This window comes from Cibotium barometz, chromosome 5 (genome assembly GCF_041138505.1).
Source record: "Cibotium barometz isolate CiBa-2024 chromosome 5, ASM4113850v1, whole genome shotgun sequence".
NCBI lineage: Eukaryota > Viridiplantae > Streptophyta > Polypodiopsida > Cyatheales > Cibotiaceae > Cibotium > Cibotium barometz.
In genome coordinates, this window is record NC_141050.1 from 58,417,747 (window position 1) to 58,561,925 (window position 144,179).

At 39.7% G+C, this 144,179-nt stretch overlaps 1 protein-coding gene across 1 annotated transcript; it reads right to left on the reverse strand.

Annotated features, from left to right (window-relative positions):
* Positions 1-98,555: 98,555 nt before the first annotated feature.
* Positions 98,556-100,596, reverse strand: LOC147638694 (uncharacterized). Its single transcript, XM_086796203.1, has 2 exons — positions 100,352-100,596; positions 98,556-99,958 (listed from the first exon to the last, which is right to left on the reverse strand). The coding sequence occupies exons 1-2, from the start codon at positions 100,523-100,525 to the stop codon at positions 99,029-99,031; spliced, it is 1,104 nt and encodes a 367-aa protein (XP_086652329.1). The 5' UTR covers positions 100,526-100,596; the 3' UTR covers positions 98,556-99,028.
* Positions 100,597-144,179: the final 43,583 nt, after the last annotated feature.

Below are 144,179 nucleotides of genomic sequence, written 5' to 3' on the forward strand. Positions count from 1 at the left end.
TCATGTAGATTAAGCTTCCTACTATGCGCCTATACATAGTAGGATCCTCCAAAATCTCTCCCGAATCTGCACTCAACTTGCCATTCTGATCCAATGGCACTGAGATAGGCTTACAGCCTATCATACCATACTTGGATAACATGTCCAAGCCATACTGTCTCTGTAGTAATCCAATACCATGTGGTGACCTAATCACCTCAATGCCCAAGAAATATCTGAGCTCCCCCAGATCCTTCATCTCAAACTTTTGTCTAAGTAAGATCTTTACATCAAAGATCTCTGCATCATGGTCCCTCGTAAATGATCAGGTCATCTACATAGATGACAACAAGCACAACCCCTCTACCACTGTGTCTCACATACAGCGAGAAATCTGCATTGGCTACGTGAAAGCTAATAGTGATAAGATATTCAGAAATCTTGTCAAACCATGCTCTTGGTGCTTGTTTTAAGCCATACAAGGCTTTCTTCAACTTGCAAACATGCTCGGGGTGACTCACATCCTCATAACCAGGTGGCTGCAACATATACACCTCTTCTTGCTGCAAATCCCCATGCAAGAATGCATTCTTTACATCCATTTGCCATTACTTTGATGCAGCCACTGCTATCACAACTCTCACTGTTGCCATCTTGGCACAACTAGGCTGAAAGTTTCCTCATAATCAATGCCATATGTCTGCGCATATCCTTTGGCTACCAATCTAGCCTTGTACCTGCTTATGCTTCCATCGTTGTTATGTTTTACTTTGTACACCCACTTGCATCCAATGGCTTTCTTGCCTTCAGGCAATTGCACTAAATCCCAAGTCTCATTTCCATATAGTGCATCCATCTTCTCATCCATAGCTTTCTCCCAACACACATTGCCAATAGCCTCATCAATGCATGTGGGCTCTACAACCTATACAACTTTTGCCATGTATGCATAGTGATGTGCCACATAACCATCATAGGTAAACCTCTACATAGGATTCTTCACCCTCCCAGATATTTGCAGCTTTGCATTCATGGCCTCCTTAGCCTTCTTTACACCAGGTGTTCTCATAGCCTTCTTTACACCAGGTGTTCTCATAGCTGGTATCCCAAGATCCTCATCAAGGCTCATCTCTGAGCCACTAGACTCTTCATCAACATGAGAATGCCCTGCAGAAATGTCAAGCATACTAGGGGGCTCAATCACTTTCTCTTTGCCTTTATGTGATGTACTAATCACATTTGCAAGATTGGTATTATGACACAGTGCCTGCCACTCCATGGTCTATCAACTGAACCACTAGATGAGGACTCTCCTGGTCCACTCAAAGACTGTGATTGCTGACTTGCATTCTATGCAACCACATTTCCACTCATATCAGCCCCCCCAACAGCTTCTTTTCAGCAGCATACTAGCTGCTTATCTCATAAAAAACAACATCCCTTCTTACGCTCAACTCACATGTAGCAGGGTTATAACACCTGTATCCCTTTTGCTCAAGGGAATACCCAATAAACACACATTTTTTAGCTTTTGGATCCAGCTTAGTTCTTAGCTCATTTGGCACATGCACATATGCAATGCATCCAAAGACTTTCAGATGAGACAAATCAAGTTTTATCCCAGTAAACCTCTCCTCTAGAGTTACATCATGTATGGCTGTAGTTGGAGTCCTGTTCATGATGTAAACTGTTGTAGAAGCAGCCTCAGCCCAATAGCTATGCGGCATATTCTTTTGTCCCATCAATGCTCGTGCAATCTCAGCAATGTGCGTGTTTTTCTGCTCAGCAACTCCATTTTGTTGCAAAGTGTATCTGCATACATGTAAACTGTCTCCGAATACCATTCTTCTTCAAAAATTCACAGAACTCATTGGAGAAGTACTCTCCCCCTCCATCTGACCTTAGGCACTTTACATATTTCCCTGTTTGCTTTTCAACCCCCATAACTCTGAAATTTTGAAAATGAGTGAACACCTCACCCTTCTCCTTCATGAAGTATACCCACACTTTCCTTGTGTGGTCATCAATAAATGTCACATAATACCTGCAGCCTCCCATAGACATGGTCTTCGTAAAGTAGGAACCAATACATCTGAATGCACGACATCTAGTGCATTTCTGCTCACATTTCTGTCACATGGAAATACATGCTTTGTTTGCTTTCCAAATTGGCATGCTTCACATATTTTCTGCATACCTTCAACTTTAAACTTTGGCAGCCCTGTCACAATTCCTTTAGTCTGCATAGCACCTGTCCAATTCTTTTATGCCAAATGTCTGTGTTTGTAACAATTCCTGAACCATTTGCAAACATCGCAGCACTCACTTTAGGCATGTTTACATTCAATGTAGACATTCTGCCCACTATGTTACCTTTTGCAACCAACCTGCACTTGTCTTTAAAGTCTTCAACATAACAACCATCACGGTTAAACCAAACCTGCAAACCCTGCTCAATCATCTAGCCAAATGAAACCAGATTCTTTGTTATATTCGAAACATGAAGTACATCTGCAAGGTACTTCACTTTGCCATCCTCCATAGATAATGGCACATCTCCAACATGGGCAATTGGATGAGTAGTGTCATCCAATTGGATGAGTAGTGTCATCCCCTATTTCCACAAAACTTGGTCTTTCAAGGTTTTTTATCTCCTTAAACCACTCCCCACTATGACTTGTCATGTGGTTCGAAGCACGTGAACGAAGCACGTGAATCAACGTACCATACATCATCTTTATGTGCTGCTTCAATATTTTCAGACATGGTATTATAACGACATGCTGCATAACAAACAACCTTTCATTATCCTCATTGTTTCTGCTCGAGGATGCATAGTTGTTTTGCTACAATTTCCCACTTTGCATGTTAGCCTGCTTCTTATAACAATCTGCCTGCACATGTCCAGGCTTACCACAGTAAAAGCATCCACGTGTATCATTATACCGCCTTTGCCAATTTCCACAACCCTTTTGACTCCCACTGCCTCTGAATTGGCCTCTTCCACCTGCGTGTTGTTGTTGTTATGAATTCTGGGACTGTTGTTGTTGCTGCTACTGCTGTTGTTATTGCTGCTGTTGTTGTTGCTGCTGCTGGCCATAATTCTGGTTATCTATTCAGCCACCTCCTTAGCCACGTCCACGGCCTCCTCTACCTCGTCCTCTTCCTGAACTTGTGTAGAAGGCCTGTTGCCCTGAACTATTTTTGTTTTGTGAAGACTGTCTTCACCCAAGCTCTTCTCTTCTATAATCAATATAAACACCAAATCTGTGAAATTGGGAATGTTTTCCCGAGTCTGAATAGACGTCTTGAACGCCTTGTATTGTGGTCGGAGACCACATAGACAGACTTCCACCTTATCATCATCATCTACTGAAGATGCAAGGGATTCCACAATATCCTTGATCTTCAATGCATAAAAAATTCACACAGACATACTCTTTTTCTCCACACAGTATGAAGTTCATTCTTCAACTATATCGTTCGTACCTTGGTATTCATTTCATAGAGTTTTACCAAGGTGTCCCACGCCTCCTTGGGGGACTTGGCATCCTGTATGTGCCCAATAATGGTGTCCTATATACTGATAGAGAGCCCAATAGATAACTTTTCTGGCTCCTTGGTTCCAATCCTTAAACTCTTTCACATCTGCAGCAGTCAGATTGATCTCCAGTATCTCCGGTGCCTCTTTATGCTCACCTTCTATGTAGTCCCAGTAACCCTTTTCCATCAAGAAATTTGTCAACCTGAACCTCCAAGCATGGAAGTTATTCTTGTCAAGCATCTCAGCAAACAACAATCTGGTTTATGTCATCATTTGACAACTTGTCAGACACACAAATTTACCAAAAACAGCACTCTTGTTTGTCCTGCACAAACTGTTGTATTTTCTGCAGCACTCAAATGTCACAACAACCAATGGCCTCAATGTGTATACAATTCACAACCACCAGTGGCCTCAATGTGCATACATACACCCAATGGTAACTGTTGATCTCCTTGTAGCACACACAATGTCTGCACAACTAATCTGTCTTCCTGCAGTTCTTAAAACAGAGTTCTACATAGAATCGATGACTTACCCAAATCGCCTGCTTTTTTGAAAAACATAGGCCCTAACATGTCCGAAACGCGTTTTTGGCATGAAAAATGTATTCCAATAAGACAATATAGTTTCCCTATAGCTTTACTCTCACAAAGAAAGCTTCTCACAATCAGAGATCGTTTGTCGCTGCCTCCCATAGAGCTCCCGACAAGGGTGTAGTCCGCTGCCCCAACATAAATAGGGAAGAGTAGATGAAGCTCTTACCCTCGTACCGCTTTCCTTTGCTTCTTTTGCCTGCAGATCAGCCCTTAGCATGAACCAGGCTCTGATACCATGAAAAGATGCAGGGGAGAAGAGAGCTTGAGCTCTTGCAAGCACACACACACTCATAAAACCCTAAAAGAGAACACACAAGGTGAGAGGCTGAAAATCTTCTTCTTCTTCTTCTTCATACAACACTCAACACACCATATACAAAGATAAGAGTACACACAATATGAAAAGGTACTCAACCAAATACATACTAGGGTTCTTTATAGTGTGAGCCCAACTAAATGAGCTGGCACTATAACTATGCCAGTCTCTAGAATAGCTGTCACACAGCCTGTCATCCCATAGGCCGCATATCACCCATGATCTCACCAACCATGCCAGTGGTGTAAGTGTGGGGCCTATACCAGGCAGGTCATCAGTGTCCACCGCCTCACTAGATGAGCTCAATATCTCAACAACCATCAACTACCACTCTTATTAAAATAGGATCCTAGCTCCATGAGCTACCATGAGAGAAGAAGAAAAAGCATAAAAAGAAAAAGAGAGAATACCGCAACTTGATGACTCAACATCCACGGGAGCCAAGATACCCATTACAGTGTCTTGACACAGATGCTAGAGCTTCATGAACATCGTTGTTGACCTACAGCATCTCGGAGTACAAGAAGTCTTCATGTGTGTTTCCTCCTTGTCCCTCTGGAATTTCTCCCTTTCCATTTGCTTATTACTAATCCCATTGTTTTACTAACTCCTCTTTAATTATGCCACCTACCACTGGGATACTGGTCATTAAGTATTCCATGCTAGTCTACTCATTCAAGTAATCTGACTCCTCTAATGAGGATGTCCCACTCCAAAGGTGACAAAAAATGAAAAAGTATCCAAAAAATAAAAATTAAATAAAGAGTACTACTAGGCACATACAAAAAACAAAACTTTAAGAGCTCGTACGACTCGCTGGGATACTTAATCACCAATACTCCACTAACTTCTTTCCATCATAGTAACTCCCCCACCCCCTCTCATTTCCGGAGAGATAGGAGAACCAACCAAGTGCAACCTTCCCCGCGTGCCTCAACAGCCTCTCACCGATCACAAGGACACGATCGACTTCAGGAAGGGGAGTATGTTAACCACATATTGATTAACACATTCCTATGACAACTATGTCAGCACACTTATGTAATGGGCACCTGTGCTATATTGTAAATACCATTATTTGATAAGAAAAACACCCGAAAGATGCTCCCAAGTATTGAGCTTCAAAGGAAAGACAAGAGGATCTTGGTCAGTTGGCCAAACCATAGAGAAAAGCCTTGTAACTATGTTTTAGGCACCCCGGGTCACTTACTCCCAGGCGGCGGTCTAGTGGGAAAAGGCTTGGAATTATAAAATCCAATTTCTCTTGTTTGTAACTCATTCTCCCATTTGTGCAATAGAAGTGGAGTGTTCTCTCTCTCCCTCTCTCATGCAACTCTAATCTAGCATGTGTGGTGTCCTTAGGGTTAGGGTTTGGGAGTGATCAGTGCCAATCACTTGTTCCCTCTTGCTTCCTCTCTCTCTCTCTCTCTCTCTCTCTCTCGATTAGCTAACCAACGTGATCCTCTTCTGCGGGCAGAGATCCCACATGATATTCACGAGAGAGCTTGCATCACCCATTGGATTAGTGCAACCGCCTCAGTGTGGCAACGAGTGCAGGAGGACGACGGTGAGACGAGCAGCTACAGTGGAGCTCTTGAGCCATGCTCAAGCTCGGCGTATAGGAAACTTCCCACCACACGGTTAGGGTAGGGTTTCCTGAACATCGTCCTTGCGTCCCAATCAATCTGACACCGGTTGTGTCCCATCCATCCATGTCCTAGAAGGATCTCTTCCTGCATAGTTCCTGTTGTCTACAGGCATGACATAAAACTTGCCTTCTAAGGGGTTATTCCCAATGTAAAATAGAATTGTAACAACACCTAAACATTTGATAGAATGCAAAGAAACAATAGTAAAAGTGGTTGGGGCGAGTAGTAAGGTTGGCCTTCCGAGAGAAAGCCATGTGTCATACGACATTGAGTTGTGGTTAGGACCTATATCAACAAGTGCTAGTTTTTACATGAAATTTGTTGGAGCGGTCATTCATAACCATGGGCGCGCAGGTTTCACTTCCCAGTCCTCTTCTTCAAGGTCAACTACCTGGGCCATGTTTACAACGATTGGTTGGCCTCTATGTTTCGCTCCATTTTTTTCATCTCATCGTGTTTATGTTTCTCCTCTTTTTTGAGGTGAATGGCCCTTAAGGTGTTTGCATAAGTGGGCCGTAGTAGCGTTTTAGTTTGGTTGTACCATTGAAATACCTAACCATCTGGACATCATTGAGGGTTTCAATGCACATTGTGCCTTGTGGGGTTATTTCAATCACTAGGAAAGGTCTTAGTTCTCTATATTTGATTTTCTTCTTGTGATTTTTTGTGTTATAGAGGAGGACCATATCCCCCTCATTCATCTCCTTGTCCTTCAGCTAGTCATCAAACCATTTCTCTTAGATGTGTTTCATTGAGCTTCTTAAGCTCAAAGGCTAGTTTAGTCACTCATCCAAGACATTGCTGGTGAGCCTTTCATGTACTGCAACTCTTAAGATTGGTACCAAGAATTCCATAGGCATAACCACTGTGTTAATGACCACTTTATATGTAGTGCGATAAGCCCAGAGTGCGGCCGGCAACTTTTGTTCCTAGTCATTGTGACTCGCCTCTATAGTCTTGGTCAGGATATCACACAGGGTCTTGTTTGTGCTTTCGGCTTGGCCACCATTGGCTTGGGGGTAATAGGGTGAAGATTTTTAGTATGTGACCAAGAATTATTGTAACAAGAATTGTATTACTTCATTTAATGAAGTGGCTGTTGTTCTCACTCACCAGCTCAAGAGAGCACTTAAAGTGAGTGATCACGCACTCATAAAGGAATTTTTTAGTGGACCTTACATCGGCTTTTATTGTGTTCCTAGCTTCAACCCATTTTGTGAAATAGTCCATGGCCACTATGATGTACTGGGCTTGGGTGTGCCGGGCAGTTGGAGACTGGGTCCCATAAAATCGATGCCCCATTTCTCAATGTAAGGACCTAATACAGTTTAGGGGCATTCTATCCTTATATTGTGGAATCACTATCTATTGGCATTCATTGCATCGTTTGGGGTATTCAATAGCATCTCCAAACAAGGTTGGGGACCACAAGCCTACTAGTAGGATCTTCTAAGTAGTGGTATCTGCCTACGAAGTGTCCTCCTATGATTTCAGAGTAGGATTGATCCAAAATAGAGATGTACTCATCCTCAAAAACATAGCGTCGTATGATTCTACCCTTTCCTTGCTTGTAGAGATGTCCTGTAATCAATTGATCGGGAATTTCTTTTTTGATGAGGCATCTTGCGCGATCCTTGTTGATTGGTACTTTGGTGGGTAGGCCATTAGTGAGGCAGTGTGCAACTTCCTCTCGCCATTCATCAGGAATCAAACATAGCTAGAACAGGGGGCACCTAGCAGGTCATCTCATCAACACCCACCATTGGCTCTCCATTGGTTGGGGGATGTGTGACATATGGTCGGGCAATACATGCTGGGAGCCTTTATGTACCATGAAGATAAAGTCGAATTCTAGCAAAATTAGGAGCCATCTGGTGATTTTGCCCATGGTACAAGGTTTGTTTACCAGATAAAGAAGAGCTTGACGGTCTACAAAGAAAATAAATTTGGTTGCCAAAAGGAAATGGCAAAACTTCTTGATAGTATAGACCACCCCTCTTTCAAGGGTTTTATAGTTTCATTCTGCTTTGTTTAGTTTGCGATGTGATTGGAAAAGCTAATCCTTGTTGTGTTCTTTGGATTGGAGCCAGCACACAACCAATTGTGAAGGCAAACGCATCTATGTGGACGTGGAATATGATCTCCCAATTAGAGGGGATCCCAGAATGGGAGCGCTTTGCCAATGCCTTTTTAGGGTATCATATGCTTGTTGGCACTCCTCTGTCCATTCAAAAATCACTAGGGGATGAGAAATGTTGGCATACATAAAGATGAAACACTAGTAACCAACATGTCCCATGAATCGTTGGACTCCCTTAAGTTGGTAGGGGGTGGTAGCTCAAGAATGAGTCGCACCTTACTGTTATTGGTGGAGATACCGTGTTCTAAGAATGTGTCCTAGGATTACTCCATGCCTGACCCAGAATTTACATTTCAGAGGTTTGAGAGATATCCTATAAATCTAGCATCCCTCTAGCACTTTCCTTAGGCACCCTAGATGTGCTTTCCATGTAGAGTTGACATAAAGGTCATCCATGAAGACTTCAAGGAATTTCCATAGATATTCCTTATAGGCTATGCACATTAGGTGTTGGAGGGTTCTTGTGGCATTGGTTAGTCCAAATGGCATGACTTGATATACATATGTGCCCCACTCAGTGGGGGCAAAATCTGTTTATGTTGAAAAGTTGATCTTTTGGGTCGATCACACTTGGTTATAACCAGAAAGTTTGTCAAGAGAGCTATAGGCTTCCTTTCTTGTGACCCACTCAAGCACATACTTTGTGAAGGGTAATGGATAGTGGTCCCATCGTGGTGGCATTGAACTTTTTGAGGTCCACACACACTCTCACTTTACAATTCTTTTTGGGCACTATCGCTATGGGTGAAACCCATTCAGTGTGCTCTATCTTGTAGATGAATCCGACATCTATGAGTTGATTGATTTCTTCTCGGACCATCTTTGAGTATTTGGGGTTCATAGGGTAGGCTCTCTGGTTTACTGCTCTTGCTTGCTTGACCATGGGGATGGTGTGTTTGACCATTTGAGAGGTACACCCTTCATATCTGTATACTTCTAGGCAAAGAGATCTTGAAATTTTGTGAGGAGAGCAATAAGCATCCCATGCTTGGATGCTCTTCGCTTTCACTGGTGCTATTAAGGACTACCACTGTTTGACTTCACTTTGTGTTGACCGAAGGGTCAGATCTCACAAGTGATTGTGCATTCCTTGATGGTCAGCGTCGTCACAAAGGGTTGTTTTGCACCAATTTCCCTAAGCATAGGTGCATGAATGTGTTGAGTGACAGTGCAGGATCACACTTTGGACATGGAAATTTTAGCCTTCTTGAAGCTTAGGACCGTTCGCTCATAGAGGAACAACTATTATTTCGTTATGGTATGGCCATGGTGGCATAGTGGAAGGTGCGATCATATGTTGAAGTTGGTACGATCATGGATCTAGGAGAGAACATGAATTCCCAGGTGAAGGAATGGGCATTCACAAGCTAGAGGGGCATGGACGTGGATATGCTCAGGAATGGTCATTCACTTAGGGAAGGTGTGGCCGTGTCTAGTGTAGCAAAAAGATTTTTAGTATAGGTATGAGTGTTCACTTGGAAAGTACAGGCATTCACTTGGGAAGGTACGGGTGTTCACTTACTAGGAACAGACATATGTCTATGAAGGTACGGGTGTACGTTTATAAAAACTAGCAGGTATGAGTGTTCACTTACTAGGAACAGACATATGTCTATGAAGGTACGGGTGTACGTTTATAAAAACTAGCAGGTATCTTGAATGTGGTGGAATGATGTATCTTTTGATAGTTGCCTTCAAATATTCCCGTAATAGTATAGATGTACTCCTTTTATACCCTTTTTAATGCACTTTATGCTCTCTTGTTTGCACTTTATGCTATTTTTTAATGCACATTGGTCTCATTGATGAGGTGGATATGGGAAGATCCTGCCAGAGTAAGTGAATAGACGTGGCTTAAGAGTGTAAAACCATACTTCTAAGAAGTAAACAACGTTCACTCTCAAAAAAGCAAATCGAGACTGAAATGCACCTAATTTCTCCTCTAGTTTCTCAGTGATTTCAGCCCTTCCAACAACATGATTTTTTATGTTTTTCTTTTTGTGGATGGCTTAGGCTAATCCCAAGCTATACAATGATGCCTAGAATGCCTAATTAAACTTAATGTACTAAGATTAATTATGAGATTAAGTTTGTGTGAAGTTTTTAGAGCTAGTTAAAGAAAAACAAGAAATTAATGGACTCATAAGCAAGATTAGAGCACTTATTTGTAGCTCCCACTTTTGATGTAGCATCCCAAGATCCTCATGCTCCAATTTCTCCATTGAACTCCATCATATGAAGAAAAACAAAATCAAACCAATTAGACATGCATATCATAACATATTCCTACCGGTGGATTTGAATTCCAATTGGGCAAACTAAGACTCTAGATAAGGAAGAGGATGTGGAGCTTTGGACTGCCTATGGGTTGGGTGTGGGCAAGTCCGAAGGATTTTATTGAAGAGGAGGGGACTTGCCTACACGTTGGTCTCGCCGAACCATCTTTGTTGATTGGAGAGGTACTTACGAGGTGGGTGTGGTTTGAAAAAAGTGCTGAGGGGTATATGCCTTGGGAGCCAAATGATGGAATTGCCATCATGGAAGCCTTGGGCTTCTAAGAGACATTTGGGCACCCAATGCTACCGAGTGATGAAGGTTTGTGGTTGGCGATGCTTCTAGATTGTCTATCGCGACAAGGCTTTGAGCTATGAGGTAGTTGTCAACCCGGAGGAGAGGCTTTTGATTGGGGCTTAGGAAGCCACATGTGTGTGTTGCCTTCATGGAAGCCTTGTGCCTAGAACACATTAGTAGGCACCCAACGTTGTGGCTTCATTGTGCTTGTGGGGTTGCCGAACTTGTGGTTGTGGGAACTTTTGTCATGGCTTCTTGGGGGTTGTGGTGGATGTGCAAGATTCCTCCCTCCAGCTTTTGAGGAGTAACGGTATAAGAACCTCCCCTTCTGTTCTTGAAATTATTCCCCTCTCTGAAATATGAGAAAGATCTTGTTTTACCCTGTTTTGGCCTAGAGAGAGAAAATGTCTAGAGAGAGATAATCCAAAATTGAGATATCTTTGGATATAAAAATCCTCCTAGTGCCTAGAGAGAGAAAATGTCTAGAGAGAGATAATCCAAAATTGAGATATCTTTGGATATAAAAATCCTCCTAGTGTCTAAAATGGATTACCCTGAAACAGAAGTTCAAAATGAACTTTCCAATGTGCATTTGGAATTAATTGAAAGTGTGTATAAAAGGGACCTTAGCCTAAGGGTCCACATTTTCAAAATTTTTTGGATTATGGTCCAATTAAGGTTCCAATGGGCCAATTGGATTAATCCAAGTGTCGAGATGAGATAAATCCAAGAGAATAAAAGAATATACCCAAAATGAGTAAATACTCACATAAGATGAAGAGTTGACTCAGTAGTACAAGGTTTATTAGTTAAAAATTATGAGATATTACTAAAAAAATGAGATATTTTAGAATAATGATGCATTTTTGACACCTTGGTAAGGAGAGGGGGACTCTTGAGGTAGGCACCTATTTCACATGTGTGGAAGGGTTTTTAATTCAAAAAAATTGTGATATTTATATCTCTCCTCTCTCCTCTCTCCTGGATCAAACCAAATCATAAAGGGAGCCAAACTGGTCCAAATCTTGTCCAAATTGAGTCAAACTAAACTTGGAAAATTCTAGAACCCAGTTGGACTTGGTTAGTGGCCTCCCTCACCTATAAATAGACCCTTAGTCATTTGTTAAAAAAAAATAGAGCTATACCATGCCAGTATTATATTAAAATAATCATATTTTCTATTATCCCTTAAACTTTTCTCTCTTGGGAGCTTGTAGCTCTCTCTCTCTACAACAACTCTTGGGGTTGATCTTCTTATCTTCTTGATGGACCAATTGATTGGTCGGGGGCTTCACTGCTAATAGAGAATCAAGCCAAACTTGGAGGTAAAATCAATTTTTATGGTTTTTTCTAATTTATCTCAATGACTTTCTTCTTCTGAACCCCTCTCAAGCTTGAGAAGCTTTCTAAATGAATGTTTTAATTCAAATCAAGCTTTCTCTTAAAGTCTTAATGCTTAATTAAGAGAAAGTTAATCTTTATGGTTATTTGTAATACTTTCTTTAAGTAGATCTCTCTCTCTAAAAGAATAGCCATCTTTATGGCTAAATCCCTTGAAAAAGGATGCTTCTCAATGATAGTCTCTTAATTCAAAGCTAAACTTTAGGCTTGATAAGCTAGAGATTAAGAAAATAGTATTTTTATGATTTTGTGTTAACAAAATAATGGTTATTTCTTTTAGATTATTTATAAGTAGTTAAAAACTACTTTGATTGATTCTAAATGAAAAATAGATTATCCTATCAATTTGGGAAAAGAGAAATAATGGAATGAGCTTAATCTAGTGGGATAATCATAATTAAGTTTATGATTATTGTTAAAATTATGATTTAAATTCATAGTTTGATTTTAAGTATAAAAGAGGAACTAGTATCATATTTTCATTACAAGCTTTTACACTTTTAAGAAAAATTGAGAATTATCAGTAATAGCTAGCGAAACTATGGTAAAATTTTTAAAAAATAATACATATCTTATTTTTATGCATAATGCTAAAAGAGGACTTCCTACCATATTCTAGGATTGGACATCCTATGCTAAAATAATGATTTTCATCATATTCATGAGAAATAATGTTTTTATAATTGTGCACAATTAATTGATTATGAGAAAAGAGTAAATTTTAAAAAATTTATTTTTATACAAAAAGAGGAATTCCCATGATATTTAAGATCCAAGTAATTAAATGGTAAAAGAGGAATTTTTGGCATAATTCAAATTATGAGTATTTATCAAAAATGAAATTTTGAGCATTATTAATTTTACTGGAAAATATGGGTAGAATTGATTTTTGTAAATCCCATGAATCTTTTACTCAAAAAGAAGAATATTGAATATATTTCACTTGAGAAATTTGAGAAAGAATATGAAAATATCCATCAAGAAAAAGTACCTTTAACTAGGCCAAGCAATTGGCAGAAACTTAGAAAAGTCCCATCGGTATTATCAAAAGTAGAAAACGGTACTAAATGTGAATGCGATGTGATAAGATGTGAATGCGATGTGAGTGGATGTGATAAGATGTGGATGAGATGTGATGTGATGTAAACGGATATGGATGTGGATGTGATGAGATGTGGATGGGATGGGATGTGATGTGATGTAAATGGATGTGGATGTGAATGTGATGAGATGTGATGTGATATGTAAATAGATGTGGATGTGAATGTGATGAGATGTGAATAAGATGTGATGATATGTGAAAGGATGTGATGTGATGTAAATGGATGAGAATGAGATGTGATGATATGTGAAAGGATGTGATGTGATGTAAATGGATGAGAATGAGATGTGATGTTATGTGAAAGGATGTGATGTGATGTAAATGGATGAGAATGAGATATGAGGATATGTGAAAGGATGTGATGTGATGTAAATGGATGAGAATGAGATATGAGGATATGTGAAAGGATGGGTTAGCCTCCTAGTATATGCACACATAATGTGCATATAACAAAGATGCCTTTGACCACATGTCCATTATAGGAAATGGACAATGTTGTGTTTGTGTCATCACCTTCAAAGTATTGTCCCAGTGCATTGACATGAATTTTTGGTGCACCTTTGGGTCATGGGTGGTGGTGGTAGAGTAAGTCTAGATGATGGGGCTTAGATTCATCCCCGAGGAATCTGGAGCTTCCTCATCCACATAAGCTTGTAGTTTGTGTTCCATCCAATCCTAAAAGTCATTCCATAAATTTGCACTACCTTTTAACAAGGTTCTAATGGGCATTTGGATTTGGGAGGAAAGGAAAGGCCGACCTTGCTACGCGAGACGTCCTCCATTGACTCTTCGTACAACAGTTGCAACTTTATCAGGTAGGTCTTCTCGCGACCACATTCTCAAGATAGTCAAAATGCTTCCCCAGCATTCTTGACATAAAACAGTCATTTACAAACAGATCACAAATATAGTTTCTATAATGAATTCACATCTTTCCAGTTTGTTCCACATCAATCCATATTATTAACCCAAACCCAATTCATAAGTGTATCCATTCTTGACCAGATACATCATTTTCCATCCCATCTTATCAGATTCATTCACTTCACATAACATTCATTCCTATCTTTCTTAATTTACATTACGTCTCATCACATCCATTTCTCATTACATCTCATTACATCTCATTCGTTCACATATTATATTATTCATTTCACATTCTGATTCACTTGACATCTCATCTCATCCATTCGTTCATATCGACTTCATATCCATTCACATACATATTCACATTCATATATCCACATCCACATCCACATTCATACATCCACATCCACATCCATACATCCATTTCCACATCCACATCCATACATCCATTTCCACATCCACATCCATACATCCACATCCACATTCACATTCATACATCCGCATCCACTTCCACATCCACCTTCATATATTCACATCCCCATTCACATTCATACATTCATATCCACATTCACATTCACATTCACATCCCCATTCACATTCATACATTCACATCCACATTCACATTCACATCATACATTCACATCATACATTCATACATCCACATTCACATTCACATTCACATCATACATTCACATCATACATTCACATCCACATTCACATTCATACATTCACATCCACATTCACATTCATACATCCACATCCACATTCACATTCATACATCCACATCTACATCCACATCCACATTCACATTCATACATCCACATCTACATCCACATCCATATCCACATCCATACTTCCATTTCCACATCCACATCCACATTCATACATCCACATCCACATTCACATTCATACATTCACATCCACATTCACATTCATACATCCACATCCACATTCACATTCATACATCCACATCTACATCCACATCCACATTCACATTCATACATCCACATCTACATCCACATCCATATCCACATTCATACTTCCACATCCACATCCACATTCATACCTTCATATCCCCACTCACATTCATACATCTACATCCGCATCCATACATCCATATCCACATTCCACATCCTCATCCTCATTCACATACATCCACATCCACATTCCATATCTACATCATTTCTTTTACATACATATAACTACATCCATTCTTTCACATACATACATCTCCATCTATTCATCCACATTCATACATTCACATCCACATTCACATTCACATCATACATTCACATCCACATCCACATTCATACATCCACATCTACATCCACATTCATACATCCACATCCACATTTATACATCCACATCTACATCCACATCCACATTCATATTCATACATCCACATCTACATCTACATCCACATTCACATTCATACATCCATGTCTACATGCACATCCATATCCACATCCATACTTCCATTTCCACATCCACATTCATACCTTCATATCCCCACTCACATTCATACATCTACATCCGCATCCATACATCCATATCCACATTCCACATCCTCATCCTCATTCACATTCACATACATCCACATCCACATTCCATATCTACATCATTTCTTTCACATACATATAACTACATCCATTCTTTCACATACATACATCTCCATCTATTCATTGTTCATTTTCATCTATCTGATTCGTTTCACATCCTCATATCTATTTATAGAACACAAGAGAATTCTCATTTTTGATATAAGATTTCTTTACGCTTCTATTTATGCATAAATTCCATTTTAAGGAGAATAACACTTTCGAAATAAAAATCAATCTTTTATGCATCTTCCTATGCATAAATTCATTTTAAATGAGAATGACACTTTTCAATTAAAAATCAATCTTTTATGCATCTTCCTATGCATAAAATCAAAATTGATGAAAATAACTCTTTTGAACTAAAAATAGATTTCTTTATGCATCTTTCTATGCATAAAATTAAAATTGATGAGAGTAACACTTTTGGATTAAAATAAATTCTTTATGCATCTTTCCATTCATAAATCCAATTTAGTAGGAATTACACTTTTAGAATAAAAGAATTTCTCTTATGCATCTAATTTAAGCATAAAATCATTTATGATAAAAATCACACTTTTAATATAAAAATATCTTTTATGCACCCATTTATGCATAAAAATCAAATATGATAAAAGTAACACTTTTACAATAAAATAATAATCTTTTATGCATACTCTATGCATGAAAATCAAATATGATAAAAGTAACACTTTTACAATAAAATAATAATCTTTTATGCATACCTCTATGCATGAAAATCAAATATGATAAAAGTAACACTTTTACAATAAAATAATAATCTTTTATGCATACCTCTATGCATGAAAATCAAATATGATAAAAGTAACACTTTTACAATAAAATAATAATCTTTTATGCATGAAAATCAAATATGATAAAAGTAATACTTTTACAACAAAATAATAATCTTTTATGCATAACTATATGCATGAAAATCAAATATGATAAAAGTAACACTTTTATAATTAAAAAAATAATCTTTTATGCATAAAAATCAATAATAATGAAAGTAATCCTTTTATAATAAAACTAAAATTTTTTAATACAAATAATCAAAATGCATCTTCTATGCATGAAAATGACACTTTAGAATATAAAATTCATAAGGATTACTCTTTTAGAATAATGAAAGATAATACTTATTTTTAAATTTTCAAAAATTTTTGCCATAACCTCCTTTGTATGGCTGACCATTTTTCAGTTTTAAGTCAAAATGCATCAAGAGCATTTAAATCATTCTAAAGTAACATTTTTCTACTTATTTAAGAGAAACATTATGAAAAACTTGAGTTTATTCATTAATCATTCACCTGGGATAAAGAATGGTTGGATTTACTAGAGAAGAGAGGGGAATGCCTTTTGCAATGAGAGAAGACAAAAAGCATAAAAAACCATAAAAACCATAAAATAAAAAAACCATAAAAACATCACTTGCAATTTTAGAGAAGACAAAAAGCAAAAAAAACCATAAAAATCATAAAATAAATGGAAAAGAGAAGAATCACCAACTTACTAATGAATTTGAGAGCTTTCCTTTGGCTTGATGGTTTGAGGGTTCAACTCTTGTTTGAGACAAGAGTGGCCACCAATCTTTTGGAAGAGGGAAGGTCAAAAACTAATGAATTATGAGTAAAATTCATTGTTTTTGGCACTTGGGAGAGGCAGGGTAACAGTGCAGAAAACTATTGAGTTTCAACAAAGAGGAGGGCTTCTATTTTTAGGAAAAAGTGAGCCTCTAACCAAGCAAACTGATTCTAGAATTTTTCAGATCAGTTTGGTCAATTTTGACCATTTTTAGGTCAGTTTTGCTCACTTTTTGGATCTAGTTGAAAGAGGAGAGAGGAGAGATAAAAATATCTCATTATTTGGGAGTTTAAAACTCATTCAAGCATGTGAAATAGGTGCCTCCTTCATGAGGGGCACTCCCCCATACTGAGGTGTCAAAAATGCATCATTTCACCTAAATATCTCTCTTTTTTAACAATTAACCTTGTCCTTAGTCAACTCTTCATCTTATGTGAGTATTTACTCATTTTTGGGAGATTTTCCTTTTATTCTTCTATTTATCTCCTCCCTACATTTGGATGAATCTTATTGGTCCATAGGAATCTTAATTTAAAATTTTGAAAAAATCTTCATCCCCAGGATAATGCCTCTTGAACAGATTATACTTAATTTCTAATGCACCTTCTGGAAATCTTTTTGAACTTCTATTTCAGGGGAACTTATTTTAATAAGAAGAGATATTTTTCCATCTAAAAATATTTAAAAACTGAATTACCACTCTCTAGAAGATTTTCTCTCTGCAGGCCAAAATTGATAGAAACAAGATCTTTTATATTTTTGAAGAGGGATTTGACTATAGGGGAAGATACTGGATATCCTTAGAGGCTGGGGGAGGAATCTTACAATTGCTCTACGAGTGCTTGGGCCTCCTGAACACGTTGCTTCTCAAGGATTGCATTGGGATATTTGGCCAGCCTTTTTTCCCGTCTGGTGAGTTTTTGCTGGGCTACAGGGAGGAGTGGCGGCTCAGCACGATCATCGCTATCGGGGGAGGAGGATGTGGTCTTTATTAAGCCCTTGCGGATGCTAACCCGATCGTCACCATGGCCAACATGCTTAGAGCGTTGTTTCTTTTGGGATGTGGCTTTCTTTAGCTTGGCTTGCAACCGTGTGACAACATTCAATGGGATAATGGATATCTTCCCATGCTAAACACTCAACACATTGAGGAATGGCATGCCTACAAATGAGCTTTGGTTTGTTATTGGCGCGGTGGCCAATTGCATATGGAATAGCTTTCTCACATATCGTCATTGAGAAAGATTGCCCATTTGTAGGCCTAATCAAAGGTGGAGGGGTCCTTGACCAACATGTGGTATGAAGCCTTGGATTGTGTAAGCCCAAGAGGAAATGGTCCATTAATTTCTTATCACTCTATTTTCCATCTCTTCACAACGCGAATCAAGGTACTTGATGTGTATGATGTAGTCGCATAATGTTTCCTCTGGTTTTTGTTCCAATTAGAATAGTTGGATGATGGGGCTCCATTTGGGGCCGTAGGGTGCAAATATGAGAATGAAGGCCTCTCTCACCACTTTGAAAGCGCTTTTGTGTTGAGGGTCCAAGGATTGGAACCATTTTACAGCCTTGCCTTTAAGGCTGAGTCCAAGTAAATGGACTTTGATTGTAATGTTGAAAATTTCAAATGCCTAACAGATTTGGCTAAAGACCTCGATGATGTGGAATACGAGGTGTTTAACTCCGTGGAATTTTGGCAGAATTTTGAAAATTTTTGCCCACATAGGTTTTGTATGTGATGTTTGTGGGTGCAAGTGTTGTGACACTCTCCTTGTCCTAGAGCTTGTGCTAAGCTTGGAATGTCAAGTTATGGTATAAGGGGAGGTGTTGCAAGGGTGGGGGGTGGGAATAGATCCATGGTGGATAGAGAAGAGGGTATGTGAATGTGCTCCGGGCATCTATCCACGCTGGGGTGCATGTATGGAGGAGTCCCACTAGATGAGGCCTCTTAAGATCGTTTCCCCCTCTCCCAGCCAAGCATGTGTGGCATGGTGACCACATGTGAATGAGCAATTAAGGCCGGGGTGCCGCCGAATGGAATGGAGGCATTGGGGGCATGCAACCATGACCAAAAGGTGTCCATGGTGTGCAGGAAAGCTTAAAGAAGCTATGGTGCATGCGCAAGCCCAAAATAGGAGGTCTAGCTCACTTTTGCCTTGCACGTGAACCCACCCTTAAGGTTAAAAGTGGTCTTTTGAGGCATTTTATGCATGTAAAAATGACTCAAGGGAGTCATGGAGGGAGACCAAAAGCACCTCAAAAGATTTGGAAATTTTAAAATTTTTTATTTTTTTTGAAAACGTCCACGGCACTTGGGAAGGAACGGCCGAGAAGGCACGGAAAAGTTGAGAAGAAGGAACGTCCACAATACTTGGGAAGGAACGGGTAGGAAGGAACGTCCACAGCACTTGGAAAGGAACGTCCACGAAACTTGGAAAGGAACTGCTAGGAAGGAACGTCCACCACCCACGGCACTTGGAAAGGAACGGCTACAAAGGAACGTCCACGACACTTGGGAAGGAACAATCGGGAAGGAATGTGCGGGAAGAAACGTCCATGGCACTTGGAAGGAATGTCCATGGCACTTAAGGAAAAACGACCAGGAAGGAACTTCTAAGAAGGAACATCCACGGTACTTGGGAAGGAACGTCCACGGCACTTAGGAAGGAACAACTGGGAAGAAGGAATGTCCACGGCACTTGGGAAGGAATGAGCGGGAAGGAGTGTCCATGGAACTTTTGAAATTTGAATTTCAAATTGGACGGAAGTGAGTGAAAGACGACTAACACCCCCTCTTTAATGCTAGGTGGGTGGGATAGTGCTAAAGTTAGAGGCTACCTCTAAATTAGTGGATTTTGACTAATCTAGAGTTCTCTAAATCCCATTGTTATTCACTCCTTAACCCTCTTCTTTGCCCTCAAATTACTCCTAATTGTTGGTGAGGAGTTTAAGCATAGGGACTTGATAGGTGGATTAGCAATGTTTATGCTAATCCAAAGATGTGACTACCTCCAAATAATTTTACTAATTAGGTCACTAATTAATCCACTCAAAAGAGGGAAAATTACATAAAAGAGACCAAATTAGTGCTAATTCTTACTACCTAATTAGAATGAACTAAGCATAGATTTGAGTCAAGGCAAATGTTTAGAATACTAATGTCACTCCAATTATTTAAATTACAAGCAAGTAGGCTTAATTTTTTAGTTTTTTACTCTCTTTAAGTCCACTAATGATAATTAGTGAAAAGGAAGAGATAGTTAATAGTTTTTTTTTATTAGTGTTTTATCTCACAATGCTAACCTACCTATGCAAAGGAATTAAGAAAAAAAAGATTAAGCTCAAAATTAACCAAAAAAAGAGTATAGGTTTAAGCAAAAATCCTCTTGATTAGACTCTCTAATCACCCAAATCACAAGTCGTTTCAATCAAACAAGTAATAGTCCTACTTTAAACATAAAGCTATACATGAATCTTAACAAAGACATAAAAAACAACCAAACAAAACATCAAAACACAACCAAAAATAAAAAAACCACATGCCAAAGAGCCTACTTGGAACTGAGCTATGGGAACTTCGTCGGATTTGAATCAAAGATGCCTAAAAATTAACAAAAAGAGTATAGGTATAAGCAAATATCCTCTTGATTAAGCTCTCTAATCATCCAAATCACAAGTTCTTTTACTCAAACAAGTAATAATCCTACTCTACACACAAAGCTATACATGAATCTTAACAAAAACATAAAAAACAACCACACAAAACATCAAAATACAACAAAAAATAAAAAAACCGCATGCCAAAGAGCCTACTTGGAACCAAGCTATGGGGGCTCCATCGGATTTGAATCAAAGATAGCGTAGACAAGTAGCGGATAGTGCTCCTTACTAGCGGTGCCAAAATTGTTAACGAAACCCTACCCTAGCCGTATTGTGGGAAGTTGCCTATCCGCTGAGCTCAAGCATGTCTCAAGATCTCCACCGTAGAAGAGCCATGGACTCATCCATTGAAGACGAGCAAGGTCAATCAACCAGATCCATGCCCGGTTTCAGAAAACAACTCTTACTCCTTGTTCCATCAAAGATAGCGTAGACAAGTAGCGGATAGTGCTCCTTACTAGCGGTGCCAAATGTGTTAACGAAACCCTACCCTAGCCGTATTGTGGGAAGTTGCCTATCCGCTGAGCTCAAGCATGGCTCAAGATCTCCACCGTAGAAGAGCCATGGACTCATCCATTGAAGACCAGCAAGGTCAATCAACCAGATCCATGCCCGGTTTCAGAAAACAACTCTTACTCCTTGTTCCAATATCTTCCTCAACGCACATGTGGGTATCCTAGGCGACCCAGAGCCCGAGCACCGTATGGTCAGCACCCTCTAGGATCCTTCGCAGGTGACTTAGCGCTTCACTCATAGGCCGCTTCCTTGGTCCCCATCCACCGTACCGGAAGCTCACCATTTTAATCGAACCGAGGCTGATCAAGACCTCGGCTGATTTTGCTACGCGAGACGTCCTCCATTGACTCTCCATCAGCAGTTGCAACTTTATCAGTTAGGTCTCCACGACCTTAATCACAAGACGGTCAAAATGCTTCCCCAGCATTCTTGACATAAAACAGCCATTTACAGTTTACAAATACAATTTTTATATTAACTCTCATTTTTCCACATTATCCCTCATCAATCTACTTTACTTATTCCACATTCCATTTATATGTGTACTCATCCAATCACATCATTTTCCATCTTGTAACTTCAGATTCCTTCACATCTCATATCATATATTCACATCCATACATATATCCACATCCACATCCACATTCACATCCATACATCCACATCTACATTCATGCATCCATTTTCACATCCACATCCACACCTACATCCATACATCCACATCTATATGCATACATTCACATCCACATTCATACATCCACATCTACATGCACATTCACATCCATACATCCACATCTATATGCATACATTCACATCTACATGCATACATCCACATCTACACGCATACATCCACATCCACATTCATACATCCACATCTACATGCACATTCATGCATCCTCATCCATACATCCAAATCTACATGCACACTCACATCCATACATCCACACCTATATGCATACATCCACATCTACATGCATACATCCATACATACACATCCACATTCACATCCATGCATCCACATCTACATGCATACATCCATACATACACATCCACATTCACATCCGTACATCCACATTCATGCATCCACATCTACATGCATACATCCATACATACACATCCACATTCACATTCATACATCCACATTCATGCATCCACATTTATATGCATACATGCATACATACACATCCACATTCACATCCGTACATCCACATTCATGCATCCACATTTACATGCATATATCCATACATACACATCCACATTCACATCCATACATCCACATCCACATCCACATTCACATCCATACATCCACATCCACATTCATACATCCACATCTACATGCATACATCCATACATACACATCCACAACCACACATACACATCCACAACCACACATACACATCCACATTCACATCCATACATCCACATCCACATTCATACATCCACACATACACATCCACATTCATATTCATACATCCACATCCACATTCATACATCCACACATACACATCCACATTCACATCCATACATCCACATCCACATTCATACATCCACACATACACATCCACATTCACATCCATACATCCACATCCACATCCACATTCATACATCCACATCTACATGCATACATCCATACATACATATCCACATTCACATCCATACATCCACATCCACATTCTTACATCCACACATACACATCCACATTCACATCCATTCTCACCCTATTACAACCCATATACATCTTATCCCATCACATACACTTCTTACCTCATCCCATACACATCTTATCACATCTCATACACCTCTTATCACTTCCTATCTCATCTCATACACATCTTTTTATGCATAAATTCCATTTAAGGAGACTAACACTCGGATTAAAAATCCATCTTTTATGCATCTTCCTATGCATAAATTCATTTTAAATGAGAATGACACTTTTGCGTTAAAATCAATCTTTTATGCATCTTCCTATGCATAAATTCAATCTTTTATGTATCTTCCTATGCATAAATTCAATTTAGTAGGAATTACTCTTTTAGAATAAAAGAATTTCTCTTATGCATCTAACTTATGCATAAAATCCATTTATGATGAAAATCACACTTTTAGTATAAAAATTTTCTTTTATACATACCTCTATGCATGAAATCCAATTATGATAAACGTAACACTTTTATAATAAAATAATCAACTTTTATGCATACCTCTATGCATGAAATTCAAATATGATAAAAGTAACAATTTTATAATAAAATAATCAACTTTTATGCATACCTCTATGCATGAAATTCAAATATGATAAAAGTAACACTTTTATAATAAAATAATCAACTTTTATGCATACCTCTATGCATGAAATTCAATTATGATAAAAGTAACACTTTTATAATAAAATAATCATCTTTTATGCATACCTCTATGCGCATGAAATTCAATTATGCTAAAAGTAACACTTTTGTAATAAAATAATCATCTTTTATGCATACCTCTATGCATGAAATTCAATTATGCTAAAAGTAACACTTTTGTAATAAAATAATCATCTTTTATGCATACCTCTATGCATGAAATTCAATTATGCTAAAAGTAACACTTTTGTAATAAAATAATCATCTTTTATGCATACCTCTATGCATGAAATTCAATTATGCTAAAAGTAATACTTTATAATAAAATAATCATCTTTTATGCACACCTCTATGCATGAAATTCAATTATGCTAAAAGTAACACTTTTGTAATAAAATAATCATTATAAAAAAAAACTTAACATTAATCAATTAACCATTTACCTAGGATAGAGAATGGTTGGTTTTGTTAGAGAAGAGAGGGGAATGCCTTTTGTAATGAGGCCTAACATTGTAGAGAAGACATAAAGCATAAAAATCATTTGAAACCATAAACATCCATAAAATAAGTGCAAGAAAAGAAGAATCACCAACTTACTAATGACTTTGATAGCTTTCCTTTGGCTTGATGGTTTGAGGGTTCAACTCTTGTTTGAACAAGAGTGGCCACCAATCTTTGGAAGAGGGAAATGTCAAAAACTAATGAATTATTAATAAATTCATAGTTCTTGGCTTGGGTAGAGTAGAGTAACAATGCATTAAACATTGTTGAGTTTCAACAACAAAGGGGAAGGCCTCTATTTATAGGAAAAAGTGAGCTCCTAACCAAACAAACTGATTCTAGAATTTTTCAACTCAGTTTGGTCAATTTTTGACCATTTTTAGGTCAGTTGAGCTAACTTTTTGCAACTAGACTTGAATTAGGAGAGAGGAGAGATGAAATATCTCAATTTTTATGAGTTTAAAACTCATTCAAGCATGTGAAATATGCACCTCCTTTAACAAAGTCCCCTTCCTTACATATGTGTCAAAATGGAATCATTATACCCAAAATATCTCATATTTTTGATATTACTCATAGTTTCTTACTAATAAACCTTGTACATAGTCAACTCTTCATCTTATGTGAGCATTTACTCATTTTTGGGTATCTTCTTTTACAAAATTGGATTTATCTCCTCCCTACACATGGATTGATCCTATTGGCCCATAGGAACCTTAATTGGACCATAATCTAAAATTTCTGAAAATCTAGACCCTTAGGCTAAGGTCCTTTATACCCATTTCCAATTAATTCCAATTGCACATTGGCTGAATTTATGTTTCAGGGGAACTTATTTTAATAAGATGAGATAATTTTCTATCCAAAAATATTAAAAATCTAAATATTCTCTCTCTAGAATATTTTCTCTCTCTAGGTTAAAACAGTTAGAAACAAGGTCTTTTATATTTCTGAAGAGGGATTGATTACAGGGGAAGATACTAGACATAAAAAAGGGGTTGGGGGAAGAATCTTACATTCTACCCCACTTAAAAAACACGAGATGTCCTCATCTCGTAGCAGGTGGAGTATGATCTCTTTCATCTTCTTCTTCTTCTTCAATCACTTCCAGCGTTACGCCTTGGAAGTGGACGGTCGATTTTTCCTGGTATTCAGCTGGAGTTTGGATGACTTGAGAACTGTCGGTTAAGCCCTTGGTTTTCAATTGCAGTATAGATCTGCCCTTTTTTCCTCTTCTACTTCATCTGAAATTGTGACTGCTCTGGCTGCTGCAGTCTGAGGTGGAACTCTTTCTCTTTGGTTGCCCCTATTCTGGAAAGGATTTCTGAGGTTACTCTGGACAGAGGCAGATGGTTGGGTTGGAGTTCTTCTAGGGTTACCCTGGACTGGGCGAGACGGACCTTGATTAGACTGGTATGAAGGAATTGGTCTCTGAATTCGGGGCCCTAGACTTCCCGGTCCCCTTGATATGGCAGGCGTTGGGCAGTCTTTTAACTGACCAAAACCTTGGCATCCAAAACACCGGTTCTCACTTCTGAGCTCATCGTTCTGAATCCTTAAAATAGGTGGGCCTCCTGAGAAAGTATTCTGGGGGAAGCGTCTTCGTTCACTTTGGAATCTTCCTGCATCCTGATTCTGAATCGGCCCTTGCTGCCTCTTTAGGGGTGGAAAGTTTGAAGTACTTCCGTGGGCTTGGAATCTTTTAAAGTTAGAGGGTGCAGGCTTTGGTGGGACCTTTATTTCAAAGGCTTTGGGAAAATCCTTTGCCATTTTTACTGCTTCAGCCACACGGACACTAGCTTGGCATTTTTGACCAGTGTGTCCAAGGGTTCGTTCATTCCCCGAATGAACCTGGCCATGAGCTGTTCTTCATCTAGAGGTGGTTAGTATTTGAGTAGAAGAGCAAAGGCCTGGTGATATTCTTCAATGGTTTTATTCTCCTGCTTTAGCTCTAAAAATTCGTTCATTTTGGTTTCCAAAAATCCAGGGGACAAAATCTCTTTCTCAAATAGGTTTTTAGGTCGTTCCAGGATTGAGTAGTATTTCTGTTCCGACGATTGGTGTCACAGTGGTTCCTCCATGCTACCCTGGCTGTTTCCACTATTTTCAACCAGCCAAGAGCCATTTTGCTTAGCTCATTATAACCTGTGATGTCAAAATACTCTTCCATGGTTTCCACCCATTTCTCCACAGTCTCACCCAGGTTCTCCCCTTCTCCTTTGAAGGGTCCTGGCTGAGTCCTATGAAGAGCCTTGCGAATATCAGGGTTAATTTCGTCATCTTCAGAGACAGGGTCTGGCTGCTGCTGACGGCCACGATTTCCTCGTCTCATGATTCTGTCAAAAATTTATATATTAGAGAGAGAATAGTTATAAGATCAGAAAGGGAGGTTCTTATTTCTGAATACCTCAAAAACTGGGGAGAAATCTTACATTCTACCCCACTTAAAAAAAATGTGAGATGTCCTCATCTCACAAGGTAGAGGACAACTCTTTTTCTTAAGATCCAATTTATTCTGGGGTTCCTTATATTCTGGTCAACCCAATAGAATACGGGGATAAATATCCCTTATATAGAACTCATCATTAAATAACAATTCATTCAGATCATATCATCCATATTTTTAACACGATAATGGTCCATTAGACCGAAAAATTTCTTTATGAACATTCCTCCACGGGAATTTCAGTCAAGCAAGTTCTCAATTTGTCATCCCTTGACTTGATCTACCGAGTCAAGTGTTAACAGTAGCAATTCGACAGCACAATCCACTAATCTTATAATGATTTGCTGAAATCATTATCATCATTCTAGGTAAGAACATCATCACAGGGACTCGTCCCATTCATCCTCATTGTGGTTTTGCTCAGGTTATTATATTACAACGAAATTTCAAAAATCATCATTTTTCAATCAGAATCCAATTCAATTTCATCAGTTCTCAAACAGAATTAAAAATCATATCAACCACATTCGAATTCATCATCTGGATAGCATTAATGCTTATAATTTCAAGTCTTAGATTTACTCGTATATGCTGCCGGTAAAGAGCTACAGTTATACCCTCGGTATATACGGGTAGTCATGATACTTGGAACTATAGGGTAAATACCATCATGTCTAGGCCTCAAGCAAGTCAGGGTTCCATACAACTGCGGTACTTCCATCTAAAGACCCAATTACTAATTTATGAATTTTCAGTTTGAATATCAAATTGTATGAATTATATCACACAATTACAATCTTTTTGTGCTTCTTGATAAATTTTTGACATATTTGGCTTCTCAGTTGATCTTTATTAGTCAATTTGCTCTGATACCAACTGTGAGATCCCTGTTCCCACCGCACAATGGGTTCGGATGCTGGCAGCGAAAGTAGCACATCTAGCGCGGGCTAGGGTCCCACACTCGGGGCCTCGCCCATGGATATCCAGACAAGAGAATAATCCGTCGGTTTTTCCAAAACCGAACTCGAAAAAAACTTCCCTTATCCGGAAAGCACGGGCGATTCCACCAGGATAACTTTTTACTTTAACGTAGTCAAGACCATTACTGATCAAGCTGATCCGACCGCAACTATAAAGATACTCGGTCAGATCAAGGAAGAAACTTGCACTTGGATCATTTGGATCAATGCTTTTTTCCCCATCAAGAGGCACAGCCGTTGATTCGTATCCATAGAACAATTACTATCCGGGATTTACTTTATCTATCGTAATAACAGAAATTTAGTCTCGATTTACGGATCCATCAGTCCAGCCTAACCCATCCAGTCCCATGGATTAGCCAACCGCCCAACCACTGTAGTGATGGGATCCAATTTAGAATTTGATTTTTGTCCCGGGTACCAGGGAAAAGAGTTCCCAGGCCCCCTAGCCAGATGTTCATGCAAAAATAAAACTAGTCACACCACTTACACACCCAATATGAAATTACCTTTTTCACAGATTCAACCAGTTTTAAAACAATTCTTTAATGAACCATAGTATCACTGATCACAATCTTCCAAATTATCCAATTCATTCTTAACTTCCCAATCATCAGAGTATCTATGGCATCATTGGCAACCAGAACGCTCACCACCTGTCCACTCAGGGGCCTTTTCAATAGTTCCTAGCCCATAATACTCGGCAATATAATCACTTATCAAGATGGACTCAGTAAGATCAACCAACAGATCCATATGAAGAGCCATGGACTCATCCATTGAAGACCAGCAAAGTCAATCAACCAGATCCATGCCCGGTTTCAGAAAACAACTCTTACTCCTTGTTCCAATATCTTCCTTGACGCACGTGTGGGTATCCTAGGCGACCCAAAGCCCGAGCACCGTATGGTCAGCACTCTCTAGGATCCTTCGCAGGTGACCTAGCGCTTCACTCATAGGCCGCTTCCTTGGTCCCTCATCCACTGTACCGGAAGCTCACCATTTTAATCGAACCGAGGCTGGTCAAGACCTCGGCTGATTTTGCTATGCGAGACGTCCTCCATTGACTCTCCGTCAGCAGTTGCAACTTTATCAGTTAGGTCTCCACGACCTTAATCACAAGACGGTCAAAATGCTTCCCCAGCATTCTTGACATAAAACAACCATTTACAAACAGTCTACAAATACAATTTCTATATTAACTCTCATTTTTCCACATTATCCCTCATCAATCCACTTTACTTATTCCACATTCCATTTATATGTGTACTCATCCAATCACATCATTTTTCATCTCGTAACTTCAGATTCCTTCACATCTCATATCATATATTCACATCCATACATATATCCACATCCACATCCACATTCACATCCATACATCCACATCTACATCCATGCATCCATTTTCACATCCACATACATACATCCACATCCACACCTACATCCATACATCCACATCTATATACATACATCCACATTCACATTCATACATCCATACATCCACATCTATATACATACATTCACATCCACATTCATACATCCACATCTACATGCACATTCACATCCATACATCCACATCTATATGCATACATTCACATCTACATGCATACATCCACATCCACATTCATACATCCACATCTACATGCACATTCATGCATCCTCATCCATACATCCACATCTACATGCATATTCACATCCATAAATCCACACCTATATGCATACATCCACATCTACATGCATACATCCATACATACACATCCACATTCACATCCATACATACACATTCATGCATCCACATCTACATGCATACATCCATACACATCCACATTCACATCCATACATCCACATTCATGCATCCACATTTACATGCATACATCCATACATACACATCCACATTCACATCCGTACATCCACATTCATGCATCCACATCTACATGCATACATCCATACATACACATCCACATTCACATCCATACATCCACATTTATGCATCCACATTTACATGCATACATCCATACATACACATCCACATTCACATCCGTACATCCACATTCATGCATCCACATTTACATGCATACATCCATACATACACATCCCCATTCACATCCATACATCCATATCCACATCCACATTCACATCCATACATCCACATCCACATTCATACATCCACATCTACATGCATACATCCATACATACACATCCACATCCACATCCATACATCCACATCCACATTCATACATCCACACATACACATCCACATTCACATCCACACATACACATCCACATTCACATCCATACATCCACATCCACATTCATACATCCATACATACACATCCACATTCATATTCATACATCCACATCCACATTCATACATCCACACATACACATCCACATTCACATCCATACATCCACATCCACATTCATACATCCACATCTACATGCATACATCCATACATCCACATCCACATTCATACATTCACATCCACATTCACATCCATACATCCACATCCACATTCATACATCTACACATACACATCCACATTCACATCCATTCTCACCCTATTACAACCCATATACATCTTATCCCATCACATACACTTCTTACCTCATCCCATATACATCTTATCACATCTCATACACCTCTTATCACTTCCTATCTCATCTCATACACATCTTTTTATGCATAAATTCCATTTAAGGAGACTAACACTCTCGGATTAAAAATCCATCTTTTATGCATCTTCCTATGCATAAATTCATTTTAAATGAGAATGACACTTTTGCATTAAAATCAATCTTTTATGCATCTTCCTATGCATAAATTTAATTTAGTAGGAATTACTCTTTTAGAATAAAAGAATTTCTCTTATGCATCTAACTTATGCATAAAATCCATTTATGATGAAAATCACACTTTTAGTATAAAAATTTTCTTTTATGCATACCTCTATGCATGAAATCCAATTATGATAAATGTAACACTTTTATAATAAAATAATCAACTTTTATGCATACCTCTATGCATGAAATTCAAATATGATAAAAGTAACACTTTTATAATAAAATAATCAACTTTTATGCATACCTCTATGCATGAAATTCAAATATGATAAAAGTAACACTTTTATAATAAAATAATCAACTTTTATGCATATCTCTATGCATGAAATTCAATTATGATAAAAGTAACACTTTTATAATAAAATAATCATCTTTTATGCATACCTCTATGCACATGAAATTCAATTATGCTAAAAGTAACACTTTTGTAATAAAATAATCATCTTTATGCATACCTCTATGCATGAAATTCAATTATGCTAAAAGTAACACTTTTGTAATAAATTAATCATCTTTTATGCATACCTCTATGCATGAAATTCAATTATGCTAAAAGTAATACTTTTGTAATAAAATAATCATCTTTTATGCATACCTCTATGCATGAAATTCAATTATGCTAAAAGTAACACTTTTGTAATAAAATAATCATCTTTTATGCATACCTCTATGCATGAAATTCACTTATGCTAAAAGTAACACTTTTGTAATAAAATAATCATTATAAAAAAAACTTAACATTAATCAATTAACCATTCACTTAGGATAGAGAATGGTTGGTTTTGTTAGAGAAGAGAGGTAAATGCCTTTTGTAATGAGGCCTAACATTATAGAGAAGACATAAAGCATAAAAATCATTTGAAACCATAAACATCCATAAAATAAGTGCAAGAAAAGAAGAATCACCAACTTACTAATGACTTTGATAGCTTTCCTTTTGCTTGCTGGTTTGAGGGTTCAACTCTTGTTTGAACAAGAGTGGCCACCAATCTTTGGAAGAGGGAAATGTCAAAAACTAATGAATTATTAATAAATTCATAGTTCTTGGCTTGGGTGGAGTAGAGTAACAATGCATTAAACATTGTTGAGTTTCAACAACAAAGGGGAAGGCCTCTATTTATAGGAAAAAGTGAGCTCCTAACCAAACAAACCGATTCTAGAATTTTCCAACTCAGTTTGGTCAATTTTTGACCATTTTTAGGTCAGTTGAGCTAACTTTTTGCAACTAGACTTGAATTAGGAGAGAGGAGAGATGAAATATCTCAATTTTTATGAGTTTAAAACTCATTCAAGCATGTGAAATATGCACCTCCTTTAATGAAATCCCCTTCCTTACATATGTGTCAAAATGGAATCATTATACCCAAAATATCTCATATTTTTGATATTACTCATAGTTTCTTACTAATAGACCTTGTACATAGTCAACTCTTCATCTTATGTGAGCATTTACTCATTTTTGGGTATCTTCTTTTACAAAATTGGATTTATCTCCTCCCTACACATGGATTGATCCTATTGGCCCATAGGAACCTTAATTGGACCATAATCTAAAATTTTTGAAATTCTAGACCCTTAGGCTAAGGTCCTTTATACCCATTTCCAATTAATTCCAATTGCACATTGGCTGAATTTCTATTTCAGGGGAACTTATTTTAATAAGATGAGATAATTTTCTATCCAAAAATATTAAAAATCTAAATATTCTCTCTCTAGAATATTTTCTCTCTCTAGGTTAAAACTGTTAGAAACAAGGTCTTTTATATTTCTGAAGAGGGATTGATTACAGGGGAAGATACTAGACATCAGAAAGGGGTTGGGGGAGGCATCTTACATGAGTGTTGAGTGTGCAATCTCTCTCTCTCTCTCTCTCTCTCTCTCTCTCTCTCTCTCTTATGGAGTTCTTAGTGTGGTTTAATCCACCTTAATTATGTTGCTTAATCTATATCTATCACCATGATCAATCCCATTTTAGGATTGTTTAACATGCTATCAGAGCTTGGGTGGACTCTTGGTCATGGGTGAATATCTATGTATAGTTTTTTCATGGTTATGAGTTCTTTGATTAAGCATTATTTTCAGTTTATTATGAAAAAGAATTAGCACACTCATATTATCATTTGGATTTGCATTTGTGAGGATTTGAGAGAGATTTGGAGCTACCATTCTCAAGTTTGAGAGAAGATTTGCAACAAGGAGGTTGCATAGAAGCTCCCCAAGAGAGTTGCAAAAATAGGAGTTTTGCAAGATGGAGAGCCTGCTCATCATCAAAGAAGCTAAAAATGGAGATTTCAATGAGTATGAAGACTATGGAGTCTTCGGTGTCAACAAGAAAGCTGCCATGGAGATTTGAGAAGTATCAAGAAGGTAATTTGTGATGTTTTGCCTCGTAATTTGGGTATTAGAGCATGGAAGAATGCTCAAGTGTGAAGGGTTGCTTTATGGGATGGAAGAATCCCAAGGTTCTTTGTTTGTGAGCAAAGAGCAAAGGAGGTGCATGCTTGTTGAGTGGTGGCAAGCAATGATGGGTTGGTTGTAGTCCATATTAGAGCATGTTGGAAGGGCATGGCTCATGGAGTTCACTCATGGAAGATGGGAAATGATCCGTGGAAGTCATGGAGCTTTCACCACATGTGTCACCTCAATGGTTTCTTGTGAGAAACCTAGGAAGAGCACTATTTGAAGATGCCTATTTTTCATGGAAAGGTAGCATGCAAATGGAGCTTATAAAGAGCTCAATGGCCATATTGATGGTCTCATGGAAGACCTCAACTTGGAGGTCTTGAAGAGGCAAAGAATCTTGCAGCAAAGAGAGCTATGTTTTTGAGCTCATGTGGGAGCCCATGGAAGCCGTTTGGATGGTTAAGAAGGTCATGGATGGAAGATCAAACCTTGCAAAAGGTGTAAGCAAATTTGAAGGCACGGTAAGCCTTCATCCCTTCATACGAAGTTCTGCTATAAGCAATCTGCAAGGGAAGCAAACCCTTGCCAAGTGCTAATGGATGCTACGACTACAAGGACAATGAGAGCAAAGGAGAGAAGAATAAGGCATTAGGCATTATAGCATTGGAGGACAAGATCTGTGAACGCCATGGAAGTAAACTATGGCGTAGAGAGGTGAAGGGCAGCAAGATAAAGGTGCTCAAACAACAGAGACAGCTGTAGACACACTATAGTGAGGATAGCTATGAAAGACAACCAAGAGAGAGAGGACATCTGCATCAATAGATAAAGGTGCTCAAACAACAGAGGCAGTTGTGGACACACTATCGTGAGGATAGCTATGAAAGACAACCAAGAGAGAGAGCACATCTGCATCAATAGAAAATAGTATGGCAAGCATAGTGTAGTAGCAAACAGCCAGCGCAGTAACTTCAAAGGAAAGGTGGCACGACCACAATATAGAGCAGCACCAAGATTGATCCAAGGAGTCTTAGCTTAAATCATTGTTTTTGTTGTTGTTGTTAATTTAGTTTTTAATGTTCCTAATAGGGGTTGCACATAGAGTGTATTAGACTTTGTAGGTTTTTAGCTTTCTTTAGAGTTAAACATAAAGCTAGAATCATTAATTTTAGTTTGATTTATGTGTTTTTTGTTTGATTTCTATGCATTAGAGTATTAGCAAGTATTAGGAGTAGCTTAATCCTTTAAAAAATTTCACAAAACTCTTAATAATCCTTGAAATTGACTAATCTTTCATAATTAATTGGTTTTTATCATTAAGGGTGATTAATCCAATTTAAGAGGCAAAAAGACTTGAAAATGTGTTTTTTGGGGGGTCAAAATTAATCATGTAAGAGATCGAAATTAGTGTTTTTGAGTGTTTTGAGAGCATTTAAATACATCAAAACACCGAATTACATCAATTTCGTGATCAATTGGAGAAATTTTTCTCTCTTTTGCTTAATTTGCATAAAGAGAAGAGACCAAAATTAAGAGTTTAATTAATTTCTAATTTTAGATTAATTTATACATTAGTTGATGCACATAGCTTAGCAATTTCATGCTCTATCCAATGATATACTCAATGGTGTGAATTAATTAGTGATTAGTGGTTAATTAGAGCTCTTAGTTAGTCCAAAGGAGAGAAAGATTAGTGAAAGGATTAATCTTTGATTAATTCCTAAGTACCTTTTTCCATAACTCATTAAGGCTATGAGCATTGAATGAAAAGATGCCAATGAGTTGTCAAATTGTCCATTTTGGGGGTCATTTATGAAGGGTGTAAGGGGGTGTCATAAAAGTGGATTTTTTTTTGTTCCCAATTGCCTTTTTGGGAAAATCCCCATATCTCTTGATTTTAAAGGATTCACGGCATGAAACTCTGAATAAAAATAATAAAAAATTCAATGTTTCACACGTTAAGGCTTCACGGCGTGAAATAACCCCCGCGGTTTTTATAAAAAAAAATCGATGTTTCACGGGTTAAGAGCCCACAGCATGAAACTCTCATAAAACAACCCCCGTGGCAAAAAAAAATCGACGTTTCATGGATTAAGAGTTCACGACGTGAAACTCTGCTATTTCACGGCATGAAACAACTCCCACGGTTTTTTTTAACATCTCATGCGTTAGTGTTTCACGAATCAAGCGGTTCACAGATTAAGCATTTCACGCCTAAAAATTTTAATTTAATTTTTTACGTGAAGTCCATTTCACATCGTAAAACCCTACTATAGTAGTTCACATTGTGAAAAAGGGTTTGACGGCAAAAAATCAAAAAAAAAAAGAGTTTGGAAAACAGCCCTGTTTGGAGGCTCATATCTCCTAAACCGTGAATCAAATGAATGCGCTCTAGTACTCATCGGAAAGCCGGCATTAAGCTCTTCGAAATTGGTTTTGAGAGTCCGAGGACAAAATCCATCATTTTGGCTTCCGACGACCAGCAGCCTTAAAATTATACCTAAAAATCGAGGCAAAAAACAACCCTTAAAGCACTAAAAATAGCCCAAAAATAGTCCGAAAACGATTATGAACCATATTCGGGCTACTTTTTGAGTACCTAAACGACAAAATCATGAAAAAAAATCAAAGAAACAAAGTTGTACTTCAAAAATACAACAACTCTCTCATACTGAGTTTTTTCAAATTCCTTTTCGAACACATTCAAAAACAGGCTGCGAAACAAGAAAAATCTTTTCAAAAAAGAAAAATCTTAAGAGAGTGATGGAAAATAGGTTTTGAGACTTCCTCTTCCATCTGGGATGCTACTGGCATGCACCTTTTCCGAAAAAATATCTCAAAGGTTGTTCACATGCGTGTAGCGCCTAAGCTAATTAGGGCAAACGGACACCTGTTTGACCTAGCGAAGGGTATGCCAAGCCTCTAGAGGCTGTAAGAAAAACTAAAAGGCAAAAAAAACATGTGCTTGACAAGGTCAAGATATAGCAATGATAGAGGGATTACCAGGGCTCACACCCAAATTAAATCCAATGGCTGATATCTTTAAGCCATTGAGATCCATGCCCCAAATGCATCTCCCAATTCCTTTTGCCATGCTGACAATAAGCATGTCGTTGGGTTTTACACCTCCTTTCACATTAATCCCTCCAGGATTTGATCCCTTGGCTAACACTACCACAAGTCCTAAACCTTTAGAAGGACTAGGCACCAACCCTTTGTAACCCCTAGATGCCCAAACCTTAGACATATTGACTAATCTAGGAAGGGGAGTTGCCCAAGGGCTAAGTGAGTCCCTACCCCCACAAAAGCACTAACAAATGGCCTCAATGACTCATATAAAAACACAGCCGTTCAAATTTCCAAAATCATGGGCAAATATGATGGAATGATTGAACAAATGTTTAAACAAAGATACAAAGCCTTTGGAAATCCAAACTTCCCCACCAAGGTACATGTGTTGCTTAGTGGGAAAGGCTAGTTGATCGTTCATCACATTGATGCTAGTGATTAAAATGAATTTTAGGACCTTGAGAACAGCCTTTATCCACGGCTTTTCAAGGTGATCGATGGAGTGCAGCAAAAGAACTCTATTCAATTAAGCGTAAATAAAACAAAACCATTAGAGATTTTATCCTTCGGATAAAAATCTTAGACTCACCATGTGAGCCATGGGAGAAACTAAACAATGCTCAATTGAAGAGATGTTTCATGATGGGCATAAATAATAATAGCTTACAAAACTTTATTATTGTATCCAATCCAGAAACATTCGATCAATGTTGTAAAGAAGCAATACGTTTAGATGACAACATCATGGAGGATGATCACGATATGAGATGTTCTTCATCTAAACCAAGTAAAGCAATGGCTAAAGAAAAATTGATCTCGGAATTATCATTCCCTGAATTCTATGCAGCCTTGCTTAAAAAGCTTTGTTGAACCAAAATCTCCAAGAGAGGATGAGCCTCCTCAGAACCAAACATCCTTAATGCCTCTCAAAGTGATGGGAAAAATGCCTTGTGTTCATTGCAATCACTATGTCCATCCCAACCCCTATTGTGCATACAAGCATACAATGCACCTATTTTTTTGTACTACATATATTGCAAAACCTTTGATCATGACACACCACAATGTCCCAATTCACCCACCAAGTAACTCAAAACCTCCATCTCCCGTGCCCCAAATAGAAATAGTCCCAACAAGTAAAGAAACTTCTCAAGAAGTAGTTAAGCAAACACTTCAATGTTTCTATTGGCATGGACTGGACAAAGTGGCACACTACACAGTTTGGAAGATTGCCCAAGGCGAGTTTCTTCACTGAAACCTATCTCACAAAATACAACTCTTAACATTTTGAGTGTGCAAAACGGGCAATTATCCATGGTACCCTTGAATGTGCTTACACGCTTGCAAGCCAAGGCACAAAAACAGTAAAAAAGGATGCAAAAAATCACTTTAAAATGGGTAGAAGAGAATGTTTTAAAATAGAAACCAAAAGAGGAAGCAAAACCTTCTAAACCCAAGAAAAATAAGGGGCAACAAACAATCAGCAAGGGGCAACAAACAATCAACACCAAAGTTGAAATAAAGGACAGGGGAAAGGAGCTTGTGGGAGGACCTAACCCCAAAAGAGCCAAAAGCTACACATGATGCACAAGCATCCACCTCAAAGGCTAACCGTGAAACCACAAAACCCACGAGTAAGAGAGAGAACAAAAAAAAAAAAAATTTCATTCTCGTCACATGGGCAAATATAATAGAAACCTGACAATCCAAGAAAAGTTAGAAAATGATACAAGTTCTAGTACGTCACTTAGTGAGGATGACACAAGTTTTGATCCATCACACGCAGTGCACCTCACATACTAATCAAGACACTAGAACCCGTCTAACCATCCCAAACTAAAAGTTATGATCACATGACATATGCAGAATGTAAAAAGCAAGCTCAAGAGAGCATGCTTAGCATTGTTGAGTGTCACACAAGATCACCGGTTGTGATTGAACCTCATAATGTCAAACTTAAAAAAATAAATAAAATACAAAAACCAGAGGAGTATCGCTTCCCCTTTCAAGAGGAAGACATACTCTCTACAGAAGAGTCATTAGAGGTAGATTGCATAAATGATGCGGTTGAAAAAGCACGTGAGGAATTTGATGAATCCGTTTACGAAATTAAAGCAGTCTCTCAAATCCTCATTTGGAGAAGTGCTCTTCTCTCGATGAAGCTAGCATAGCATCAGCACTTGCACCTTCAAAGGAAAACATGAGTTATACCGAGATATCAAGACCTACATAGAACATGACTATAAGGATTTGCAAGTTTCCAAACAAGCCTCACTTAAAGTTGTCAAAGGATCGAGTGTGCCATTGTACACATTGGGTACTATTGAAGAAGCTGAAAGCTAAGAAGAGGATGAAAGTGAATGGGAATATGAAACTGACACAGGATCTGAAGCTAAAACAAAAACTGAAAAATCTATGGTTCCTCTTGAAGATTCTCTCATGGTATTATGTTAAGCGCAAATGCGCATTGATTAGTCCTCAATCTAGTCATAACATCATGACAATAGACATTTGTGTATCACTGGAACAACCTAAAATCATCCCTAAAGACAATGGTCTTGCAAGAGGTGCCAACGGACAAAACATTGAAGTTCCAAGTTACTTTAGCTATACTACTCAAATAATCGGTGAAAATGTGGAATTTAGATTCCATGTTACCCCTGATTTTCTTGAGTATGATGTCATCCTAGGAGGCACTTGGGTAAATGACTCATTGTATTTCCTTGAGTATGATGTCATCCTAGGAGGCACTTGGGTAAATGACTCATTGTATTTAATTGATGAATCCATGCAAACAGTCACTTTGAACACTTCTACTCTACAGGCATTGTGTAATTGCTGTTACGGGAGGGAGAGACCTAAGAAGAACTAGAAATTCCAACCTATCTTACTCATAATATCCCAAGAATTATGGTTGGATTATAACTTTCCAATAAAATCACCACAATCCAAGCATAGCTTTATCCCCAAACGAGAGCACAATCTCATGACCCTCGAGTTATGGGATTTGTTAGGTCGACCAACACTCGCGGCTCATCCTAAAAGAATTCCACTTACACAAGACTTGAACATGCCATGTTTGGGGTACTTTGAACATACAATATATATTTAAACTAACCCCCTTACTTGCAAGTTTTGTTGTTGTTGAGTATGTGTTGGAAGTAGATTTAATCTTTGGGCATAAATGGATTATTGCTACGTAAGCGCCACTATGCTTTGCTAGCGATAGGGTCATCATGATGGTCAACAACACAAAGTTGACAATGCCATACTACACAAAAGGGGATCCAACCCTAATGGATTTCTATGATACTGAATGCAAAAAAACTACAAGCCTCTTCCTCGGAAGTCCCTCTACACAATGACCTTCAATCTGCATCACTGACTTTGATAAAGCATCTACCCCTTCAACTCCATCCTCACCAACAAAGCCCAATGCCAAAACCTCACAGTCAATCGCTATTCCTGAAAAAGTTCCCCAAGTGCAGCCATCTATCTCTAAAAAGGAACTCAAGAGAAAAGCCCCGAAGCCAACGCCTCTTCATCGACCAACCTCACCAAAGCAAATGGCTACATGCTCAAAAGCCTCATCTTCGATAGCCACTCCACAAGAGACTCAAGCCTCATCAACAACAATGTCCATGAGTCTCAAACCCATAACCTCAGTACCAACCAATGTGACAGAGGGCCACAAACCTTCCACTTCATCCAAAAACAAAACTCCACCAAGACAACCAAAATCAAGGTATCTTAATGGTATCATAATGTGGGTGGAGAAGCAGCTACTTGTAGCTCAAGGCTACTATGAAGGTGCAAGTCCAATTTGGGTGCCTCAACAATAAAAGCCTCTTCCTCAACACAAAACTCAAAGGCCAAGGAAGAATAAAAGTAATCCACAACATCGTGCTGCTGTAGGATAATTAGAGAGCCTGGAGGACTCATCAGACTAGGGTCAGCATCAGCCTTCTGAATCAGTTGTGCATCAAACTGGGAAGGATTTAGGTCAGCTGGTTGTCAGAGGAGGTCAGCTATGGCATATAGGTTGAAGATCAAAGGTGTTGGAGGTCAGATCTGACATGGGAGGACACGTGGTGAAGTAGGTTGAGGTGTCAGATTGTGTCAGTTGAAGGACTGAGGATAGGTGCAATGTTGATTGGTGCCCTTGGAGCTAGGATTTTTGTGTCTTGTAGTTTTGATTCCTTACATTTTCTTCTTGTGTGTGGTAGGAGCTAGTGGTGTTATAGAGGCTATCACACCCAACATCCTCACAACGTTTTTACCACTAACAGCTTGCAACACACCCATGCAAATAACTAATGAGTTCAATCATACAAAATATTTAATGACAATAAAATTCTCATGATTTGGTCACTTTTCTAGATTATAAATATTTACCTAAATAACTCATGCATATTCTTTCCCTATTAACACTTGCCCAGTGTTAAAATAAAAGTAAATTGTGTTTTAGACTTTGAAAATATTATTATAAGCCTTTAAAGAAGATAGAAAGTGAAGGGTTACACCTACCCTAGATTATCTACTCATTCCAAATGTGAGGAGGAGGAGTTAAAGAGGAGGAGCCTCAACAAGGTAAGCTTGCCCTTCTCTTAAAATTTTCCCCTTCTTATCTGAGCATTTCACTGTAGCAAAATATGGTGACCTAGCACGCTTTTGCTAGCCTTTTTGCTAGCGTTGGAGCATCTGCTGCTCAAATTTTGGTGGTGAAATTCTTTGTTTTTGCTCAATAGCATTGGAGGATCTCTTGTACAAATTTTGCTAGCGAAATTCATTTTTTGGGCCAACTTGGCTACCTTTGTGCGCCTCCAAATAGCATGAAGCCTAAGGACATGCTCTCTTCTATGCACAATTGCTAGGGCATCAGAGGAACGAGCCATGGAAAGTTGAATAGCAGCTTTGGGTTCTTTGTCTGATCCTTGTGGAAGAGGTTCGAAGCCCATCTTCATTGGATTAGCAAGTACTTAGGGTTTACCCTAAGTGGGCACGACGCCTTGCAGTAATTCCCCCAGATGTATGGCTTCATTAAGAATGGGCACCTGCGCAGGCCACGATTGCTTGCACATGAGATCAAACGTTATGGGGCGAGCAACGGTGGGTGGACGATGATGGTAGCTTCCTCTTTGTCGAGGGGATGCTCGTGCCACCAACTGCTCTGCGATGCTTTGCGTCATCAATGTGTGGATGCAGGACATGGATGTCCATGATGCGATCCATAACCCAAGTGAGGGGCACCGCGCCTAGAGTTATCAATCAAGCAAGATTTGTATTGCCTGTTTGAACTCCATTTTATCAAGTGGGTCATGCCAATTCAGTGGTGGGTTGAGCGGAGGGTCGACATCCTTATGCTCAAGTGGTGGCAGTGGTGGGATCTTGCCTTCTTCCAAGGTGGGGGGGAGGGTTTCTTGGTGGCAGCGGTGTGACGAGGTTGGAGGGGTGGGTGAGGAAGAGGAAACCGAGGTTGGCATGGAGGGGGGGAGGCCTTGCCGATGTTGTGAGGGTATATTCAATATCAATGTGGGAGGTGAGGGAGGTGGAGTGGGAAAACGGATGGGTGTAGATGACTGTGAGGGGAAGAGGGGAAGAGAAGGAGTGTGGTGGTGCCAGGTGAGGGTGGGTGGTTGTGTGCTGATGCTTGGTTGAGAGGGGCTGGGGGGTGGAGGTTGATGGGGGGGAGATGAGGGTGGCAGTGGTTGAGGGGGTTGAGCACCTGGGCCCTCCATGCTAATGCTTGGTTGAGAGGGGCTGGGGGGTGGAGGTTGATGGGGGGGAGATGAGGGTGGCAGTGGTTGAGGGGGTTGAGCACCTGGGCCCTCCATCTCCTCCGTCGTTGTCATCATGGTGGCCACTGTTGCATTATCTTCTTCATCTAATTACTCTTGGCTGTGTGATCTAAAGAAGGCCTTGTACTCTGCAGCTTCCTCGGGGTAAACTCCATTGGGAATGCCATGTGTGAGTCATCAAACTGCATGATGCCCGTGGCTTACATGACTTCCATCTGGATATGGCATCTGTAATAAAGGATTAGGAGGCCAATTGTGGAGTACAGTGGGAGCTCGTCTCTCGACGAAGGGAGTGGTAAGCTACATTCACAATCTCCCAACCCTTGTAGTGGAGATAGCGGAGGGCTTCTGCGATGCATTGGGATGGGTATGGGTACGAACACAAGCCTTCCGAGACCAAGAGATCAATGACATCGTTCATTTCCTGGGCATCCCAAAGCGGAGGAGGTGCAGCCAACTCATGAGGTTTTCCTAGAGATGGTGGGTAGGATGGTCGAAGAAGATTTGGGGGTGGGTGAAAAAAGAGATGATGCCTTAGAAAAGGACTGGGCAAGGACAGTGATACTGTGGAGTGGGAGTTTGGTGAGGATGTATGCATATGTGGTGCAAGAGATGGATTCGTCTCGATGAATATATCATGTTGCAAGAGGTTAATGGTAGACCGTCCTATAGTGGAGGTCAAGGAGCTGGTATGGGGTTTGGGGAAGGATGGCAAGGTTAGGCAGCTCCATCACAATGTCCATCAAGGCATCTACCTTCTTTTCAGTGGCATTGGAGGAGGGATGAGAGGGTGTTGGTGGTGGATGTGCTACTCTTACTTCTGCAGCTTCCAGTTAGGCCTCTTTCTGATATCTCCCAATAGCACTAGAAGTCGAGATTTCTCTTGTTGAGGGCTTCTTCCGTGCTGTAGCTCTTTGCTGGAAGTCTTTGGCTGCTACTTGGGTGAGAGATAGGTCGGTGGTAGCCCTCTATGTTGCCTCATGAGCTACTTGGAGCTAGTGTTAGAGTTTAGAAATGGTGGAGATGGCATTGATAAGGTGATGCTCCTTCTCATCGATGACCCTTTGAAGCTGAATGTTGTTCAGCATGGATGTGTATAGATCCTCAATATTTTTCCACTCTTGACCTCTCTAAGCAACATTTGTGGCTACGCCAATGAAGTAATCTCTTGTTGTCAGTCAATGTAGTCCATCATCTACGTTATGAGCTCACAAGCCATGTGAGAGAAGCCCTAGGCAAAGTTTGGTACTTCCCCATGTGCTGCACAGATACTCTCTGCATATGCTTTGCTAGATTTGAGGTTGCCAGTCCTTGCCCCAACAGAGGGTTTCCATAGTGTTGAAATGGGAGGATTGAGGAGAGGAAGAGCCCGCTTCTAAGTAATGAGGGGTTTCAAAAAGATTCGGCTCCAAAAAAGCCTACCTTTGTGCTTCCCCCTCAACAACTTTGTGTTTGGCCTCTTCAACCTCTTGCTCTCCAGGGGTGGGGTTCGAGTGATGGCGCTTTGGTGGTGGTGATTGGGGAGATGATTGGGGGGAGGTAGAGAGATGGGGACTGCATCATCTGGTCCACTGAGCTGCATGACCCTAGGAAGCTCCTCCCATCCAGCGACGTGGTAGAGGACTTTGGTGAGGAGGGTGGTGGTAATGAGCTTTCCTTAGGGGTTGAGCAAACTACATGTAGCCCCTTGTTTAAATATTTTGCCCAGTTGATGGGCATCCCCTGGTGGAATCTGGCTATTGTTAATAGGCTGATCGGCTAAATTTGTCAGTCCATGTGGTGGTCAGCAAAAAAGATAGGGCCCTTACTGGCATCACAAGCTCTTCCTGAGTGACGTTACTCCATTCCACGCCGTCTTTGGTGGTGCTACCCCTGAAAGTGCCCTTGGTCAACCGAGGGGCATTCGTGAGCCTCATGTATGGTTGGTCCAGTCTAGGGAGATGGAGTGCCTCTCGGATCACGTCTACCTAGCCTTCATTGTCCAGCACCTAACCTGTTTCCTAGTTGGCATCGTAGGGAGATGGTTGGTCCAGTCTAGGGAGATGGAGTGCCTCTCGGATCACGTCTATGCTGAGGTGGACTGTCTACACCTCGCCTTCATTGTCCAGCACCTAACTTGTTTCCTAGTTGGCATCGTAGGTCTCTATAAAGTAAAGACAATTGTAGAGGACCATGGCTCCATTGTGGTAGGGCCTCTGAGCCCCAGCTGCTCTAAGTGTCCTCTGTATGGTTGAATCAGCCTGCTGCAATGGCCCTATAGCATGGTCCAGTGAAATATAGTAGCCTATGCTCCACTTTATGATTGCTTTTCATAAAGGAGTGGACAGTGTGGCTACTGACTTGCTTCATTAGTTGCTCTCCTAGGTGTGATAATTGGGTTGGGTTGCGTCCGTACTCCTCGAAGTGTCCCACCACTAGGCACTTCTTCTTGAGGGTAGGGTGCTTAAGTACCTCTAGGGAGGAGTCTGATGTGTTGGCCATGGGTGAGAGAGGGTGGTCTGAAAGGGAAAGCTTGAAATTTTTTTTTTGGCAAGAGTTCAGGTAGGCTGAAAGCTGAAAGTGAGGAAATGAGAGGGTGGGGCCCATATATATAGGTTTTCTAAGGACACAGCCATGTGGCAAGAGCATGGTACGGGCATGGCATTCCCAAGAAATGGGCATACCAGTTGGAGCATCGTTTGGTACAGAGCAGAGCAGCCTCTTTTTGAGTGGTATGAAGCAGTGTGGGTTGGAGGGTAGAACGATGTTAGTGATTGGAGGGGTAATTTCTTGGGATGAGGGAGCAGAGAGTACAGGTTCTTCGTTTATCATAGGACTGTAACTTGGCTGGAGGCCGGATGCCAACTGTAGGGTAGCTGTCCTTGCATCCCAATCAATGTTGCATTAGTTGTATCATCCCATCCACCATGAAGTATCTCTTCACAGGCAGCATCACATAAAACTTTCCTTCCAAGGGATTATTGCCAATGTGGAACAAAAGTGTGACTGTGCCTAAGCAGTGAACCTCTTAAGATGCCACTATTGGCAGGAGTCTCTCTCTCAGTGGGGGTTCCGCAAGGGAAATCCATGTCTCATGAGACATAAGGTTGTAATAAGCCCCTGTATCTACAAGAGCTAATTTTTGGGCAAAGCTCGTTGGGGTGGTCATTTCTAACCATAACCGAGCAGGCTTCACCTCCCATTCTTGTTCTTCAAGGTCTACAATTTGGTCTATGTTGACCACGATATTTTTTTGCCTAAGTTTGGTTTGCCTCGCTTTAGCCTCTTGTTGGGCTATGTGTTTCATTTCTTCATGGTACCTTTTTCTTTGTTTTTTGTCATGAATGGCCCTTAGGGTGGTTTCGATGAGTGGGCCATAGTAGCATTTTAAATTGCTACCATTGAAATATCCCACCATTTCACCGTCAAGTGTCTCTATGTGCACAACACCTTGGGGTGTTATCTTCTCAGTGGAAGGGTCCTAAGCCTCTGAGCTTGATTTTGTTTTTATGTGTTTTTGTGTTGAAGAGGAGAACCATGTCACCCTCGTTCATTTTCTTGTCCTTCATCTCGTTGAGACATTGTTTATGCCTTAGCTTTTCTACAATCATGCTAGGAGGGGTGTTTTGTCAAGCTTTTCAAGATCAAATAGGAGACATCCTAAGACATTTCCTATGAGTTTTTCTTGTATAACAATGTGTAAGCTTGGGACCAAGAACTCCATTGGCATAACAGCTTTAGTACCATAGGTCAAACTGAAGGGTGTGGCATTGATAGCAGCCTTGTAGGAAGTTTGATAGGACCAGAGTGCTACCGAAAACTTTTGTTCCCAATCGTTGTGGCTAGCCTCAACGGTTTTGGTGAGGATAACACATAGAACTTTGTTAGTCCTTTTGGCTTGGCCATTCATTTGGGGGTAATATGGGGAAGATTTTCTATGAGTGACAAGGAATTCTTGTAAGAGGAATTGGATTACCTCATTAATAATGAAGTGCGTTCCATTGTCGCTCACAAGCTCAAGGGGCAACCGAAGCATTAATAATGAAGTGCGTACCATTGTTGCTCACAAGCTCAAGGGGTAACCGAAGCATGTGATGTGATTGAATCATATAGGAATTTTGCGGCCGGTAGAGCGTGCATCATCTTTATGGGGGGTGGCCCAAGCTTCGACCCATTCGGTGTAATAGTCCGTGTGGTGGCAGCAATTATATATTGATCTTGAGTGTCGCTCACAAGCTCAAGGGGTAACCGAAGCATGTGATGTGACTGAATCATATAGGAATTTGCGGTAGAGCGTGCATCATCTTTATGGGGGGTGGCCCAAGCCTCGACCCATTCGGTGCAATAGTCCGTGTGGTGGCAGTGATTATATATTGATCTTGAGTGTATTTGGCTGCAGGACTAATGGGCCCAATGAAATCAATGTCCCACTTTTTGAATGATTGTTGTTGCAAGGAAATGACGGGGTTTAGGGGCATGATTTCCTTAAATCAGGGGATTGCGCCGCTAGTTGGCATTCATTGCACCGCTTAACATATTCAGTTGCATCAGCCATTAAGGTGGGCCACCATAACCCGATTGTGAGGACTTTGCGTGTAGTGATATCTACTGCAAAGTTCCCCCAAGCACAAGCAGAGTGAGCTTGTTCTAGAAGAAAGACATATTCGTCTTCACGTACACAGTGTCTAATAATCTTGTCTTTTCCTTACCTATAGGGTTGGCTTGCAATGAGTTGGTAGGGGGCCACCTATTTAATGAGGTGTCAGGCATGGTCGTTGTTTAGGAGGGGGTCAATTGGTAAGTCATTGGCTAGAAAATGTGCTACCTCCTCACCCCATTCAAGAATTAAAAATAATTGGAACAGGGTGGCATCTGGTAAACCATCATCAACTCCCATGGGCGTCTCACAGTTGGGGATTCTTGACATGTGGTCTGCCAAGACGTGCTATGAGCCCTTCCGCATTGTGATAGAGGTCAAACTCAAGCAAGATAAGTAGCCACCTAGTTTTTCTTCCCGTTGTACTACAGAGCTTGTTTACTAGGTATAGAAGAATAATGGCAAAACTTCTTAACGGTGTAAACCATGGCCAACCCTTCCCTTTTAGTCATGGTATAATTTCTCTCGTCCTCATTTAGTTGGTGGCGGCTAGAAAAGCTAATGGGAAAATCTATCTTGTGTTCACCAGGTTGGGACAGCACACATCCAATAGCAAAGGCGGAGGCGTCGATGTGGACATGAAAGATAATGTCTCAGTTGAGGGATCTTAGAGTGGGAGCATTAGCAAAGACTTTCTTGAGGGTGGTATAAGCCTATTGGCATTCCTTCATCCACTAGAAAAGGATCGAGTCCTTAAAGAGGTTGAGCTATATCAACATACATAAAAATGAATCGCTGATAATAGCCAACATGTCCCATGAAATGTTGGGATCCCTTAAAATTGGTGGTGGGTGGGGGAAGCTTGTTGAGATATCGAGCTCTAGTGAGGCGGTGGACACTGATGACCCGCCTGGGGGATAGGCCCCACACTTACACCACTGGCATGGTTGGTGAGATCTTGGGTGATATGCGGCCAGTGGGATGACAGGCTGTGTGACAGCCACTCTAGAGACTGGCATAGTTATAGCGCCAGCTCATTTAGTCGGGTTCACATTATAGAGAACCCGTGTATGTATTTGGTTGAGTACCTTTCATATTGTGTGTACTCTTATTCTTGTATATGGTGTGTTGAGTGTTGAGTAGAGAAGAAGAAGATTTTCAGCCTCTCACCTTGTGTGTTCTCTATTAGGGTTTGTGAGTGTGTGTGTGTGCTTGCAAGAGCTCAAGCTCTCTTCCCTCCTGCATCTTTTCATGGTATCAGAGCCTGGTTCGTGCTAAGGGCTGAGCTGCAAGCAAGAGAACCACAGGAAGCGGTACGAGGGTAAGAGCTTCAACTACTCTTCCCTATTGTGTTGGTGACTACACCCTTGTCGGGAGCTCTACGGGAGGCACCGGCAAACGATCTCCGATTGAGGAGCTTTCTTCGCGGGAGTGAAGCTCTAGGGCAACTATATAGTCCTTTGGACTGAAGTTTTCGGGCCGAAAACGCGTTTCGGGCGCGTCTGGACCTCCGTTTTTCAGAAAGCAGGCGATTTCGAGCACTGCGGGTAAGTCATCGATTCTCTGCAGAACTCTGTTTTTAGAACTGCAGGAAGACAGATTGACTGTGCAGACACTGTGGGTGCTGCAAAGAGGTCTACAGTTGCCATTGGGTGTATGTATGTGCATTGAAGTCACTGGTTGTGACATTTGAGAGTACTGCAGTACCGCTGTGCAGAAAATACAGCATTTGTGCAGAAAAACCAGAGTGCAGTTTCTGGTAAAGTTGTGTGTTTGGCAAGATGTCAAATGATGGGATAACTCAGATTGTGGCTGAGAAGCTGGATAAGAATAACTTCCATGCTTGGAGGTTCAGGTTAACGAATTTCCTGATGGGAAAAGGTTATTGGGACTACATAGAAGGTGAGCATGAAGAGGCACCGGAGATACCGGATATAAATCCGACTGCTGAAGATGTGAAAGAGTTTAAAGATTGGAACCAAGGAGCCAGGAAAGTAATGTATTGGCTTTCCATTAGTATACAGGACACCATGATTGGGCACATTCAGGATGCCAAGTCCCCCAAGGAGGCGTGGGACACCTTGGTAAAGCTTTATGAAACAAATACCAAGGCACGTAAGATACAGTTGAAGAATGAACTTCATACTGTGGAGAAAAAGAGCATGTCTGTGAATGACTATGCGTTGAAGATAAAGGGCATTGTGGAATCCCTTGCATCTATTGGTGTGTCAGTAGATGATGATGACAAGGTGGAAGTCTGTTTACGTGGTCTCGGGCCACAATACAAGGCGTTTAAGACGTCTATTCAGACTCGGGAAAACATTCCCAACTTTACAGATTTGGTGTCTATGCTGATTATCGAAGAGAAGAGCTTGGGTGAAGACCAACAGTCTTCACAAAGCAAGAACAGTTCAGAGCAACAGGCCTTCTACACGAGTTCAGGAAGAGGACGAGGTAGAGGAGGCCGTGGACGCGGTCAAGGAGGTGGCCGAACAGGTAATCAGAATTATGGTCAGCAGCAGCAGCAGCAACAACAGTCCCAGAATCAACAACAACAACAACAACACGCAGGTGGAAGAGGCAAATTCAGAGGCAGGGGGAGTCAAAGAGGCCGTGGAAATTGGCAAAGGCAATATAATGATGCACGTGAATGCTACTATTGTGGTAAGCCAGGACATGTGCAGTCAGAATGTTATAAGAAGCAGGCTGACATGCAAAATGGGAAAGTACAGCAAAACAACTATGCATCCTCAAGCAGAAATAATGAGGACAATGAAAGGTTGTTTGTTATGCAGCATGTTGTGAATGCCATGTCTGAAAATGCTGATGCAGCACAAAAAGATAATGTATGGTATGTGGATTCAGGCGCTTCGAACCACATGACGAGTCATGGGGAGTGGTTCAAGGAGATGAAGAACCCGGAAAGACCAGGTTTTGTGGAAACAGGGGATGACACTGCTCATCCAATTGCCCACGTTGGAGATGTGCCATTATCTATGCAGGATGGCAAAGTGAAGTACCTTGCAGATGTACTTCATGTACCGAACATAACAAAGAATCTGGTTTCAGTTGGCCAGATGATTGAGCAGGGGTTGCAGGTTCGGTTTAACCCTGATGGGTGTTATGTTGAAGATTTCAAAGACAAGTGCAGGTTGGTTGCAAAAGGCAACAGAGTGGGCAGAATGTTTACGTTGGATGTAGACATGCCTGAAATGAGTGCTGCGATGTTTGCAAATGGTTCAGGAGTTGTTGCAGACACAGACATATGGCATAAAAGAATTGGACATGTAAATGTGCAGAGATTGAAGTCTATGCAGACAAAAGGAATTGTGACAGGGCTGCCAAAATTTAAAGTGGAAGGTATGCAGAAAATATGTGAAGCATGCCAATTTGGGAAGCAAACAAAGCATGTGTTTCCACGTAACAGATATGTGAGCAGAAATGCACTAGATGTTGTGCATTCAGATGTATGGGGTCCTACGAAGACCGTGTCTATGGGAGGCTGCAGGTACTATGTCACTTTCATTGATGACCACACAAGGAAAGTGTGGGTATATTTCATGAAGGAGAAGAGTGAGGTTTTCACTCACTTTCAGAATTTCAGGTTTTTGGTTGAAAAGCAAACAGGAAAATATGTCAAGTGCCTAAGGTCAGATGGAGGGGGAGAATACTTCTCCAATGAGTTCTCTGAATTTTTGAAGAAGAATGGAATTCGGAGACAGTATACATGCAGATACACTCCGCAGCAAAATGGAGTTGCTGAGCGGAAAAACAGGCACATTGCTGAGATTGCGCGGGCATTGATGGAAGAGAAAAATATGCCGCATTGCTATTGGGCTGAGGCTGTTTCTACAGCAGTATACATCATGAACAGGACTCCAACTGCAGCCATACATGATGTAACTCCAGAGGAGAGGTTTACTGGCAGAAAACCAGATTTATCTCATCTGAAAGTTTTTGGATGCATTGCATATGTGCATGTGCCAGATGAGCTGAGAACCAAGCTGGATCCGAAAGCTGAAAAATGTGTGTTTATTGGATATTCCCTTGAGCAAAAGGGATACAGGTGTTATAACCCTGCTACACGTGAGTTGAGGGTAAGCAGGGATGTTGTCTTTGATGAGATGAGCAGCTGGTATGCTGCTGAAAAAGAAGCTGTTGGGGCTGATTTGAGTGGAAGTGTGGTTGCACAGAATGCAGGTCAGCAATCACAGTCTTTGAGTGGACCAGGAGAGTCCTCATCTAGTGGGTCTGTTGATAGACCATGGAGTGGCAGGCTGCGTCATAATACCAGCCCTGCAAATGTGATTAGTACATCACGTAAAGGAAAAGAGAAAGTGGTTGAGCCCCTTGGTATGCCTGACATTTCTGCAGGGCATTCTCATGTTGATGGAGAGTCTAGTGGCTCAGATATGAGCCTTGATGAGGAGCTTGGGATCCCAGCTATGAGAACACCTGGTGTAAAGAAGGCTATGGAAGCCATGAATGAAAAGCTGCGAAGATCAGGGAGAGTGAAGAACCCTGTGCAGAGATTTACATATGATGGTTATGTGGCACATCACTATGCATATATGGCAAAGGTTGTGCAGGTTGTTGAGCCCACATGCATTGATGAGGCTGTTGGAAATGTGAATTGGGAGAAAGCTATGGATGAGGAGATGGATGCACTATATGGAAATGAAACTTGGGATTTAGTGCAATTGCCTGAAGGCAAGAAAGCCATTGGATGCAAGTGGGTGTACAAAGTTAAACATAACAGTGATGGAAGCATAAACAGGTACAAGGCTAGATTGGTAGCCAAAGGATATGCGCAGACATATGGGATTGATTATGAGGAAACTTTCAGCCCAGTTGCCAAGATGGCAACGGTGAGAGTTGTGATAGCAGTGGCTGCGTCAAAGCAATGGTCTTTACATCAGATGGATGTAAAGAATGCATTCTTGCATGGGGATTTGCAAGAAGAGGTGTATATGTTGCAGCCACCTGGTTATGAGGATGTGGGTCACCCCGAGCATGTTTGCAGGTTGAAGAAAGCCTTGTATGGCTTAAAGCAAGCACCAAGAGCATGGTCTGACAAGATTTCTGAATATCTTGTCACTATTGGCTTTCATGTAGCCAATGCAGATTTCTCATTGTATGTGAGACATGGTGATAGAGGAGTTGTGCTTGTTGTCATCTATGTAGATGACTTGATCATTACGGGGGACCATGATGCAGAGATCTTTGATGTAAAGATCTTGCTTAGACAGAAGTTCGAGATGAAGGATCTGGGGGAGCTCAGATATTTCTTGGGCATTGAGGTGATTAGGTCACCACATGGTATTGGATTACTGCAGAGACAGTATGGCTTGGACATGTTGTCCAAGTATGGTATGACAGGCTGTAAGCCTATTTCTGTGCCATTGGATCAGAATGGCAAGTTGAGTGCAGATTCAGGAGAGATCTTGGAGGATCCTACTATGTACAGACGCATAGTAGGAAGTTTGATCTACATGACGATCACCAGACCAGATTTGAGCTATGCTGTTGGGTTGGTGAGTCAGTTTATGCAGGTTCCACGGAAACCGCATTTAGATGCAGTGAGACGCATACTGAGGTATGTGAGGTCTACTTTGCATTGTGGACTATTCTATGAGACTGGGACAGAGATATGTGTACATGGGTACACAGATGCTGATTGGGCTGGTAGTATCTCAGATAGGAGATCTACTAGTGGCTTCATGTTTTCTTTGGGGAGTGCTGCTGTGACTTGGAGCAGCAAGAAGCAGCCTACGGTTGCTCTATCGAGTACAGAGGCCGAGTACAGAGGAGCTGCTATGGCAGCATGTGAGGTAGCTTGGTTGAGAAAGCTACTTGCAGATTTGGGTCTATCAGTGGATAGACAAGTTGTCATTTTTTGTGACAACATTAGCAGTATACAGTTGGCCAGGAACCCAGTCTTTCATGCTCGTACGAAGCACATAGAAGTCCATTACCACTTTGTCAGAGAGAAGGTCTTGGCAGGAGATCTTGACCTTGTTTATGTCAGCACAGAGGATCAGGTAGCTGACATCTTCACCAAAGCATTGGGTACAGAGAAGCTCCGCAGATTCAGGGCTTCACTTGGTGTACATGAGATGGAGTTGAGCTCGAGGGGGAGTGTTGAGATATCGAGCTCTAGTGAGGCGGTGGACACTGATGACCCGCCTGGGGGATAGGCCCCACACTTACACCACTGGCATGGTTGGTGAGATCTTGGGTGATATGCGGCCAGTGGGATGACAGGCTGTGTGACAGCCACTCTAGAGACTGGCATAGTTATAGCGCCAGCTCATTTAGTCGGGTTCACATTATAGAGAACCCGTGTATGTATTTGGTTGAGTACCTTTCATATTGTGTGTACTCTTATTCTTGTATATGGTGTGTTGAGTGTTGAGTAGAGAAGAAGAAGATTTTCAGCCTCTCACCTTGTGTGTTCTCTATTAGGGTTTGTGAGTGTGTGTGTGTGCTTGCAAGAGCTCAAGCTCTCTTCCCTCCTGCATCTTTTCAAAGCTCAATGATGAGCCGCACATTGCAGATATTCCCCCTACCGAGAGACAATGTGTCTTAGGATTACTCCATGCCTATCCCAAAACTAGCATTTGAGTGGGTTCAGTGAAATGCGGGACAGCCTGAATCTTTCTAGCACCTTACGTAAACAGTTAAGGTTTGCCTTCCACGAGGAGTTGACACAAAGGTCATCCATAAAGACCTCAAGAAATTTCTAAAGATATTCCTTATAGGCCATGTATATTAGTCTCGCTGGAAGGTATCAGGGGCATTGGTCAGCCCAAAGGGCATGATGCGGTATGCGTAAATGCCCCATTCTGTCTCTCGCAAAGGCTGTTTTGTGTTGATCCTTAGGGTCAATCAACACCTGGTTGTACCCAAAGGATTCATCAATGAAGCTGTAGGCTTCCTTTCTTGTGACATGCTTGAGCATGTGCTCCGTGAAGAGGGTAAGGCATAATGATCCCGTGGCGGCATTTACCTTTTTGAGGCCCACGCACACTATTACCTTCCCATTATTTTTGGGCACTATCACTATGGGTTATACCCATTCTATGTGCTCTATTTCGTAGAAGAATCCAGCGCCAATGAGACTATCGATTTCTTCCCACACCATCTTGGAATACTTCGAGTTCATAGAGTAAGCCCGTTGTTTGCTCCATCTAACATCGGAATGGTGTGCCTGAGTACTTTGGGAGGTACATTCTTCATATCTGTGTACTTCCAGGCAAAGCAATCTTGAAATTCTATGAGTAGAGTAATGAGATTGGTCTCTTCTTCAATAGACAGGTCATCTCCAATGTATACCGGCCTTAAGCAATCTTGGAATTCTATGAGTAGAGTAATGAGCTTGGTCTCTTCTTCAGTAGACAGGTCATCTCCAATGTATACCGGCCTTAAGTCTTCACCCAAGGCCTGCCAGGTTAATTTCTTTTACCTTGCCTAGACCACCATATGAGGTCCCTGGCTATCTATTATGGGACCTTTGGGCCGAGTCATATTGCTTAAATATGTCGGCCATTTGGAAGGCCTTGAAGTGTTTGGGCAATTGTTTGGTGTCTTTTGCCCTAGTGCTTTCTTCTTCTATCAATTTTTTGGCTTCTTTTTCCACTAGCGTTAACTTCTTATTGCGGGATTTGTGCACAGAGTTGCAAAGCTTTTCCGGTTTGGGTTTGGGATCAAGGGGTTCCATTGGCTTTGGGTTGGTCGTGTGGACCAAAAGGGAGTATACAAACTCCTTTTGCCATATTTGGTTGAAGTGGTCATGTGCTTCACCTGCCCCAACATATTTTAGCCAGTGGGTGTTTGAATTGTCAGAGGGAAAACATAGCATTCTGGCCTAGGGAATCCATCAGGCTTGCGAGTTTTGTGTGAGCGTGTTCCTCGTGATGGTTTCGCTTTATTGGCCTGTTTAGGTTCCTGAGTGGCGACATTAGGCAGGTATGCTATGCTAAGCATGTAGAGAGATGTGATCTCCTACCCGTCTACTATAGCAAACTTGGTTCTCGTACATCTTGGAAGTATGTCTAGGGTAGCAAGGATATGCATCCACAATTCTCAGAGTCTTTTGGATCTGGAAGTGGTGCACATTCCTCGCTATCCTTTTCATCATCTAGTATTTTATGTCGTGTTTGACACAGGTGACCTGCACTGGATATGGTCATTATTACTGAGTCCTCTATGAAGGGTCTGCCACTCATGGGATGCACCTTCCATGTGTGTAGGTTGATCTTAACGGTTTGATCTTTCCTTCGAATGTAGATATGGTCGGTATCCCAATTGTGAATCATTTTGGTTCCCCTCATGAAAGATCCCCCAAGGATGCAGTCATATATGAAACTGCCTAACATCCAAAGTTCATCACCACAAAGGTGTGGCAGAAGGTGGTTCCAAGGATCTTTATTTTCAAATCCTTCAATAGACCAATGGGTCTAGCGGTGACTTCGTAAAACGAGTTTTACTAGTAATGTTGTGTCATCCATGGCGGGTGCTCCCCATTTTTCCTAGCATTTTTTGGTAACAATGCTCACTCCTGCTCCCCCGTCCAAGATTTCTGTGACGTGGAGGCCATCAAAGGTTATCGGTAATGTAGCATTGAACTCATCCCCTTCAAATTATTGTCCGATCTTATTTACGCAAATTGTGGGGATGTCGGTGATCTCATGGGGTTTAATTTCATCTTCCTCAGACTCATTAGAGTTGTCTAGCTCTATGGATTCGTGCATGCCTGCCCTGAGGTGTCCCTCCATCATCCAATCCTTTAGATCCTTCCATAAGCTTGGGCTACCTTGAAGAAAGGTGCCGATAGGGATTTGGATTTGCGAAGAGAGGAAGAGAGACCAACAATGTCTCTCGGAGCGGAGACTGTTCTGTGAGGAAGGTCGCCTTGGATTGTTCTCAAGCTCCTATTTGTATGAGGTATTTGGATGGGGACCTCTATGTCCGTTCTCTTGAGATCGTCATCCTCCAGATTTTTGAGATATTTAGCTACCCAGTTTACCTGGTGGGGGGTAGCTGTCGCAGTGGGTGCTACTACTTGTGTTGGCCTATGTGGGGGTGACAGGTCTGGGAGGCTCTCTAGTATATTCTTGAGCTTCTTCAATGGGTCTCATGTTAGAGATCAATGGGCATGGCTCGAGGTAAGAAGTTGGAAGCTCATCTTCTATTTGAGATTGGAAGTCCCTGGCCAATTCTTGGGATTCCAAGAGTCTTTCCTTTTCCTCTATGGGGTTAGGATATTTGGCAAGCTTTTTAGGGAGCTGGTTAGTGTCAATCGGTTCCCTAGCTCAAGTGGCTAAGTGTAGCAGATCTTCCTCTTCTGATGAAGAGGTTGATGCATGTGTGGTCTTGCCATCTTCCGAACCACTCTTAATAACTACCTAGCTATCTCTGATTTTCATGGTTTTCTTTCTTGAGCATCTAGTTACTCATACTTGTTCAAGGGCATTCTTTGGAGATAAAACCTTTGTGTCCCTAGTCTCGTGAGGTTGATGCCTTTGCCTTTAGCATGAGTTGTGCCCCTTTGTCCGTTCTGCAATCCAGTTGCATTATGTGCTGGTATGTTAGGTAGGAACATGTGTGAGACATAAATGACCGCGTCCAGCTGGTCATAGTGTGTGGACATTAGCTAGGGTTAGCTGTGTGTGGACATAACACATAGTGTGTGTTGTGTATTATGGATGATGGCTTTATGCATGGTGTGAGAATGGAGATGGCTTCCCTCTTTGGTTAGGGTTTGAAATATATATTAGGGTTTTCTCCTATGTGTGTGTCTCCTCTCCCTCTACCTGTTTTTCAACATGGTATTAGAGCCTGGTGCTCTCTATTAGGGTTTATGAGTGAGTGAGAGAAGAGGGAGAAGAAGCTGTGAAGCTTGCCATTGATGCTGTGAATCTTGGAGTACACCGATTTCTATCAGATGTAAGAGCTTGGCCTATCGGGTAAGGACTACTACACCCTTGAGCAGATTGGAGGTGATTCAAGCACAAACAAGGCAAATCAGGGTGGTTGCCCAAAGCAAAAGAAAATTCTGGTTTTTTGCAAGCTTTCCATTGGAGCTTGAAAGAGGTGATGTATTGTGAAAATAGATGCAATCTGGCAAAGGAACATGTATGTGACAAGGATTAATGTATTGGAAACTCATGTGCAAGTCCTAAATTGAATTTGGAGCCAAGTTGGTGCATTTATGTGAGGAAAATCACTAGTTTGAACCCTTCACAAAAACAGAGAAACGATGCTCATTGTGGATGCAATTAAAGCTAGGTTTTTGCAAAAATCAATCAATTGATGGATTGAGTACATGCCTAGGAGTGTTGGGAACCCATATCTATCTTCAAACAACCTTATGAACTCATCAATTCCCCTCAGGAGCAGGCGGCATAGCATATCATGAGGAAACAGAGCAATTTTTTCCCATACCGAACCTAGAGATGTTCAACGAGATCTATGATTGAAGCCTTTGGCCATGTGGACAATTAAGCTAAGGTGAGTGCCTTTGGCCTCACCCTAGACAGTAAAGCTGGCCAATGGTTTAGGTCCTTGAAAATTGAGAACAAGGCCACCTTCGAAGCCTTCAAAGAGGCCTTCAAGGTTGGATATTCTCGTCTCATCAAGGAGTCAGATGGGGCCCTATGGAGTAACTACATGATGCTAGACAAAAGGATGGTGAAACCATCCGAGATTACATCAACAGAGTCAAATATATCCACTCCCGTTGTAATGCCAGAGACAAGTTCTTTGATGAAAGGTTAATAGGGGGACTTCTGGAAGTTCTGGTGGATGACGTACCCCTACACAATTCCTTGTATGCCTTGGCCCATACCTCCTTCGAGCAATGTTGCAGGAGTGCTATGGACTTCGAGGACAACTTCAAGGGAACACGTTCCCAAGAACTCCATGAGGGTCCATCAGAAGCCTCATTCAAGACCAACAGCACAAAATCTGATGGAAAGAGCAAAGAGTCCACTTCTGGACAACAAGTCGAGTAGTTGGCCACTGCATTAATGTAGAAAATGACCCAACATTGGAGAACAAGCCAAGGTTGGCCAACCTCATCTCTATCTAAAAATGGAGCTAGTATGGTGCTGCCTGATTTGTCGAGTTAACCATACCAACACGAAGTGTCCACATTTGCAACCCCGTTCCACCCTCTATTTCACATATTACCAAATATGGGGCAATCATGAAGTCATGAACTACTATCATCAAAGGGCTGCTCAAGCTCTACCTGCAAACCCAAGGCAACCGTTGGCCTTACCAGCACTTTCTCTTCACAATGTACCTCAACCAGGCCAAGAAGTGTCATCCCAAAGAGAAATTCTGAGGGTACCCAAAATGCCCTCACCACCCCCAATTCTCCCAGATCAACCCCCATTGCTACGAATTACACCTATTCGTCAACTGACAAAAATTTTGGAAGAAGGGGACGTGGAGGAAGTTCCTGAAGGTCCTACCTACGAACCTCTGGAGCCAACCAATCCACCCTCCCGAATTCTAAGCCACTATATAATAGAGGGTGACCAAATGTTTCCAGTGTACTTAGCCGCCCCAATCCCACAGGGTCGGGACATGAAAACAATGGCTAAACGACCATCCATGCAATGCTACCATTGCGTGGGACCTCACCGAGTAGCTGAGTGTCCAATCAAGAAAGGGATGGCGTTATAGGCTCTATTTCATTAACCCCTTTATGTTTTGGGTATGGGATAGACCATATGTATAAGGATGAGACCAAGGATAACAAGAAAAGCTCGTGAAGCTAATCCCTGTTGAAAAACAGGTAGAGGGAGAGGAGACACCAACATAGGAGCAAAACCTAATGTATATTACAAACCCTAACCAAAGAGGGAAGCCATCTCCCTTCTCACACCATGCATAAATCCATCATCCACATAATACACAACACACACACTATGTGTTGTGTCCACACACAGCTAACCCTAGCTAATGTCCACACACTATGACCAGTTGGACGCGGTCATTTATGTCTCACACATGTTCCTACCTAACATGCCAGCACATAATGTAATTGGCACAAGGTGACATCGAGCTTGAAGCTCAACAGCCCCTCTCAAGCTCATGATGTACTGCCATAGATGAAGATGTAGATGAGCTTGGGCTATCAAAGCTCTCAACACTCCCCCTCAAGCTCATCCCACGTACTCCCAACATAGTACTGAAGTACTCAAACTTCTCCCTGCTAAGTGGCTTTGTAAAGATTTCGGCCACCTGCTCTTCAGTCTTCACATACTGCAGATCCACTGTACCATTCAAAACTTTCTCTCTGACAAAATGATAGTGACCTCTATGTGTTTGGTCTGTGCATGAAAAATTGGATTCTTGGCCAACTGTATGCTGCTCATGTTGTCACAATGAATGACAACCTTGCCATCAATAAGCTCACTCAAATCAGCTAAGAGACTCTTTAACCATACTCCTTCACATGTAGCTGCACCCCTGTATTCAGCCTCTGTACTAGATAAAGCAACAGTAGGTTGCTTCTTGCTACTCCAACTCACCACTGCACTTCCAAATGTAAAGGCATAACCACTAGTAGACCTCTTGTCATACGAGCTACCTGCCCAATTTGCGTCTGTGTAGCCATGTACATCCAAGCCTTTACCATGCTCATAAAGAAGACCAACTCACCACTGCACTTCCAAATGTAAAGGCATAACCACTAGTAGACCTCTTGTCATACGAGCTACCTGCCCAATTTGCGTCTGTGTAGCCATGTACATCCAAGCCTTTACCATGCTCATAAAGAAGACCATAATGTGCAGTGGTCTTTACATACCGCATAATGCGTCTCACTGCATCCAAATGAGGTTTTCTGGGGCCTTGCATAAATTGGCTTACTAGCCCCACAGCATAACTGAGATTCGGGCATGTGATAATCATGTAAATAAGACTGCCACCATCTTTCTATACATAGATGGATCATCCACTCTTCACCAAAATCAGCCCACAGCTTTACATTATGCTCCAAAGGTGTACTCATTGGCTTACACCCTGTCATCCCATATTTTGCCAACATATCCAATGCATATTGGCATTGCACTAACCATGTACCTGCAAGGTCTTTGATCACTTCAATCCCAAGAAAATATCTCAATTCACCCAAGTCTTTCATGTCAAATTGCCCACTCAGACATGCATGACATCTGTAGCATGATCTCCTATGACAATCAAGTCATCCACATAGATGACAAGTAAGACAATCCCATGATCTATTTTCTTCACATAGAGTGGAGAATCTGAAGAAACTTGAAATCCAAGGGAGAGAAGATATCAGCTTATCTTATCACTCCAAGCACGAGGTGCTTGCTTCAAACCGTAAAATGCTTTCTTTAATCTGCATACATGAGTGGGATACCTCGGGTGTACATATCCTTCTGGCTGTGCCATATAAACTTCCTCTTGTAGATCACCATTTAGAAATGCATTTTTCACATCCATTTGATGCATTTCCCAACCATTTGCTGCAGCCATAGCAATGACTGCTCTCACTGTTCCCATCTTGGCAACTGGACTAAATGTTTCATCATAGTCCAAGCCTTGGGTTTGTGCATAACCCTTAGCTACCAATCGTGCTTTATGGTGCTCATCAACAGAACCATTTGACTTACATTTCACTTTGTAAACCCATTTGCAACCAATGACATTTTTGCCTTGTGGGTGGTAAGGCAAAAATGTCATTTGTAAACCCATTTGCAATTGGACTAAATGTTTCATCATAGTCCAAGCCTTGGGTTTGTGCATAACCCTTAGCTCTACCAATCGCGCTTTATGGCGCTCAACGGAACCATTTGACTTGCATTTCACTTTGTAAACCCATTTGCAACCAATGACATTTTTGCCTTGTGGTAAGGCAACCAAATCCCATGTTTCATTATTATGAACCAAAGCGTCCATCTCAACATCCATTGCCTTCTTCCATACATGCTGTCCAATAGCTTTTGTATATCATGTAGGTTCCACATGCTTCACCAAAGAGGTCATATATGCGTAATGCATAGCAAAATCACGATATGTCAACCTGTCAAAACTGGATACCTGACCCTTTGGGATCTCCGCAATGCATCATTGCTTCTCTGTGCAAAAGCTTTGAAGTCCATAAACTTTCCCAACACTTCACTTTTCTCTCCGAGAAAGTAAATCCAAGTCATTCTGCTGAAATCATCAATGAATGTCACATAATATAAGCTGCCTTTAATGGATGGGTTTTGTGCAAGACCCCATACATTGCTATGAACTATCTCAAGTGGCCTGCTACTCATGTTGCCTTCTTTAGGAAACGGCAACCTTGCCTGCTTTCCAAACTGACAGGCATCACAAACATGCATATTCCCATCATACTTGAATCTAGGTAGCCCACTAACAATGCCTCTTGCCTACATGTTCTTTAACCTTTGTATGTTCACATGTCCAATCCTTTTATGCCACATGTCAATGTCCTGTACCACATTTTGGCTTTTAGAGAACATGGTTGATTTCAACTCAGGAATCCCAGCATCCAACTTAAATAACCTGCCTTCTTTCTTGCCTTTGGCAATGACTCTAAATCCATTTTTGAAATCCTCAATGAAGCAACCATGCTCGTTGAAACGAACCTGTAAACCCTGTTCCACCATTTAACCACAAACTTTTTGTAATAGAAGGCACATACAAGACATCTGCCATAGACTTTGTTTCACCATTGTGCATAACCAATGGTACACTTCCAACATGTGTGATAGCATGTTGGGTATCATCTCCTGTCTCCACATAGCCTTTCACATCCATAGGCTTCATATGCTCAAACCATTCGCCATGACAAGTCATATGGTTTGATGCTCCAGAGTCCATATACCAAGTGTCATCACTTTCACCATTTGTCATCATAGATCCCACAACATGTTTCATGGCAAACAAGTGATTTGCACTGCCATCATTACTACTTGATGCATAATTTCCACCACTTGCATAATTTCCACCATGTTGTGCGTAATATCCACAATGTTGTGCTCTACCCCCTCTCAAATCATTTTGTTTGCGAAAACAATCACGTGCCATATGACCAAATTTCCCACAGTAATGGCATTCCACATTTTGCATAGATGTTTGTTGGCCTTGCCCAACGTCCTCTACCACGAGGATTACCTCTACCTCTCTGAGGTGTATATCCACGACCACCTCTAGCACCATATGTAGGCTGAAAATTCTGTTGTAGTGACCTATCCTACCATCCATGACCATTACCACGGCCACGTGATGCAAATCTCCCCCTGCCTCTAAATCCCCTTTGTGAATAGAAAGCCTGATTTCTGCCATTATCATCATGGCTAGTAGATGCATCATGAAAAGATTCATTCAGTTTGATTTCCTCAACAAGCAAGAGTGAAACCAACTCATCAAAATCTGGTAAACCTGTACTCCAAACCGAGATGGATGTATCAAAAGACTTATACTCCTTGCCAAGACCATGCAAGGTAATGTCTACCGAATCATCATCAGGCATGGGAGCATTGATTGTTGTCAATGCATCTGCATACTTCTTTATCTCTTGTACATAATCATGGATGCTCCTTCCTTTCCGTTTCACATTATGAATCTATTGTCTCAACTGAGACTTGCGAGCACTAATGTCTGTATCAAATAGCTTTACCAATGTATCCCATGCATCCTTGGGATTCTCAGCATCATGTATATGTATGAGTATAGCATCTGAGATACATATAGACAGGTAATGCAAAACTTTGTATGCTCTTTCTGACCATTACTTAATGAGCTACAACCTGTTGCTGTGTAAGTTGTCGAGGTAGTTCCGGCTCTAGCTCTGCACCTATAGCAAGGTTCCAAAAACCTTTTCCATTCAGAAAACTTTTAATCCTGTACTTCCACCCTTGGAAGTTCTTCCTATCCAAATTTTCACCCACAATTTGTACTGGGTTGTCTAACATATTTACTCAATGCAAATGTACCTTCCACACACGTCCAAATCTGTAAATGAGCCTTCCTCAGTTCAACCACGCTCTAATAAGTGTTCCAGATGCTCCAAAGTACTCAACAAACTTCACTTTTGATGTAGAGAATCAAACTGATTGCATCCAAAATGAACTGGCATACGCAGTCCAAGGTACCCTGTTTTGGTGCACTTTCCAAGCTTCAAATTGCAATGTAGTGGTTCAATCAAGTGTGGATAACCTACATTGACACCTAAACAAGCTCAATGTTTCATATCAACACCAACCAAGGTGCGTACATACCAAATTTGTCAGATCCCCTTCTCTGTTTTGAGAAAAACTAGTACAACCAGAAAAGACCAGTAGTAAAAATGCTCTAATTCCTTTGATTCTTGTCCAAATTGAGAGACCAAACATTAATTAGCTTAGCATTGATATCTACTAACTCCATGTAAAAGGAATTAGACCAATTGTTTAAGATGAGAGTAATTAGCTGATTAATCACACTTTGTTTCACTAATCATAGTAGACAGCCTATTTAATCAGCTCATTTCTAGCTCCATAATGCATAATTGCTTCAACCAATCATATAGCTTCCTTCTAAAGTGTATGTATCACACAATTGCTAAGTCAATTTTAGAATTTATCAACCACAAGACTTGATTTTTGGCCTCTACTTAGCAAAAAGTTGGTTTCCAGTCCCATCAAACTTAGTGATTAGCTTCGAGATGTTTGTGGGTTTGTTCTGCTCTACTCTAGGTCCTAGTGCTGGTTGAGTTGGGGTTGTGGGCATGATGCCACCCACCTCCCTCTCTATTTCCACGGATATTCTCAACATTTCTAGTGTTAGCCCTATCATGGCTAGGGTGGCGGGTGCTGGTTGGGGAATGGAGGACTGGTCCAAGCGGATAATAGATCATTGGAGGTCCTTGCCTCATGGGTGGATTGGGTTGTGCCTCATCATGTGGCCCCATGTGGTACCCTGGGTAAGCTCCCAATGGTGGGTATTGTTGATATACAGGTGGGTTAGGTTGATGTGATGGGGCTGGGTAGGTACTTTCTCTTTGGTATGACATTTCAGGCCCTTGGAAAGATGGCCTAGGTTTTGTATGGGTCTTTGGGCCCTGTATGAATCGGCCACCCTAAGACGGCAGGCATGGCAGATGATTCTAGGTTTGATGGCTCTCAATTTCCCCTATTTCTGCTCTAGCATCTAGAGACAACATGGGCTCACTTTCTTGTTGGTGTTCCATACCTCTTGCCATGGGATGTGGCTCTTCCAATTGTGTGTTACCCAGGATAAAGTTATGGAGCCTCAAAGCAAGGATTCTCTGTGAATGTGTACGAGAGGTAGGGTCTTGCTCTTGGGGGACAGGTGGTCTATCTATACACTGAGCTTCAAGTTCTCCTATTTCGAGGTTAGGAGTTTCTCATCTTGTGCTAGGATGTTCTTCTCTCTCATTGGTGCTGTCAAAGACAAGCATTGTTTGGCTCCACACTATATTGACCGATGGGTCCAAACTTATAAGCGAGGGAGCTTCGGGAGAGTTTATATATTGTCACAAAGAGAGGGTTGTTTCTCATCAATCTACCTGAATGTAGGTGCATGAATGTGTGGAATTAATGTGCAGAACCCCCTATGAACAGTTTGTTTTTTTTTTTGGAATGGTATGACCGTACGCTTTGGGAGGGAACAAGCATATGCTTTGGGATGGTACAGGCGTACACTTCAAGAGGGAATAGGCATATGCTTCTCAGAAGGAAAATGACACGGGCGTATGCTTCCTAGAAGACATGGGTGTGGCTTTAGGAAGAAATGGGCATGCGCTTTTTAATAATGAAGAAGGTATAGGCATGGCAAGCAAAAGGTACGGGCCTGGCAAGGTTGCCCCACGGGCGTACACTATAGAAAGGAGAAATGGTATGAGTGTGGCACAAATGGCATGGACGTATGCTTGCTATAGCGAGGGCAAGAGATAATGACATGGGGGTGGCAAAACTGACACGAGCATGGCAAGTTGAAGGGAACATGTTGGAACAGGTGTACGCTTTTGGGAAGGAACTGCGTTCGATTCAAATGGAACGGGTGTACGTTGTGAATGGTACGGGCGTTTTGTTCTAGATTTCAGAGATTTTTCAGATATTTTAATGCTACAGGTTTGATTGCCACCTACAAATATTCTCTTACAGTGCAACTATATCCCTTATTTAAATGCAATTTATGATTACTTAATGCAATTATATCCCTTTTTAATGCTCATCTCACTACCAAAGTAATGGCTAAAGATCTCACCAAATTTACCCAAGAGGAATGGAGCAGGCATGGCAAGTTTGCCATGGCTATTCACTATGAATGGAACGGGCATTCACTTCTCAAAGGTTCATCTAGAATGGTATTTTTGGCTACTTTTCTCCTTTAATTTTTGCAGATTCAGATATCTTCCCAGTATGTTTTGGATTTTTTTTGATAGGGACCTAGAGCTAATCTCTTGCTACCTATTGATACCTAGAATGCGTAAAGAAACCTAATAGATTAAGATCAATTTGATAATAAACTATGGTGCAAAATTAACAAAAGATGAACAAAAATTCAAAAATTATATGAATATCAAGAGCAAAGATTGAAAACTTACTTGTATCTCCCACACTTGGTGAAGACCTCAATGCTCCAATGCTCCGATTGACCTCCATAGTTCCATTGAACACAATCAAACAAACAAACAAAAAACTCAAAAATTAACAAAAGACGAACAAAAATTCAAAAATTATATGAATGTCAAGAGAAAAGATTGAAAACTTACTTGTATCTCCCACACTTGGTGAAGACCTCAATGCTCCAATGCTCCGATTGACCTCCATAGTTCCATTGAACACAATCAAACAAACAAACAAAAAACTCAAACAACCGGTGGATTTGCACTCCAACCGGGCCAAATGAAGACTCTAGTACATGAAATATGTGGAGGAACCTAAGCTAAGTGCTATCCCTGATAGTAGCGCCAAAGATGTTAAGCTAAACATTAAACCTTGCACACAAGAGAGGGAAAGAAGAAGAGAAACAACCATGCAAGGGTCGAGTCGAAGTTGTGCACTTAGCCAACCCTAATGAGGGTTAACTCTCTTTTGTGAGGCCGCTAGGGGCTCACTCCACCACCACTTGTGTCACCCAAGTGGAGATTCAAGAGCTAGGTGAAGAGCAAGGAAGGAGGGAGCTATGGAATGCTCAACCTTCACTCCATACCACATGCATGCAAGAGGGACCTTGGTAGAGAGACAAGAGAGGGGAGAGGCGAGGAGAAGCTAGATCATCACCATCCCTAACATGCACACACAATAATAATCAAGCATGCAAACATCAACAATACAAGCAAACATCCACAATACAAGCAAGCATCCACACACAATAATAATCAAGCAAACATCAACAAAATACAAGCAAGCATCCACAAGCTCAAGATAGTGAGAGAGAGAGAGAGAGAGAGAGAGGCAAAACTCCAATGAGAGTAATGGGATTGTTCCCTTTCATATTTCATAAAATGTCCTCTATACAAGAGCTTCCATTTTACAATGGCTAGCCACCCATTTACAATTTGGGGGCCCAAAACTAGCTTCTTAGCTCTATGTACATCACTTTCCTATGACCGGCATTACACAAGTTGTAAGCTCGGTCATCCCATATCTCTTTTATCAATTAGCGCTTTGCGCGGTTACAAAAAGATAAGTTACAAGAAGCATAGCCATGCTTGAAAAATAATGTTACCCGGAGTGGTTAACAATTGATTTGTGTCTACCTTGTGTCTTTGATCTCTTCAAAGAGGGAAGAGAGCTTCGGTAGCACATCCAGAGCAGATGGCAAGAAGAAGAAGCAAGAAGAGAAGGAGGCTAGCCAAGAGCATGAGGATGCTCAACAAGAAGGGAGTGATATTCAAGACATGGAAGCCCAATCTCTTGATGATGCCCTAACTATGGGCCAAGGAGAGAAGAAAGATGCTCAAGGGAACAATAATGGAGAAGGTAAACAAGAGAAGCAGAAAGATGATGTGGAGGATATTATTCCAACTAGCATTAAAAAGCCTAAAGGTGGGGACATCCCAAAGGACATTACTATTCATAAAGGGCTTGTACCCCCTCGCATTCCCTTGTGTAGATGTCTTGTTAATCCAATTGTGAGGTGATTAAGAAGTGATCTTACCAGTCTAAAGAGGGCTTTTGAAGTAGAGGGGTATATTAGCACAAAGGGCTCTTTCATCCTTTAAGTCACAATGCCAGATGAAACCTCAAAGGATGTGGATAATACCATAAGGGCTACATGGGATAAATATTGGGTTATGGTTAATGATGAGTTTAAGGTTTCAATTGCAAATAATGCAGCATGGGTCTTTCTTTCCAAGAAGATGTTTTTTGTATGGGAAGGAATCATTGGATAGCTTCTTGGATGCAAACTATAGAAGAACTTTATAGTAACATAAAGTATCGACATATTAGGGTGCAAGCTAAAATTATCTCTCCATAAGCCAAGGATGAGATGTGCCTTATTGCTCCATTGCAGAGATTTAACTGTAAAGTAATGCATTGTTTCTTCCCCTAAACATCAATGATTGAATTGTTTTACAAAATCTCTCTATTGATTTGGTATCATGAATATGTTTGTTGTGGAATACATCTTCCGTGACATTTAAATTTTTCTCAATTGATAGGCTAAATGAGGATGCCATTGTGGTCACCAATCTTAAAGACTATGTGAGATCCCTCTGGCCCCTCCGCGCACCGGACTCCTGGTAATAACTGACAGCGGAAGCAGCCCCCTCATGCGCAGGGTAGGGTTTCTCACTCGAGGCCTCGCCCACGAATGTCCGGGCACGAGACTAGGCTGGTGGTCACTCCGAAAACCCAAACCGAGAAAATTTCCCATGCCCGGAAAGCGGGGACGATTCCACCTTTTTTGAATTTTCTTAACGAATTTTTCTAACGAGATCAAATCTAAACTATCCTTCACCTGAATAGACCAGATAGAAGGAAACTATCACTGATATAATTTGATCATCTGAGTAATTTCAACGCTTTTTTTCTAATCAAGATTAGGCACAGCCGTTGATTCACTCAATTGAGAAATTTATTAGGGAATTAACTAACTACTCGAATCTTAACGTAATCCTAAGATTTTTCAGTTTGATTATTAAAACTCCACTGGTTCTAGCCTAACCCCATCCGGCCCATGGGTTAGCCACCACCCTGCCACTGGAATCGGTAGATCCAAGCAAGTACTCACCCACCCATAATTGAAATGCCTTTCTTAACTTTAGCTTTAGAAAACAGATACACACACACTCCTCTTTAAAAACTTTAACATAAAGATAATCCATTGACAAAACAGATATGATCACAGATTTCATAATTCAAAATTTCCATTCAATCCCTTGTTTCACAAAAACAGTACCAATCTGGACTCTTCGTTGGGACCATCGTCATTGATTGAAATTGACGAAGGAATTAGGTCTTGGTCAATAGTCTGAATCAGAGTTTGGGTCTGGAAAGGTTCTACTATCTAAACTATCTTCTCGAAAGGTACTATTTCAATTTCTCTTTTTCTAAATTTCGTTCGACGAATATTTGCTTACAGATTTCTAAAAACATGAATTTCTTAGAGGAATAAAATAATCATTTATCTCGATCTCCGACTTCGATAGTTTAACTGAATTTTCTCATTACCATCTTAGTGAATATGAAACGGTAGCATTTCTTCTCACAGATTATCTACTTATTCATTTTTCCAATTCTTGCGGGTGAAAATTAAATAGAGGATTAAGGAGAACCCTTATTTAATTATAAAGATTCTATATGCATCTAATTATGCATAAAATCCAATTCTAATGAAAGTCACACTTTTATCATCATAAAAATCATTTATGTTGAAAATCACTCTTTTATCATGAAAGAATTTCTTTTATGCATATAAATCATTTATGAAGGAAATCACTCTTTTAATATAAAAGAATTTCTTTTATGCATATGTTTATGCGTAAAAATCATTTATGATGAAAATCACACTTTTAATATAAAAAAATATCTTTTATGCATAAAAATCATTTCTGATAAAAGTAACACTTTTATAATAAAAATCACACTTTTAATATAAAAAAATATCTTTTATGCATAAAAATCATTTCTGATAAAAGTAACACTTTTATAATAAAAAATATTCTTTAATGCATACTTTTATGCATAGAAATCAAAAATGATAAAAGTAACACTTTTATAATTAAAAAAATATTCTTTTATGCATAGAAATCAATAATGATAAAAGTAACACTTTTAGAAATCAATAATGGTAAAAGTAACACTTTTATAATCAAAAAAATATTCTTTTATGCATACTTTTATGCATAGAAATCAATAATGATAAAAGTAACACTTTTATAATAATAAAAAATATTCTTTTATGCATAGAAATCAATAATGATAAAAGTAACACTTTTATAATAAAAAAATATTCTTTTATGCATACTTTTATGCATAAAAATCAATATGATGAAAGTAACTCTTTTGTAATAAAAAATATACTTTTATGCATTATTTTATGCATAAAAATTCATAATGAAGAAATTAACACTTTCATTTTAAAAAAAATATCAATAAGTATCTTTCATAGAATTTAATTCTATTGAAAATCATTCTTTTATAAAAATTAATCAATATGCATCTTTCTATGCATGAATGAAAATGACACTTTTAGAATACTCTAACGATGGGGATTACTCTTTTTGATTAATAAAAGATGAAATTTATTTCACAAATTTTCAAAAAATTTTGCCATAACCTCCTTTGTATAGCTGACCATTTTTTAATTTTTAACTCACTAAAATTAATTAGAAGTTCACCAAGAGTATTTAAATCATTCTAGTGTAAACATTTTCTACTTATTTAAGAGAACATTTTGAAAAACTTGATTTTATCCAATAATCAATCATCTAGGATAAATAATGGTTGGATTTACTAAAGAAGAGAGGGGAATGCCTTTTTTCAATGAGGCATAACATCATTTCATTTTAGAGAAGACAAAAATCATAAAAAACCATAAAAGAAATAGATCAAATGATGTTATGCCTTTTTTCAATGAGGCATAACATCATTTCATTTTAGAGAAGACAAAAATCATAAAAAACCATAAAAGAAATAGAAAAGAGAAGAATCTCCAACTTACATGGATAATTTGAGAGCTTTACTTTGGCTTGATGGTTTGAGGGTTCTGCTCTTGTTTGAAACAAGAGTGGCCACCAATCTTTTAGAAGAGGGAAGGTTAAAAACTAATGAATTATGAGTAAAATTCACAGATTTTGACACTTGGGAGAGACAGGGTAACAGTGCAAAACACTATTGAGTTTAAACAAAGGAGAAGGCTTCTATTTATAGGAAAAAGTGAGCTTTTAACCAAGCCAACTGATTCTAGAATTTTCCAGATCAGTTTGGTCAATTTTTGACCATTTTTGGGTCAGTTTAGTCCACTTTTTGGATCTAGTTAAAACAAGAGAGAGGAGAGATAAAAATATCTCATTATTTGGGAGTTTAAAACTCGTTCAAGCATGTGAAACAGGTGCCTCCTTCATAATGGGAATTCCCCATACTGAGGTGTCAAAAATGCATCATTACTTCTAAATATCTCTCTTTTTTAACTATTAACCTTGTCCTTAGTCAACTCTTCATCTTATGTGAGTATTTACTCATTTTTGGAAGATTTTCCTTTTATTCTTCTATTTATCTCCTTCCTACATTTGGATGAATCTTACTGGTCCATAGGAACCTTAATTTAAAAATTTTCGAAAATCTAGACTCCTAGGATTATACTTAATTTCTAATGCACCTTCTGAAAATCTTTTTGAACATCTGTTTCAGGGGAACTTATTTTAATAAGATGAGATATTTTTCTATCCAAAAATATTTAAAAACTGAATTACCACTCTCTAGAAGATTTTCTCTCTCTAGCCTAAAACTGGTAGAAACAAGATCTTTTATATTTCTGAAGAGGGATTTGATTACAGGGGAAGATGCTGGAACTCTTGAGAGGCTAGGGAGGAATCTTACATTCTCTCCCACTTGAAAAACGTGAGATGTCCTCATCTCGCAAGGTGGGGGTAATCCCGCAAAACAGATCGGCTTCATTCTCCCAGGTGGCATCTTCAAAAGGATAGAACTTCCATTTTACCAATAATTCTCTGAGAATTTTGTTCTTGAGAATCTTTTCTCGAACATCAAGAATTTCTTCAGGTTGGAGTTCCATCTGCCCTTGGGTTGAAGAGGTTAGGATTTCATCATCAAGCACATGATTTGGGCTTGGCACATATTTCTTTAGAAGGCTTACATGAAATACATTATGAACTTTGAGATGAGGAGGCAGAAGAAGCTCGTAGGCTAAGTCACCTACTTTCTTTGTAATCAGATATGGCCCACAATATCTGGGGGATAACTTCTTGTACTTCCCAAGAGATAAAGAACTTCTTTTGGGCCATACTCGAATGAAGACCATATCTACTTCTTTGAATTCTCTATCTGTCCTCTTCTTATTTGCATACTGCTTGTGTCGATCCAGGGCAGCTTTGATATCTTTACGAATTGACTGCATCTACTGCTGTTGCTCCATGTCATCAAGCATCTGTCTGGACATCTCGACCCTAATCAATGGGTCGGACCAAGTTAATGGAGTTAAGCAATCTTGTCCATACAAAGCTTTGAAAGGGCTCATCCCAATACTTTTGTGATAAGAAGCATTGTAGGCAAACTCGACTAGGTGTGCAGATAGCTTAGTCACTTCTTGGGTTGCTTACCACAGCATGACCGAAGTATATCTTCGATTACTTGGTTTACCCGTTGAGTTTGACCATCGGGCTCAAGGTGATAAGCTGTGCTGAGATCCAAGAAAGTTCCCACTGCTTCAAAAAATGCAGTCCAGAACCTTGAAGTAAATTTGGGATCTCGTATTCTCCTGGGTAGGCCATGCAATTTGAAGATTTCTTTGAGGAACACTCTGGCCACATCCACTATAGTGTAGGTTTCTTTTACTGGGATCAGATGGGCAACTTTGGTTAGTCTGTCAACTACCACAAAAATGGAGTTGTAACCTGATTGCACTGAAGGTAATCCAGTAATAAAGTCCATACTGATACATTCCCACTTCATCTGGGGGATGTCCAATGGATGTAACTTCCCATGCATTTTTACTCTTTCAGCTTTGACTTTTTGGCATGTCAAACATTGACGTACATGATTCACTACATCCTTTTTCAGACTAGGCCAAAAGAAGCTTTTCTTTATAGACATGTAGGTTTTGATGAAACCTGGATGTCCTGCTATAAGGCTGTCATGTGCTTCATTCAGAATTTGGTCGTTGGTTTCCTCATCATTGGGAATGCATAGCCTGCGATTATAATACATAATGCCATCATCCAGGTTGTACCCTTGAACTCTGTTCAACTCTTGTGGAGTTTTGCTTTCCTCCATAAGTAGGGTAGCAATAGGGCAAAAGAATGTATCCTACATGATCTTCTCTCTTGCTTCAATAATCAAAGGATTTGATATTACAGTAATTGCAAGCAAGGAGGCTTTTCTGCTGAGGGCATCTACTACCACATTTTCTTTGCCTGGGTGGTACTTGATTTCAAAATCAAACTCTTGTAAGGTCTGCATCCACCTTCTTTGGCACATGTTGAGGTCCTTCTGAGTGAAGATCCACTTTAAACTCTAATGGTCTGTCATCAAAGTGAATCTTTTTCCCAGTAGGTAATGTCTCCACAACTTTAAGGCATAGACTACTGAAAGTAATTCCAGGTCATGGACAGCATAATTCCTCTCATGCGTTCTGAGCTTTTAGGATTCATAGGCCACTGCATGACCTTCCTACATGAGTGCACCTCCCAGGGCAAAACCACTTGCATCAGTTACTACCTCAAAGGGTAGAGAGAAATCTGGTAGCTTCAAAACGAGACTGGTTACCAAGGCGATCTTCAGCTTATCAAAAGCACTATGGCACCTGGCAGACCATTGAAATGGGGTATTCTTTCTGAGAAGGTTAATCAGGGGGGAAGCTATGAGAGCATACTTTGGTATAAAAATCCTATATCAACCAGTCAATCCCAAGAATCCTCTGACTTCTTTCACTGTCTTTGGTTCAGGCCAATCTATGACTGCTTGGACTTTTGCAAAATCTGGAGAAATTCCATCTTTGGATACCAAAAAGCCCAAGTATTCAACGTGGTCGGCAGAGAAAGTGCATTTGCTCTTTTTTGCAAAGAGTTGGTGCTTCCTTAGAATCTCAAGGACTTTTCGGACATGAGTCTCATGGTCAACTGCATTCTTTGAGTAAATCAGAAGAAAACTAGAACAAAATCATCCAAGTATTCTAGGATGTCTTGCATTGGGCAATTGAATGTAGCTAGGGCATTAGTTAATCCGAATGGCATGACAATAAATTCATAATGCCCATAGCGAGTATTGATGGCTGTTTTCGATATATCTTGATCATTGATCCTGATCTGGTAATACCCGAATTTGAGATCTATCTTTGTGAAGATCTGGGCTCCATTTAGCCTGTCCTCTAGAAGCTCATCAATTCTTGGGATATGATACTTATTCTTAACTGTCAGCTGATTTAGACCTATGTAGTCCACACAGAGTCTAAGCGTTCCATCTTTCTTTTTCTGAAAGAGAACTGGCGCACCCCAAGGTGAAACACTGGGTCTTACAAACTCTTGTTCTAATAGTTGTCTAAGCTGTTCCTTGAGTTTGATGGCTTCAGGAACTGGCATTTTGTACGTGCACAGGGCTACTGGCTGAGCTCCAGGGGTCAATTCAATCACATGATCTACTTCCCGGATTGGAGGCATTTCAGTTAGCTCTGCTGGGAATAGATCATCAAATTCATTTAACCATTTTGGTTCTTTAGCCTTAAGCTTTGGGTCTACTAGGTTCATTTTCACAACATAAATTTGCTGCTTCTTCCTAAGTCCTTTCAGCAATCTAGAAGCTTTTACTAACTGAAGGTTTGGGGATTCGAAAACTCCAGTTCCTTGAACTTTGTTCCCGTGAAGGTCATGGAAGGAAATGGTTCCATTGTGACAGTGTATGTCAGCTTGATTTTTGTGGAGCCAATCCATTCCAAGGATCCCGTCAAAAACTCCCAGAGGTAAGACTTTGAACTGACAGTCATTTAACTTACTTAGATAGGTTTTTAGGTCGTTCCAGGACTAAGTATTTCTATCCAGTCATGAAGGAGATTAAGAAAGAAAGGAGATCAATGGAAGTAAGATTACTGTGAGCGACAAGTAAAAGTTACGACTTATATAAAGGAAGGAGCTAGCGTAACTTAGAAGCCAACGGTATCTTGCCACTGAAGTTTTACCGTCTTTCCCTGATTTGGGTTTGGCACATTTTTCTATAGAAGGCATTAAGAACTTTGAGATGAAGAGATAAAAGAAGTTCGTAGGCTAAGTCACCTACTTTCTTTGGTCCGCAATATCTGGGGGATAACTACTTATACTCCCCTAGAGATAAAGAAATTCTTTTGGTCCGTATTCAAATGAAGACTATAACTGCTTCTTTGAATTCTCTGATTGTCCTCTTCTTATCTGTATATTGTCTCTATCGATCCTGGGCAGCGTTTATATCTTTATGAATTGCCTACATCTATTGCTCTATGTCGCCAAGCATTTGACTAGTCATCTCGACCCTAATCAATGGGTCGGAACTAGTTAATGGAGTTAAGCAATCTTGTCCGAGAGACGGACCCTGATTAGATTGGTATGAAGGGATTGGTCTCTGAATTTGGGTTTTAGACTTCCCTGTGCCCTTTTCATGGTAGGAGTCGGGAGTCTTTTAACTGATGACCAAAACCTTGGCATCCAAAACACCGGTTCTTACTTCTGAACTCACTGTTCTGAATCCTTAAAACAGGTGGGCTCCTGATAAGGTATTCTGGGGAAAGTCTCTTCCCTTTTTAAATAGAATCTTTCTTTTATTTAGAGAGGGAATAATTATAAGATCAGAAAAGGATATTCTTACTCCTGTATACCTCGAAGGTTGGGGGAGGAATCTTACATCTGATATCTCCCAATAGCACTAGAAGTTGAGATTGCTCTTGTTGAGGGCTTCTTCCGTGCTGTAGCTCTTTGCTGGAAGTCTTTGGCTGCTACTTGGGTGAGAGATAGGTCGGTGGTAGCCCTCTATGTTGCCTCATGAGCTACTTGGAGCTAGTGTTGGAGTTTAGAAATGGTGGAGATGGCGTTGATAAGGTGATGCTCCTTCTCATCGATGACCCTTTGAAGCTGAATGTTGTTCAGCATGGATGTGTATAGATCCTCAATATTTTGCCACTCTTGACCTCTCCAAGCAACATTTGTTGCTACGCCGATGAAGTAATCTCTTGTTGTCAGTCAATGTAGTCCATCATCTATGTTATGAGCTCACAAGCCATGTGAGAGAAGCCCTATGCAAAGTTTGGTACTTTCCCATGTGCTGCACAGACACTCTCTGCATATGCTTTGCTAGATTTGAAGTTGCCAGTCCTTGCCCCAACAGAGGGTTTTCATAGTGTTGAAATGGGAGGATTGAGGAGAGGAAGAGCCGCTTCTAAGTAATGAGGGGTTTCAAAAAGATTCGGCTCCAAAAAAGCCTACCTTTGTGCTTCCCCCTCAACAACTTTGTGCTTCCCCCTCAACAACTTTGTGTTTGGCCTCTTCAACCTCTTGCTCTTCAGGGGTGGGGTTCGAGTGATGGCGCTTTGGTGGTGGTGATTGGGGAGATGATTGGGGGGAAGTAGAGAGATGGGGACTGCATCATCTGGTCCACTGAGTTGCATGACCCTAGGAAGCTCCTCCCATCCAGCGACGTGGTAGAGGACTTTGGTGAGGAGGGTGGTGGTAATGAGCTTTCCTTAGGGGTTAGCAAACTGCATGCAGTCCCTTGTGTAAATATTCCGCCCAGTTGATGGACGTCCCTTGATGGAATCTGGCTATTGTCAATAGGCTGATCGGCTAAATTTGTCAGTCCATCTGGTGGTCAGCAAAAGAGATAGGGCCCTTACTGGCATCACAAGCTCTTCCTGAGTGACATTACTCCATTCCACGCCGTCTTTGGTGGTGCTACCCCTGAAAGTGCCCTTGGTCAATCGAGGGGCATTGGTGAGCCTCATGTATGGTTGGTCCAGTCTAGGGAGATGGAGTGCCTCTCGGATCACGTCTATGCTGAGGTGGACTGTCTACACCTGGCCTTCATTGTCCAGCACCTAACCTGTTTCCTAGTTGGCATCGTAGGGAGATGGTTGGTCCATTCTAGGGAGATGGAGTGCCTCTCGGATCACGTCTATGCTGAGGCGGACTGTCTAGACCTGGCCTTCATTGTCCAGCACCTAACCTGTTTCCTAGTTGGCATCGTAGGTCTCTGTAAAGTAAAGACAGTTGTAGAGGACCATGGCTCCATTGTGGTAGGGCCTCTGAGCCCCAGTTGCTCTAAGTGTCCTGTATGGTTGAATCAGCTGCAATGGCCCTATAGCATGGTCCAGTGAAATATAGTAGCCTATGCTCCACTTTATGATTGCTTTTCATAAAGGAGTGGACAGTGTGGCTACTGACTTGCTTCATTAGTTGCTCTCCCAGGTGTGATAATTGGGTTGGGTTGCGTCCGTACTCCTCGAAGTGTCCCACCACTGGGCACTTCTTCTTGAGGGTAGGGTGCTTAAGTACCTCTAGGGAGGAGTCTGATGTGTTGGCCATGGGTGAGAGAGGGTGGTCTAAAAGGGAAAGCTTGAATTTTTTTTTTTGGCAAGAGTTCAGGTAGGCTGACAGCTGAAAGTGAGGAAATGAGAGGGTGGGGCCCATATATATAGGTTTTCGAAGGACACAGCCGTGTGGCAAGAGCATGGTACGGGCGTGGCATTCCCAAGAAATGGGCATACCAGTTGGAGCATCGTTTGGTACGGAGCAGCCTCTTTTTGAGTGGTATGGAGCAGTGTGGGTTGGGAGGGTAGAATGATGTTAGTGATTGGAGGGGTAATTTCTTGGGATGAGGGAGCAGAGAGTATGGGTTCTTCGTTTTATCATAGGACTGTAACTTGGCTGGAGGCCGGATGCCAACTGTAGGGTAGCTGTCCTTGCATCCCAATCAATGTTGCATCAGTTGTATCATCCCATCCAACCTCTTCCATGAAGTATCTCTTCGCACGCAGCATCACATAAATCTTTCCTTCCAAGGGATTATTGCCAATGTGGAACAAAAGTGTGACTGTGCCTAAGCAGTGAACCTCTTAAGATGCCACTGTTGGGCAGGAGTCTCTCTCTCAGTGGGGGTTTCGCGAGGGAAATCCATGTCTCATGAGACATAAGGTTGTAATAAGCCCCTGTATCTACAAGAGCTAATTTTTGGGCAAAGCTCGTTGGGGTGGTCATTTCTAACCATAACCGAGCAGGCTTCACCTCCCATTCTTCTTCTTCAAGGTCTACAATTTGGTCTATGTTGACCACGATATTTTTCTGCCTAAGTTTGGCTTGCCTCGCTTTAGCCTCTTGTTGGGCTATGTGTTTCATTTCTTCATGGTCCTTTTTTCTTTGTTTTTTGTCATGAATGGCCCTTAGGGTGGTTTCTCGATGTGAGTGGGCCATAGTAGCGTTTTAAATTGCTACCATTGAAATATCCCGCCATTTCACCGTCAAGTGTCTCTATGTGCACAACACCTTGGGGTGTTATCTTCTCAGTGGAAGGGTCCTAAGCCTCTGAGCTTGATTTTGTTTTTATGTGTTTTTGTGTTGAAGAGGAGAACCATGTCACCCTCGTTCATTTTCTTGTCCTTCAGCTAGTCGAGACATTATTTATGCCTTAGCTTTTCTACAATCATGCTGTATACTGCTAGGAGGGGTGTTTTCTCAAGCTTTTCAAGATCAAATAGGAGACATCCTAAGACATTTCCTATGAGTTTTTCTTGTATAACAATGTGTAAGCTTGGGACCAAGAACTCCATTGGCATAACGGCTTTAGTACCATAGGTCAAACTGAAGGGTGTGGCATTGATAGCAGCCTTGTAGGAAGTTTGATAGGACCAAAGTGCTACCGAAAACTTTTGTTCCCAATCGTTGTGGCTAGCCTCAACGGTTTTGGTCAGGCAACGGTTTTGGTGAGGATAACACATAAAACTTTGTTAGTCCATTTGGCTTGGCCATTCATTTGGGGGTAACATGGGGAAGATTTTCTATGAGTGACAAGGAATTCTTGTAAGAGGAATTGGATTACCTCATTAATAATGAAGTGCGTTCCATTGTCGCTCACACAAGCTCAAGGGGCAACCGAAGGATTAATAATGAAGTGCATTCCATTGTCGCTCACAAGCTCAAGGGGTAACCAAAGCATGTGATGTGACTGAATTATATAGGAATTTTGTGGCCAGTAGAGCATGCATCATCTTTATGGGGGGTGGCCCAAGCTTCGACCCATTCGGTGCAATAGTCCGTGTGGTGGCAGCGATTATATATTGATCTTGAGTGTCGCTCACAAGCTCAAGGGGTAACCGAAGCATGTGATGTGACTGAATCATATAGGAATTTTGCAGTAGAGCGTGCATCATCTTTATGGGGGGTGGCCCAAGCCTCGACCCATTCGGTGCAATAGTCCGTGTGGTGGCAGCGATTATATATTGATCTTGAGTGTATTTGGCTGCAGGACTAATGGGCCCAATGAAATCAATGTCCCACTTTTTGAATGATTGTTGTTGCAAGGAAATGACAGGGTTTAGGGGCATGATTTCCTTAAATCAGGGGATTGCGCCGCTAGTTGGCATTCATCGCACCGCTTAACATATTCAGTTGCATCAACCATTAAGGTGGGCCACCATAACCCGATTGTGAGGACTTTGCGTGTAGTGATATCTACTGCAAAGTTCCCCCAAGCACAAGCAGAGTGAGCTTGTTCTAGAAGAAAGACATATTCGTCTTCACGTACACAGTGTCTAATAATCTTGTCTTTTCCTTACGTGTAGAGTTGGCTTGCAATGAGTTGGTAGGGGGCCACCTATTTAATGAGGCGTCAGGCATGGTCCTTGCTTAGGAGGGGGTCAACTGGTAAGTCATTGGCTAGAAAATGTGCTACCTCCTCGCCCCATTCAAGAATTAAAAATAATTGGAACAGGGCGGCATCTGGTAAACCATCATCAACTCCCATGGGCATCTCGCAGTTGGGGATTCTTGACATGTGGTCTGCCAAGACGTGCTGTGAGCCCTTTCGCATTGTGATAGAGGTCGAACTCAAGCAAGATAAGTAGCCACCTACTACAGAGCTTGTTTACTAGGTATAGAAGAATAATGGCAAAACTTCTTAACAGTGTAAACCATGGCCAACCCTTCCCTTTTAGTCATGGTATAATTTCTCTCATCCTCATTTAGTTGGTGGCGGCTAGAAAAGCTAATGGGAAAATCTATCTTGTGTTCACCAGGCTGGGACAGCACACCAATAGCAAAGGCGGAGGCGTTGATGTGGACATGAAAGATAATGTCTCAGTTGAGGGATCTTAGAATAGGAGCATTAGCCAAGACTTTCTTGAGGGTGGTATAAGCCTATTAGCATTCCTTCATCTACTAGAAAAGGATCAAGAGTCCTTAAAGAGGTTGAGCTATATCAACATACATAAAAATGAATCGCCGATAATAGCCAACATGTCCCATGAAACGTTGGGATCCCTTAAAATTGGTGGTGGGTGGGGGAAGCTTAATGATGAGCCGCACATTGCAGATATTCCCTGCTGTCGAGAGACAATGTGTCTTAGGATTACTCCATGCCTAACCCAAAACTGGCATTTGAGTGGGTTCAGTGAAATGCGGGACAGCCTGATGAATCTTTCTAGCACCTTACGTAAACAGTCAAGGTTTGCCTTCCACGAGGATTTGACACAAAGGTCATCCATAAAGATCTCAAGAAATTTCTAAAGATATTCCTTATAGGCCATGTATATTAGTCTCGCTGGAAGGTATTAGGGGCATTGGGGTCAGCCCAAAGGGCATGATGCGGTATGCGTAAATGCCCCATTCTGTCTCTCGCAAAGGCTGTTTTGTGTTGATTCTTAGGGTCAATCAACACCTAGTTGTACCCAGAGAATCCATCAAGGAAGCTGTAGGCTTCCTTTCTTGTGACATGCTTGAGCATGTGCTCCGTGAAGAGGGTAAGGCATAATGATCCCGTTGCGGCATTTACCTTTTTGAGGTCCACGCACACTATTACCTTCCCATTATTTTTGGGCACTATCACTATGGGTTATACCCATTCTATGTGCTCTATTTCGTAGAAGAATCCAGCGTCAATGAGTCTATCGATTTCTTCCCATACCATCTTGGAATACTTCGAGTTCATAGAGTAAGCCCGTTGTTTGCTCCATCTAACATCGGAATGGTGTGCCTGAGTACTTTGGGAGGTACATTCTTCATATTTGTGTACTTCCAAGCAAAGCAATCTTGGAATTCTATGAGTAGAGTAATGAGCTTGGTCTCTTCTTCAGTAGACAGGTCATCTCCAATGTATACCGGCCTTAAGTCTTCACCCAAGGCCTGCTAGGTTAATTTCTTTTACCTTGCCTAGACCACCATATGAGGTCCCTGGCTATCTGTTATGGGACCTTTGGGCCGAGTCATATTGCTTAAATATGTCGGCCATTTTGAAGGCCTTGAAGTGTTTGGGCAATTGTTTTAGTCTCTTTTGCCCTAGTGCTTTCTTCTTCTATCAATTTTTTGGCCTCGTTTTCCACTAGCGTTAACTTCTTATTGCGTGATTTGTGCACAGAGTTGCAAAGCTTTTCCGGTTTGGGTTTGGGATCAAGGGGTTCCATTGGCTTTGGGTTGGTCGTGTGGACCAAAAGGGAGTATACAAACTCCTTTTGCCATATTTGGTTGAAGTGGTCATGTGCTTCACCTGCCGCAACATATTTTAGCCAGTGGGTGTCTGAATTGTCAGAGGGAAAACATAGCGTTCTGGCCTAGGGAATCCATCAGGCTTGCGAGTTTTGTGTGAGCATGTTCCTCGTGATGGTTCCACTTTATTGGCCTGTTTAGGTTCCTGAGTGGCAACATTAGGCAGGTATGCTATGCTAAGCATGTAGAGAGATGTGATCTCCTGCCCGTCTACTATAGCAAACTTGGTTCTCGTACATCTTGGAAGTATGTCTAGGGTAGCAAGGATATGCATCCAATTCTCAGAGTCTTTTGGATCTGGAAGTGGTGCACATTCCTCGCTATCCTTTTCATCATCTAGTGTTTTATGTCGTGTTTGACACAGGTGACCTGCACTGGATATGGTCATTATTACTGATTCCTCTGTGAAGGGTCTGCCACTCATGGGATGCACCTTCCATGTGTGTAGGTTGATCTTAACAGTTTGATCTTTCCTTCGAATGTAGATATGGTCGGTATCCCAATTGTGAATCATTTTGGTTCCCCTCATGAAAGGTCGCCCAAGGATGCAGTCATATATGAAACTGCCTAACATCCAAAGTTCATCACCACAAAGGTGTGGCAGAAGGTGGTTCCAAGGATCTTTATTTTCAAATCCTTCAATAGACCAATGGGTCTAGCGGTGACTTTGTAATGTTGTGTCATCCATGGCGGGTGCTCCCCATTTTTCCTAGCATTTTTTGGTAACAATGCTCACTCCTGCTCTCCCGTCCAAGATTTCTGTGACCTGGAGGCCATCAAAGGTTATCAGTAATGTAGCATTGAAATCCCCTTCAAATTATTGTCCGATCTTATTTACGCAAACTGTGGGGATGTCGGTGATCTCATGGGGTTTAATTTTGTCTTCCTCGAACTCATTAGAGTTGTCTAGATCTATGGATTCGTGCATGCCTGCCCTGAGGTGTCCCTCCATCATCCTTTGGATCCTTCCATAAGCTTGGGCTACCTTGAAGAAAGGTGCCGATAGGGATTTGGATTTGCGAAGAGAGGAAGAGAGACCAACGATGTCTCTAGGAGCGGAGACTGTTCTGTGAGGAAGGTCGCCTTGGATTGTTCTCAAGCTCCTATTTGTATAAGGTATTTGGATGGGGACCTCTATGTCCGTTCTCTTGAGATCGTCATCCTCCAGATTTTTGAGATATTCAGCTACCCAGTTTACCTGGTGGGGGGTAGCTGTCGCAGTGGGTGCTACTACTTGTGTTGGCCTATGTGGGGGTGACGGGTCTGGGGAGGCTCTCTAGTATATTCTTGAGCTTCTTCAATGGGTCTCATGTTAGAGATCAATGGGCATGGCTCGAGGTAAGAAGTTGGAAGCTCATCTTCTATTTGAGATTGGCAGTCCTTGGCCAATTCTTGGGATTCCAAGAGTCTTTCCTTTTCCTCTATGGGGTTAGGATATTTGGCAAGCTTTTTAGAAAGCTGGTTAGTGTCAATCGGTTCCCTAGCTCAAGTGGCTAAGTGTAGCAGATCTTCCTCTTCTGATGAAGAGGTTGATGCATGTGTGGTCGTGCCATCTTTTGAACCACTCTTTAATGGTTTTCTTTCTTGAGCATCTAGTTACTCATACTTGTTCAAGGGCATTCTTTGGAGATAAAACCTTTGTGTCCCTAGTCTCCTGAGGTTGATGCCTCTGCCTTTAGCATGAGTTGTGCCCCTTTGTCTGTTCTGCAATCCAGTTGCATTATGTGCTGGTATGTTATGTAGGAACATGTGTGAGACATAAATGACCGTGTCCAGCAAGTCATAGTGTGTGGACATTAGCTAGGGTTAGCTGTGTGTGGACACAACACATAGTGTGTGTTGTGTATTATGGATGATGGCTTTATGCATGGTGTGAGAATGGAGATGGCTTCCCTCTTTGGTTAGGGTTTGAAATATACATTAGGGTTTTCTCCTATGTGTGTGTCTCCTCTCCCTCTACCTGTTTTTCAACATGGTATCAGAGCTTGGTGCTCTCTATTAGGGTTTATGAGTGAGTGAAGAGAAGAGGGAGAAGAAGCTGTGAAGCTTGCCATTGATGCTATGAATCTTGGAGTACACCGATTTCTATCAGATGTAAGAGCTTGGCCTATTGGGTAAGGACTACTACACCCTTGAGCGGATTGGAGGTGATTCAAGCACAAACAAGGCAAATCAGGGTGGTTGCCCAAACCAAAAGAAAATTCTGGTTTTTTGCAAGCTTTCCATTGGAGCTTGAAAGAGGTGATGTATTGTGAAAATAGATGCAATCTGGCAAAGGAACATGTATGTGACAAGGATTAATGTATTGGAAACTCATGTGCAAGCCCTAAATTGAATTTGGAGCCAAGTTGGTGCATTTATGTGAGGAAAATCACTAGTTTGAACCCTTCACAAAAATAGAGAAATGATGCTCATTGTGGATGCAATTAAAGCTAGGTTTTTGCAAAAATCAATCAATTGATGGATTGAGTACATGCCTAGGAGTGTTGGGAACCCATATCTATCTTCAAACAACCTTATGAACTCATCAATTCCCCTCAGGAGCACATCATGAGGAAACAGAGCAATTTTTTCCCATACCGAACCTAGAGATGTTCAACCAGATCTATGATTGAAGCCTTTGGCCATGTGGACAATTAAGCTAAGGTGAGTGCCTTTGGCCTCACCCTAGACAGTAAAGCTGGCCAATGGTTTAGGTCCTTGAAAATTGAGAACAAGGCCACCTTCGAAGCCTTCAAAGAGGCCTTCAAGGTTGGATATTCTCGTCTCATCAAGGAGTCAGATGGGGCCCTATGGAGTAACTACATGATGCTAGACAAAAGGATGGTGAAACCATCCGAGATTACATCAACAGAGTCAAATATATCCACTCCCGTTGTAATGCCAGAGACAAGTTCTTTGATGAAAGGTTAATAGGGGGACTTCTGGAAGTTCTGGTGGATGACGTACCCCTACACAATTCCTTGTATGCCTTGGCCCATACCTCCTTCGAGCAATGTTGCAGGAGTGCTATGGACTTCGAGGACAACTTCAAGGGAACACGTTCCCAAGAACTCCATGAGGGTCCATCAGAAGCCTCATTCAAGACCAACAGCACAAAATCTGATGGAAAGAGCAAAGAGTCCACTTCTGGACAACAAGTCGAGTAGTTGGCCACTGCATTAATGTAGAAAATGACCCAACATTGGAGAACAAGCCAAGGTTGGCCAACCTCATCTCTATCTAAAAATGGAGCTAGTATGGTGCTGCCTGATTTGTCGAGTTAACCATACCAACACGAAGTGTCCACATTTGCAACCCCGTTCCACCCTCTATTTCACATATTACCAAATATGGGGCAATCATGAAGTCATGAACTACTATCATCAAAGGGCTGCTCAAGCTCTACCTGCAAACCCAAGGCAACCGTTGGCCTTACCAGCACTTTCTCTTCACAATGTACCTCAACCAGGCCAAGAAGTGTCATCCCAAAGAGAAATTCTGAGGGTACCCAAAATGCCCTCACCACCCCCAATTCTCCCAGATCAACCCCCATTGCTACGAATTACACCTATTCGTCAACTGACAAAAATTTTGGAAGAAGGGGACGTGGAGGAAGTTCCTGAAGGTCCTACCTACGAACCTCTGGAGCCAACCAATCCACCCTCCCGAATTCTAAGCCACTATATAATAGAGGGTGACCAAATGTTTCCAGTGTACTTAGCCGCCCCAATCCCACAGGGTCGGGACATGAAAACAATGGCTAAACGACCACCCATGCAATGCTACCATTGCGCGGGACCTCACCGAGTAGCTGAGTGTCCAATCAAGAAAGGGATGGCGTTATAGGCTCTATTTCATTAACCCCTTTATGTTTTGGGTATGGGATAGACCATATGTATAAGGATGAGACCAGGGATAACAAGAAAAGCTCGTGAAGCTAATCCTTATTGAAAAACAGGTAGAGGGAGAGGAGACACACACATAGGAGCAAACCCTAATGTATATTACAAACCCTAACCAAAGAGGGAAGCCATCTCCCTTCTCACACCATGCATAAAGCCATCATCCATAATACACAACACACACACTATGTGTTGTGTCCACACATAGCTAACCCTAGCTAATGTCCACACACTATGACCAGTTGGATGCGGTCATTTATGTCTCACACATGTTCCTACCTAACATGCCAGCACATAATGCAATTGGCACAAGGTGACATCGAGCTTGAATCTCAACAGCCCCTCTCAAGCTCATGATGTACTACCATAGATGAAGATGTAGATGAGCTTGGGCTATCAAAGCTCTCAACACTCCCCCTCAAGCTCATCCCACGTACTCCCAACATAGTACTGAAGTACTCAAACTTCTCCCTGCTAAGTGGCTTTGTAAAGATGTCGGCCACCTGCTCTTCAGTCTTCACATACTGCAGATCCACTATACCATCCAACACTTTCTCTCTGACAAAATGATAGTGACCTCTATGTGTTTGGTTTGTGCATGAAAAACTGGATTCTTGGCCAACTGTATGCTACTCATGTTGTCACAATGAATGACAACCTTGCCATCAATAGGCTCACTCAAATCAGCCAAGAGACTCTTTAACCATACTCCTTCACATGTAGCTGCACCCCTGTATTCAGCCTCTGTACTAGATAAAGCAACAGTAGGTTGCTTCTTGTTACTCCAACTCACCACTGCACTTCCAAATGTAAAGGCATAACCACTAGTAGACCTCTTGTCATACGAGCTACCTGCCCAATTTGCGTCTGTGTAGCCATGTACATCCAAGCCTTTACCATGCTCATAAAGAAGACCATAATGTGCAGTGGTCTTTACATACCGCATAATGCGTCTCACTGCATCCAAATGAGGTTTTCTGGGGCCTTGCATAAATTGGCTTACTAGCCCCACAGCATAACTGAGATTCGGGCATGTGATAATCATGTAAATAAGACTGCCACCATCTTTCTATACATAGATGGATCATCCAACTCTTCAACAAAATCAGCCCGCAGCTTTACATTCTGCTCCAAAGGTGTACTCATTGGCTTACACCCTGTCATCCCATATTTTGCCAACATATCCAATGCATATTGGCGTTGCACTAACCATGTACCTGCATGGTCTTTGATCACTTCAATCCCAAGAAAATATCTCAATTCACCCAAGTCTTTCATGTCAAATTGCCCACTCAATGCCTTCTTGACATGCATGACATCTGTAGCATGATCTCCTATGACAATCAAGTCATCCACATAGATGACAAGTAAGACAATCCCATGATCTGTTTTCTTCACATAGAGTGGAGAATCTGAAGAAACTTGAAATCCAAGGGAGAGAAGATATCGGCTTATCTTATCACTCCAAGCACGAGGTGCTTGCTTCAAACTATAAAATGCTTTCTTTAATCTGCATACATGAGTGGGATACCTCGGGTGTACATATCCTTCTGGCTGTGCCATATAAACTTTCTCTTGTAGATCACCATTTAGAAATACATTTTTCACATCCATTTGATGCATTTCCCAACCATTTGCTGCAGCCATAGCAATGACTGCTCTCACTGTTCCCATCTTTGCAACTGGACTAAATGTTTCATCATAGTCCAAGCCTTGGGTTTGTGCATAACCCTTAGCTACCAATCGTGCTTTATGGCGCTCAACGGAACCATTTGACTTACATTTCAGTTTGTAAACCCATTTGCAACCAATGACATTTTTGCCTTGTGGGTCGTAAGGCAAAAATGTCATTTGTAAACCCATTTGCAATTGGACTAAATGTTTCATCATAGTCCAAGCCTTAGGTTTGTGCATAACCCTTAGCTACCTGACTTTGCCTTCCAAGCACACGAAATTACAGCAGATCCCGGCTCAAGCATGCGAAATATACGCATTGGGGTGCCCCATAGCCATAAAAGCTGCAAGAATCGCTCTCAAGCATACACACACTCACACTCATCATCTCTCTCCTTCTCTCTCTAGAATGGCCATAGCCACACACACACAAGTGGGTAGCCTAGCCTATGCTATGGCACGCAGAAAATACACGTGCATATCATCCTCACTATCTTCATCATCCTCACTCTCCATTAGATCTTACAATGCAGCACAAGAGAGACAAGAAACAAGAAAGAGAGAGAGAGTTGTGCCAAGGGAAGAGAGAAAAAAATGAGTCGTGCCAAAGAAAGATATAGGAAGGGAGAAGTTGTAACCAACTTTCCAACTCCCCACCTCTTCAAATCACACGACACACTCCTCTCCTTTTCTTTTATTGATTCCAAAAAATAAAAGGTACAAAAGTTTAAACTTTAGGCTTAGGCTTTCATTTGTGTGTATACATAGCTTGGACCTTTACACAACATGGAGAGAGTTTCTCTACATTGGCTTTGAAATTTTTGCGGACCCGCTATATAGCCAAGCATTTACAAAGATGGACATGCGTACAAATTACATGGCAACAAGCGTATGTCTAGGCTTGGATACAAAATAAATATGAGATAAAATCATTATTTTGCAAGAAAAACTTGCGTCTTCTAAGCCTTTTTGGTGTCGAAATTGGAGGCTATCATTTCTCCCCCACTTAGCTTGTGAGCTCCCGCGAACAACAAATTGATGAAGAACTCCACTATTCAGCATACTTAATAAACCCAATCATCACTTCTCTCACACCCTTCTTCACAACTTCTTCAACCCAACAAACATCACAGCTTCATCAAACTTCTCCCAAACATCCCCAAACTCTAAACTCCTACTCCATCTCCTACTTCTACACTACTTCATCTTCCAAACACATAGGATAAGGAGATACAACAACAACCTCTTGCTCACAACAAACCCACAAACTTCATAAAGAAAAAAAACATCAACTCCCAACATCGAACACCATCCCCAACAATAGATACAAACATATAAGCGCTCCCTCACACAACATCTTCAACAAAGCCCAACCCGATGCATCAGCCTTGCTTGGTAGGAGTGGCCCCTTAAAAATTAGGTGATGGGTCTTAAATAAAAAGACAAAAATAGCTTTCAAGAAATTGGAAGCGTGCTGCAACCTTCTGGAAAACGACGTGCTCAACACACACTCGGCAGCGTTCTTGAAAAGGCACAACCACGTGCTTTTGCTCCCATTATTCCACACGCAGATAGCAATACAATAGCGCAACAGCTTCATTTCTCCTTCTCAGGCTCACAGGGTAGCGCCAATCCTCCTTTACTTGGCAGCGAGCACTTGACGACATTACAGCCAGCTTCTTCATTAATTGCCCTTCTTTAGTAGCACAGAGCAACGCCGATTTCTACCTCCTTCCCTCCATCTTATGCGCACAATGCTAATAGCCGCTCAAACATGCTTTTGAATTTGGCTGAAGGATGCTCTCACACTTTTTTTCTCTTCCTCTCTCCCTTCCTCTGCGCAGCTGCAGCACTGAACACACATACACATAAAACCTTTAGTCAACTCAGTTCTGCTATGCTTTCATGGTGGTCTTGTCCTTCAATCAACGGATCTGGAGCTTCTTCTTCTCCTCTCTACAGTGGTATACTATAGCCAGCGCAAGTCCTTCACTATCTTCTCCACCGTTCTCTGCAGACATGCACACAAGTGACATGCTCACGATCTCTTTCCTCCAGCGATGCGCAGGAAGCAAAGACTCTCTTTTTCATTCTTTGGTAGACACGGCAATCAGCTCACATATCTTGCAAATTTCATGGCTAGCCCCTCCCGGCGAACGCACCAAATGACTTTGCCTTCCAAGCACACGAAATTACAGCAGATCCCGGCTCAAGCATGCGAAATATACACATTGGGGTGCCCCATAGCCATAAAAGCTGCAAGAATCGCTCTCAAGCATACACACACTCACACTCATCATCTCTCTCCTTCTCTCTCTAGAATGCCATAGCCACACACACACAAGTGGGTAGCCTAGCCTATGCTATGGCACGCAGAAAATACACGTGCATATCATCCTCACTATCTTCATCATCCTCACTCTCCATTAGATCTTACAATGCAGCACAAGAGAGACAAGACACAAGAAAGAGAGAGAGAGTTGTGCCAAGGGAAGAGAGAAAAAAATGAGTCGTGCCAAAGAAAGATATAGGAAGGGAGAAGTTGTAACCAACTTTCCAACTCCCCACCTCTTCAAATCACACGACACACTCCTCTCCTTTTCTTTTATTGATTCCAAAAATTAAAAGGTACAAAAGTTTGAACTTTAGGCTTAGGCTTTCATTTGTGTGTATACATAGCTTGGACCTTTACACAACATGGAGAGAGTTTCTCTGCATTGGCTTTGAAATTTTTGCGGACCCGCTATATAGCCAAGCATTTACAAAGATGGACATGCGTACAAATTACATGGCAACAAGCGTATGTCTAGGCTTGGATACAAAATAAATATGAGATAAAATCATTGTTTTGCAAGAAAAACTTGCGTCTTCTAAACCTTTTTGGTGTCGAAATTGGAGGCTAGCACTACCAATCGCGCTTTATGGTGCTCAACGGAACCATCTGACTTGCATTTCACTTTGTAAACCCATTTGCAACCAATGACATTTTTGCCTTGTGGTAAGGCAACCGAATCCCATGTTTCATTATTATGAACCAAAGCGTCCATCTCAACATCCATTTCCTTCTCCCATACATGCTTCCCAATAGCTTCTGTATAGCATGTAGGTTCCACATGCTTCACCAAAGAGGTCATATATGCGTAATGCATAGCAAAATCACGATATGTCAAAACTGGATACCTGACCCTTTGGGATCTCCGCAATTATCATTGCTTCTCTGTGCAAAAGCTTTGAAGTCCATAAACTTTCCCAAAAGCTTTGAAGTCCATAAACTTTCCCAACACTTCACTTTTCTCTCTGAGAAAGTAAATCCAAGTCATTCTGCTGAAATCATCAATGAATGTCACATAATATAAGTTGCCTTTAATGGATGGGTTTTGTGCAGGACCCCATACATTGCTATGAACTATCTCAAGTGGCCTGCTACTCATGTTGCCTTCTTTAGGAAACGGCAACCTTGCCTGCTTTCCAAACTGACAGGCATCACAAACATGCATATTCCCACAATACTTGAATCTAGGTAGCCCACTAACAATGCCTCTTGCCTACATGTTCTTTAACCTTTGTATGTTCACATGTCCAATCCTTTTATGCCACATGTCAATGTCCTGTACCACATTTTGGCTTTTAGAGAACATGGCTGATTTCAACGCAGGAATCCCAGCATCCAACTTAAATAACCTGCCTTCTTTCTTGCCTTTGGCAATGACTCTAAATCGATTTTTGAAATCCTCAATGAAGCAACCATGCTCGTTGAAACAAACCTATAAACCCTGTTCCACCATTTGACCACAAACTTTTTGTAATAGAAGGCGCATACAAGACATCTGCCATAGACTTTGTTTCACCATTGTGCATAACCAATGGTACACTTCCAACATGTGTGAATAGCATGTTGGGTATCATCGCCTATCTCCACATAGCCTTTCACATCCATAGGCTTCATATTCTCAAACCATTCGCCATGACAAGTCATATGGTTTGATGCTCCAGAGTCCATATACCAAGTGTCATCACTTTCACCATTTGTCATCATAGATCCCACAACATGTTTCATGGCAAACAAGTGATTTGCATTGCCATCATTACTACTTGATGCATAATTTCCACCACTTGCATAATTTCCACCATGTTGTGCATAATGTCCACCATGTTGTGCTCTACCCCCTCTCAAATCATTTTGTTTGCGGAAACAATCACGTGCCATATGACCAAATTTTCCACAATAATGGCATTCCACATTTCGCATAGATGTTTGCCCAACGTCCTCTACCACGAGGATTACCTCTGCCTCTCTGAAGTGTATATCCACGACTACCTCTAGCACCATATGTAGGCTGAAAATTCTGTTGTAGTGACCTATCCTACCATCCATGACCATTACCACGGCCACGTGATGCAAATCTCCCCCTGCCTCTAAATCCCCTTTGTGAATAGAAAGCCTGATTTCTGCCATTATCATCATGGCTAGTAGATGCATCATGAAAAGATTCATTCAGTTTGATTTCCTCAACAAGCAAGAGTGAAACCAACTCATCAAAATCTGGTAAACCTGTACTCCAAACCGAGATGAATGTATCAAAAGACTTATACTCCTTGCCAAGACCATGCAAGGTAATGTCTACCAAATCATCATCAGGCATGGGAGCATTGATTGTTGCCAATGCATCTGCATACTTCTTTATCTCTTGTACATAATCATGGATGCTCCTTCCTTTCCGTTTCACATTATGAATCTATTGTCTCAACTGAGACTTGCGAGCACTAATGTCTATATCAAATAGCTTTACCAATGTATCCCATGCATCCTTGGGATTCTCAGCATCATGTATATGTATGAGTATAGCATCTGAGATACATATAGATAGGTAATGCAAAACTTTGTATGCTCTTTCTAACCATTACTTAATGAGCTACAACCTGTTGTTGCTGTGTAGGTTGTCGAGGTAGTTCCGGCTCTGGCTCTGCACCTATAACAAGGTTCCAAAAACCTTTTCCCTTCAGAAAACTTTTAATCCTGTACTTCCACCCTTGGAAGTTCTTCCTATCCAATTTTCCACCCACAATTTGTACTGGGTTGTCTAACATATTTGCTCAATGCAAATGTACCTTCCGCACACGTCCAAATCTGTAAACGAGCCTTCCTCAGATCAACCACACTCTAATAAGTGTTCTAGATACTCCAAAGTACTCAACAAACTTCACTTTTGATGTAGAGAATCAAACTGATTGCATCCAAAATAAATTGGCATACGCAGTCCAAGGTACCCTGTTTTGGTGCGCTTTCCAAGCTTCAAATTGCAATGTAGTGGTTCAATCAAGTGTGGATAACTTGCATTGACACCTAAACAAGCTCAATGTTTCATATCAACACCAACCAAGGTGCGTACATACCAAATTTGTCAGATCCCCTTCTCTATTTTGAGAAAAACTAGTAAAACCAGAAAAGACCAGTAGTAAAAATGCTCTAATTCCTTTGATTCTTATCCAAATTGAGAGACCAAGCATTTATTAGCTTAGCATTGATGTCTACTAACTCCATGTAAAAGGAATTAGACCAATATAGTAGTAGGATGATAGAGACGGTAACCCTTACTTTCAGAGTTGTACCCTACAAAAATACATTTAACAACCTTATCTCATGAATCTTGCTACTGCGAAGCTGCTCAAGCACAAATGCATAAGCAAGACAATAAAAAATACATAAGTAAGCCACAAAGGGCTTTCTATCATTCCAAGCTTCAAAAGGCATAATTGTATGCAAAGTGTTTGTAGGACACCTGTTCAAAACATACGTTGCACACACATGACAGCTTCTAGCCAGAAACCATAATAAGGTAACTCTTGACTTTTGACCATACGTGTGCCATCTCTATGAGAGACCTATTTTTACGTTCAGCTACACCATTTTGTTGAGGTATAGGGCATAATACATTAGTGTTTTATCCCATGATTAGCCATGTATTCATGAAACTCCTTACACATATACTCTCCCTTGGATCAGTACGCAGGGTACCAACCAACCCCATGATCAACCTTGTATACATGAAACTCCTTAGACATTTACTCCCCCTCAATCAATACGCAGAGTATCAATCTTACATGTAGAAGCATTTTGAACCATAGCAGCAAAGTGCTTAAAGCACATAAAAACCTCTAATTTCTGTTTCAATGGATAAACCCAGGTATGTGAGATGGTGTCCTCATAGGACCACATACATCACTGTTTATAAGTTGTAATTTTTGGATAGCTCTAACTAAACCATCTTTGGGAAATGATGTCCACTACATTTTTTCATGAATATATCTCCCACAAACATGTTTGATAGGGGCTTCAAGTTGTGGCAGCTCAGACACCATGTCATGTTTATGCAAACACAGCAAACTGCCAAAGTTCAAGTGACCACCAAAGCATGCATGCCACAGCTTAGCATCACCCATTGCCTTTGTGGTAGAAACTATATATACATCATGACTTTGTCTTTCATATGCATCTAGCCTATAAAGGCCATGAGACAAAGTACCAAAAGCAACAATTATCTTGCCATCACCTGCGATCATAAACAATACATCTGTCATCCTCAAATTGAACCACTAAGCCAACCTTTGTAATGGAGAGATAGATAACAAGTTCTTCTTGATCCGTGTACATATAATACATCTAAAAGAACGATTGTTCCATCATTTGCAGCAGTGAGAACAATTTTAACAACTCCTTTTACAAGATATGAGGAGTTGTTTGCACATGTTACAGTATTTCCCTGTGGAGAAAATTCAAGTGATGAGAACAAAGTGCAATAAGAAGTAATGTGCTTAGTGGCACCACTGTCAAAATATCAGACATGTACATATGTAAAGCCATGCATACATCCTTATGTGAAGATTCGTAACTGCATTACACAATCAAAGCCCAATCATCATGTGCATAGTTTGTAGACTCTTTGTTTTCTACATTGGATCTGATGCATCAGCTATAGCCATACCTGAGACTTTCTCTTTCTCTTTCTCTTTCTCTAGTTGTTTCTTGCACTCATTAATGTAGTGACCAAGTTTCCTCCAATAGTTACATTTGCCCCTTTTCTTTGGCTTGTCACCTTCCTTGTCTGCAGGCTTGCCCGATTGCATGATAGATCGGTTTTTTCTTTATTTCTCTTCTTACAAGATCACAGAAACCAACTCCTCAAACTTCAAGGCATTTGGATTGTCTTTCACATCATGAGTCTGATGGTAGAAGCAAAACCTTTGAACGGCAACACATTCAGGTCAACTGCTCCTTAAAATCCTTGATTTTTATAAGGAGATTGTCCATGGATTCTCTCTCATCAAAAATCCTCCTAAAGAGGGAAAAAGTGCCTTGGCCTGGTCCTAGTGTGTTCACACACATCGCTACCAAATATGGCTACAATCATCGACCAAGGGTTCCCAACCAGCATCAGCTACTAGATCCCTAGTCAAGGACATGAGCATGGACGAGTTGGCAAAGAATCTGCTAAACCGTTTAGGCCAGCTGTGGGTGGGGATAGCTCCAAGGACAACCTCAAGGCTAGCCCCAGCCCCAACACCTCAAGCAAGACACCCACACCTATTCACTAAAGATATGGTTTGGTGTGCAATTTACCACCGAAATCATACTTGTCCAATGCTAAGGCATAGACAACAATAGTTTTGTGCTCATTGCCCCAACGCCACGAAAAACATGACACTGCTCATTGTTGGTGCAAGCAAAGCCTGGTACCACAACATGGTTTTTCTCGCTCAACCCAATCGTAAGGCACTTCACCATCTTACCTACATGCGAACAACACTTAAATTTGGTAATGCAATGATGGAACATACAAAGCAGCCTTACCATATACTTAATGTCAAATAGGGAAAGTTTGAGGACTTAGTGCACATAGTTATTTAAGACTAGTAATAGGGATTAAACCATTTTTAACTTTGATTAACCTAGTGTGAAAATTAGTCATTCTTTACAATAAACAAGACAAAATCATTCCCTTGTAATAGTTTTCTTGTGAGCTCTCCTTTCCTCTTCTTCCTTACTTGGCTTGCTTGATGGATTCTTCTACACCCTTGCCTTTTATAGAGACAACCGTCGAGACTGTAAGATTCCTCCTCAACCTAAATAATGAATAAGCTTTTACCTCAATCCCTTGTACTCATTCCCTATTTCTGAATGCAAGAAAATATTATTTTTTCTTGCTTTTGTCTAGAGAGAAGAAAATTTCTAGAGAGAGGTAATTCAATATTGATATATTTTTGGATATAAAAATTCTCCTAATGTCTAAAATATAATTCCTTGAAATAAAAATTTAAAATAAAATCTCTAATGTGCATTAGGAATCAATTAAAAATATGTATTAAAGACCTTAGCCTAAGGGTCCATATTTTTTGAAATTTTTGGATTATGGTTCAATTAAGGTTCCTATGGGCCAATAGGATTAATCCAAGTGTTGGGATGAGATAAATCCAAAGAATAAAAGAAAATACCCAAAAATGAGTAAATGCTCACATAAGATGAAGAGTTGACTGAGTACAAGGTTTATTAGTTAAAAATTAAGAGATATTAGTTAAAAAAAATGAGATATTTAGAGAAAATGATACATTTTTGACACCTTAGTAAGAAGGGAATGCCACATCCAGGAGGTGCCTTTTTCTTCATGATTACTTGAGTTTTTTAATCCCAAAAATGGGATATTTTTCTCTCTCCTCTCTCCTAGACCAAACTGGATCAAAAAGGGAGCCAAACTGGTGCAAATCTTGTCCAAATTGAGTCAAGCTAAAGCTGGAAAATTCTAGAACCTAGTTGGACTTGGTTAGTGGACTCCCTCACCTATAAATAGACCCTCATTCCTTTGTATTCTCATCTATGAGCTATACCATGCCAGTTTTACATTAAAATAATCATATTTTCTATTATCTCTTAATTTTTCTCTACTTTTGGGGAGCTTGGAGCTTCTCTCTCTCTCTTCAACAACTCTTGGAGTTCTCTTCTCCTCTTGCTAACCAATTGATTGGTTGGGGACTTCACTACTAAGGAAAGAATCAAGCCAATCTTAGAGGTAAGAATGATTTTTATAATTTTTTCTCATTTTTCTCAATGACTTTCTTCTTCTCAACCCCTCTCAAGCTTGAGAAGCTTTCTAAATGATTCTTTTAATTCAAATCAAGCTTTTCCTAAGAGTCTTAATGTTTAATTAAGAGAAAGTTAATCTTTATGCTTATTTATAATACTTTTCTTAAGTAAATCTCTCTCAAAAATAATAGTCATCTCTATGGCTAATTCTCTAGCAAAAGAATGTTTCTCAAATTCTCTTATTTTAAAACTAAACTCTAGGCTTCATGAGCTAGAGATTAAGAGAATGATATTTTCATGATTTTGTGCTATTAAAATAATGGTTAAATCTTTTAGATTGTTTATGAGTAGTTAAAAAACTACTTTAACTCATTCTAAATGAGAAATGGATTATCCTGACAAATTGGAAAAAGAGGAATGTTGAAATTAGCTTAATCTAGTGGGATAATCATAATTATGTTTATAATTATTGTTAAAATTATGATTTAAATTCATACTTTAAATTTAAGCTTAAAAGTAGAACTTCTATCATATTTTCATTATTACAAGCTTTTATTCTTTTAGGAAATTTAAAAATTATCAGTAATAGCAATGAAGCTATGGGGTAAATTTTTTAAAAAAAAATATGTATCTTATTTTTATGCATAATACTAAAAGAGGAACTCCTACCATATTGTACGTTTAGAAATTTAAAGCAAAAAGAATGATTTTGACCATATTTATGAAAGAATACTTTTTTGTATTTATGTATAATTATTTAATTTAAAAAGAAGAATTTTTGATAAATTTATTTTATACATAATAATTTTAGATGATAAAAGAGAAATTTCCATGACATTTAAAATTCAATCATTTAAATGCAAAAAGAAGAATTTTTGGTATATTAAAAAATAACATATATTTTTATTTAATTTAAAAAGAGAAATTTTTAATAAATTTATTTTATGCATAAGAATTTTTAAATGATAAAAGAGAAATTCCCATGACATTCAGAATTCAATCATTTAAATGCAAAAAGAGAAATTTTGGCATATTCAAAAAAAATGGATATTTGTATTTAATTAAAAAGAGAAATTTTCATGGTATTTTAAGTAGAAAAAAGTCTAAATTAATTTTGATGAGACAAAAGAGGAATTTTCACCAAAATTCCACCTAGGAAATTAGGATATATTAATGATTAAATTGGTAAAAAGAATATTCTTAGATATTTTTATGTGGATAAATCAACAAATTGTTATATACCAAAAAAAAGTTGGATTAGTGGAAGAAGAGTATTTTTATAAGATCCCGATATTCTCGTATAGAACTATTTCTTAATCTATTATGGTTAAGAAGGAATGAAATTCATAAAGTTAGAATTCTCCTTACGGATAGAAGTTCAATAGATTTTTATCTAAAGAAAATCCTTAGGAATTAAAGTTAGAAGTAAACCGAATCATTTTGGTTAGACCACAAGTGTGAGAACGACGACCAGTAAACTACTTGCCTCGCGGCAAAGCCTGTCGAGGTCTTGACCAGCCTCGGCATGGTTAAAATGGTGCGCTTCCGGTTACGATGGGCGAGGATCGACGAAGCGGTCCCTGAGTGAAGTGCTAGGATACCTAAGTAGAATCCTGACCAGGTGATGTATGGGCTCGTGGTTGCTAGGACACCCATGCGTATGTCGAGGAAGATACGGATGAATTGAAGGGAATTACTTTTGTGAACTGAATTTTGATATTGAATCTCGTTAGTTAACCAGCTGGTCTTCAATGGAGAGTCTGGATGATATATTTTTGTAAAATAATGGACTCAATATTTTGGAGGATTATGATCAGTAATACTATGGTTTCATTGAAAGATTGTTTTAAAGACAACCAAATCTGTTAAAATGGCAATTTCATATTAGGTGTGTAAGTGGTGTGACTACTTGAATTTTGCTTGAAGCGTCGGTTAGGGAGCCTGGGAACTCTTTTCCTCGGTACCCGAGCAAAACATAACCAAATTTTTATAAAGGAATCCCACCAATACAGTGGTTGGATGGTTGGCTAACCATAGGTTGGATCGAGGGATTCCTGCGATACAAATAGTTACGATTAAATTACGTTAATTACATTAAGTCCTAGGAAGTCCTTGTTCTATGGGAGGGAATCAGCAGACTGTGCCTCGCAAAAAGGAGAAAAAAGCGATGATTCTAACCAAGTGCAAGTCTCTTCCTTGATCCCTTTGACAAGGAGCATTCCGATGTAACAACAAAGTGAGGACGTGATGAACAAGCTACAATGGGAAGTTGCATTTGCGGCTTAAAGACAATACCTAATGTCACATGCTTCGATAAGGCTAAGATAAGCTCTTGACTTGAATTCCAAAGTAAGTGATAAGCAAGATATAGTTGATACTCACCAACCATCCTGTCCTCAAATTGTTTTGGTTACTAGAATTAATTGCAAACCATCTCTAGCCCTATAGATTCCATCAAATTGCTATGCATACCATTCATATATTACATACAAGGTGGATGTTAATGTGTTGTCCATGTGTAACTGCTTCAACCCAATACAAATGAAACATATCCTTTTCATTCATCAATGCTCTTTCCACTTTTGTAGATATCTTATTCTTCCTCTATGTTTCCTTATCTTGGTGAAGGGTGTACCTAAATTTAAACGTTGTCTACTTTACTAGATATCTTAGCGTATAACATGAAACTTTAGCAATCCTACAACGAGCCTAGCTTGGTGTATATTTTATATTTTCTCAAAGTTGATTGGTCAAAGGAAAGGGTGGTCTACCTTAGTAGTGTTTGATCGATGGTCTACCTGGATGCAATGGTATACCTGAAGTCTATGGTAGACCTTGGGATTAAATTAATCCGCTTAATTGAAGACATGGATGGAGGCGATTCCTGATATTAGGGGAGTATATATGTATATATGAGTATATATATATATATTCACCTGCATCTATATCTCGTCATCAAAGATACTAACCATAATTAAAAAGGTGCTTATTACGATCCACCTTGCGGAAGAATGAAACCTTACAATCGGAGCCGTACTCTGTCACTGGCCTAGCCTGTAGGCTGTAAGGTGCAAAACTAATCTCACACACAAATGTATCCAATCAATCCACCAGAATCCACCTCACCGCCAAATGAAAGCACGCCGGTCCCTAATCTTTGATTGATGTGAATCCCTTCTACGAGAAGTTGAGTGCTATAAGCAAAACAGACCGTAATGGGACAAGACTCACATGCTCGCAAAGAATAGAAGGAACCGAGTTCAACCCGAAACATGACGTCCCACAACATAAGATTTCTAAACAAAACGAACTCACAATTCAATCATCACTGAAGTAAATTAAAAGAACCCACAATCGATCACAAAATGAGCCGAAGTCACAATTGAAGAGCAAGAGAAGCCCGAAAGCCCTTAATTGCACTTGGAACCCGCAATTTAATTATTGTGAACAGTCACTGAGAAGCCAATTGCAAGCCACCTACTGATAAACATTCGCTGGAAAAAACCCTGTATTCCTTCTGCACTGAAATCCACATGTACAATTCGCAGCAAATCTGGAACACATCTACACACAGTACTAGTGCAAACACAAATCCACGCGTCTGAGAAACAGGGACTCGTGAGTCGTGAGTATACAACTTACATCCGGCATGTATGTATATTACAGAAGCCCAAAATGCCGTTACAGGCAAAAACAATGTGTCCATCCATCCCAAGGGTGCTCACCAAATTACCTAGCTTGGTTACTATAAAGGCTACTCCAGCATATTACTCTGGCCTTGTATACTGCTCAGACTACTCCTGTAAGTACAGTTATGACTGTTGCTCTGCAGAGACTAAATCTATCTTGCCTACTGCCCAGACTACGTCAGAAATGCAGGAAAATTGACAGATCATGTGGGATAAGATTGGTATAAGCTAAGCATCATGAATTAACGCAAAGCATGGTATAGATTTTAGGCTAAGAATTGTGGGCTGAGCTAAGCTTTGATGGGTAAGACTAAGCCTTCTTGGCCTTCTTAGCAGGAGATTTGGAGCTCTTAAGCGTGGCTGAATTAGCAGCAGATTTGGCGGACTTGGCGGGGGATTTGGGTTCAGCCTTGGCCGGCTTCGCAGTTGTGGCGGGTTTGGCAGGCGGTTTGGAGGCATGCTTGACAGGCGCGGAAGACTTCTTGGCTGTTGCAGCCTTTGCAGCGGCGGCGGCGGCGGCGGCGGCTCTGGTTGGGGAAGACACAGCAGACGGCCCAGCGTCCGCAGGCTTCGCTTCAGCTTTCTTGGGCGACTTAGCAGGCTTAGGAGTGTCTGCCTTCACCTTCGTCTTTATTTTCATTTTCACAGCATCTGGTGATTTAGGCAATGTCTTGAGCGGTTCTGGTGATTTAGGCAATGACTTCGGTTTCGGAGCAGCTTTGGGCGATGCTGAAGCAAGCTTTCGAGGTGATCTGGCTGTGCTGGACATTGTCACAGGTGGCTTCGGAGCTGATGCGCCCGGGTTCGGAGCAGGCTTCCGAGCTGATTTGGACGGCTTCGAAGCTGATTCGGAGGCATACTTGACTGGTTTGCCAGCCAATTTGGGTGCTTTTGGAGGAGATTTGGCCAGTTTGGCGGACAGTTTTGAAGTACTCTTGGCCGGTTTGACAGCCGTCAGCCGTTTCGGAGCAGACATGGCCGGTTTTGCAGCCGAACTGGGCTCCTTGACAGCGTCCCTTGCTGCCTTGCCCACAGTTTTCTTCATTTCTTCTGAGAGCTTGTAAGAGGCCTTTACCTTCACCAGCTTTCCCTGCTTCACCAAATTCTTCAGCCGGACCAGCAGCATCTTGTTGAAATTACCAGGAAGGTTTCCCTGGTACTTCTGCTGGAGATACTTGGCGATGGCGTACTGGCTTGAGCCGGTCCGCTCCTTGAGCGCAGCAATGGCCTCAGAAACCATCTACGAACCCACGGAAAACAAAACAAGTGGATAACCGAGCCCTGAACAAATGACAAAGCTTGAACGAAAACGGATTAATCGATACTCAACAACTCTAGATACCTGCGACCCTGATTGTAAAATTAAAACAGCAAAGAAAATTCCTAAACGCAGAGTGTCAGGATAGTATTAGGCCTAAATGAAGAGAGTAAAACAGATTAAACACTAGAAAGGAAGCAGGAACTGTCCCTAATAGAGGGATTAATACGAACCAGAAGAAAAAGGATAGAGGAAGAGAATACAAATCAGAGTTGTGGCAAGAGCGAAATTAAGAATAGAAGCAAAGCTCCATTAATCCATTGAATCTAAAATGCCGCAGAAAAAACTGCAAGATAACGAGGAAAGAGTGGAAACCTGAAGATAAGGGGGGTGCAAATACTCCGGTTTGGGGCCATTGGAGGCGGCGGGCTTCTTCTTCACAGAGGTCGCAGCGAGCTTGCCCTTGCTCACGTTCTTCTTGTTCACAGCGGTCGCAGCGAGCTTGCCCTTGCTCACCTTCCTCGCAGGATAAATCTTCGCAGCAACCATGACGAAAAAGCAGACGTGCTCGCACAAAGCAGCTGGAAAGCAAGCTGAGGCTTGAGCGGTCTATCTCTCTCTCTAATCACCCAGCAAGATGGCAGAGAAGTTCAAATTTGCGAAGTCGAAACCGCCCCGTTTTTAATCCTTAACCTGGCCTCCGATTGGCTGTAACGGCGACACATGGATCAAGGCCTGTCTTAGTTTTCTATTTAAACCGTCCGATTCGACCCCATCGACGGCCCATGTCTTTGTCTCTCTCCTGTCTTTCTAAACTTGGATTTGCCTGTATTGCTACATCTTTAGTGTGTGAGAATATGCTCTTATTTACTCTTCTTAGGCCACCTTTGTTTTTCTTTTACAAGAAAAGATTCAAGAAACTATGTATTGAAGGAAAATAATTTACCCTCACATGGGCCGGTGTATGTTGGCTCCTTGACATTGTTTTTTTTTACAAGAAAAGATTCAAGAAACTATGTATGGAAGGAAAATAATTTACCCTCACATGGGCCGGTGTATGTTGGCTCCTTGAAGGGGCAGTCTTCTAGTTGTTGTGATGATTCCCATTGGGCTCTTACAAAATCGATTCCTAAAGGGGCAATCTTCTAGTTGTTGTGATCTATTACTCAGCATGAGATTTCAGGATTTCTCTTGTACTTTGTAGATTTGAAGGTAGTTCTCAACCTACACCCGTGTAGCTTTTCCAAATGCCAAACGATCTGAAAGATCACTACAATTTGAGGAGCTTCTCCCAATTCCAAACCTAGAGTGAGACTCCGACACTTCACTTGAATCCACCAGGTTTTAAGTTCACGCCACAGAGATTCAAGCCATTATTGCATGCCTCCCATGGGTAGCAACTACTATGTAAGTACTAGATGTAAATTCACAAAGCTTGAATTTATTATTGGATTGATGAGATTTTATGATATGGAGTTATATTTGTGTTATTTTGATTGAGTTTGTAGAGATAGAACAACTATGGGCGTATGGCCGATGTCTTGGGAGTCCAGGCTAACTCATAGTTGAATTAATCACCTTCAGTTAAGAGATTTCGGAGTGAGATAGGGTCAAATGAACATCAGAAACTGTTAGTTGAGTGTGAAGAAGAGTAGATCTTATCTAAGTTGAAGGGAAGTGTTTTAGTGTTTAGTCTGACAACCAGAGGATTGTTAGTTGTGTTTCAGACTGATTGTGGGCTGAAAGGTGATTCAGGTATCAGGTTTGAGTCAAGCAGTCAATAGCTGTCTGAGAGTCAGGGAGTGTCAGAGGACACATAGGTGAAGATATCTAATTCAGTTGAGACAGCTGAATCAGCTGGGTATGTTTCATTTAGATCTCATCAAATAGGTGTCAGTAAAAGGTGAGCAAAGAGATGGGTAAGATCCTACGATTAGAGGTTTAATGTTAGCTGATGCTAGAGGGTAGTTAGAGAGCCTGGAGGACTCGTATCAGACTGGGGTTAGCATGAGCCTTTTGAATTAGCTTGTAGTCAGCTTTGTGTCAACTAGGAAGGATTTGAGTTAGCTGATTGTGTCAGAATAGATCAACTGTGTCATATAGGTTAAAGATCAGAGGTGTTGGAGGTCAGATCTAACATGGCAGGACAGCTGGGGGAGTAAGCTGAGTCAAATTGAAGTGGGTTGAGGTGTTAGATTGTCACCTTTAGTTGAGAGGATTCGAAGTCAGATAGGGTCAAATGAACACCAGAAACTATCAACTGAGTGTGAAGAAGAGTAGATCTTATCTGTCTGAGTTGAAGGGAAGTGTTTTAGTGCTTAGTCTGATAGCCAGAGGACTGTCAGTTGTGTTTCAGACTAATTGTGGGGGCTAAAAGGTGATTCAGGTAGTATCAGGTTTGAGTCAGCCTACTACAGTCAGTAGAGAGTTGGTTGTGCTATATAGGTTGAAGATCAAAGGTGTTAGAGGTCAAATATGACATGGGAAGATAGCTGGAGGAATTAGTTAAGTCACATTGAAGTGGGTTTAGGTGTCAGATTGTGTCAGTCGTCGGAAGGAGTGAGGATAGGTGCAGAGTTGATTGGTGCCCTTGGAGCTGGGATTCTAGTGTCCCATAGTTCTGATCCCTTTACATTTTCTTCTTGTGTGGTAGTTGGTGGTGCTATAGAGGCCATCATCCAGCATCCTCACAATGTTTTTACCACTAACAACTTGCAACACATCCACGCAAATAACTAATGAGTTCAATCATACAAAATATTTAATTACAATAAATTTCTCATGCTAGTAACTATGAAAGTTTAACATAAATACAAAACTACAATCCAAAAAAGATTTCATCGACTACAATCCAAAAAACTTTCCATTGTTTACAATCCAAAAAAAGTAAATGTTTGACTAGAAAGAGAATAAAACAATGGAAAACTAGTCAAAGTCTCTCTCAACTGCATAATCATCAATGTAATGTGGTAATGTTCTTTACCCTTCCTTTGGCAAATAATCATAGAGCTCGGAGCCTGGCATGTGAGAGGCCACTTGTCCTACATAACAAGACAAAACACTAATTACATTGGATTAGCAATCATGTGCCAATATACCCTCACATTGAGTAGTGCTCTTTGAAAAGATGCAGGGGAGAAGAGATCTGGAGCTCTTGCAAGCACACACACACTCACATAAACCCTGGAAGAGAAAGGTGAGAGGCTGAAAATTCTTCTTCTTCACATAACAAAAGAGGTCTACAAAGAAGATAAAGTGACTAACACACATAATAGAGTATATGCAAGCGGTCCATAATGTGAATACGCTAAGTGGAGTGGGCAAGTGTGGACTAATTGGTGTAGTCCAGCTATAGAATCTCTAGCGAAGATATGTTGGTGCCAGCTACCAAACCCACCAGTGATGTAAATGTCAAATGATCATGTAGGCACCTCATGAGTGTCAGCTCATGTTGAGCTTCACATCTCAATACTCTTCATTGCACAAGTAGGTAGAGAACCAACAATAAAAGATAATACTTACTAATCCATGGGAGCTTCAATATTGAAGTCATCCACTAGATGAAATGAATGGACCCTAGTTGTCTCCCCTTGCGGAATGTAAGGTTGCACCAAGCCATTCAAGTAGCCACAAACATCGCTATCATTATCTACAATCATATAATGCCACCCCTAAATGAATAGCTGCCTTCAAGCGTGGGACCTATGTCGGCTCCAAGCTCTAGTATGGAGCCTGAATGGGGACAAAGAAGCTCCATAAACATCAACATGTGAGAGGGGGTTTTCTCTATCTAGCCCCCTTTTCCTTCTCTTGTACAACGCATAGAGGATGGTAGCCAATGATTTATATCCAATGACAGCTTCAATGACCCTGCAATCTCTTTAGCATGGCCTTGATAGAGCTTTGCTCTTTTTCCACATCTAGACAAAACCAAAATAAAAAATGCACAAGTCTGCATACAAACCACTTATTGTAAGATTCCTCCCTCCAGCTTTTGAGGTGTAGAGGTGTAAGAACCTCCCCTTCTGTTCTTGTAATTATTCCCCTCTCTGAAATAAAAGAAAGATCTTGTTTTACCTTGTTTTAGCTTAGAGAGAGAAAATATCTAGAGAGAGATAATCCAAAATTGAGATATCTTTGGATATAAAAATCCTCCTAGTGTCTAAAATGGTTTCCCCTAAAACAAAAATTCAAAAAGAACTTTCCAATGTGCATTTGGAATTAATTAAAAATATGCATAAAGGACCTTAGCCTAAGGGTCAAGATTTTTTGAAATTTTATGATTATGGTCCAATTAAGGTTTCTATGGACCAATAGCATTAATCCAAGTGTTGGGATGAGATAAATCCAAAGAATAAAAGAAAATACCCAAAAATGAGTAAATGCTCACATAAGATGAAGAGTTGACTGAGTACAAGGGTTATTAGTTAAAAACTATGAGATATTACTAAAAAATGAGATATTTGGGAATAATGATACATTTTTGACACCTTGGTAAGGAGGGGTGGAGACTTTGAGGTAGGCACCTATTTCACACATGTAGATGAGTTTTTAATTCAAAAAATTGTGATATTTTTATCTCTCCTCTTTCCTGGATCAAACCAAATCAAAAGGGAGCCAAACTAGGTCCAAATCTTGTCCAAATTCAGCCAAACTGAACCTGGAAAATTCTAAAACCTAGTTGGACTTGGTTAGAGGCCTCCCTCACCTATAAATAGATCCTTAGTCTTTTGTTAAAAAATCTGTGAACTATACCATGCTAGTATTACATTAAAATAATGATATTTTTTATTATCCCTTAAAAATCCTCTACTTTTGGAGAGAGTGGAGCCTCTGTCTCTCTTCAACCATCCTTGGAGCGTTCCTTTCAACACACTAACCAATTGATTGGTTGGGGGCTTCTTCTAAGATAAAGAAGCAAGCAAAAACAAGAGGTAAAGTGTAATTTTATGGTTTTTCTCTACTATTCTCAATGTTTTCACTTCTCAATCTCTCTCAAGCTTGAGAAGTTTTTAAATTAAGTGTTTATAATACAAATCAAGCTTTTCTTAAGAGTTGTAATGAATAATTAAGAAAAGTTTATATTTATGCTTAATTAGAATGCTTTTTATGTTTATATCTCTCTCCCCAAAAGAATGGTCATTCTTATGACCAATTTTCTTTTCAAATGATGCTTCTCATTGATAAATTCTCAATTCACAAATCAAACTCTAGGCTTGTGAAGCTAGAGGTTAAGAAAGTGGCTTTTTATACTTTTATGCTTCTAAAATTATGATAATCTTATGATTTAAATCCATAAATTGGATTTTCTTATGCATAACGTGAAAAGAGGACTTCCTACCATATTCTAGGATTGGTCATTCTATGCTAAAAGAATGATTTTCATCACATTGAATGGAAAACTAATTTTTAAGGTTTATGCATAATTAAATAATTAAGAAAAGAGAAAATTATGGTAATTTTATTTGATTGATAAAAGAGGAATTTCCATGACATTTGGAATTCAATCATTTAAATGGAAAAAGTGGAATTATTGGCATATTGAATTAATGGATATTTTTATTCAAATTCAAAGAGAAATTTTAGATAAATTTATTTTATGCATAAGAAATATTTAAATGATAAAAGAGAAATTCCCATGACATTTGGAATACAATCATTTAAATGGAAAAAGTGAAATTATTAGCATATTGAATTAATAGATATTTTATTAAAACTCAAAGAGAAATTTTAGATAAATTTATTTTATGCATGAGAAATATTTAAATGATAAAAGAGAAATTCCCATGACATTTGGAATTCAATCATTTAAATAGTAAAAGTGGAATTCTTGGCATATTGACATAATGGATATTTTTATTAAAGAAAAGAGGAATTTTAGGTAAATTTATTTGATGATAAAAGAGGAATTCCCATGACATTTAGAATTCAATCAATTAAATGTAAAAAGAGGAATTCCCATGATATTTGAGATCCAAGAAATTAAATGGAAAAAAGAGAAATTTTTAGCATAATTTAAATTATGAGTATTTTGTTGCCATATATATATAGGCAATGATGTGTGTGAACACACTTAGGTCCGCCGAGGCACTTTTTTCCTCTTTAGGAGGTTTTTTCCCCCGGCTTGTATATACGCCCATTATTCTAGGGCTAACTTATCTTTTGTACATTGACACAATCTAATACATTGTGTGTTGTGTGCATTCTTGCTTCTTCTTTTCCAAGCTTTGTGTGCTTTCCTGCAACCCTAATTCCAACAATTGGTATCAGAGCAGGCATCGGCTCCCAAGGCTGCGCCACTAGCATCCTCCGACTCATGTTCTCCGATTGAGGTGAGCTTTCACGAGCGCTTGCAAGTCCCTATACTCTACAGATAGGCCCATAGGGCTGTGCGTTCTCAGAAATTACATCTAAGGTCGTTTCGGGCTCCGTTTTTGCATTTCAAGTTTTGCACATCGTCAGTTATTTTGTGCAGAAATTTTGACAGTGCAGTTTTCTGCAAAAAAGACATACGTATTCTATTGTGGACCGTGCTACATAGCAAGAGTTGTTTTTTGTTCAGTCTTTGCTTCATTACAGGTAGCTTTTGCATCAGTTTCAGTCAGTGGCCATGGCTGATAATAGCAATGATGTATTTCGCATGTTGTCTGCTGATGAATTGGATGGGGACAGCAACTACCCACTTTGGGCATACATGATGCAGCATGTTTTAGTTGCAAAAGGAGTGTGGAACATTGTGTAGGGTATGGATGTACGTCCAGGTTCTGTGGATGTAGGATTTGTTGAGGATGTTGCAGGTTCTAGCAGCTCTACTGTTGTTGCTGCTGTTTTACCCACTGCTGAACAAGCTCGTTGGGATGGTAAAGATGCGCAAGCTCATGCCTTGATTGCACTTTCTGTCAAACGTAACATCATCCCACATATTCGTTCAGCTAAAACAGCAAAATAGGCTTGGGATATTCTAGCTGGTTTGTATGCAGGTCGCAAACGAGGCAAAAATCTCTTACTTGCGTGAAGAGCTAGAATCAAAGATTATGCAGGAAGATGATGACATGAATGTTTTTCTTGTTGAGATTAAAGATCTCAAGGAACAGTTGATTTCTGCAGGTGAGATTATTCATGATCATTCTCTTGTGCAGACTGTTCTTGATGCTTTACCTAAGTCATATCAAACTTTTGCTTTCACGTGGAGACTTGTTACTGAGGACAGACCTGATGTTGTCAAGTATGATACTTTAGTCAACAAGCTCTTGCAAGAAGCGCAGTCCAGGCAAAACAGGGCTAGGCAGCGTGCAGTTGATCAAGCACCAACAGAGACAATATAACTTAAATTAATATAAATTAGTCTAATTAATCAAAATTAATCAAAAATATAATGAAATGATAAACAAATGATCTTTCCATACTTAGAGTGATCCAATTTATTTTTCCATAGATGTACCATTACAAGTACACTAGTCCCTATAGGTTTTAGATGATTCACATCAAAAATGTAATTTTAATAATTAGATTATCAATATTTGCAGGCCTTCTGATAGTCTGGAAGAATTTTGAAAAAGAGATCATTAAAAATCCAACCATTGGATTTGCAATTTTTACTAACCACCACATTCTACTAATGTCTCAGTATCTACCCACTCTTTTGATCTACGAGATTGAGGATTTTAATTGGTAGCTATTGTGGGTACAAAAAGAGATAAATCATTCATTAAAACCCACCTTCATATTAAGGCCAATATTATCTAATAAGCACACTGATTCGAAACATCAATTGTCTATGAGAGTCAACATAAGCAAAGAACCACAACATGTGTGAAACATCATGTGTACATAATTATAACAAGAATTGAACATTACATACCTACAAGAAACCTCCATCTTCATTTTCAAAGCCACACACTCAATGTACGTTGTAGTAAGAGGTGAGCAAATCACCAAGGCCCACCCATGATCATCCATGATTGCTGTAGCTATTGCCAAGGAGCACATAACATGATCCTCAACCAAGATATTCCAAAAGGGGACTGCACCTTTGACACCATGAACAAAAGAGCCAACCGGAAGATCAATGATACACATGTCGACACTCCATGCTGCTTGTTTTGAGTTACGGATCTTGTTATCCCCACCAATATCCATATAGAACTGACGTATCACCTTAAAACTCCCTTCATAATCACCTTGAAGTATTTCCTTGCTCAACTTGATATAATCACACTCCCAAACCTTAAAAGATAGGTCATGCATCTCTTGATATGATGAAGTAAAGGAGGATGAAGGCATGTACACCATGTCAACATTTGTCACCTTATTGGTAAGTAAAGACTCGTCCTTATTGGGCACATCATCTGCTTCAATGCAATGCATTAACAATGCAATGCATTAAGAAAGTTAAAAATATGCTTCAATGCAATGCATTAACAATGACAACCTGACACTTTCATAATGCACATCTGGTCAAACATACAAAAAGAAAAACTAAAAGAAACATGAGATATAATGTTGTATTTGAGATACCATGTTCCTCATGGACAGTCTTTGGCCTCCCAACTCTCTTAGCGAGGTCTGGATCCCCTCTTTCAGCCTTTTTCTTCTTTGCAAGAGCTTGTTGCTCCTCCACTAGCTTCTTCCTTTGTTGATCATCCACATCGCTAGAGGATCCGAAATCAGATTTGCACTCCCCCCTCCGGGGGAGTTCACTCACAGTAAAGAAGACATGTCACCTGCGTGCAAGGACTTCTAAAAAAACCCCTATTTATGAAGCTTGTAAGACTAATATATCCCCCTATTTAAGCTTATAAGATATATACATGTATGACTTTTTATGTATCCCCTTTCTTAAATGTAAGTCTTCATAGAACATATACTAACTTTATTTTTAAAAGTTGGAATTATCCTAATCAAAATGGTCATATCACAAAGTGATTTATGTAGTGGCACTTGGATACCATCGAAGTATGTGTCGCAATGTTTTTGAGTGCCCGTGCCCCCTTACCACATGAGGAGAGAGAGTAGGGGAATCGAACCCCTTTACACTTAAAGTGACCACACCAAGCGGACACCAAGCTCTCTTTGGAAGAAGGGGAGTTGGATCTCTCTACCAAAACCATGGGAGAGTGCCAACTCCCCCCCTCCCACACTATGATTAATACAAATCAAGAAAAAAAATCAAACAAAAAATAAAGATTTAATTTTTTGCTCTAAACTTGGGTTTAACCTCTTACCAAGCACCTTGAAACTCATGATACTAAAATCTAGTTAGTAGTCACAAATTACAGTACACATGAATGAGTGAACTTAGCAAAGAGTAGCAACAACACAAGCATCACATGTATGTGTTTAAAAGTACTTCCCTTCATAGATATCCTTGAATGAAATACATGTTGAAGATACCTCCAAAATTGTAATGCTGCAATGTACTTTGCTTCATTACCATAAGATTATCAATACATATACTTTTCTTCACCATCAAAGGATTGCCAATGTAGCCATATGCCTTTTCTATTGCATATTGGTGGCTGAGATGGACCCAAAACTACTAGCTATTGCCAAGTGTGGTTGCAAGCTGCTTCGTGCACATGAGGGAGAGAGTTTATGACCTTAAAACTCAAATTACACCCAAAATGGTCATAAATGTTTATGACTCTAAAACTCAAATTACACAATAACTAGATGACCACAAAAGTTATTTGATATTTCTTGGTAGCATGTATGATGTATACATAGCAGCTTTCAACCTGCAAAGAAAAACAAGATTATTAATTTAATACTAATGCAAAAGGACAACACATTAAAACTATTATAGATTTGTATTTTACTCTATGCGCTTCAAATTACCTTATGTATCTTTTACATAGTCGTTGAAGATCTTATAGTCATTGGGATCAAGTTGATATTTCTTTGATATTGGATCATAGCTCAAATTTTCCAGAGCAATTATAGATTCCGAGGACACTGATTGATTATCAACAAGATCATATGTGTAGCATCTACTTCCTTTGGTTTTTTGATACCATGCTAGATGAATCTCCACATTTGGAGGACCATCTAGAAGATCAAAAGGGCCCCTTGTCTCTTTCATACCATTTCCTAGCTTCATTCTCATACTCATTACTCTTCCCAGGTACCATATGCCTTTCTTGACCCCTTGACTAGTACTTGCAACCTTACCTTTTCTTTTGAGCTTTGTATTATCTCTAAGTATAATATCTTCAAATAGAACTGTACAATCATATCCTATTCCAAGACAAGTACTAGTTTGAGGTTTTGACTTCATCTCAAATGAGAAATATACTCCACTTTTTACCCTTGTTAATCTATCCTCCTTTGATAATGTTGGATTTCCATTCAATTGGCTCACAAGTGTGCTCTTGCACAAAGTCTTCCCATCAACTTCCACAGAAGGTGATATATGGCTCACCACATTCTCCTCATTGTCAACTATAGAATCCATGACATGGCGAAGCTCACTTTGTGCAATTATATCCTCTTCATCAACATCCAATACTGTATCCATGATTACATCTCCAACAAAATCATCCAATGAAACTTCTCCTTCTTTAAGATTGTCATGTGCATTGTTTTCAAGATGCTCTAAGATATCTTTTTCTTCCCATGAGGCACCCCATGAAGCTTCACCTTCCATACCAAGTTCGCGACACATGACCTTTGCTTCTGCTAGACCCTCCTTTAATGCATATACAATCTGCTCATCATCAGTACTCACAACCGTGTAGTCATTTAAATTTGCCAAAGAAATGCCAGGCATATGATTCATATCAACCCATATGTTTTCTTGCTTTGAGTGAGCTACCGGAAAACTTAGATTTGAACCTGCTTGAAACTCATAAATTCTATTCAATGCTCCTACACTACTCAACAAGTCACAACCATCATAACACCTCTCATTGCTAACCATTCCACCTACTTTACTAAAGAAGTTCTCACAAGGATCAGATCTCGTAGAAGATAAAGGAACTGCCAAGTGACTATATCTATCTCTGAAGATCTTTATGAGAAGAACCACAAAGTGACATGACAATTGGATGTCCATGAAAGTTTCTCTACTAATGAAGTTCTGCTTGAGCGTATATACATCATGCTTTGTGATCCACATGCGCCAAATCCTAATAAAACATCATAAGTCAATTGATTAATAAGACATGATGGTGATACCATAGCAACAACATGAACATACAATATCAGTTAATTATTTATATATGTTCAATAGATAACATGAATTCTGTACCTAAAAAAGAAGGATACCATTCCGGCACCTTTCACACACTCATACAAGTTGAGCATAGGGGATAGAAAAATATCAATGTATGCTGCCACAATTGAGAGATACACCTTTGTACCAAGTGTTTGCTCTTGACGATGATTGGATCCCATCTGCAAGACCTCTAAACAATTTTGAACTTTACGTCCGGCTATCCTCTGTGCTGATCTCCAATTTGGTCTATCTTTTCTCTCTATATCTCCTTGCAAACCATGATCATCAACCTTGAAACTTTGATATACCAAGGCTACATGATTCAAAGTGACAAGATCATTACCAAGCACTAATCTTTTAGATGCATTATCTAGAGGATTAATCATCTTCTTTCCATTTATGTATATAATCTTGGTCATGTAATCCAATGATGCTTCCATCATCTTCCATAGAAGCTGTGAATGGCCAACTTTTCCAAGGAATTGAGTATCGAACACCTGTAAGAGAGCTATAATCTTCAACCATAAGCTTTCTTTGCCTTGAATCTCCATCAGAAGCATGACCAAGTATTGGTCCACCAATCACATCCTTCGCATATATATTCCAATGCAAATTGACTTCTTTCCATTGCTCCTTGATGGACATAGAGTCAAACCTATTACAAGCTAGTTGTATAAGAAGAACTAACTTTGGCAAGCATTCAGCAAGAGGATTTGCAATCAATACTCTTTCATAGTGGGCAATCACATTATGCTCAAATGCATCAACAATTCTATGATAACCATTTTCACCATCTCCAACAAGTACTACGAAATTTGAAATGCATGTGTGATCTATCTTCTTTCCACAAACACCAACAAGTTGGTCATCTCTTGCTATCCACCTCACCATCCTCTTGATCATAGTCTCATCTTCAGCAACAATGACAGGTACACTTCCCATGCAAAGCCCATTTTTCAAAATATGATGCTTATAGGTTTCTGCCACATTCTTGAATACATCCTCTCTCAATCCGGTCCTATAACAAAGAGCTTTTCTCATAGCCCTAGATGTAGTTGAAAGATGTGGACCTTGAAGATTCTGGAGAGAAAGTTATGCAATCTTGTACCTTCCCAAATCTTTACAGCTTCAAAGAGATTTTTGCTGTATTAGAATATCGCTTTCCTTGACCCACTCTTCCTATGTTTTGAGAGATGTGATGAAAAAGTCCCACAAAGCTTTCTTCCCCTCAAATAAGCCATGCTTATGTGCATTCACAATATCAATGCAAAACTTCTTTACATCTCCTCGTACCAAGGCTTCAGAAACACTTTCTTGAAGACTTCTCACCTTTACACTCAAAGTAGCAACCTTTGTCCTTGTGAACCATATTTCTTTTTTGAGTCATTGAACCATTATGTTTTTAGTCCTAGCAATTCTCAATATCTCAGAATGAGTCAAGTAATCCAATCTTCTACCACCTCCAGTGTCTCTTAATCCTCTTTAACCTCTAGAGTGCATGTCTCGATACACACGCATGCAAAAGTCTCTCTCCTTGGGAATGGATGCACATGATGAGCACTGGAGATTGGAGAAGGGAACTCCCTCCAAACTTACTCACTTGCAATCATTGTGACGAAATGTGCCATTGATCTCAACAAGCTCTGTTCCCAAAAAATCATTACCTTTGTGCTTGGCTCACAAGTCCAATGCACACCTCCTCTACTATCATCCAAGAAACACTTTACATTGATCATGTGGTTTCTAAACTTATATGATCCTTGCCAAAATCCCCAACAAAGAGTAGCAAGCAAACTCTCCTCTGCACAGTACATAAATTCTATTGTTCTCTTCATAGAATGATGATTATCAAAAGAAAGACGAAAACAAATCCATAATGCCAAAAAATACCAAGACTTGTTAAAGCTGTATACCTGAAGGTCTTTGTGGCAACTTAGAACCTGATGCATTGGAAGCATCTACATATCAAACATAGTGAAAACTATTAGTTAGAATAAAAATTTCATTTTGTAAAAAAATACAAATGCCCTTTTCTTGAATTAAGTACCTGTGGATTGGATTGGTTTAAAAAAACCAATCAGATTTCTTTGATTCTTGTCCAAGACAATTACTTTACTTGGGCGGCCTACTTTCTTAAGCTCATCACCATCTCCTTTAGTAGCAGCTTTCACATGAAGCTTTGACTTCATGTGCTCTATCATGCACAATCTCAAAGAACCTGTCTTTAGGAACAATGGTAGCCACTTATCATCCAATGGACACCTTATGAAAACCTGTGACAAGGTAGTGTAGTCTCCAATAGTTTCAGGAACAAGTTGAAATTCTAGATCATTCTCACTTCCAAAAGAAGAAATCTCAAACATTGCTTCATCTATTTTTTGTTTATTTTGTGTCTTTATCTCCTCCAATGATGGTGTGACTCCAAGCATGTCATGCCTTTGCTTCCCTTTCTTATCCAAGCCAATAGCTCGTAAATGAGATAATGACTTGATATGCGAGTGTGTGAAATTGTATAGAGTATCATGCCCTCCTTGACCATAAGATCATTCACACTCCTCACACCAAATTTGAAACAAAGCTTTCCCTTCCTTATCCTTAGACATAAGCTCAAACCTACCATGTCGACCCATGGATTTTAGCTTTTCCTTAGCCTTCTTGATATCCCTCTCCCACCTTTTTATCTATTGAGCAGATCTCAATGTAGAAAGCAAAAAGTGGTAGGCTAAAGTGTGATGCAAGTGTTGACTAAACACTCACAAACCATTCTCTTATTGTCATTTTGAGACATATCCCTAAAATAGTACATAATGAGGATATCCTTTGAAATCTTGAATTTTCTGAAAGAGCACAACACATACCTTCTGTACTCTTGCAGGTCAAATCAGGACGGCTTGAAGCACCACACCTACCAATCAATTGTAACAAAACAAGTCCTCACGACTCACTTAAAGAAAGCCATGTTGAAATATATGTAAGCTCGGTGATGGGGTAATATGTTGGCACCCTAGAGAATCATGTAAGTTCAGGGTATTGTGTGAATTATGGTAGTCACACACGAGGATGTGGACTACATGAATGCATGTGGGACAAGGGTCACCACTAATTGAGCTGTAAATCAGAAGATGCCACATAAGTTCATGATGTGTAAAGTGGATGAAGAGGCTCTCTATATATGAGGCCTATCTTTACAAAAGACAGGAAGCTGCCATGAACCAAGGTTGATGCCCAAGAAAGAGGCAAGATGAATCAAAGTCTAAATTTTGTTGCTGCAAAAGAACAGATGGTGCTCCAAAGGATGCTGGTTCAAAGAAAGGAGCATCAATAATAAAGGAAACACTACTACAAAGATGAAGCCAAGAATGTGTTGCTACAAAGATATTGTTGCTGTTGTTATCAAGAACTGAAAAAGGAATGGTTACTCCAAAGGAGTCACTGAAGGTAGGCACGATTCTGTATATTCAGTGCAAATGTGGTAACTTTGATAATAGAGAGAGGATTCTCTCATTGTGAGCTCATGGAATAGTGCCTCAAATTACGTACTATTTTATAAATGTAGCAAGAAGGAAAAAGCAAAGATATTATTTATTTTCTTAGTTTGCAACAAAAAAGTGCAACAAGAGAACCACGATTATGTTGTTGCTAGATAATAGAAGTGGCAGAGAGAACACTAGTGAAGTAGAATTGTGAAGTAAGAAAGAGCAGATGTCTCAAGGAGAGGAGATGGTGCTGATCGATGATTCAAAGTGAATAGTGGGCTGCTTGAAGTCAACCAAAGAGAAGAAAAAATCTTTGGGACCATTATGAACAAGATCAATTGCAACACAAGTAGGTCGAAAAAAAAGCCAGTGCGTGGATCCTTGCAGGAGCTTTGAGCAGAAGAGAAGATAGTCAGTAATGCTGTTTAGAGAGGAGAATCAAGCCCGCAACAAGAATGGAGTGGTCAAGGGAAGTTGCATACCTGTTCATGAAGATAAGGGTGTTTGTGGAGAATGGATAGTGCCATTGTTTTGTGGAAGCTCACACAGCATATATCCCAAGAAAATAGTGGCCCAATAAAAACCTCTGCAACCTGCAAGCTATCGACCAAAAGAGAGAAGGTCGATCATGTTGTTCCAAAGAAAGACCTGTAGAGAGAAAGGAACAACAGAGTTGCAAAAGGAGAAATCTATGGAAAAACTATCCATGGTGGGCAACTGTGATGATAAAGGAAAAGAACCTGGAGCTCCGAAGGACAATGATCCAAAGTTACGGCGGGAGGAGAAACGACAGTCGATGCTTGTTCATAGTTTGCTAACGTTTTTTTTGTTAGAAACCTTAGGGTCAATAACCCTACTATGTGAGGGCTAAAAATTTTAACCTTAGTTGTCAAGGTCTCTTGTATGCCATGGAGAAACCAATCTATGGAGAGAGGTGATCAAATGCATCCCCCCCTTCTTTTTTCCCTCTATCCCCTCCTTAAATTTAAGTTCAATCTAGGAAATTAAGAGGGGTCTACCTCTAATGTATACGCTTAAGTGTCCCCTTCCAAAAACCTTAGGGTCAATAACCCTACTATGTGAGGGCTAAAAATTTTAACCTTAGTTGTCAAGGTCTCTTGTATGCCATGGAGAAACCAATCTATGGAGAGAGGTGATCAAATGCATCCCCCCCCTTATTTTTTCCCTCTATCCCCTCCTTAAATTTAAGTTCAATCTAGGAAATTAAGAGGGGTCTACCTCTAATGTATACGCTTAAGTGTCCCCTTCCAAAAACCCCCCTCCCTTACACTCACGTAATACCATACAACATCTATAGTGAACCCCCTCGGGTCCCCCCTCAAGTGCCTCTCATAGGTCTCCCTCTCTTATTCAAGGCATGTACTTGGTTTCATTTCTATTCACAAAGGACAATGCTTTCTCTCCCATTTAGAGAGGATAATCCGACCATCTAGTTTTTTGCTTTAGATGGCAAAGCAGCAACAGTCATACTTGGAACTAGTGGCTCAAACAAGTAATCTCTGTGACTCACCACAATGTCATTGAAGTACTCATCTAGTATAGGATGGTTTGGTAGTTGTGTTGGCCCTTCATTGGTAGAGGCTTTGATAACCTAGTCTAAAAGTCTCCCTACATCTGTCAACACATGATTCATCCACACTTCTTTTGCAAGCCATGCAATAAAAGGCTGGTCAGATAGCTTCATGCCATAGCTATGTTTCAAATTCTCATCTACCCCCAAAAGTGAAAGGATAGATGCTTTCTTTGCCTCGGAGCATGTTGCTATAGAGATTTGATACAACTTATCTAAGGTAATCTTCATAGCTGCATCTTCATATGTTAGACTCCATAAGATGTTGACCCACTCTTTTCCATGAGAGGGATTCACAATGGATAACATCTACACATATCACAATTATCAAATATACACTTTAATGATATTAGCTTTCCAATGCAAAATTTGAAAGGGTATTATAACTCACCCAATGTATCTTCCTACGATACGTAGCACTGACTGTCTTTTTTATTGCCTCCACTTTAGAATCACGTTCATCCTTTGGTGTTGTGGAGGGAATATTTTTGCACACAACATCAAATTCCGCCTTCCACTTTCCCTATATTTCAGTCACACAATGAAAGAAAAACATATGATAAATGAAAATTAAGAAATATTACATAATCTTGATATGCTAAGATTCTATAAAAAACACTCATCGAGAATACCATTCAACCAAGAATAGCTTTTGTGAGTGGGTACCATACTCTCTTGCCATTTGCCACTTCCTTTTGTCTTGCTTGCTCAATTGCTTTCTTCTCTTCAATAAAACCTTCTATGAAGAAGTGACTAGCATCACAAGTGAGAAGTGTGCTAGAATGGTAAAGATAATCTGTAAGATTCCTCCCCAGCCTCTCAAGATGTCCAACATCTTCCCCTGTAATCAAATCCCTCTTCAAAAATATAAAAGATCTTGTTTTTACCAGTTTTGGCCTAGAGAGAGAAAATCTTCTAGAGAGTGGTAATTCAGTTTTTAAATATTTTTGGATAGAAAAATATCTCATCTTATTAAAATAAGTTCTCCTAAAATAGAAGTTCAAAAATATTTTCAGAAGGTGCATTAGAAATTAAGTATAATCTGTTCAAAAGGCATTATCCTAGGGATCCAGATTTTTGAAAATTTTTAAATTAAGGTTCCTATGGACCAATCAGATTCATCCAAATGTAGAAAGGAGTTAAATACAAGAATAAAAGGAAAATCCCCCAAAAATGAGTAAATACTCACATAAGGACAAGGCTAATAGTTAAAAAAGAGAGATATTTAGAAGTAATGATGCATTTTTGACACCTCAGTATGGGGGAATTCCCCTCATGAAGGAGGCACCTACTTCACATGCTTGAATGAGTTTTAAACTCCCAAATAATGAGATATTTTTATCTCTCCTCTCTCCTGTTTCAACTAGATCCAAAAAGTGGACTAAACTGACCCAAAAATGGTCAAAAATTGACCAAACTGATCTGGAAAATTCTAGAATCAATTGGCTTGGTTAGAAGCTCACTTTTTCCTATAAATAGAAGCCTTTTCCTTTGTTGAAACTCAATAGTGTTTTGCACTGTTATCCTTGTTAGAATACTAAATGTATGAATGAGCTTGATCTCATACTCAATGGATGAGCTATGGTGGATGGAAATGAGCCATATCATAAAGCTAGTAATTAAGCACTAGTTAAGCATGATTAGGGAGACTTAATCATAGCATAATAACAACATGAATGGGGCAATAGAATTCGTGTTTCTTCATTAGGAATAGCCTCTTAAATAGGCATGATACAACCTTTACAAAGAGCCAAAAGGCATCTCCTAAAATCTCTCCATCTCCCCAAAGGTCATTGTCCTTTCACACACACAAGAGGTACTACATACATCATCAGTTATGTCATGACAGAATCTACCTCATTTACTTGATCCTCTAGCTTTTACATTGCCTTTAACCTTAGGCCATGAAGTACCCTTCAACCTTAGTTCATTTGACATGACTTTGGATCATTCCTTCTAACACCCTTCCTTGATCAAGGCATGTCATAGTGTAATACCCTTCCTTGACCAATACATTGCATAAAAGAAAATAGCATGGCTCATAGGGAGCATAGCTCTACATTGCATAAAAGAAAATAGCATAGCTCATAGGGAGCATAGCTCTAAATTCTGAAAAAACATAAACATGAAAACATGTCTCTCCAATACTCCATATCCATGAACATTGTGCCTCATGTGCACCATCATGTGTTGAGCATGGAGACCCAACTCCCATCAATCCCCCCCTTGTGGGCTACATGGCCAACGTAGGAGAACTGTGAGCATACATCATATCACATGACCTACATCATCGGTGGTCAGAGGTGAACATACATCTTGAGTAAAGGAGTGCATCATCATGGCTTTAGAAAGCCCATTCATCATCAGGTACCTCTTCATCATTATAAGAGGTGGATATATGATTACATTGTTCGGTGGTAGTAGTGTTGGCTGCATTGGTTGAAGTGCTAGCAATGTTTGCTTCCACTTTGCTGTAGCATTTGTCTGCTAGATGTCCTGGCTTTCCACAAATGGTGCATTGACGCTTTGGTTTGTCTTTGTGGTAGCAGTTCTTTATGGTGTGTCCCATTCTTCCACAGTGTGAGCATTGAAGAGCTTTACCATTTTGTTTTTGAACAAGATATGCAGGAGTCATAAATTCTGTGGTGGCCCTTCCTTTAAGTTTCTTTTCTTCTTCTAGAAGGACACTTTCAATGCCTTCTAAAGTGGGATCATGCATATACTTCAAAGTGGGCATTATGGTGTCATATTCAGGAGGCATAGATTTGAGAAGTATAGCAATGGCATCACTTTCTTTGACTGTTTCATTTATGGCTTCTAGTTGAGCCATTATGCTCTTCATTTTGTTGATATGAGACGCAAGTGTCTCTTCCATTTTTAGCTCCAAGCTGTAAAAGTCAACCTTTAAACTGATTTTACTGTGTAGACCTTGTGCTCCAAAAGATTTGTCAAGTGTGTTCCAAGCTATTTGTGACGAGTTACCATTACCAATGTAATGAATGTAACTATCTTCCAATCCAAGAGCAATGAGAGCAAGAGCTTTCTCATCCTTGGTTTGCCATGAGATTTCCCCTTCTCTAGTGTTGGGCTTAGGTATAGATCCATTGACGATGCCCCAAACACCATCTTTCATCAACAAAAACTTCATTTTGACTTGCCATGTGTGGAAGTCATGGCCATTGAATTTTTTAATGAGGATTTGAGATGACATTTCCATGAGAAGGTCTTACCAAACAATGGCAGTGTCTAGTCTCATGAGAAATAAGAGAGTTCAAAAACTAGAAGGCACCATCACCATACAAGTGTATGTTGTTACTTAGAAATTCCCCAAACCCTAAAGCTCTAGCATGATGATAGTAGTAGGTTCTAGTTTTTACCCGCATCCTTGGCTTTTTGAATTTTCTTGTGCTTTTGAGGGATTTTCTCACATATGATTCATTTGAGGATTCTGCATCACTTTCCGTCATGATAATGTTGAAGAGGATTTTAAATTGTGATGTTTATTATTACATCATCACAATACCATATGATAGTGAAGTACAAAATCATATTGGATTAGCTCAAACCTTATCCATTCATATGAAGGCTGTCCCTAAAACAGAGTTGACTTTGAGTGTTTCATTGAAGGTCTTCCCAAATGATTCACTTAAAATGCTTTGAACACAATGAATAGCAGTGATTTGCTAAGCTATTGAGCTCAACACCATCCAAAACAAGTGAGTAAATCACTGATATGAGCCTCAACACTCCAGACACTTTGAAAACTGATGAATGACTTGAAGCAGCAGCTACAGTGCATCAATGCTCATGAAATTCAATATGTATAAGCTTCATATCATTGCTAAAGTGCTCACCAAAGGAATTAGTAAACCATGGACCATGTCTCCTGCTGTAGCCGATTTTTGCAGAAAAAAAGCACCGATTTGCAGGCGTAATGGCGACGCGATGCTGGCGATTGAACTCACGGGCAGCTACACGCTGAAAGCGCCGCCTCTTAGCTTTCTTTTGCACCAAAAAGTTTGTGAAATGGTTGAGTATTCAGCCCGCAATCAGCAAAAGACCAGGGTTATGTAGTTGAAGCTTCAATGGAAAGCTTCATTTTGATGAAAATGAAGACCATGGTTTAATGCCTTGAAGATGATGATGATAACTAGGCCTGGGAATGAAATGTGGCTCTGATACCATGTTAGAATACTAAATGTATGAATGAGCTTGATCTCATACTCAATGGATGAGCTATGGTGGATGGAAATGAGCCATATCATAAAGCTAGTAATTAAGCACTAGTTAAGCATGATTAGGGAGACTTAATCACAGCATAATAACAACATGAATGGGGCAATAGAATTCGTGTTTCTTCATTAGGAATAGCCTCTTAAATAGGCATGATACAACCTTTACAAAGAGCCAAAAGGCATCTCCTAAAATCTCTCCATCTCCCCAAAGGTCATTGTCCTTTCACACACACAAGAGGTACTACATACATCATCAGTTATGTCATGACAGAATCTACCTCATTTACTTGATCCTCTAGCTTTTACATTGCCTTTAACCTTAGGCCATGAAGTACCCTTCAACCTTAGTTCATTTGACATGACTTTGGATCATTCCTTCTAACAACCATGCCGCTCCCAAGTGCCAAAAATTGTGAATTTTACTCATAATTCATTAGTTTTTGACCTTCCCTCTTCTAAAAGATTGGTGGCCACTCTTGTTTCAAACAAGAGTAGAACCCTCAAACCATCAAGCCAAAGGAAAGCTCTCAAATTATCCATGTAAGTTGGAGATTCTTCTCTTTTCTATTTCTTTCATGGTTTTTTATGATTTTTGTCTTCTCTAAAATGAAATGATGTTATGCCTCATTGAAAAAAAGCATTCCCCTCTCTTCTTTAGTAAATCCAACCATTATTTATCCTAGATGATTGATTATTGGATGAAATCAAGTTTTTCAAAATGTTCTCTTAAATAAGTAGAAAATGTTTACACTAGAATGATTTAAATACTCTTGGTGAACTTCTAATTAATTTTAGTGAGTTAAAAATTGAAAAATGGTCAGCCATACAAAGGAGGTTATGGTGAAATTTTTTGAAAATTTATGAAATAAATTTCATCTTTTATTAATCAAAAAGAGTAATCCCCATCGTTAGAGTATTCTAAAAGTGTCATTTTCATTCATGCATAGAAAGATGCATATTGATTAATTTCTATAAAAGAATGATTTTCAATAGAATTAAATTCTATGAAAGATACTTATTGATAAAAAATTTTATTATGAAAGTGTTACTTTCTTCATTATGGATTTTTATGCATAAAATAATGCATAAAAGTATTTTTTTATCACAAAAGAGTTACTTTCATCATATTGATTTTTATGCATAAAAGTATGCATAAAAGAATTTTTTTTAATTATAAAAAAGTTACTTTTATCATTATTGATTTCTATCTATAAAAGTATACATAAAAGAATTTTTTTATTATAAAAGTGTTACTTTTATCATTATTGATTTCTATGCATAAAAGAGTATTTTTTTTAATTATAAAAGTGTTACGTTTATCATCATTGATTTCTATGCATAAAAGAATATATTTTTATTATAAAAGTGTTACTTTTATATATTATCATTATTGATTTCTATGCATAAAAGTATGCATAAAAGATTATTTTTTATTATAAAAGTGTAGGATTGTCCTTAATCCTCTGTTTAATTTTTGTAAAAATTGGAAAAATGAATAAGTAGATAATCTGTGAGAAGAAATGCTACCATTTCATATTCACTAAGATGGTACTGAGAAAATTCAATTACACTATCGAAGTCAGAGATCGAGATAAATGATTATTTTATTCCTCATAAGAAATTCATGTTTTTAGAAATCTGTAAGCAAATATTCGTTGAACAAAATTTAGAAAAAGAGAAATTGAAATAGTACCGTTCGAGAAAGATAGTTTAGGTAGAACCTTTCCAGACCCAAACTCTGATTCAGACTATTGACCAAGACCTAATTCCTTCGTTAATTTCAATCAATGACGAAGGACCTTTCTAGACCCAAACTCTGATTCAGACTATTGACCAAGACCTAATTCCTTCGTCAATTTCAATCAATGACGATGTGCTCAATTCAGGAAAAATGTACTCAAATCCCCCACCAAATCTGAAACTAAGCTAAGACTTTTGATTTTGATATGAGGATCAAGTTAACAGAATTCAAGGAATTCTGTTTGGAATTCAGACCTAGATCTAGAAGTATTGAGATACGGATTTAAGATTATTCATGGTTTTCAAACAAAATCAAAATTGAAAACTTGCATAGAAACCCTATTTTCTTAAAGGACTGTCTTACGCCAGAACGCTGGAGGGAGCATTTGGCATATATGTTTATCTAACGCGGCAAAAACCTGCTCAGGTCTTGACCAGCCTGGGTATGGTGAAAAATGGTATGCTTCCGGTATGATGGGCGAGGGCCGACGAAGCGGTCTCCCTGAGTGAAGTATTAGGACACCTAAGAAGGATCCTGGAGGGTTCTGACCAGGCGATGCACCTAAGGAGGATCCTGGAGGGTTCTGACCAGGCGATGCACGAGCTTGCAGTGCTTAGGACACCTATACGTATGTCGAGGAAGATATATATATGTATGTTGACGAAATGATTATTGTAATCTGTTACTGGATCTCATTGCTGACCAGTTGGTCCCAACGGAGAGTCCAGATTGGTACTGTTTTTGTGAAACAAGAGATTGAATGGAAATTTTAAATTATGAAATCTGTGATCATATATGTTTTGTCAATGGATTATTTTTATGTTAAAGTTTTTAAAGAGGAGTGTGTGCGTATTTGTTTTCTAAAGCTAAAGTTAAGAAAGGCATTTCAATTATGGGTGGGTGAGTACTTGCTTGGATCTACCGATTCCAGTGGCAGGGTGGTGGCTAACCCATGGGCCGGATGAGGCTAGAATCAGTGGAGTTTTAATAATCAAACTGAAAAATCTTAGGATTACTTTAGGATTCGAGTAGTTAGTTAATTCCCTGATAAATTTCTCAATTGAGTGAAACAACGGCTGTGCTTGATCTTGATTAGGAAAAAAGCGTTAAAATTACTCAGATGATCAAATTATATCAGTGATAGTTTCCTTCTATTTGGTTTATTCAGGTGAAGGATAGTTTAGATTTGATCTCGTTAGAAAAATTCGTTAAGAAAATTCAAAAAGGTGGAATCGTCCCCGCTTTTCGAGCATGGGAAATTTTCCCAGTTTGGGTTTTCGGAGTGACCACCAGCCTAGTCTCGTGCCCGGACATTCGTGGGCTGCTTCCGCTGTCAGTTACCGGGAGTTTGGTGCGTGGAGGTGGCAGAGGGATCTCACAGTTGGTATCAGAGCAGAAATTGCCTAAATTTTTAATAGAAATCTGGGAAAGAAATGTTTTTCACTTGTTAATACTATATGAATGAACTTCAACCCCCCCCCTTAATGCTACTTTGGCTCTAAGGTGAGGGATGAATTTCTAGCTTGGGTACATCATTGGTCGGTATGTCTTCTTCTTCACAGTTTCGCTTCTTTATGCGATTACGACTGAGGCGGTGATTCTGGAGCCGAGCTGCTCTATGTACATATTGCAACTTTTATATAAATATAGAAATGTTTTCTGGAAAAAAAATTCCTTGTTGTATAAGTGATTGTTTACGGACGATCTGATAAAGAAAAATCTATTATCAGACATATGTCATAGATCTCCAATAAGATCATTGTCTTGTTTAAGAAATTGTTTTCTGAACCTCTTAAGTCTCGTGGATGATATCAAAATAAAAATTTAATAATATATAAATTTTTGGCAGAATCATGAGATGAGAAAACCGTGGCCGTCAGCCTGACCCTCTCTCTGAAGATGACGAGCTTGACCCTGATGTTCACAAGGCGCTCTTCATAGGACTCAGCCAAGACCCTTTAAAGGAGAAGGAGAGAACCTAGGCGAGCCTGTGGAGAAATGGGTGAAAGCCATGGAAGAATATTTTGACGTCACAGGCTACAATGAGCGGAGCAAAATGGCTCTTGCCCGACTGAAAATAGTGGAAACAGCCAGGGTAGCATGGAGGAACCACTGTGACAGGAATTAGTTTTATCCATGATGATTTCTCACCTTCAAGACGCAAGCGAGTCTGTGAAGAAAGATTTTATAGAAATGTATGAGCGCTCACTTTTTCCTCACTTAGGAACTTCTGTAGCTCAGACTAAATGGCGGACCTATCAAGATATAACTAGGGTAACACCCTGGGGTCAGCAGCACTTTCGTAACAATGTCCGCTTGGCCATGGTTATTGAAGCCTTGGGTTTGGGTCCCCGATACTACTGCGTCATGAGATCAAGACATCTTGGGTTTTCTGAGCAGGTCTTCTTACTGGCGTGTTTTCTTCCTCATCAGAAGATATGCCTTTACCCCGTTTTTGGCTTGCCTCTCAGAGGTCCTTTTGTTAGATCACCTCATACCACTGAGATAGGTGTGGCAATAACCAACAGAATTATTCCCATAGATGAGTTACCTTATACGTGTGGCGCAGCTTGTGAGTGCTGCTTTTGTGATCATATGATGGACGGGCTTATGGAAGTGTAAAGAGTTCTTCTATCCTTACTGTATATGTTCCAAGAATGAATAAAGTTTAAATCTTGTTCTTGTCTTGACCCTTACTCTCTTTGAGACTTTTTATTTGCATATTTGGATTTCATGCATAGAGGTATGCATAAAAATTGATTATTTTATTATAAAAGTGTGACTTTTATCATATTTGGATTTCATGCATAGAGGTATGCATAAAAGTTGATTATTTTATTATAAAAGTGTGACTTTTATCATATTTGGATTTCATGCATAGAGGTATGCATAAAAGATGATTATTTTATTATAAAAGTGTGACTTTTATCATATTTGAATTTCATGCATAGAGGTATGCATAAAAGTTGATTATTTTATTGTAAAAGTGTTACTTTTATCATATTGGATTTCATGTATAGAGGTATGCATAAAAGATATTCTTTTTATACTAAAAGTGTGATTTTCATCATAAATGGATTTTATGCATAACTTAGATGCATAAGAGAAATTCTTTTATTCTAAAAGTGTAATTCCTACCAAATTGAATTTATGCATAAGAAGATGCATAAAAGATTGATTTTTTAATTCAAAGTGTCATTCTCATCTAAATTGAATTTATGCATAGGAAGATGCATAAAAGAATGGAATTTCAATTCAAAAGTGTTATTCTCATCCAAATTGAATGTATGCATAGGAAGATGCATAAAAGATGGATTTTTAATTCAAAAGTGTCAATTCTCATCTAAATTGAGTTTATGCATAGGAAGATGCATAAGAGATGGAATTTTAATTCAAAAGTGTCATTTTCATTTAAAAAGAATTTATGCATAGGAAGATGCATAAAAGATTGATTTTTAAATGAGATGTGATAATATGTGATAAGATGCGTATGGGATTTGATAGGATGTGATAAGAGGTGTATGAGATGTGATAAGATACGTATGGGAAGTGATAGGATGTGATGAGAGGTGTATGAGATGTGAAAAGATGTGTATGAGATGTGATAGGATATGATAAGAGGTGTATGAGATGTGATAGAATGTGTTAAGATGAGTTAGGATGTGTTAAGATGTGTATGGGACGAGGTAGAGAGTGTATCTGATGGGATAAGATGTATATGGGATGTGTTAGGGCGAGAATGGATGTAGTATGAATGTATGGATGTAGATACGAATGTATGTATGTATGTGGATGTGGATGTATGAATGAGGATGTGAAAATGGATGTATGTATGTAGATGTGGATGTATGGATGTGAATGTGAATGAAGATGTGGATGTATGGATGTGAATGTGAATGAAGATGTGGATGTGGATGTATGGATGTAGATTTGGATGTAGATGTATGTATGTGGATGTGGGATAAGATATATATGGGATGTGTTAGGGCGAGAATGGATGTAGTATGGATGTATGGATGTAGATGCGGATGTATGTATGTATGTGGATGTGGATGTATGAATGAGGATGTGAAAATGGATGTATGTATGTAGATGTGGATGTATGGATGTGAATGTGAATGAAGATGTGGATGTGGATGTGGATGTATGGATGTATGGATGTAGATTCGGATGTAGATGTATGTATGTGAATGTGGATGTATGAATGAGGATGTGAAAATAGATGTATGCATGTAGATGCGTATGTATGAATGTGAAATTGGATGTATGTATAATGTGGATGTATGAATGAGGATGTGAAAATAGATGTATGCATGTAGATGCGTATGTATGAATGTGAAATTGGATGTATGATGTGGACGTACGAACATGGATATGTATGTAGAATAATGAATGTGAATGTGTGTGAAATAATGTGTAATCTATATGAGTGAATGGATGAGAATGAGTACACATTGAATGTAATAGGGAATAAGTAATGTGATCCGAGAGTGGATAATGTGGAAAGACGAGAGTTCGTTATAGAAACTGTATTTTTGTGACTGTTTGTAAATGACTGTTTTATGTCAAGAATGCTGGGGAAGCATTTTGACCGTCTTGAGGATTAAGGTCATGAAGACCGAACTGATAAAGTTACAACTGCTGACGGAGAGTCAATGGAGGACGTCTTGCGTAGCAAGGTCGGCCGAGGTCTTGACCAGCCTCGGTTCGATTTAAATGGTGAGCTTCTGGTACGGTGGATTAGGGACCAAGGAAGCGGCCTATGAGTGAAGCGCTAGGTCACCTGCGAAGGATACTAGAGGGTGCTGACCATACGGTGCTCGGGCTCTGGGTCGTCGAAGATACCCACACGTGCGTCGAGGAATATATTGGAACAAGGAGTAAGAGTTGTTTTCTGAAACCGGGCATGGATCTGGTTGATTGACCTTGTTGGTCCTCAACGGATGAGTCCATGTCTCTTTTATATGGATCTGTGGGTTGATCTTTCTGATCTTCCACGGAGATTCCATTCTATTATATGAATATATTGCCGGTTACTATGAGCTAGGAACTATGGAAAAGGCCCCTGAGTGAACAGGTGGTGAGCGTTCTGGTTGCCAATGATGCCATAAGTATACCGATGAATGAATGACTGAAAATAAGGATTCAACCATAGACTTTGAGGATTGTCATCAGTGACATAATGGTTTCATTAAAGGATTGTTTTAAAGTTAGCTGATGCTAAGAAAAAGGCAATTTCATATTGGGTGTGTAAGTGGTGTGACTAATTTTATGTTTGCATGAACTTCCGGCTAGGGGGCCCTGGAACTCTTTTCCTTGGTACCCGGGACAAAACCTAACCAAATTCTTAATTGGATCCCATCACTACAGTGGTTGGGCGGTTGGCTAACCCATGGGACTGGATGGGGTTAGGTTGGAGTGATGGATCCGTAAATCGAGACTCAATTTCTGTTATTACGATAGATAAAGTAAATCCCGGATAGTAATTGTTCTATGGATAGGAATCAACGACTGTGCCTCTTGATGGGGAAAAAAGCGTTGATCCCAATGATCCAAGTGCAAGTTTCTTCCTTGATCCGACCGAGTATCTTTATAGGTGCAGTCGGATCAGCGTGATCAGTAATGATCTTGACTACGTTAGAGTAAAAAGTTATCCTAGTGGAATCGCCCGTGCTTTCCAGGAAAGAGAAGTTTTTCCGGGTTTGGTTTTGGAAAAACCGACGGATTAGTCTCTTGTCCGGATATCCGTGGGACGAGGCCCCGAGTGGGTCCCTGCCTGGCGCATGAAGTGCTACTTCCGCTGCTAGTACCCCGAATCTATTGCTCGGTGGGGACAGGGATCTCACAGTTGGTATCAGAGCGAATTGGCTAATAAAGATCAACTGAAAAGCCAAATATGTCAAAAATTTATCAAGTAGCACAAAAAGGTTATAATTGTGTGATTTAATTCATACAAATTGATATTCAAACTAATTTCGTAAATTAGTAATTGGGTCTTCAAATGGAAGTACCGCAATTATATGGAACCCTGACTTGCTTGAGGCTTAGACATGATAGTATTTACCTTATAATTCCAAGTATCATGACTAACCGTATATACCGAGGGTATAACTGCAGCTCTTTACCGACAGTATATACGAGTAAATCTAAGGCTTGAAATTATAAGCATTAATGCTATCCAGTTGATGAATTTGAATGTGGTTGATATGATTTTTAATTCTGTTTGCGAACTGATAAATTGATTGGGATTCTGATTGAAAAACGATGACCTCCTAAAAATGGGTTGAAATGTAATAAACTGAGCGAAACCACAATGTGGATGATTGGGACGAGTTCCTGTGATGATATTCATAACTAGTATGATGATAATGATTTCAGCAAATCACTATGAGATTAGTGGATTGTGCTGTCAAATTGCTACTGTTAACACTTGACACGGTAGATCAAGTTAAGGGATGACAAATTGAGAACTTACTTGTCTGAAATTTCCGTGGAGGAATGTTCATAAAGAAATTTTTCGGTCTAATGGACCATTATCGTGTTAAAGAGATGAATGATATGATTTGAATGAATTGTTATTTAATGATGAGTTCTATTTAAGGGATAATTATCCCTGTATTCTGTTGGGTTGACCAGAATATAAGGAACCCTAGAATAAATTGGATCTTAAGAAAAAGAGTTGTCCTCTACTTGGCGAGATGAGGACATCTCGCACTTTTTAAGTGGGGTAGAATGTAAGATTCCTCCCCCAGCCTTCGAGGTATACAGGAGTAAGAATCTCCTTTTCTGATCTTATAATTATTCCCTCTCTAAATAAAAGAAAGATTCTGTTTAAAAAGGGAAGAGACTTTCCCCAGAATACCTTATCAGGAGCCCACCTGTTTTAAGGATTCAGAATAGTGAGTTCAGAAGTGAGAACCGGTGTTTTGGATGCCAAGGTTTTGGTCATCAATTAAAAGACTCCCGACTCCTACCATGAAAAGGGCACAGGGAAGTCTAGAACCCAAATTCAGAGACCAATCCCTTCATACCAATCTAATCAGGGTCCGTCTCGGACAAGATTGCTTAACTCCATTAACTAGTTCCGACCCATTGATTAGGGTCGAGATGACTAGTCAAATGCTTGGCGACATAGAGCAACAGATGCAGGCAATTCATAAAGATATAAACGCTGCCCAGGATCGATAGAGACAATATACAGATAAGAAGAGGACAATCAAAGAATTCAAAGAAGCAGTTATAGTCTTCATTTGAATACGGACCAAAAGAATTTCTTTATCTCTAGGGGAGTATAAGTAGTTATCCCCCAGATATTGCGGACCAAAGAAAGTAGGTGACTTAGCCTACGAACTTCTTTTATCTCTTCATCTCAAAGTTCTTAATGCCTTCTATAGAAAAATGTGCCAAACCCAAATCAGGGAAAGACGGTAAAACTTCAGTGGCAAGATACCATTGGCTTCTGAGTTACGCTAGCTCCTTCCTTTATATAAGTCGTAACTTTTACTTGTCGCTCACAGTAATCTTACTTCCATCGATCTCCTTTCTTTCTTAATCTCCTTCATGGCTTGGCAACAGGAATTAGTTTTATCCATGATGATTTCTCACCTTCAAGACGCAAGCGAGTCTGTGAAGAAGGATTTTATAGAAATGTATGAGCGCTCACTTTTTCCTCACTTAGGAACTTCTGTAGCTCAGACTAAATGGCGGACCTATCAAGATATAACTAGGGTAACACCCTGGGGTCAACAGCACTTTCGTAACAATGTCTGCTTGGCCATGGTTATTGAAGCCTTGGGTTTGGGTCCCCGATACAACTGCATCATGAGATCAAGACATCTTGGGTTTTCTGAGCGGGTCTTCTTATTGGCGTGTTTTCTTCCTCATCAGAAGATATGCCTTTACCCCGTTTTTGGCTTGCCTCTCAGAGGTCCTTTTGTTAGATCACCTCATACCACTGAGATAGGTGCGGCAATAACCAACAGAATTATTCCCATAGATGAGTTACCTTATACGTGCGGCGCAGCTTGTGAGTGCTGCTTTTGTGATCATATGATGGACGGGCTTATGGAAGTGTAAAGAGTTCTTCTATCCTTACTGTATATGTTCCAAGAATGAATAAAGTTTAAATCTTGTTCTTGTCTTGACCCTTACTCTCTTTGAGACTTTTTATTTGGTGATTAATCTTAATTAAATCTTTCTCTAAGTCTCATGTTCGTGCATCTCGCGAAATTATCCCAAGTTTGCGAGATGAGGACATCTCGCGTTTTTCAAGTGTGAGAGAATGTAAGATTCCTCCCCAGCCTCTCAAAATATCCAGCATATTCTCTTGTAATCAATTCCCTCTTCAGAAATATAAGAGATCTCGTCTCTACCTGTTTTGAAATAGAGAGAGAAAATATTCTAGAGAGAGAATATTTAGATTATGAATATTTTTGGATAGAAAAATAACTCATCTTATTAAAATAAGTTTCCCTGAAACAGAAATTCAAAAAGAACTTTCCAATGTGCAATTGGAATTTATTGGAAATGGGTATAAAGGACCTTAGCCTAAGGGTCTAGATTTTCAGAAATTTTTGGATTATGGTCCAATTAAGGTTCCTATGGGCCAATAGCATCAATCCATGTGTAAGGAGGAGATAAATCCAATTTGTAAAAGAAGATACCCAAAAATGAGTAAATGCTCACATAAGATGAAGAGTTGACTATGTACAAGGTTTATTAGTAAGAAACTATGAGTAATATCAAAAATATGAGATATTTTTGATATCCAAAAATGAGTAAATCCTCACATAAGATGAAGAGTTGAAAATGTACAAGGTTTATTAGTAAAAAACTATGAGCAATATTAAAAATATGAGATATTTTGGTTATAATAATTCTATTTTGACACATATGTAAGGAAGGGGAGTTCTTTAAAGGAGGTGCATATTTCACATAAGATGAAGAGTTGAAAATGTACAAGGTTTATTAGTAAAAAACTATGAGCAATATTAAAAATATGAGATATTTTGGGTATAATGATTCCATTTTGACACATATGTAAGGAAGGGGAGTTCTTGAAAGGAGGTGCATATTTCACATGCTTGAATGAGTTTTAAACTCATAAAAATTGAGATATTTCATCTCTCCTCTCTCCTAATTCAAGTCTAGTTACAAAAAGTTAGCTCAACTGACCTAAAAATGGTCAAAAATTGACCAAACTGAGTTGGAAAATTCTAGAATTAGTTTGTTTGGTTAGGAACTCACTTTTTCCTATAAATAGAGGCCTTCCCCTTTGTTGAAACTCAACAATGTTTAATGCATTGTTACTCTACTTCACCTAAGCCAAGAACTGTGAATTCATTAATAATTCACTAGTTTTTGACACTTCCCTCTTTCTTCAATCCCCATTGGTGGCTCCATCAACATACTTAACCAATTGATTGGTTGGGGGCCTCTACCGTGAACAAAGAATCAAGCAATTTGTAAGGTAATTAGTGAATTTTGATCATTTTCTATAATTTCTCAATGTTTCTCTCTTCTCAACCCCTCTCAAGCTTGAGAAGCTTAATTGAAATGGTTTTTGAATGCTATTGAAGTTAATTGATGAATGGTAGTGAAGAGTTACATAATTTGATGAATGCTATTGAAGTTAATTGATTAATGATAGGTAAGAATTACATAAATTTTCATTTATGCTTAATCCAAATGATTTTTATGTAATTTCTCTCTCTCACTCAAGAAATGGTCATACTCATGACCCATTCTCAATCCAAATGAAGCTTTTCATAAAGCTTTTCCTTAATCCAAGATTAAGCTATGCTTGAGGTCAAATTAATGGCTTTTTTCTATGCTTTTAGTTTATGTATTTCATGAATATTGATGATTCAATCCATTATGGATTAATGATCCAATTAGGGATCATTCTAATTATTTTCTTAATGATAAGCTTTATCCCTTAGAAAAATTGAGATTTATCAGTCATAGCAGCGGAGCTATGGCAAAATTTTATAAAAATTACGCATAAAATAATTTCATTCAAAGCATGAAAAGAGGACTTCCTACCATATTCTAGGAATTATCATCCTAGATTAATTGAAAGATATTCATTGTAATCTTAGAGAAATTGATTTTTATATTATGCATAATTGATTTTCATGCATAGAGGTATGCATAAAAGATGATTATTTTAACATAAAAGTGTTACTTTTATCATAATTGGATTTCATGCATAGAGGTATGCATAAAAGTTGATTATTTTATTATAAAAGTGTTACTTTTATCATATTTGGATTTCATGCATAGAGGTATGCATAAAAGTTGATTATTTTATTATAAAAGTGTTACTTTTATCATATTTGGATTTCATGCATAGAGGTATGCATAAAAGTTGATTATTTTATTATAAAAATGTTACTTTTATCATATTTGGATTTCATGCATAGAGGTATGCATAAAAATTAATTATTTTATTATAAAAGTGTGACTTTTATCATATTTGGATTTCATGCATAGAGGTATGCATAAAAGTTGATTATTTTATTATAAAAGTGTGACTTTTATCATATTTGGATTTCATGCATAGAGGTTTGCATAAAAGTTGATTATTTTATTATAAAAGTGTGACTTTTATCATATTTGAATTTCATGCATAGAGGTATGCATAAAAGTTGATTATTTTATTGTAAAAGTGTTACTTTTATCATATTGGATTTCATGTATAGAGGTATGCATAAAAAAAAATCCTTTTTATACTAAAAGTGTGATTTTCATCATAACTTAGATTTTATGCATAACTTAGATGCATAAGAGAAATTCTTTTATTCTAAAAGTGTAATTCCTACCAAATTGAATTTATGCATAAGAAGATGCATAAAAGATTGATTTTTAAATTCAAAGTGTCATTCTCATCTAAATTGAATTTATGCATAGGAAGATGCATAAAAGAATGGAATTTCAATTCAAAAGTGTTATTCTCATCCAAATTGAATGTATGCATAGGAAGATGCATAAAAGATGGATTTTTAATTCAAAAGTATCAATTCTCATCTAAATTGAGTTTATGCATAGGAAGATGCATAAGAGATGGAATTTTAATTCAAAAGTGTCATTTTCATTTAAAAAGAATTTATGCATAGGAAGATGCATAAAAGATTGATTTTTAAATGAGATGTGATAATATGTGATAAGATGCGTATGGGATTTGATAGGATGTGATAAGAGGTGTATGAGATGTGATAAGATACGTATGGGAAGTGATAGGATGTGATGAGAGGTGTATGAGATGTGAAAAGATGTGTATGAGATGTGATAGGATATGATAAGAGGTGTATGAGATGTGATAGAATGTGTTAAGATGAGTTAGGATGTGTTAAGATGTGTATGGGATGAGGTAGAGAGTGTATCTGATGGGATAAGATGTATATGGGATGTGTTAGGGCGAGAATGGATGTAGTATGAATGTATGGATGTAGATACGGATGTATGTATGTATGTGGATGTGGATGTATGAATGAGGATGTGAATGTGAATGAAGATGTGGATGTATGGATGTGAATGTGAATGAAGATGTGGATGTGGATGTATGGATGTAGATTCAGATGTAGATGTATGTATGTGGATGTGAGATAAGATGTATATGGGATGTGTTAGGGGCCAGGGCAAGAATGGATGTATGGATGTAGATGCGGATGTATGTATGTATGTGGATGTGGATGTATGAATGAGGATGTGAAAATGGATGTATGTATGTAGATGTGGATGTATGGATGTGAATGTGAATGAAGATGTGGATGTATGGATGTATGGATGTAGATTCGGATGTAGATGTATGTATGTGAATGTGGATGTATGAATGAGGATGTGAAAAGAGATGTATGCATGTAGATGCGTATGTATGAATGTGAAATTGGATGTATGTATAATGTGGATGTATGAATGAGGATGTGAAAATAGATGTATGCATGTAGATGCGTATGTGTGAATGTGAAATTGGATGTATGATGTGGACGTACGAACATGGATATGTATGTAGAATAATGAATGTGAATGTGTATGTGAAATAATGTGTAGTCTATATGAGTGAATGGATGAGAATGAGTACACATTGAATGTAATAGGGAATAAGTAATGTGATCCGAGAGTGGATAATGTGGAAAGACGAGAGTTCATTATAGAAACTGTATTTTTGTGACTGTTTGTAGATGACTGTTTTATGTTAAGAATGCTGGGAAAGCATTTTGACCGTCTTGAGGATTAAGGTCATGAAGACCGAACTGATAAAGTTACAACTGCTGAGGGAGAGTCAATGGAGGACGTCTTGCGTAGCAAGGTCGACCGAGGTCTTGACCAGCCTCGGTTCGATTTAAATGGTGAGCTTCCGGTACGATGGATTGGGGACCAAGGAAGCGGCCTATGAGTGAAGCGCTAGGTCACCTGTGAAGGATCCTAGAGGGTGCTGACCATACGATGCTTGGGCTCTGGGTCGCCGAAGATACCCACACGTGCGTCGAGGAAGATATTGGAATAAGGAGTAAGAGTTGTTTTCTGAAACCGGGTATGGAGCTGGTTGATTGACCTTGCTGGTCCTCAACGGATGAGTCCATGGCTCTTTTATATGGATCTGTGGGTTGATCTTTCTGATCTTCCACGGAGATTCCATTCTATAATATGAATATATTGCCGGTTACTATGAGCTAGGAACTATGGAAAAGGCCCCTGAGTGAACAGGTGGTGAGCGTTCTGGCTGCCAATGATGCCATAAGTATACTGATGAATGAATGACTGAAAATAAGGATTCAACCATAGACTTTGAGGATTGTCATCAGTGACATAATGGTTTCATTAAAGGATTGTTTTAAAGTTAGCTGATGCTAAGAAAAAGGCAATTTCATATTGGGTGTGTAAGTGGTGTGACTAATTTTATGTTTGCATGAACTTCCGGCTAGGGGGCCCTGGAACTCTTTTCCTTGGTACCCGGGACAAAACCTAACCAAATTCTTAATTGGATCCCATCACTACAGTGGTTGGGCGGTTGGCTAACCCATGGGACTGGATGGGGTTAGGTTGGACTGATGGATCCGTAAATCAAGACTCAATTTCTGTTATTACGATAGATAAAGTAAATCCCGGATAGTAATTGTTCTATGGATAGGAATCAACGGCTGTGCCTCTTGATGGGAAAAAAAGCATTGATCCCAATGATCCAAGTGCAAGTTTCTTCCTTGATCCGACCGAGTATCTTTATAGGTGCAGTCGGATCAGCGTGATCAGTAATGATCTTGACTACGTTAGAGTAAAAAGTTATCCTGGTGGAATCGCCTGTGCTTTCTGGGAAAGAGAAGTTTTTCCGAGTTCGGTTTTGGAAAAACCGACGGATTAGTCTCTTGTCCGGATATCCGTGGACGAGGCCCCGAGTGTGGGTCCCTGCCCAGCGCATGAAGTGCTACTTCCGCTGCTAGTACCCCGAATCTGTTGCTCGGTGGGGACAGGGATCTCACATCAGAAAGAGGCCTAACTGGAAGCCGCAGAAGTAAGAGCAGCATAGCCACCACCAACACCCTCTCATCCCTCCTCCAGTGCCACTGAAAAGAAGGTAGATGCCTTGATGGACATTGCGATGGAGCTGCCTAATCTTGCCATCCTTCCCCAAACCCCATACCAGCTCCTTGACCTCCACTATAGGACGGTCTGCCATTAACCTCTTGCAACATGATATATTCATCGAGACGAATCCATCTCTTGCACCACATATGCATACATCCTCACCAAACTCCCACTCCACAGTATCACCGTCCTTGCCTAGTCCTTTTTCTAAGGCATCATCTCTTTTTTCACCCGCCCCCAAATCTTCTTGACCATCCTACCCACCATCTCTAGGAAAACCTCATGAGTTGGCTGCACCTCCTCCGCTTTGGGATGCCCCAGGAAATGAACGATGTCATTGATCTCTCGGTCTCGGAAGGCTTGTGTTCGTACCCATACCCATCCCAACGCACCGCAGAAGCCCTCCGCTATCTCCACTACAAGGGTTGGGAGATTGTGAATGTAGCTTACCACTCCCTTCGTCGAGAGACGAGCTCCCACTGTACTCCACAATTGGCCTCCTAATCCTTTATTACAGATGCCATATCCAGATGGAAGTCATGTAAGCCACGGGCATCATGCAATTTGATGACTCACACATGGCATTCCCAATGGAGTTTACCCCGAGGAAGCTGCAAAGTCCAAGGCCTTCTTTAGATCACACAGCCCAGAGTACTTAGATGAAGAAGATAATGCGACAGTGGCCACCATGACGACAACGACGAAGGAGATGGAGGGCCCAGGTGCTCAACCCCCTCAACCACTGCCACCCTCATCTCCCCCCCATCAACCTCCACCCCCCAGCCCCTCTCAGCCAAGCATTAGCACACAACCACCCACCCTCACCTGGCACCACCACACTCCCCCTCTTCCCCTCTTCCCCTCACAGTCATCTACACCCATCTGTTTTCCCACTCCACCTCCCTCACCTCCCACATTGATATTGAATATACCCTCACAACATCGGCAAGGCCTCCCCCCCCCTCCATGCCAACCTCGGTTTCCTCTTCCTCACCCACCCCTCCAACCTCGTCACACCGCTGCTACCAAGAAACCCTCCCCCCACCTTGGAAGAAGGCAAGATCCCACCACTGCCACCACTTGAGCATGAGGATGTCGACCCTCCGCTCAACCCACCACTGAATTGGCATGACCCACTTGATAAAATGGAGTTCAAACAGGCAATACAAATCTTGCTTGATCGATAACTCTAGGCGCGGTGCCCCTCACTTGGGTTATGGATCGCATCATGGACATCCATGTCCTGCGTCCATACATTGACGACGCAAAGCATCACAGAGCAGTTGGTGGCACGAGCATCCCCTCCACAAAGAGGAAGCTACCATCATCGTCCACCCACCGTTGCTCGCCCCATAACGTTTGATCTCATGTGCAAGCAATCGTGGCTTGCGCAGGTGCCCATTCTTAATGAAGCCATACATATGGGGGAATGACTACAAGGCGTCGTGCCCACTTAGGGTAAACCCTGAGTACTTGCTAATCCAATGAAGATGGGCTTCGAACCTCCTCCACAAGGATCAGACAAAGAACCCAAAGCTGCTATTCAACTTTCCATGGCTCGCTCCTCTAATGCCCTAGCAAGAGAGCATGTCCTTAGGCTTCATGCTGTTTGGAGGCGCACGAAGGTAGCCAAGTTGGCCCAAAAAATGAATTTCGCTAGCAAAATTTGTACAAGAGGTCCTCCAACGCTGTTGAGCAAAAACAAAGAATTTCACCACCAAAATTTGAGCAGCAGATGCTCCAACGCTAGCAAAAAGGCTAGCAAAAGCGTGCTAGGTCACCATATTTTGCTACAGTGAAATGCTCAGATAAGAAGGGGAAAATTTTAAGAGAAGGGCAAGCTTACCTTGTTGAGGCTCCTCCTCTTGAACTCCTCCTCCTCACGTTTGAGTAGATAATCTAGGGTAGGTGTAACCCTTCACTTTCTATCTTCTTATAATAATATTTTCAAAGTCTGAAACACAATTTAGTTTTATTTTAACACTGGGCAAGTGTTAATAGGGAAAGAATATGCATGAGTTATTTAGGTAAATATTTATAATCTAGAAAAGTGGCCAAATCATGAGAATTTTATTGTCATTAAATATTCTGTATGATTGAACTCATTAGTTATTTGCATGGGTGTGTTGCAAGCTGTTAGTGGTAAAAACGTTGTGAGGATGTTGGGTGTGATAGCCTCTATAACACCACTAGCTCCTGCCACACATAAGAAGAAAATGTAAGGAATCAAAACTACAAGACACAAAAATCCTAGCTCCAAGGGCACCAATCAACATTGCACGGATATTTTTTATAAAATAGATTCCCTGAACTTTTTAGGATTTTTTCCTAATTTTTTTAGAAATTTTTTGAGCATTTTTATGGTTAAAAATATGTTTTTAATGCATTTTTGCAGGTTTTTTGTAGATATTCTATCCATTTTCTGTCGATTGTTTTACTGAAATGTAGTAGGGTCAGCATGTTGATACATGAAATGCTCTCCCATGTGCATGGGACCCTCTTTGTCTCTCAATTTCGAATTTTCCTTCTATTTTTTCTCTCGCGTGTATAAACACCTCTTAAAAAAGCATATTTTTTATTAATGTTAATCATAATTAGGATTTATTTATGATTAAAAAGATTAATTAAATGTTGATTATGATTAAGGTATTTTGATCATAGCTTAATCCTCTCTGTGATATAACAGAGGAGGGTGGTGAGAGAGATGAGAATGGAATGGAGAAGGAGGAGAGAAGAGAGGGAAGAGGAGAGAGGGAGTCTCCTCTCTCCTAGTTTTTGGTGCACGCAAGGGGAGGCTGCAGCGCAGCCTGCGGGTGAAAATCACCCCCCCTAAAAAAAATTTCATAAGCTTATTAAGGTTTGGTTTTTTTATTTTTATTTTTAAAAAAATGAGTTTTTATTAAAAAAAGAGCTTTTGAAATCCTTTCAAAAAAGCTTGGAAAAGCCTAAAAAAATTTGAGAAAATATGAGATTTGAAAAAAAAAATCTCTAAAATTTTTGAAAAATTTTTAAAAACCTTTTGGCTTTTCATCTCTCGAGAAACCTTTTGGCTTTCCGAATTCTAGAAAATCTTTTGACCTTTCGGATTCCGGAAACTTTTGACCTTTCACATTCCTGCTTTTTTTTAGTCTTTTCATTTTCCCGACACTGTTGGTTTTCCGTATTCTAGGAAAACCGTTAGGATTCCGAAATTTTTTGATCGTTCGTGTTCTAAATGCGTTCGGGGTAAATTAAAAACTTTGACGCGATGAATGCCAATGAGTGGCAATTCCACGAATTAAGGACAAAATGCCTCTCAACCCGGTCGTGTCCTTACAACCATTTGAGAAATGGGGCATTGATTTTATAGGATCCATTAGTCCGGCGGCTCGACACACTCAAGCACAATACATCATAGCGGCCGCGGACTATTGCATGTGTGGTCTGTGCTTAATTTCCTACGCCTAAGGCAAATTCTATCATGGGTTAGTTGATCTGTTTGTTTTGGTGGATTCGATTGGATATTTTCTAAGTTTTATATGGACTCATCAGGTTCTGCCTAGATCACTTGTGTCTACGAGTTTTTTAATGAGTGTTACACACATGTGTTTCACTTGCTTACTTTGGAGTTTTACCTGAACGACATCACGTTCATATACTCTGGATTGATGAGTTGGCCACCAATTTTAATTCTTCTTTTTGGCATTAATGACCATTAGATGGCATGCATTGATTGTTATGATCAACTATGGTTTTCATGGATTCGAGGAGCTTCTATGCTTTTATCCATGGTTTTACAAGGATCTTTTGATCTTTTGGATAATTTTATGTGCTTTGAAGGTAGCATTTGCCTTTATTTTTTGCACTTAATTTTGCCTTTATTTTTTGCACTTAATTTTGCCTTTATTTTTTGCACTTAATTTTGGAGTATATTGCTTGTACTCTTGTACATATTCTAACTTGGATACCTAGTTGCTTATGTATCTAGGTGAGTTATTTTTCTACCCTAACTTTATTTAGTTTATTGGTGGGTAGTTAACATTAGAAAGGCGCTAATGATTCAATTTCTTTTCTAATGATGTACTCGGAAAGAGTTATTCCTTGATGTAGTCTTAGGTATATAGAGACAGGTTTTAGTATGTGAAAGTTTGGGATAAGGCCATTTTATTCCTTTTATACAGGATTTTATTCATATTTCCTCGACAGCATACTAGGGAGTTTCAAATTAATAAGGTAGGTCTTGACCCTAAGTCATGGTCAAGACCTATGTCCATATGGTGACCCTAAGTCATGGGCCAACCTATATCTAGCCTTTGTTGTAGTTAAACATGGTCCTGTCTAGATGATGTGATTGATTGTTCATTTTAAACTAAGTCGTGGGTTAGACGACATGGCCGACCTACGTCCATGCTGACCCTTAGTCATCCAACCTTAGTTTATCATCGAGTTCATTGAGTTCAATCACTCTTATAAGCAAGACATCATCCGTATAGAGTGTCTCTACATCATCATCATCATCGCTCCTTACCCAAAGCACAAATGCCATCAATTTTTGTAATCAAGTTTGCAAAGAAGTAATATTGTTTTACTCTCCACTTCTTTCTACAATTCAGTGCTTTAGACTGTGTTAATCTAGCTTCCACTATTATGTAATCTTACATAAGTCTATGCTCTTATACATTTCATGGAGTTCTATTTACACAAATTAATTATTCATCACTTGAGAGAAAATATTTATCACTTGAGATAAATTATTTAACACATCACATCATACAAAGGACTTGGGATAGAAAGTTGTGAGAAATTCTAATTCCTTCTTCAAGTAGAGAAACACTTAATTTTTATTTTGATTTAAGGCAACAAAAGCATGATTTAATTCAAAAGATAGAGGTAAAATAAAATACCTTTATAGATGTACTAGAGATCCCTCACATATATTACCCTATGGGATAATTTGGGCTCAAGATTGTTGCTTTGCTTACATCACTTAGCATGTTGACCTCAACATTCAAAGACAATCTCATTTTTTGAATTCATTTAAAGTTGTTGTGTGGGCATTCTCTAGATAAACTTCTTTTATCTATAGCCTTCATGTATTGATGAGTGTAATCTCGTCGGCATTTTCTCTAGTTCCGTCCTTTTTTAGGTGATTTATATAGTCAACCTGATGGTTTACGGATGGACATATGTGACTCATTGGAGACGTTGATGACTCTCTATGTTGATATGGATAACTCGAGACCTTGATAATTCCATGTACAGATGGGGGCGCCAATGAATCCCTGGTTCCTGTTGTTATAATCATGTCATGTTTTGCTACTTTATTCCGAATGATTTACAACAACGAGAAATTTACTTTGAGTATTAATTCCTATGATCATATGCAATCTGATGGAGCAAATAGAGCGTATGAATCAGATTGTAGAGGATATGCTTCGTGCATATGTCTCTGGAAAAGCATCAAATGGAAAAAATATTTTCTAATGATGAAATTTGTCTATAACAATTTTAAATATATGGCTATTGGTTTTAGTCCGTTCATGCTTATGTATGGGTATGAAATCAGGGACCTATTGATGTCAGTATTAAGGACATCAAGCTTGATGCATCGAGGAATTTCTTGCGTGATATGCAGGAAATGCTGACCGAAGCTCGGGATTCTATCAAGAGTGCTCAGGATAGGGCACGGTTCTATGCTGAATGAGGACGCTCAACTTGGTCTTTTGAACCAGGAGCATTGGTTTATTTAAAAGTTCCTAAAGATTCTCAGACTTTGTCAATGGAAAAATGCTCGAATTTATCTCCTAGATATTGTGGTCCATTTTGATTTATACATCGGATTGGCACGATTGCGTATGAACTTAAACTACCTCCACATGTTAGAGTTCATCCAGTCTTTCATATCAATAGATTGAAAGGGAAACTGGGAGGTGAGGATAACACAGTTACTCCTCAAGAACTCGTTGAAGTCGAAGAATTATCCTATGTTCCACATGAACCTGATAAGGTACTTGAATTTAGGAAAAGGAAGCTTTGTAGTTGACTAATCATTGAGGTTAAAATTAGGTTAAAAGATATGAAAATAGAGGATTTGACTTGGGAGTCGGTTGAGATTGTTTAGCACAGTTCTCCTTCTTTTCATTGCAAGAGTGCAATGTTTTGAGAGATGGGAAGTATGTTATATGCACATTATGTGTGCATATACTAGGAGGCTAACCCACATTAGGCTTGTGAGCATGGGAGGATGGGAACAAGCTCTAGTGGAGTAGTTGAACATAAAAATAGGTCTCTCATAGAGATGGCACATTATATGGTCAAAAGTCAGGAGTTACCTAATGGTTTTTTGCTAGAAGATGTCATATGTGCAACGTATGTTTTGAACAGGTGTCCTATAAAGGCTTTGCATACAATTATAACACTATTGTGGACAAAATAGGTAATATTTCTAGAAGATGTCATATGTGCAACGTATGTTTTGAACAGGTGTCCTATAAAGACTTTGCATACAATTATAACACTATTGTGGACAAAATAGGTAATATTTCTTGAAAATGAGAAATATTTGGCATCTTTCAAAGATTCCATAAAAAAAGTTTAGTTTTTTTTACCTCTTTTCAAAAAGTGGTCTACGCATGCGTACAACACTGCCAAAAAACGATAATATTTTGGGCACTTTACATGTTTCTTACAAAAATTGACATGAAAAAAAAGACTTCATTTTGCTTACTTTTTGAGATTGTAATTAAAAATCTAACAATAAGTTTTCAAAAGACATGCAAAAATAGAGACAATGTTTATTATTTCCATCTTCAATCCATTAAAAAAATGATACAACTGTAAAATAAGCCATTTTCTAAACATATAGCTTATGGCATAGGTATGGTTCCTCATAATCTTTGCTACACCATCACTAGTTGATGTGCCTTTCCCCCTGAGAAGGTAGACGAGGCATCCTCTTCTTCACTATCCACAAATACAATTTTTTTCTTCTATGTGTACACTTGAAGCTTAGACTCCTTGGGTCATCTGCCATGTTAGCATGATTGAGGATGTGCTACAGAGTGCAACTATAAAAAAACTATTTGTATAATTATATCACAAATGCATTATCTTGATACAATTATTATCTTAATTGTAAAACCCTATTTTGGCTCTCGATGAGAGTAATGTTAAAATCCATTTTGAATCTCTTGAGTATCATAATTTCTTAATTGATAATATATATACTTTTTTAAAAAGAGTTTATTACGTACATATGAATTTTAAAATATCATGAATAAGCTATTTAAAAGTTGTCTAATTTTGAAAAATAATTCCACTCATTTTTAAAAGATGTGTCCTTGATGTGACAAAAAAGGGTTAAATGGTAAAACATCAACTTTTTCATAAAACTTAATGTTTTGCATCAACTCGATGCACAACATCGAGTTGTGTGGAAAAGTTGATGTGCAATTTGATTAGGTTTTGTCCCGCGTACTAGGGAAAAGAATTCCCAGGCCTCCTAGCCGGATATTAATGCAAACTTAAAACTAGTCACACCACTTACACACCCAATATGAAATTGCCTTCTTCACAGATTCAATTGTCTTTAAAACAATCATTTAATGAAACCATAGTATCACTAAAATATCCGGTTGAATTCTCATTTGCAATCATTCCTTCATCGATATACCTATGGCATCAATAGGGGCCTTTTTGATAGTTCCTAGCTCATAGTACCCGATAATATATTCACTTATAAAAATCAAAATGGAATCTCCGTTGAAGATCAGCAAGATCAACCAATAGATCCATATAAAAGAACCATGGACTCATCTGCAGGACCAACAAGGTCAATCAACTAGATCCATGCCCGGTTCCAGAAAACAACTCTTAGTCCTTGTTCCAATATCGTCCACGATGCACGTGTGGGTATCTTCGGTGACCCAGAGCCCGAGCACCATATGGTCTTAGCACCCTCTAGGATCCTTTGAAGGTCACCTAACGCTTCACTCATAGGCCGCTTCCTTGGTCCCTCATCCATCGAAAGCTCACCATTTAAATCGAATCGAGGAAGGCTGGTCAAGACCTTGGCTGACCTTGCTACGTGAGACGTCCTCCGTTGACTCTCCGTCAGCTTTTGCAATTTTATTAGTTAGTTCTCCACGACCTCATTCACAAGACGGTCAAAATGCTTCCCCATCATTCTTGACATAAAACAATCATTTAAAAACAGGTCATAAATACAGTTTCTATAACGAACTCTCGTCTTTCCACATTGTTCCACATCAATCAACATTACTTAATCCACATCCATTTCATATGTATTCCCATTCTCATCAAATCACATCATTTTCCATCTCATCACATCTTTCCTCATTTATCCTCATCAGATCTCATCCA

Bases quoted from the DNA above. Each gene is read 5' to 3' on its own strand.
- LOC147638694 (XM_086796203.1), bottom strand. From the start codon at position 100,525: ATGGTTGCTGCGAAGATTTATCCTGCGAGGAAGGTGAGCAAGGGCAAG. The intron at 99,959-100,351 runs GTTTCCACTCTT...GTGGGTTCGTAG, and splicing joins TGCACCCCCCTTATCTTCAG to ATGGTTTCTGAGGCCATTGC.